At 45.3% G+C, this 109,476-nt stretch overlaps 6 protein-coding genes and 2 pseudogenes across 6 annotated transcripts in view; 6 read left to right on the top strand and 2 right to left on the bottom strand.

Moving 5' to 3' along the window:
- The window catches only part of MAP2K4 (mitogen-activated protein kinase kinase 4), a 62,414-nt gene extending 62,004 nt beyond the window's left edge, over window positions 1-410 (bottom strand). The window contains exon 1 of the mRNA XM_041465909.1: window positions 193-410. Coding sequence (XP_041321843.1) covers window positions 193-286 — 94 coding nt within the window. The 5' untranslated portion in view covers window positions 287-410. The remainder of the gene's footprint in view (window positions 1-192) is intronic.
- A 4,931-nt stretch (window positions 411-5,341) lies between these two features.
- On the top strand, window positions 5,342-11,011 carry TMEM220 (transmembrane protein 220). Its single transcript, XM_041465894.1, has 6 exons — window positions 5,342-5,439; window positions 5,535-5,564; window positions 6,534-6,594; window positions 7,654-7,777; window positions 8,573-8,632; window positions 9,607-11,011. The coding sequence occupies exons 1-6, from the start codon at window positions 5,368-5,370 to the stop codon at window positions 9,737-9,739; spliced, it is 480 nt and encodes a 159-aa protein (XP_041321828.1). The 5' UTR covers window positions 5,342-5,367; the 3' UTR covers window positions 9,740-11,011.
- A 420-nt stretch (window positions 11,012-11,431) lies between these two features.
- On the bottom strand, window positions 11,432-13,636 carry ADPRM (ADP-ribose/CDP-alcohol diphosphatase, manganese dependent). The gene is made up of 3 exons (XM_041465892.1): window positions 13,084-13,636; window positions 12,495-12,611; window positions 11,432-12,083 (listed from the first exon to the last, which is right to left on the bottom strand). Exons 1-3 carry the CDS (start codon window positions 13,634-13,636, stop codon window positions 11,797-11,799), a joined length of 957 nt encoding a protein of 318 aa, XP_041321826.1. The 3' UTR covers window positions 11,432-11,796.
- Window positions 13,637-13,681: 45 nt separating this feature from the next.
- LOC121352716 (protein SCO1 homolog, mitochondrial) lies at window positions 13,682-17,401 on the top strand. Its single transcript, XM_041465891.1, has 6 exons — window positions 13,682-13,843; window positions 13,942-14,032; window positions 14,896-15,093; window positions 15,300-15,392; window positions 15,506-15,621; window positions 16,411-17,401. Exons 1-6 carry the CDS (start codon window positions 13,682-13,684, stop codon window positions 16,537-16,539), a joined length of 789 nt encoding a protein of 262 aa, XP_041321825.1. The 3' UTR covers window positions 16,540-17,401.
- Window positions 17,402-23,958: 6,557 nt separating this feature from the next.
- Window positions 23,959-44,784, top strand: LOC121352713 (myosin-3-like). Its single transcript, XM_041465890.1, has 38 exons — window positions 23,959-24,144; window positions 25,293-25,436; window positions 25,518-25,674; window positions 26,375-26,402; window positions 26,484-26,592; window positions 27,094-27,186; window positions 27,479-27,542; window positions 27,624-27,722; window positions 28,672-28,775; window positions 28,861-28,999; window positions 29,947-30,065; window positions 30,241-30,390; window positions 30,852-31,022; window positions 31,580-31,889; window positions 32,059-32,132; window positions 32,360-32,447; window positions 32,531-32,648; window positions 34,113-34,236; window positions 34,327-34,463; window positions 34,540-34,795; window positions 34,967-35,209; window positions 35,555-35,731; window positions 35,812-35,957; window positions 36,040-36,130; window positions 36,566-36,955; window positions 37,483-37,609; window positions 38,597-38,715; window positions 39,200-39,396; window positions 39,571-39,754; window positions 40,402-40,567; window positions 41,146-41,270; window positions 41,469-41,777; window positions 41,863-42,066; window positions 42,186-42,311; window positions 43,827-43,997; window positions 44,086-44,190; window positions 44,266-44,361; window positions 44,482-44,784. Exons 1-38 carry the CDS (start codon window positions 23,959-23,961, stop codon window positions 44,767-44,769), a joined length of 5,934 nt encoding a protein of 1,977 aa, XP_041321824.1. The 3' UTR covers window positions 44,770-44,784.
- An 11,474-nt stretch (window positions 44,785-56,258) lies between these two features.
- LOC121352715 lies at window positions 56,259-70,631 on the top strand (annotated as a pseudogene).
- A 7,143-nt stretch (window positions 70,632-77,774) lies between these two features.
- LOC121352723 (myosin heavy chain, skeletal muscle, adult-like) lies at window positions 77,775-91,245 on the top strand. Its single transcript, XM_041465911.1, is given in 30 exon segments — window positions 77,775-77,996; window positions 78,085-78,228; window positions 78,320-78,476; window positions 79,778-79,805; window positions 79,904-80,018; window positions 80,111-80,203; window positions 80,302-80,365; window positions 80,449-80,547; window positions 80,654-80,757; window positions 80,831-80,969; window positions 81,649-81,767; window positions 81,864-82,013; window positions 82,352-82,522; window positions 83,000-83,327; window positions 83,439-83,509; window positions 84,157-84,244; window positions 84,338-84,455; window positions 84,609-84,732; window positions 84,815-84,951; window positions 85,059-85,314; window positions 85,789-86,031; window positions 86,133-86,309; window positions 86,395-86,540; window positions 87,646-87,736; window positions 88,172-88,561; window positions 88,728-88,854; window positions 89,151-89,269; window positions 89,823-90,019; window positions 90,312-90,375; window positions 91,093-91,245. Coding segments are annotated over 30 exon segments (4,419 nt in total). The 5' UTR covers window positions 77,775-77,789.
- Window positions 91,246-103,241: 11,996 nt separating this feature from the next.
- LOC121352719 lies at window positions 103,242-108,621 on the top strand (annotated as a pseudogene).
- Window positions 108,622-109,476: the final 855 nt, after the last annotated feature.

Here is a 109,476-nt window from a genome sequence, read left to right as displayed (position 1 = left end):
CGGAGCGGGGCAGCCAGGGCCGGGCCGAGCCGGGGCCGGGGATTCCCGCGGGCAGCGCTGCTGCACAGCCGCGGCCCAGCGCGGGGGGCGCGAGCCGGCAGCGCCCAGGGGTCCCCACGGCCCGGGCAGGGCGAGACCTGCGGCGGCTCCGGCCCGGCACGGCCCGGCGCTGCCCGGGCCGGCGGTGCTTACCCTGCATGCTGCTGCTGCTGCTGCTGCCGGCGGCGCCCGGCCCGGGCCCGCTCCCGCTCCCCCCGGAGCCGCCGCTGGGGCTGGGAGTCGCCATTGTGCGCGGAGCGGGAGCAGCGGCGGCGGCGCTGCGCAGGGCCCTCCCCGGCAGGGCAGGACACACGGCCCCGCCGCCCGTCCGCCCCCGGCTGGGGCCGCGAAACCCCTCCCCGCCGGGGCCCCGCGCCTGCGGCACCGCTGCGGCGGGGCGGAGGCGGCGCTGCCTCCCGCGGGGGAACCGGGCATCCCCGGGCGGTCCTGCGGATCCGCTCCTGCTCCCCCGGGCCGGGGGGCACCGCCCGCAGGGGACCCCGCACCGCGCTCGGCCCCGCCAGCCCCTCAGCCGGCGGCGCCCGGACATCTGCCGTCCTGTCCACATCCCCTCGGGGGCCCGCAGTCGGCCCGAGCAGCTTTATAGCATTTCTCATCTTCACCCTAGGGTTAGGGCTTCTCCCGCACGGGCTGCCCCTCGCAAACTGCTCCCGACTCCCTCGGGACCACAGGGCACAACTCCTTGCTGTGGTTTCCCGGACGCCCAGCCTCTTCCTGCCACCATCAGTCTCCCCCTGATTCTCTTTCTTCTCTTGGTCACTGCTGTTCATGCCAGCACATGGTTTCTGACCATTCCTCTTAAGTCCGGCAAACCCACACTCCTAGTCATAGGGACAGCACATGCTGTGGATTAGAGCAGAGAAATTGTTGCCCCAATTTCACTGTGGTCTCTCTCCGGCCTGCTGAATGACCTAGGGGAGTCCCTTCACCTACAGGAGGCCTCGTGTACTCATCTTTGTAGTACAAACAATACTGACGCTTTTTCTGAATGGAGATGGGCTGAGGAAAGAGCTGGACATCCCATATATTAGAAGTACGAGGACTCTCCCTGCTGCTCCATTGCCCAGGTTACCATGGAGGTGATAATACAGCCCTGAACACACACTGGAAGTGCCTCCAGGAACTGCAAACCATCACCCTTTGTGCTGAGTCCTGACACAAAAAGCATTCCCTTCCCTAGTTCCATATCTTTCCTTTCTCTTCCCTTTTTTGCTTAAGCCTTCTCTTCTGCATTAACCCCTGAGGGCAGGGCCAGGGTTGGCACCTTGCAGGCTTTGATGCAGAAACCTAGTGCCTACTGGCAAACACTGACTTCCACTTCTGCTCTGTGCCACCTACATGTGTTTGCTTACAATTAGCTAAAGTCATACTTTTCCCTCACTGCAAATCTAGGAGGATCAACAATACCTGTTCTGACATGTTTGTGAAATCTTTCCTTAAAGACCTCCAGTGATGGGGATTGTGCCATTCCCTAGCAATCTGTTCTGGCACACATCCTAACATGATCCAAAAGCCTAACTTCAGGGGTTTCTTAAAATTTCAAACCCTTTATATCCTGCCCTGTTCACTATGGCCATAGCCTTGTTCAAAATGACCCCCTGGGCACTTGGTGTGCAATGATGAGCTGCAATGTTTCCCTTCTTGTCCTTGCCTCAGCTTTCTCTTCTACACATTACAGTAATTCATTTCCTTCAGCCTTTCTCCATGTTTCCTATGCCTCCCAGCACCCTCACTGACCTCCTTTGATTTTTTTTCTCTGTCCATCTGCATTTTTTGAAGTACAGCATCCTTAGCTAGGCATACTATGCCAGCTTGCCTTTGAGGCTACAGCTCACATGCTCCAGGATGATGTTTGCCTTTTCCATTGCTGGTGTTCAGTTTGCTCTCCATTACACTGTAGACTCTTCTCTTTTTTTTTTTTTTTTTTTTTTTTTTTTTTTTTTTTTTTTTTTTTTTTTGGGGGTTTTTTTTTTTTGGTTTTTTTGGTTTTTTTTTTTTTTTTTTTTTGAAAACTGCATCCACCCAGTTCCCTCACCTGAATGTGTGATGCTCGCTGCTCATAAAAGTAATGCTGGAAGTTGTACCTGTTGAATTGCAGGCCATTTCTCCATCTAGTGCTGAATCCCATTGTCTTTGCTGTCCTCAACAGTCTGGAGTAATTAGCAGTTTTAATAAGGCAGTCATGGGTGTTAACCATCCAGGCTGTTAACTGAAGTAATTAAAAAGATCTGGCATCAGTACGGACCCTTGCAAAAATCCTCTGAATATGTTCTTCCATTTTGACAAACACTGATAATTAGCACTTGTGGTACAATGATCTCACCAGTTTTACACTCACCATGCCCTTATATCTTCTTAAGAAGGGGTCAGGACAGCCAATGTTAAAAACCTTCCTAAAGTCAACATATGTGACATCTGTTACTTATCACTTTATTCCTAAAACATTGTGCCACACCAGGACGTGAGAGTGGTTTGTCTGCATTTTTTTCCTGATGTGCCCTTCTCTCTGCAAGCAGGACATCATCCACCCCTTATTCTGTACCATTTACATCATGCCCAGATCGTATACTTCCCAACTATGTTATATGCATATATTTTCATATAACTCTACACGAGCACAGCTATTATTTCAGTAGTCACTGGCCATTCTCACCAAGATGAATCTGTTGAGTTCAGTTACTCCATGGCTGGTGTATCTGGAGCAGTCCATACTCACTGTTCAGGGCAGCTATGACATTGTTGTCATTCAACAACCAATATGACATATGCAATTCAACATTACAGACTGTTCTCACCCAGAAATCAAATCTGCTTGAGGTACATATCATGTTTCCCTGTCCTGCATTACTCACCTGGTGCATCCATGTCCTTGAGCAAAAACAATCCCAGGGATGGGTTTGCCTTTGTCTCAGAAATGTGTTCTCTGAAGTCGGTCAATCCGGGAACACAGAGCTGCTCCCATTCTCAGGAAGGTGGGCCTCATCCTTCCCTGCTCCTGGCACCCGACCCACCAGTTTAGGCAACAGAGCCCTTCTGGCCATATCAGCTGTGCAACCATGCATTTATCTCCAGATGTCCCCATTGGAATTGCAGTCAGGATTGTGCAGCCAGGAACACACCAAAGGCCCTGAACCCTTCATCTGCCCACCCGGAGCCTTTTAATCACCTTTGATCCAAGCTAAACCAATCTGTGACCATTCAGGACACAAGGATGGGGGCCATTATGAAATGGGTCACTGTGATGGGTGACTATGGCTGTGGTATAGTAAAATCTCTGGTACAGGGAAACATCCTGACTCTCAATATCACAGCTTGGCTGCAGGGCCCGTCCCTGCTGCCTCCGTTCTTTACAGGTGGGGCTGCCACAGCGAAGAAAAGCTCGGACTGCTGTGGGGTGAGCAGCAGATCCAGAGAGGCATAAAGAGGGAAGATGTTTTGCCTAATATCGAGGAACAAGTAGCTCTAGTTGCACTCAAGGATACTAAAGGTTCTTGGCCTCCCTCTCATGGGAGAAGTCAGTATTGCCTTCTGCCGACAAAGTCTGCTGTGTCCTGCCGCGGGTGCCTGGAGGAGTGCTCAGGATAGTTGGTAAAGCTTTAAAGTGAACAGCCCCGACCTTTTCTTTGCAGTAAGCACACCCAGCACTGAAAGATGTTTTTATTTCTAAGGCATGTTACAGCCTGATTGCTTTTGAGTTCCATTTAGCTCAATTGGCCAGAGCATGATGCTACCATGAAGGTTGTGGGTGTGATCCCTGTATGGGCCATCTGCTCGAGCTGGACTCGGTGAGCCTTATGGGTTCCTTCCAGCTCAGAATATTCCGTGATTCTATGAATTAGAGCAGTAAAGAATGTCACAGTCGCTAAACCTCCTTCTGACCGTATCCTCAGGAGAGACAAGAGGGGCCTTTTGCCTTCCCTTGCTCTTGTGTCACTGAACTTTGGTCACTCACAGGATTGCCAAACCTTCCATGCCATGCCTCCCAAGTGCCCATTAGGAGCTTCTTTCTGCCAGCCCAGCCTTCCCTTCCCCTCAGCAGAGTCCTGTCCCACACCACACAGGGCCCTGGATGTGTCTGCCCAGCTGTTTCTCTGCTTCCTTCCCAGTCTCTATCCGTTTCTCCCATCTGTTCCCTCTCCCCTCCTGACTGTGCAGCCCATGAGATGTCAAGGAGCAGCCCAGCCATGACAGAAACTAGGTGGGCTGTGCAAATTTACACAATAGCTTGTGATCAGACAAATTAAAGATCCAAAGACTTCATCACAGATTAATTTTCATATTGAAGATCAGCTAGTATGGTTGGAAAAAATGGGCAGTGACTCATAATTTTGTTTCCCACACAAAGAACTGGTATGCCTGAAAAGCTTGGCTGCTTTTATTTTCCTATCATATTATGTTAATAATTATTATGCTAATGAAAGACATGCTCTTACATTCTTCTTACACTTTTATCACCACTGTTGCTTTTTAATCCTTGACACTTTCATTTTCTAGCCCAAAATTACTTCCCCTCTGTTAGAAAATACATTCAAGAGCCTATCCTTGCTCTGGAAACAAGGCATGAAGGTGATTTATTACTAGAGCTTTGCTTCTTTTGAGGTGAGGGGTAGGAATTCTCACAAAGACCATTCTTACTTCTCTGTGGCTTTATTTGCAGTAATTTCATCTCTTGTAACCTGCTCAAAGAAAGACTCAGTTAAAAATGAGAATGAATCCTCTCCACAAATGTGGACACATTTACATGTCCTCCACATAACAATTCAGCAAGACCGGATTCTGTTGGGTGCTGGGGGAACTGTACGATTCTGAAACTGAAATTGGAAGACATGATCTCACAGAGGCTCGGTTTTGGTAAATATCACATTCCTAAAGGACCCACTTTCAATTTGTCACTTATTATCACTTTTCATCATAAATGATCAGCGAACAATGGCACAATGCTATTCTTCTGAGGAACATCCTTTTTTGTTCTCCAGACTCCACAAAATGACCAAATCTCTTAAACACAAAACTATTTCTGAACCATTACAAAAATCACAGAATGGTTTGGGTTGGAAGCGGCCCTAAAAGTCATCTCATTTAGCCCCCTGCCACGGCAGGGACACCTCCCACTGTGCCAGGCTGCTCCCAGCCCCGTCCAGCCTGGTCTTGGGCACTGCCAGGGATCCAGGGGCAGCCCCAGCTGCTCTGGGCACCTGTGCCAGGGCCTGCCCAGCCTCGAAGTATCGCCGTGCTGCCCGGGATCGTCCCCTCTGTCCGTCCCCTCTGTCCGTCCCCTCTGTCCGTCCCCTCTGTCCCGCCCCGGCCATGGCGGCGCGGCTGTGGCGGCTCTGTAACCTCCTCATGGCCGCCTTCTTCGGGCTGGCGGCCGCCGTGCAGGTGAGGCCGGGGCTCCCCTCCCGTCCCCTCCGCTCCCCTCCCGCGGAGCGCGGCCCCGGCCGGGCCGGTGTCTCAGTGCGCGCCTCCCGCTGCAGGTGAACGACCCCGACGCGGGGCTGTGGACGGTGAGTACGGGCCGCCCTTCCCTTCCCTTCCCTTCCCTTCCCTTCCCTTCCCTTCCCTTCCCCTTCCCCTTCCCCTTCCCCTTCCCCTTCCCCATCTCCTGCCCGGGGGTCCCGGCGGCCCCAGCCCCGCTCCGCTAACGCCCGTCCGATCCGGGGCTGCTGGAGGAAACGTGCCGGCTCCCAGCTGAAGAGCGGGCAGCCGCCGGGAAAGCGATGTCTCTACTGCAGCGACGGCTGGAATTCGCCCGTGCTTCCAGGATCTGCCTTATTTCACCCCAGATCTGCACCTGCCCTTGCAGAGCATCGCTTGCCTGTGCAGAGCACCCCGAGCTGCTCCCGCTCCTCCCGCCCCGCTGTGCCCTGGCCCTGGGCTTGCCTTGGCTGTGCAGCCGGAGCCGCCTCCTGCTGCTCAGCCGGGCCTCCGAGGGAGCGGGGAGCGAGCCCCGCTCCGGTCCCGTCCTGCCCCGGGCACTGAGCAGCCCCTGGCCCCGGCCCTGGGCAGGGCGCTGCGGGTGATGGGGACAGTTTGTGTGCGACAGGAGCTGCTGGCTGGGCAGGGGCTGCCCTGCGTGCCCTGGGGTGTGTGAGCCCCTCTGACAGCGGCACCAAAGGGGACAAAACGCTCCAGTGCGGGTGGAGGGTTTGGGGAGCCCAGGGCTGGGCAGGAGCCTGTCCCGTCAGGGTCAGGATTCAGGGAAGGAGCTCTGCAGTGCTTGGTCAGACAGCCAGCATTCTGGAAGTCAGGAGCAGAGGAAAAAGGGCTGGCTCAGGGCTGATGGCCCAGGATTTTGGGTGGTGATGGTGAAGGTGAGCACTAGCAGTGCCAGGGCATGCCGTAGGGCGAGGGACTGGGATCTGCTCTGTACCTCTGAAAAACTGTGTGAAGGGGAGAAGTGCTGCTGTGGCTGGGCATTTCTGCTTCCTGAGCTTGCTAAGTTTTGCTGCCAAGTAGATTTATGTCATTAACAGGTTGTCTACTTAGTGCCAGCTGCCCTGACACTGCTTGTCAGCATCAACCCTTCAATAACAGGTATGACACTGGTGTGCAAAACAGTCTCTGCTCATATTTTGCCCTCAGAAGGTTGTTGTCTTGCCTTTTTTTTTTTTTAATTGAGCCACAGATTAAAATCAGGCTGTGTAGAAACACATCCTACAACCTTCTGAGGGCAAAAAGCTGCAGGACCTATTTCTACAGAAGCTGGTCATTGCTTTAGTGCTGGTGGCTGGACAGACTGCAGGTGAGGAGTCCAGCAGAAAGCCCAGCTGCTGGGATGGGCCTGCCTTTGCACCCCAATTCCAGTTTAAAGCCTTCTGGAACAGAAGCTTGGGAGCATGCTCTGAACCCAGCTCTGTGTTGACCTTAGCAATTGACTTTGTTTCATTGTTGTAAATCTGTTTTTGTTTATCTACCTCGTGCAAAAGCAGCTGAGCTTTGCACAGTCCCATGAAAGTGCTAAAGGTCTTGTTCAGTGCCAGGTATTGCAGCTGCCCCACAGAGCCCTGGGCAGCAATAGGAACATTCAAAGGCTGTGTTTCCAAGGGTGTGTGTTGTGGGGGCTAACAGCAGTTCAGAGGATCATTCAGATCAGATTTGTTTCAAGTCTTCAGAACACAGTTAAGATTTTTGTATTTTAATTCAGTGGAAATAATTTTAAGTAAAGCCATTTTATGTACACAAAGTGACTGTATCTGTTCTGAATGAATATTTATGCTGAATAAACTTAAAAAAACAAAACCTTCAGGAGTGCATGGTATTGCACAAATGACACCATTGCAGTCTCTTGGCATTCTGGCCACCTTAAGCATATAAAGTGGCAGCATTCCTAAGTTCAGAACTCATGAGGCTTGTGGTTTTGAATATTTCAGGGGAGGTTTTGGCTGGTCAATAGAATCTGTATGTTAAACTCATAGTTAGGGTTTCCCTTGTGCCCAGATCTGTGGAAAATAAAGATTATAATAGCACAACTTCTCTAAAACTGCAGGTTTATGTAAATTCACCAAGGGGTATTTGCCATTCAGGTCTGTGGAAGACCCAGATGGGTTTACTTCATTCTTCATGATAGTGGCTGACAGTTTATTTTTTCCCCAGACAATGGTGTTTGGAGGAGCCTCTGTGACCTTCATTCTGCTGGCTGTGTTGTTGGGACCATTGCCTTGGCTTGCTCTTTGTTTGCTTATGCTCAAGGAAACATTTTTCATGAAGAGGAAGGCAGGTAAGCAGTGGGTTTTATTTGCCCCTGCCCAAATCCAGCTCACCAGGCCATCTCCTCCTGGTGTCACCTTCCAGAACTTTCCTGGGCTGTTGCAGTGAGAGCTGTTGGTCCAGAGGAATCAGACCAAAGAGGAGGGACCATAATGCTCCAAACCAGTGACTCCTTGGACACAGGGAAGGGAGCAGTCATTGCCTCCCTGATTGTGGCAGGCAGTTGGATTTACTTGTCTGGCTTTCAGGACACAAGCACAGTGAAACAGCTTTGTTCTCTTTTTCTGGAGCTGTGGGAGTGGTAATCAGTGTTTTAAAAACTCTTGAGGTGATACCAAATTCATTCAAATCTGGCATGGGCTGCTGAGTCCTCCAAGGTAATGAGGACAAGGGAGAATTTCTCACCTGGACGTTCAGGTGTGTAAAAAGTAGGTGCTTGCAGAGTACTGAGGTGAAGCCCTGGCAGCTATTTCTGTACCTAATCACAGTCTGGAAAACTGGGATGTTGCTTTGCTCTGTTTCAATGAGAGAAATGTCTCTGCTTTGCCTGTGTTAATTAGAGAAATGTGCTATGGAATATAAATCCAGCAGTAGAACAAAACGTGGAGGCAGGAATTTCTGCAGCTGTTTAGCTAACATGTCAATTTGTACATTTGTAGTGTGAAACAAAGTTACACTTTGTAAATACCTTTATAATTATAATCCTAGTAAAATATATTGAACTTCTCCAAAGGAGCAGCCAATACTGTTTTGGAGGCAAAATTTGTATTGTATTTTCTGATCAGTTTTTTGTTTGGTTTTTTAGAGAATTGTTTGGTCTGGTGATTATTGCAATATGGATGAGTCTTTGTCGCAGTTCAGCAAAGTAAGTTTTATTTTCTCTTTTTTTATAATCCATCTCAATGTTCACATTTAGTGACTAGCTCCTTGAAAACACACAGTTGATTTTGGCAGCTTGTTTTGCTGTTTCTTGTCACCCTCTGAACCTTCCAGATGCCCAAGCAGTAGCAGCTGGTGCTACAGCCTGGAGGATCTTGCACAGATAAAAGTTGGGGCAGGGAGGAATGTAAGGCTACATGAAGCACTTTTTCTGGTCCCCTGCCATAATAGGGACATTTTCCCTTTGCTTAAGGTGCATTTTTAAATTCCAGCTAGTTTCTGCAGCCTGAGTTGTCAGAAAATTCTTTGTGCCTCTCCAGTATTAGTGCTACATCCATAGGAGCCCCATTAAAGTGGCCAAAGGCTCTCTGCTCTTTCCAGCTGCAGGCAGATGTGACTGCTATGTGGTGGCTGTAGCAGTGGCCAGGGACATCGTGGGCTGTCCCATCATGGTGTGGTCAGCAGGATGAGGACAGTGCCTGTCCCCTGTGCTGGCACTGCTGAGGCACCTCCAGTCCTGGGGCCAGACTTGGGGAAGGGTCTGGAGCACCAGGAGTCACCAGGGAGCTGGAGTGGCTCAGTCTGGAGAAAAGGAGGCTCAGAGGGGACCTTTTCACTCTACAGCTCTCTCATAGGAGGGTGCTGCCAGGTGGGGGTCAGGCTCTGCCTCCAGGGAACAGACATAGGAAACAGCCTCAAGCTGGGAGGTTGAGATTAGATCCTAGGGAAAATTTCTTCCCTGAAAGAGAGGTCAGGCATTGGCACAGGCTGCCCAGGGAGGTGGTGGAGTCACCATTCCTTGGAAGTGTTAAAAACAAAGCACTGGATGTGGCACTGCACCGTAGGGTTTAGTGGGTGTGATGGTAAGCAGTCCAAGGTTGGACCTGATGGTCATGGAGGTCTTTTCCAGCCTTAAAGATTCACTGATTTGAAGCAGCTCTGTTGGATTTGTTCTTACAGGAGTCCCCTGGGAGGAGCTCGTTTGGTTGCTGCAGTTGTTGTTGCCCTCTTCCCCTTTGTTTCATGGCTGTATATTTATGTGAACAAAGACATGCGAGAGTCTTGGCCAACACACTGCAAAACCGTGATGTAATTGGGTGGGAGAAAGTCTGCAGTAACTATTACAGTAACTATGCTGACCTTTTTTGCCTTTGGTTTTGGTACTTAATGAAAGGTGACTGTCAGTTTGATAGGAGCCAAGAATACCTGGCTGCTTCCAGCAGTGCCAGCTGAGATTTGGTAAAATGTTGAGGAACGCTGTCAAATCTGAGTGGGGGATTTTTCTGTGGAAACTGTTCACCTTGCTGCTTCTTACATTTTCCAAGCACCATTGATCTAATGTCTGTTCTGATGGTATATTCAAGATATCACTATATCTCTGGATCACTCTCCAATCACCTGATAGTTTGGGAAATCTAAAATCTACCCTTCCGTAATATAAGGGACAAATAAAGCAAACACTGTTTTAATAAATGACTATTTACAGCCATAGAACTGTCAAAAATGTGCCTGGATAATCCATTTCAGACTTCTTGGAAAACTGAGCAGTCTGTATTTCTGTCCTGTGCTAAAATCATATGTAGACTATATCTGAAAAAAATATTTTTGCTATTATCTTTAACTGAAAGTCACTGGTTTTACTGAGTAATAAACACTATTTTTTATAAGAAAACTTAATGAAAGCCTCTGTATCTTTTATTTTCTGGGAGATGCACATTCAAGCCTGTCACCAGCAGATGTGGGCACTGTCACAACTCTGCTGCTCACCTAATTTTTCTTGGAAAGCAGGACCCACACAGTAGCCCTGCAGCAGCAAGCATGTCCCACTATTCATCCTGGAGAAGGAAGCTCAGGTGGATGCACTGGACTCAGGAGCTGGCTGGGACAGAGCCAGGACAGCTCCAGGTGTAACACACAACACCTTTACTTACATGGGTGTCAGAGCTCACTCTCAGCCCTGCTGCAGGTGATCCCAGCTGTGCACACACAGCACAGCCTGAGCATCTGCAGCATTCCACGGTGCAGCACAGATGGTCTCAGGCTCAGCTTTCTCTGAGGATTACTTTAGTATTTTAAAGCAAAGTTGGAAGACTGATTTAGGCTACAGGCTGGATATATTCTGCCAAACATGAGACCCTATTGTAATGTTCACAGAAAATAAATAAATAGAGATGTGGCCGGGCAGGTACAACTCTGCATGCTTTAATGCTCACGGAGAGAACAGCATTAGGGCTTTTTTTGAGCAATATTCTTTATATGGTTTGCATCTTTTCACAGCAGCAATCCAGTCTGGATTGGGTGTTTGAAATGAACATTCTCCATTCCAGTATATTTATTTAAATTACTGGCCTTCTCTGTTCTCCAACTCACCTAATTTTTCTTGTAAAGCAGGACCCACACAGTAGCCCGGCAGCAGCAAGCATGTCCCACTATTCATCCTGGAGAAGGAAGCTCAGGTGGATGCACTGGACTCAGGAGCTGGCTGGGACAGAGCCAGGACAGCTCCAGGTGTAACACACAACACCTTTACTTACATGGGTGTCAGAGCTCACTCTCAGCCCTGCTGCAGGTGATCCCAGCTGTGCACACACAGCACAGCCTGAGCATCTGCAGCATTCCATGGTGCAGCACAGATGGTCTCCTTAGGCTCAGCCTTCTCTGAGGATTACTTTAGTCTTTTAAAGCAAAGTTGGAAGACTGATTTAGGCTACAGGCTGGATATATTCTGCCAAACATGAGACCCTATTGTAATGTTCACAGAAAATAAATAAATAGAGATGTGGCCGGGCAGGTACAACTCTGCATGCTTTAATGCTCACGGAGAGAACAGCATTAGGGCTTTTTTTGAGCAATATTCTTTATATGGTTTGCATCTTTTCACAGCAGCAATCCAGTCTGGATTGGGTGTTTGAAATGAACATTCTCCATTCCAGTATATTTATTTAAATTACTGGCCTTCTCTGTTCTCCAAAAAGAAGTCAGGTGCTCTCTTACAGAAACACAATTTCTAAAATTCTGTATCCAAGAGAAAAACGCCTGAGCTAAAGCAATAAGGATCAGCCATGCACAGCTTTCTAAAAGCAAACAGCTGAATCTACATTTTTGTCCAAGTCCTTCCTGAAGAAGAACAATCAATATTTGCCCGGTATTTCAGAACTGCATAACTCTGTCAGGAATTCTGCCCCTTCCCTTTAGTACCATTTTATCTTCATAGACATGAACAGTTCCAAAAGCGTTGCTGTCGGGGGGCGTCTCGATGAGCCCCTCCAGGGTGAGGTGATGAACTCCGTGAGAGTCCAGGCAGTAGGCGCCGTCGTGCAGGTGCCCAGCGAGGACACAGACCACACACCTGTGTGCATGTATCACTGACAGGGCAGCCTCGTAATTCCAGGCCAGGCAAACCCCGTTGGAAGCACAGGGATGGATGGGCACGTGGGCTGCAGTCCAGAGGGAAAGAAATAAAGAGAGTTAAACTGTAATGAAGCTCTTCATTGCTGAGAACTTCGGTGCTCATCCCACTGAGTACAGAAAGCTCACCCCCAGAGTGAGGTGTGGTTGCTGTTCTGCTCTTTCAAGGGTTCCATCTGTACCTCACCAGACCAACTGCATGTTTTCTACAGCTAACATACATGGGCTAGCTAATTTTTTTTTTCCATGGGAGTTGTGCTGGTTTTGCATCGATATTTGGCGAGGAGGGAAGAAGCCACCCACAGAAATGAGTGAGAGGAGCTGCCGAGAGCTGCCTCTGTACACCATCAAGTACAGGGGTTGGAACCAGATTAGCTTTAAGCGCCCTTCCAACACAAACCATTCTGATTCTCTATTTATCCCCCTCCATATCTACCTACCCATAACTATAACTTTTTCCTGGTTTTCATCAGAGAACTTGAGGACTCCATCAAACCAGTCCAGCTGGGCTTGGCTAAATCCTCCATTAAATGCTACAAAATAAGGTTCTTTGAGCCCTGCAATGAAAAAGAAGGTTAGGCACAAATGCATACACCTCCCACGGCTCCTCTATTTGCCGTAAGTAAATCTGCTGACGGTTGGTTTACTCTCAGAACATTTGGGTTTCTTTTTTTTTTTGCATTTCCTGGAGCAGAACTCCAGCCCCCTTGCACGAAGAAGATTACTCGTTAGTGTTTTCGGGAGTTTTGGTCACACTACCCGAACAGGGTTGGCTTTTCCCCCGGCATGGGGCAGGGCGGGCAGGACTCGGTGCTCTGCACCAGCCGCCTGCCCGGTCCTGCGGGGCACAGAGCAGGGCACAGCCCCAGCCCAGCGGCAGCACCAGGCGTACGGGGGAGCATCTCCTGTGCCCGCACTGACGGCAGGGAGCGGCCAGCAATGCTTGAGCCCCCGGCATCCCGCTGTCAGCACCGGGAGCTCCGGACAGCGAAGCTTCGGCCGCCCGCGCCCCTGCCAAGCCGGAGGTACCTTCGGGGCTGTTGAGATCCTCGTTGGGGTTCTTCTCCCGCAGCAGCCGCAGGGATTCCTGGTAGCGGAGGCTGCCGGGGTCCGTGCCCAGGGTGCTCGCGTCGTAGCTGTCGAGCACGACCAGGCGGAGCCGCGGGGCCGGGCTGCAGTGATACGCGTGGCACTCCCTGTCCGGGGGCCCGTCCGAGCCCCCCGCGGGCCGGCTGTACAGCCCGGTGTGCACCAGCCGGGCCCGGCTGAAGTTGTAGAGCTCGTGGTTGCCCCACGTGTGGTGCACCGGCACCGAGAGCTGCCCCAGGACCTCCAGCACCTGCTGCAAGGCGCTCTCGGCCTCGCCGCGCCGGGCGTTCTGCCCGTCGATGCTATCGCCCAGCTGCAGCACCAAGTCTATCGGCGGGCTCTCGCCCGCCCACTCCCGCACCGCCTCCCGCAGCAAGCGCAGGCTGTGCCGGTAGTAGCGCCGCCGGCAGCCGCCGAAATCGTACCCGTCCTCCGCGTCCGCGAACTGGATGTCAGCGATGACCCCGAAGGCGAGGCGCGGCGCAGCCTGCATGGCGGCCTCGGGCGGGCCGGAAGGGGCGGCGCGGCCGGCGGGAACATGGCGGGGGCGGCGGGGCTGTGGCGGCTGAGGGCGAGCCCGGGATTGTGGCCGCTGCCGGGCCCGGCCGTGCGGGGCTGGGCGGTGCTGCCCGCACCCCGCAGCCGCCCGCTGTCGCAGCTACCGCCGGGCGGCGGGCCGCGGGCGGGCGCGCAGAGACGGGTGAGTGAGGGAGGGAGGGAGGGACGGAGGGAGCGCGGGCCGGGCCGGGCCGGGCCGCTCCGTGCCCCGAGCAGTCACCAAGCCCTTGTCCCCCGCAGCTCGTGTCGTGGCGGTCGCTGGCGGCCACCGTGGTGCTGGGCGGGGGGCTGCTGGCCGGCATGAAGCTGATGAAGCGGCACAAGGAGGAGAGTGAGTGCGGGGGGCGGGAGGAGCGCCGGGGGTGTTGTATTGCGCTGTTTGCCTTTTGTCCGTGTGGGATCGTGTGGGCTGGGGTCCATAGCTAGCCGGATTGGACCCGAACAGCCCGTCCAGGCACGTATTCTTAGACCGGGAGTGTCGCGTTTCGTATTCAGATGAAGCGTTTGTCGTGTTTAAATGATGTGGGTTTTGCATTCAGATGTATTTTACCTGCCTGGGCATCGTCACTGTACCGCTTTCCACGCGGCCGCTTCGTGCCTGTGTTTACGGAAGTGCCGCAGAAAACTTTCAGAAATTTAAAGCAATTCAAGGTTCAGCGTTTTAAAGTTCTTAGGATGGAATAGTTGTGTTTGGCAGCACGCTGTGCCAGCCTGTGCAGCGCACACACGGAGCTGGGTGTTGTGGGTTCATTGGGTTCCTGCTGTGCCCAGCAGGAACCCAGTGAAACCCATTGTGAGCTTTGCCCTCTCTTGCAGCAGCTGCCCACACATTTCCTTTTAATGCATTTACAGTTGAAAACAGAGCTATTGCAGCTTTTAGGGTGTGTTCAGTTTTCAACAGATGCTGGTTTCGCTGTTTCACAGCAGGCCAGATATCTTGTCTTTATTTTTTCCCTTTTTAAACAAAAATACAGTCAGGTAACAGTGAAAGATAATATTGTGTTTCAAAGGAATTTAGATAGATTTGATTTTGTCCAAAAGGAGCGCTTTCTGGAAGGCATGTGCACGTTGGGTGTCTGCATGACAGGCGCTGGTGGATCTTGCCATGACCCTGAGCAGTGTCTGACTCGGCGTGCCTGGGAAGCATTGTGCCTTGTGGCATGGGTGTGTTTGATTCCCACTTGTGTTTTGTAGAACTGGAGAAGGAACGAAACCGAGGCATTGGGAAGCCGCTGCTGGGAGGGCCCTTCTCCCTCGTCAGCCATGAGGGACAGCCCAGGACCAGCAAGGACTACATCGGCCAGTGGGTGCTGATCTACTTTGGCTTCACTCACTGCCCTGACATCTGTCCTGATGAGCTGGAGAAAATGATTGCAGTGGTAGATGAAATTGGTATGGCAATTCAGGGTCTGGGAGCACAGAGCATTGCATCTCATGGCACTTGCTTCCTTCAGAAATTACATAAATAAAACAGCACAACATGGTCTAGTCACTTGGGGTGGGCTTGGATTGATGTTACATGGCTATGAGCTTGTTTGAAGGAAGATGAGAGATGATACCTGGTTTTCTAAAATAAATAATAACCATTAATATCACAGATCGAATTCCATCTTTGCCTAATCTGACCCCACTCTTCATCACCATCGATCCTGAGAGGGACAACCAAGAAGCCATTGCCAGATATGTTAAAGGTATTCCTGCTTTCTTCCTCCGTGTCTCATAGCATGTAGTACAGAGCACTAAAAAGGAGCCTCTTGAAGGGATTCTTTTCACCAAAATGTGTAAATGTCTTCTTTCTGTCTAGAATTTTCTCCGAAGCTGGTGGGATTGACTGGTAGCAAGGCACAGATTGACCAAGTGGCTAAAGCATACCGTGTGTACTACAGTGAAGGGCCCAAGGATGAGGACAACGATTACATTGTGAGTAAAAGCAGCCTTTGCCTACTAAAGACTGGATAAGAGCAGCATGAACATTTTAAAACTGGCTGTTGATCTTTACTGAAGTCCCATGTATGTTCACCTGTCAGAACCACAATGCCCTCCTACAAGCTCAGCACCTTACCAAAGTGTGTTCTAAACAAGCCCAGAAATGCAGACAGCAGCACAGGAACTTGGCAATAGTTGAATTTCTTTCTGATCTGTAACATAGTTGACTGGCTCTTTTCCTGTGTGCTCCAAAGCTGCTGTGATTTCTCATTTCTAATGCAGCTGAACTCAGAGCACGGCTGTATTTCAGTCCTGAGCAATCATGGCTTCCAGAGCCAGAACTCTGTGTCTTTGCTGAGAAAGATGTTGTCACGGTTAGGTGCAGACAGCATGTGCAGCGTCATTTAAATAAATTTGCAGTGGAGTTAATTTTGATACAAATCCAGTTGGAATATCCGGGATGTGCGTGGGTGAGGCTGCTGCAGTGCGCCGGCAGGGGGCGCCCCTGTCCCGCATGTCCCTGTATCCCACTGCTGATCCCGATCCCAATCCCGCATGTCCCTGTATCCCACTGCTGATCCCGATCCCAATCCCGCATGTCCCTGTATCCCACTGCTGATCCCGATCCCAATCCCGCATGTCCCTGTATCCCACTGCCAATCCCAATCCCACATGTCCCTGTATCCCACTGCTGATCCCAATCCCAATCCCGCATTTCCCTGTACGAACTGTGGTTCTGTGATGTTGTGGTCCCTGACCAAGCCACGCTGTGCTCTCTTGCAGGTGGATCACACAATAATTATGTACCTCCTCGGCCCCGATGGTGACTTTGTGGACTACTATGGCCAGAATAAGAAGAGTGCTGAGATTTCGTCTTCTATTGCTGCACACATGAGAAAATACAGATCCTAAGACAGAAGGTCCTCAAAGATTGCTGTGACTATCACCTGGGGGTTTGGCTGTGATTGGACACTGGAGTTAAAGCAGAAGCACACAAGTGTAACATCCTGTCAAGCAGGTCTCCTTTCTTCCAAATAAGAGAGGTTATCCATGTTTCTGCAAATTCCCATTACCAAAAATCTCTACAGAGCCTTTCCCATGGATATCATTTCCAACAAGATCTCGGGTACAGAATAAAATTTGAGACTTCTCTGAAACATTGCTGGGAGCAAAGGATGGACAGCACTTTTCACTTGGGAAGAACGTGTGTGTTGCTGGGAAAATATTGCTGGTAAAAAAAAAATAAAATTGCTGGTCTGTCAAGACATCAGCAAGGACAACAGTCACTGCAGGAAGATTACTTGATGCAAAGCCATTACTGGATGGGGCCATGGCGTTCTCAGAGGAGCTCTGCCCTCTGGTTTCTCCGCACTGTTTTGCCTTCTAGGAGAGGCAGTTGCACTATTAGAAGCAGGGGAGCCTTAAGAGTGCTTCTTTAGCCAGGTTAAGAAGGTGAAGAGCACTGAAAGCACCAGCTGCTTCCACGCATGGGACCAGCCCTGAAGCAAGCCTGATCATTTCATCTGAATGCAGAAATGAGATGTAATTTTTTGGTGGTTTTTCCAGGTGAACACTGTTCACTTATAAGGGAAAGAGAATTGGGATGCAAATAGGTTTTTCTTCTGGTGCAAATGATGGTGTGTGTAGTTGCTCTGCTTGTGCTGGGAGAAGTGGGGAGGGTGGAGGGGGGATGTGTCCATGCCCAGGGCTGGCAATCAGATACATTTCATGCAGTGCAGCATTTGAAAATAAAGATTGATTTGTATAAGCAATACATATTTTTATTTCCTTAGGTTTGACTAGAATGTCATCAGAACTTTGTATACCAGTAAAATTTCATATTCTTGCTCTGCTTTCCTTCTTTTTAGAAAGCAGTATTTATTTCTAGTCATGCACCTCAGGAGCTGAATATGCTTTTTTAAGCTGAACCTCAGAGAAGGGCCCACAGGAGACAAACCAGAACAGTTCTTGGTGTGAGTTCCAGCAGGTCTTAGGCTGAGCTCAGGTGTTCCTGCAGGTAGCACTGGTGTTCTCCTGAGTGTGGGGGTTGGAAGAGAAGGTTCCCATCTGAGGGAAGGTGCAAAGCCTGTGGAGAATTTCTGTCTTTCCAAAATTGTGAACACAAGTAAACTTCACCTGTTTCAGAGCAGTGATATCTCATGAATTTTTACATATATTGGATACTTGCTCTCTTCCACGGGTTTCACCTTCAGGTCTGTATTTATTTGATCCCTTGTGATTTGTTTGTGTTTGTGGAGTCCTCAGGGCCCATCTCTGCCCCACCTCTTACCAGCCTGTGGCTGTGCTCTGCACAAGAGCCTTTGTCTGCCCTTCTCAAGGTCTCTGCTGTCACACCAGGCCTGTATTTTAAATATTGCAGCAGTGTGTTAGGGCCAAACATCTTTTCTGCACAGAGGACAGTCTGGAAAATCATGATTGTATGAAGCAATGGTAAGTAAAAATAAAACAAATCAGTTAGAAGCACCTGCTCGGAAGAAAGAATTGGTGTTACAGCTAAGCCAAGTTAAAGCAGAATTTGGACAAAGCAAACCTCTCTCCTGAGGCTTTGCAAAATCCCACATGACCTGCAGCCTGGGAGGAGTCACCTGCTCCACTGATTTCTCTAAAGCTCATTTGCAGCTGACTCGTACCACAGAGACAAATACAGGATTCCTGTGTTCTCCCAAGTGTTTTGGCAGCGCTGTCGTGTCCTTTGCCTTGTTTTTCTGTGCCCTGAAAGGCAGAACCAGCTGACCCAGGAAGCTTATGGTAGACTGGGGGGAGAGTGGCAAAGGCCCAGAAAGATTTCAGATGGAGTGACATGTCCCTTGCCTCATGGCAGTGGGACCCACTGATGTCCTGCTTTTTTCAGCCTCCCAATTTGACCATGCCCATCACTTTTCCCTTGGCTTTTCCAGGAGGAAGACTTTCTTTGGAAGTGAGGAGTTTTATTTTTGTTGTGGGGTTTTGTTGTTCTTTGGCATTTGTTTTTTTCTTTGTTAAAAACCAAAAAATGTTGTTTAGGCAACTATTAGGATTTCCCTGCCCTGTTCAGTGACAGCAGGGAGCACAGATGTGTTCCCTGTGTGTTTAGGAGGCCCAAGGGTTGTGCTAAGTGCTCACTGGGATGAGGGAGAGCTGGTCCAGGAGGGGAAGGGAATGTGCTGGGGGTGCTTGGAGATGCTGATACTCAGTATTTTTCCAGACCAGTATTAGAAATGAACCAAACTGCCTCTGTACTCACTGTACCCAAATTCCCTGTATCCCCAAGTGCAAGGGAGGGATCTCAGCTCTGACAGGGAAGGTTTGTGGCAGGGCTCCTCTCTTGGGGCTGTGCTGGGTGCTGGTGTGGGGCTGAGCAGGGCCAGGCTGCCCAGGTGTGTCTCTGAAAACTCTACCAGGTGACAGGTTTCATTTGGGAACCAGAGCCTGGTGCTGTGCATGGTGAACCTGTGTTCCCCAAGGCCAGCAGGGCCCCCTGGTACCCCAGGGACAGGGGGAGGGCAGAGCACAGACCTGGCAGGGGCCAGCCCACAGAGTTGTGCTCTGTGTGCCCGCAGCACACCCAGCCCTGGCCTGGAAATACCAGTGGAAAACAGCATCTCCTCTGAGGGGCTGGCATCCATAACCCCAGCTGAGGAGCTGCTGCCATCCCAGGCTGGGGACCAGCGACAAGATGTCTGAGGAATGAGGATCAGCTCCATTTGTCCACCCAAGGAAGGCAGCACATTCCTCATGTGCTGCCTGCATAGCCCATGGAGGAGCTCAGCTGATGAGTGACACTTAAGCCACACGGATGAAGCTTGCCTGCTTTAGGAGTGTTCTCAGCCCCAGCACAGGCAGAATCAGGGCCTGAAGAGCTGCAGAGACTGTGACCTTAACTGCAAAAGCCCTGTGTTGCATTTTCAGTCCAGATCATGGAAAGAGTCAGATAAGAAGGACTCTTGGGAGGTCTGTAGTCCAACCTCCTGCAGCCATCCAGACCCTCTTCATCCTTGTTCACAGCCTGAGGAAGAGGCAAGTCTTCAGAGTGGGTCAAGGTCATGTGTGGATGGAGATGTTCTTTCTCCCCTTCTGCAGTGCCTTTGAAGATATCTACGTTTTCTGAGCCTTTTTTCACTTGGTCAGACTTGCCTGGTCCCAGCACCGACCTGGCATTCCTAAGATGTGCTTCCATCAGCCCACAGCCAGGATCTGGGACAAATGAAAGCTCTCACATGATCTCAGTGAACTGCAGGATGGAACTGGAGGCTGAGAATTGAGTTGGGCTCTTCACCACCTCTCTGCAAATCAGAATGTGTTTTCAGCCAGGTGGAACAAGCACAGAGTGCTGAGGAGTCAGAGCTGGGAACAGTCTGTCCCAATGCACTGAGGTTGCAACCAAGGCTTTCCAGCCCCTGCTGCTGAAGCAATGTACTCACCTGGAGCTTCCAGGAGCTGTGGTTCCAGCACAATGTGTGCTGCTCAGGAGCTCCCCAGCCTTGGGGCAGTGAGTCTGTGCTCAGTGAAGCTGATGTGCTGGTCTGTGCTGCAGGGGGAATGGCCACAGCCCTTTAGACATGACTGACAAGTCCCTCAGTTTTACTGGACTGCTCTTAGGTTTGGTGGCCTAAAAGCAAAGGCAAAAAGCTGACTATTTGCTGCTTAGGAAAGAATTTTAAAGTTTAGTTTGGTTCAATTAGAAATGGATATTTTTTTAAAGGAAGTTATCCTGGTGGTAGAGTATAGCCCCTGACTTCTAGCAGCTCTGCATCAGTTGTGCATGTTGCTGTGAAGATTTGTGCTGGGGAGACCTGGGCAGGAACGATTGCACCTGTCTCTGTGCACAAGCCAACTCATTCCATGTTTTAAGCTGTGTATTACTAGTTTAATAAAGCAGGTTCCTTCAGCGTGCCAGGGAACATACTCAGCTGCAGCTTACAAAACCTTCTTGTTCTCCCGAAGTTCTTTGTGCAAAAATAGATAGACACCAACCAGTAAATCCACCTTTAATTTGCTGGGGTATATTGAGCTATGAGTGTGCCCTTTTCTGAATGAAGGGCAGCAATAAAAGCTCCCTGGCAGCACCAGGATGGGATGAGAGAGCCTTGCAAGGCAATGTGGCTCGTGGTGACAGCACCCTCGTGACCTTCACCTCAGGACAGCTCTGTGCCTGCAGTGATGTTGGCAGCACAGAGCAGCAGCTGTACCTGCAGCTGCCGTGGGTCATTGCTCAGTGCCACTTCTTTTCCTGCACTCTGCTCCCACCTGGACACCTCAACCAGCAAGAGAAAACCAGGAGAGTGGTTCTTGCTGCCTGAGGCTCTGCTTCCACTGGGTGTGGGGACCTTGCCAGCAGTAAAGGCCAATGAGAGCTGGGTCTGTACCAGCCATGGTGTGGGCAGCAGGACCAGGAGAGTGCCCACCCCCTGTGCTGGCACTGCTGAGGCACCTTGAGTGCTCTGTCCAGTTCTGGGCCACTCATGGCAACACAGACATGGAGGGGCTGGAGCATGTCCAGAGAAGGGGATGGAGCTGGGGAAGAGTCTGGGGCACCAGGAGAGGCTGAGGGAGCTGGAAAGGGCTCAGCCTGGAGAAAAGGAGGCTCAGGGAAATTCTGGCTCTGCACAGCTCCTGCCAGGAGGGGACAGCTGGGGGCTCTGCTCCCAGGGAACAGCAGGAGAGGGAACAGCCTCAGGCTGGGCCAGAGGAGGCTCAGGCTGGATATCAAGAGGAAATTATTCACTGAAAGGGCAGTCAAACCCTGGAACAGGCTGCCCAGGGAGGTGGTGAAGTCCCCATCCCTGGAGGTGTCCAAGGAAGGGCTGGATGTGGCACTCAGAGCCCTGGGCTGGTGACAAGGTGGGCATCGGTGAGAAGTGGACTTGATCTTGGGAAGTCTTTTCCAACCCCAATGATTGTGTGGGTGAAGTCCAGTCCTCTTGTCTTGAGCATGCCTGGGAGCTGGAAATGTCCTTTCTGAATTACAGTGGCAATTTGGTGTCGGGACAAAGCCCCAGCCTGCTCCCTGGCCTGGTGTGCCTCAGCCTTTTGCTCCCAGCACATCCCCTGTGCTGAGTTCAAAGGGCCGATCACAAGGGATGTGTGCTAAAATAAGCTTTTCCCTCATCCTCCAGGCTTAGGGGGATTCTAGGAATTCATGGTTCATGAGATGTGTGGCTATGGTGTCCATTTTTAGTGACCTTAAATGAAATTAAGGGCAACATGAAACATGTTTTTCAAAACTCTAGTGACAGTGACTCTGCTGCAAGCCCACAGGCTCGGCTCTTGTCGGGACAGCACAAACAGGGTCAGCCACTGTCCCAAAGGGGTGACATCCCCTGTGCTGTGGCAGCAGCTGCAGCTGCCCCAGGGTGCTCCAGATCAGAGTGGAGCTGTCTGGGGAGGTGGCAGGAGCTGTTTGGGGAGGGTGGAGGGGGCTCCTGGCTTCACACAAGGCTTGCTGGCTTTGTTCTGCTGGGGAAGGCTGGTCCTGCAGCCTTGGGTGAGAGTCCATGCAGTGCAGGGAGCAAACAGGGGTTGCTGGACAGTGACAGATGGCCAGAGCAGCCAGAGTGGCTCAGGATGGAGGACACCCTTCCTCTCCTGCACCAGGAGCTCACTCCAGCTGTGTGAAGGCTCCCACTGTTCTGCCAAGTGCTGCCCTGCCAGCCATTGCCTGGCTGCTCTGTACCAACCAAACAGCGTGTTTGGGACTGGGAGACCTCCATCTAAAGCCCACTTTCCCAGTATCCTTCTGTGGGAATTGCAGTCACACATGTCTGAGATCCTCCTCAGCATGGTGTAATGGGGCTTCTGCAGCTCCTCTTGGCAGTGAACGTCGTGGGCAGCCAAAGCTGCATTCGAAGTTAAACTTGTGTGGTGTATTCATGATTTGACATTCATGAACCGTCCATCCCTGGCCAGATTTGGGTGTTGTTCTTTCTGATTAGTCTCTAATTTGCCATGTTTGTCACATTGTATTTCAGTCATGCCCTCTCATCCTGTCCTTCCTGACCCATGGTGGCACTGGTGTAAGCCACAAGAATTGCCAAAACTTATCCTGCAGGAATCCTCATCCTCTTTTTCCTTCCCGTGGCCTTGCTCTCCACCCCACACACAGCTGGTTTGGGTTCCTTCACCACTGTGCAGCTCTGCCCAGGCAGGCTGTGAGCAGGAGCAGAGTGGCAGGTCCCCTCTGTGCTATCATTTGTTTGACGTGCTGGTGAGAGTGAAGTGCTGTGGTTGTAGCTGGCAGGACAGCACGTTCCCAGTAAAAGAAATTTCCATCAAAGAAAAGTCTACAAAATCCCAGAGTTACTAAAATTGGGAGAAAAGAGCAGGTCCTTCCTTTACACGCTGTATATGGCAAAAAATGAACATGAATTGGTGAGCAGGCGGGAGTGTCGATCCCCTCCTTCCAAATATAGGGACAGGGCTGAACCAGGGGGACTGAGCTGAGCCTATAAAAGCTGTCAGGGAGAAAGCCCTTGTTGGTGGCTCCTGATGTCCTGGCCAAGCTCAAGGCCATGCTGTGACTGACCTGCAGAGGGACAGAAGGCTCCTACCACAGGTCCTGTTCCCCATGCTTGGAGCCTCACAGGGCTGTAGCACTGTGGTGGGAATTCTGCTGTAGATTCCATTCCTTGGGCAGGGAAGGAGTGGTCTCTGGTGAACTTTTCTGGCCTTCAAAAGGCACAGTTAATTGCAGTGAGAGGTGTCGGGCCTTTGGAGAGGCTGCAGCTCAGTTGAAGTTTGACCTTTGACTCTTTCTCTTTCAGAGATACGAGATGTCAGCTGGTTCCTTCCTGCTTTCTCTTGGATGATTGTTAAGGTGAGGATTTGAGGCATGAAAACTAACAGCTTGCCCAGGCTGGCATGAGCTGGCTTTTCTCCTGTGCCCACCGTGGGCAGGTCCCTGTTTTTCCCCCTCCTTTAAGCACGTGTCCATTCCTGCCCACTGTGGCTGCTCACCAGAGGACTAGGACAGCTTCCATGTTAATAGAGAGTGGGGGAAGTCATAAATTAAAAACCAGAAGAAAAACAATTTTCAGGGCCTCACTTTTTCTAAAGACTACATGAATCCTTCAGATCTGACCCCTTTCCTGGGGAGCCCCCCTCCTCCTTTGGACATGGATCTCCTTTCCTTGGGGCCATGGAGGGTGGTAGCTCTTCACTGCCTTTGTACCTTCCAGCTTGGAAAAGCAAACAACTCCCTCAGGATCTCACCGCACACACCTGAGAGCTGGGAGGGTGAGCTTGGAGCAGCCAGCTGGGGGTGAATGCTCAGCTGCACACAGGGGAGCAGCCCAGCAGGGTCTGTCTTTCAGAGCCACGAGCAGAGACGCTGCCATGGAGATTTTTGGTGAGGCCGCGCCGTACCTGCGCAAATCCGAGAAGGAGAGAATAGAAGCCCAGAACCAGCCTTTTGATGCCAAAACCTACTGCTTTGTGGCTGACCCCGAGGTGGAGTATACCAGAGGGAGGATTAAGGCTGCACAGGATGGGAAGATAACTGTGGAGACAGAGGATGGCAGAGTAAGTGCTTTCCTTCTGGCCCTTCTCCCAGCCCTGCTTAGGGACCCAGGGCGGCTGCTGGGGACAAACTGAGAGAGCACAGGCTAGCAGGCAAGAAATCTGTCCTCCCCTGTCCTCTGACTGGGACCAGCACAGCCTCCACAGGAAAGTATAGCTCTGGATGGGGGGATAAAAGTATTCATTGGATAATTATTCTTGGTTTGGGCTCTAAAAATCAGGCAATGCTCTAAGCCGGGTTGGATCATAGCCTTGCCAGTCTTAACTTAGTTTTTAACACTTTCTCAGCTAACGCTGTTATATCCACTCATAAATTCCTTCCTTTACTGGTTGCTGAGCAGACAGATAACTTTGCAAGTCGCCTTTGCATGTGAAATTGTCAGTGTCACTGCCTGCAGTTTCCCAGAGGAGCATCCAAGGTGTTAATCTTCCAAAACGCTGAAATGTCTTAGCAGCTTGTGCCCTGACACCTTTTGTAAGAATAACTGTAGCAGCTCAAAGAACAACCACGACCAGCATCTTGGCAGTAGGTGCTACAAGGCTTTTAGAAAGCAGTGGCTGAGTTAAGCTGCTGCCAGCTGTGAACATCTGCCACCCCCACAACAAATCCACAGGCTCTGGCAGTGGGACAGGATGGTCCCCCACCATGTGAGCCTAGCAGAGAGTGCTATTTGGTAGAGACAAAGCTGTTCTTTAATTGGGAATGGCCACAGACAGGAGTGGAACAAGTCTGTCCCAAGGATGGATTTGCTGTTGATGAGTCTTGTGCTGTTTGTGTCCCAGCTCTCTGGCACTGTCATGGGAACCCTGGAGGCTGGGAGCCTGGCTGGCCAGCAGATGTGCCCCAGGCTCTTACAGCCATGAGCAGCAGAGACCTAAAGTCCATTAGCAGGGATAATGTGTTGAAAGATCTGTTCCAGCACAAATCATGTATTCCAGGAAAATGACATCCTGTCAATGTACCTGTGTTGTAGATTTCCTGGCTGGCTGCAGTGTTTGCCCTGAAATAGCCATATTTTGTTTAGCACAGTTAAACAGAAAAAAAAAAAAATAATTAGAGCAGCCTTAGAGAGGTTATTACGTCTCTGTGGTTGTGGAAGGACTGTCAAGAGCTGCAGAACCAAGGTTTGCTCTTTCTTTCTGGATTATAGACAGTTGCTGTCAAACCTGATGACGTGTATGCCATGAACCCCCCTAAGTTTGACAGAGTTGAGGATGTGGCCATGCTGACCCACCTGCACGAACCTGCCGTCCTCTACAACCTCAAGGACCGCTACAGCTCCTGGATGATCTATGTAAGTTCCTTCTTCTGGCAAAGGAGAAAACACAGCTGCAGGAGCTGGACTTCAGTGACATCCCTGTTTTTTTTCCTGCAGACCTACTCGGGTCTCTTCTGCGTCACTGTCAACCCCTACAAGTGGCTGCCGGTGTACAACCCCGAGGTGGTGTTGGCCTACCGAGGCAAGAAGCGCCAGGAGGCCCCTCCACACATCTTCTCCATCTCTGACAACGCCTATCAGTTCATGCTGACTGGTGAGCTTTTCTGTTTTGACCAGACTTGGAGTAAAAAAGTGTGTCAGAAGTGTGTTCCCTCTGCCAAGCGCTGTTCCGTACTGCCATGGCTCAGTCACCTTTGCCAACTCTTGCAGAGTGCTTTATCTGGTAATATTGCAGATTATCTGCTTGGTTTTATTATAAACCCTAACTGATGCAAAACCAGCTCCAGACAGCTTTCCCCATCTCCTGAAATATTTTCTTTATTCTTGAAGCGCTGTGCTGTTGTGCTGCACATTATCTGTATTTCTGGTCTAAGTACTAAGCTAAGCAGCCTAACAGGGACCTCTGCAAAGGGCAGTTGCACTAGGACAGGACACACTATCTGGAAAGCACACCTGCATGTGGCTTAAAGGAACAGCAGATAGATCCAGAAATATTATCACCAAAACACATGGTTTTATTTGAATAAAGTCCTGTCCCATATTTAATAGTATTAAAGGTAAAGAATGGAAAAGACAGAAGCAGAAACAAGCACAGGATGAACAAAGGAGGAGGAGAGAAGACAAAGAGTGGAGTATAGGGAGGGAAAGAGAGGTGGAGAGTAGACCATGCACCTTTTCAGTTTTGCCTGCAGAGATTTTGTTTCATTCCCCCAATGGACACCAGGTCCCAGCTAACTGAGAACCAGCGCTTGCCCTACAGCTTCTCTGACTGCAGGTATTTTTCCCTCCGACAGATCGTGAAAACCAATCTATCCTGATCACGTAAGTGCATCTGCCACTTCGAGCTTTGTCTCCAACCAGAGGTGGGCAGTTTATTCTTCACTCCGAGCCTTCTTTCTCCAGTGGAGAATCGGGTGCTGGGAAGACGGTGAACACCAAGCGCGTCATCCAGTACTACGCGACAATCGCCGCCAGCGGGGACACGGCCACCAAGAAGGAGCCCCAGCTGAAGGTGTGAGGAGGAAGGGCTTGGTGAAGGGCAGCTCAGGATGTTATCCCCTTGTGGACAGCACTGGTGACACACACTTACCTCAAAATATCTTTTATTAGCTTCAGCCACTGTTTGAAAGGCAGTAGGACCAGGGGCTGATGTGCCCCTACAACAAATACAAGCCACCAGAGCTGCCACTGCCCCTAAGGTGTAGCTTTACCTGGACTGAAACAGGACTGGTGCCCAGGAAGAATCAGAGGCTCCAGTTCCTTAACATGGATCCATCTGTCTGTGTGGCTGACACCTGAGAGCTCTGATTGTGGGAGAAATTCTGAATAAGAGGATGATGAGTTATTTGTTGTTTACCCCCAGTGCTGGTTCTTGGTGCTGGAGTTGAGAAGGTGCAGCAGTAGCACTGCAGAGCTGATATGAAGTGCACATGGCTGCACATGTAATCATTCCATAGAGCCACCTCTTCCTACCACATAGCTCATTTCAGTAATTATTCAATTTTTCCTGCAGGGTACGCTCAAGGATCAAATCCTCAGCGCCAACCCACTGCTGGAGGCCTTTGGAAACGCCAAGACCGTGAGGAATGACAACTCCTCACGCTTTGTGAGTCATCCTGTGTCTGTCCCTCTGCCCTCCTGTGTTTCTAATGCCCTTTGCCTGCTTGTTAGCTGTGACTGTGTGCCTCTTGGCTGGGAAAAATGTTCTTGCTGACCAATTTATTTGTTTTTATGAAATGCTGATATGTTAGCAGCTGTTTCATGCTCACTTTGCTGCAGCAACATGTTCCCCTTTATCAAAGCTAACCAGACCAATTTGGTGATGCTGTCACAAAGACTGAAGAGATAAAAACACTCTGAGATTGTTGCACTGACCACCACTTTTGTCTGCTTGCCAGGGTAAATTCATTCGTATCCATTTTGGAACCTCTGGAAAGCTGGCCTCTGGTGACATTGAGACCTGTGAGTAACTGAGGGGGGCTGACAGCCTTGCCAGAACATAAAGAACCTGAAAAATGTCTAAAATGTGCATACACGTTACAGACTTGCTGGAAAAGTCAAGAGTCACTTTCCAGCTGAAAGCTGAGAGAAGCTACCATATCTTCTACCAGATCCTCTCCAATAAGAAGCCTGAACTGCTTGGTAAGGACAGCCACCACCTGGTGACATTGAGTAAAGTCAGCATGGGAAGCATTTCCCTCCGTGTGCCAGCTCAGTGACAGAGGGTTCAGTGGCACAATGCCCCGTGTCACATGCAGAGCAGGGATCATGTGCTGATTTATGTCCTTGGCTTTGCAGCCTCTGCCCTGCCCAGGTTCCCCAAGCTGTACGTGTGTCTCTGCATAACAGGGTCACACTAGGGCTTTGCTCCACCTCCATTTATCCTCCCTGGGTAAGTTCTAACACAAACTGTGTGCAGGGGTGGCCGATGTGCTCTGCCTCACACCTTGCTATTCTCCATGGTGTGGAAATTCCAACTTAGGTGGGCCAGTTCCTGTGAATAATCTTCAATAGAAAGGTAAGCAATTCTGGGTACAGGATGGGCAGGTATCCTGATCTACCAACCATTCATCTGAGCTTTTCATCATGTGGGTAAAGGTTATTTCTTGCTTCCAGTGAAACCCCTCTGACCTTTTCCCCCTCCCCACTGCCACAGCACTCCCTACCCATGTCCCACATCTGTCCCTTTGGCCACACACCCAGCTACTGCACTCACCCTTGGTCCACTCTGCCCATCCTTCCCAGCTCTCCACAGGACATTTCCCAAGGTGGAGCTCCTGCTCCCATCCTCCCACTCTGTGTCATGTGTGAGGATAAGCACAAATGAGCCTTATCTGAAAACCTCTTAAAAGCTGTTTCTGTGGATGGCCTGTGCTCTGTGCCTGCTGAGTGCTCAGCTCTCAGTTCAACATATTAAACTGGAAGCACTGCTCAGCCAGGGGAAGGCAGACAAAAGGCTTTACTCTCTCTTCCTGGTCTCTTAATAGAAAACCAGGAGTTTGGGATGCCAGAGAGCTTGTGAAACCTTGCTGAGCCATTGTTCCATCTTCCCTGTCAGGCTCTGGCTCTCACTCCTGTGTTTGCCTTTCAGAGATGCTCCTTGTCACAGCCAACCCCTATGACTACCCCTTCATCAGCCAAGGGCAGATCTCTGTGGCCAGCATCGATGACCAGGAGGAGCTTGTTGCCACAGATGTGAGTACAGTTGGCAAGGAGAGCCTTTTACAGTCTCAGTTTACTCTCACCACTATTAAAACCAGCTGATCTGTCTGGTGTGCAGGCAGCCATTGACACTTTGGGCTTCAGCCCTGATGAGAGAGTGGGGATTTACAAGCTGACGGGGGCGATCCTGCACTATGGGAACATGAAATTCAAGCAGAAGCCACGTGAGGAGCAGGCAGAGCCTGATGGCACAGAAGGTAATATCTTCCTGGCTGGGAGAGAAGTATTTCCAACTGTTTCCATGCCATTTTTCACTAGAAATGGAGGGAGTCTTCCAGGAGGGATGTCATTTTTCCTTGATAAACATAGAAAGGAGGTTTGATTTTCAACTTACTATTGTATTTGCAGGGATCCTCGTGGCAGGGAGGAATGATGAACCCGACTCCATGTTCTCAGAAGGCTAATTTATTATTTTATTATACTATACTAAAGAATACAGAAAAGATACAGAATGCTAAAAAGATAATAATGAAATTCATGACTCTTTCCAGAGTCTCGACACAGCTTGGCCCTGATTAGCCAAAGAGTCAAAACAACTCACACCAATGGAACAATCCAATAGAACAATCACCTGTGGGTAAACAGTCTCCAAACACATTCCACATGAGCACAACACAGGAGATGCAAATGAGATAAGAATTGTTTTCTTTTTCTCTGAGGCTTCTCAACTTCCCAGGAGAAGAATCCTGGGCAAAGGGATTTTTTCAGAGAATGTGAATGCCACATCTTACTGCATCAAATAGAGGCACTTTCTGCATCCAGTTTGTTCCTGATGACTCTGCTGTAGGACCCTGTGCCTGGGGCACATCACTGTAGTGTTCTCCAGTTTCTGGTTACACATGCACACTTGTTCTGCCTGGGTGACATTGTGGAGAAGTGGCTTGATGGGGAAAACTCTGTGTTGTCCCATCAACAGTGCCCTCCTGCGTTTCACCACATCAGCTGGGGCTGCTCTAGCCACTCTGTCATGAGGACCAGTCCTACAAGGCTGTTCAGAAAAGTGAAGGAGAATGTTGGTCAAGATTTGTGGATGGGGTAAAGCCAATTGAGTTGCAAGTTTCAGAGTGAGCTCTGGCTGGTTCCAATGCCCTGTGCGTGTGTGAGCTAAGAAGAAAGTATTTCAAGTTATTATTTTGTTTTCCAGAGGCTGACAAAGCAGCATATCTGATGGGTCTGAACTCAGCAGACTTGCTGAAAGCTCTGAGCTATCCCCGGGTGAAAGTGGGCAATGAATATGTCCTGAAGGGCCAAACAGTGGATCAGGTGAGCATCAAGGAGCAGCAGGGACCATCCTCTCCCTAAGGAAAAGGAATGGGTGCAGGTCACAGCCGAGAATGGTCGGGGCCATTAAGGCCTGTTAGTGCAGTATGTGTGGGCATGGTGAGGGGTGTTTTGTTCTGGGGCTGCCCTGACACACGTGTGGGACATCTCCCTGCAGGTGCACCAGGCAGTGAATGCCCTTGCCAAGTCTGTCTATGAGAAACTCTTCCTGTGGATGGTGATGCGCATCAACCAGCAGCTGGACACCAAGCTGCCAAGACAGCACTTCATCGGGGTGTTGGACATTGCTGGCTTTGAGATCTTTGAGGTTTGCAGTACTCTCAGACTTCTGCCTGTCTCTAAATGCTTTTTTCAATTTGTTTGTCTTCTCTGACGTTTCCTCCTCCTCACCGCAGTGCAAGCCCTCAATAACAGGGCAAATCTGTCTGAAGCTGCTTCTGCCTTTGTAGATCCATCATCACCCTCTTTGTAGGGGAAGAGACAGGGCAGAAGCATGGCCATGGAGCTGCTCTCTCTCCCCACAGAGTCTGTATTTATGAACATTAGGGCCACCCAAACCATGGCCAATGCAGGCTGCAGCAATCAGGTGCTGCACTGCACTACTTTTCTGTAAGCCTCGACACCTATGGTGCATTCTTTACACTGTTATCAAAACCCTCTTGGGTCAGTCTGGCTAACCTTGCTGTGACATCCCTGTGAAAAACAATTGATCAGAGGCAGTTTGACACTATTAACTATTAAGTATTAACACACTTACTCAAATATTAGTTCAACAGCTTTGAGCAGCTGTGCATCAACTTCACCAATGAGAAACTGCAACAGTTCTTCAACCACCACATGTTCGTGCTGGAGCAAGAGGAGTACAAGAAGGAGGGGATTGAATGGGAGTTCATTGACTTTGGCATGGACCTGGCTGCCTGCATTGAGCTCATTGAGAAGGTGAGTTTCTTAAGCATCTTGTGCAATCACACAAATTGAATCTGTAAAGGGTTCTTGAGAGTGTTTGCTCTGAGTGCCTTCAATACAATCTCTCTGGGAAGCTTTCAGGTCTCTTCACCTCCTCTGTTTCTTTAAATATTACTCATGTGAGCAATTAATTATCCACTGACTGGGAATGTATCCTGTCTTCTAAAAAGACACTGATTCCATCCATCCATCCATCCATCCATCCATCCCAGAAAGCCTCATGTCTGCTTGCTTTTTGTTCCTTAAACAAAGAGTTAGAAGTCACTACTGTATTCTGAGAAGTTACTGCACAGTTTTTGCCTGACTTCTCTTGTTTTCCACACACTGTCTGGGTAATTCAAAACTGTATATTAAAATCTTATGAGTTCTTTTAAATATCTTGCCAGCTGTTTACAAAAAATCTTGCTTACCTGCTCCTCCAGACTAATTCTCTATAAAATACCTCCAGTACTTCAATTTTAGCATGTCTTTCACTCTGTATTATTATACCTTGAATTGATCTTATTTGAAAACACCATTTTTCTATTCAGCCCATGGGCATCTTCTCCATCCTGGAAGAGGAGTGCATGTTCCCCAAGGCAACTGACACATCTTTCAAGAACAAGCTCTATGACCAGCACCTGGGCAAGTGCAGCAGCTTCCAGAAACCCAAGCCTGGCAAAGGCAAGGCTGAGGCCCACTTCTCACTGGTGCACTATGCTGGAACAGTGGACTACAACATCACTGGGTGGCTGGAGAAGAACAAGGACCCTCTGAATGAAACTGTCATTGGGCTGTACCAGAAATCATCGATGAAAATTTTATGCCATCTTTATGCCAGTTTTGCTTCCATAGATGAAGGTAAGCTTGGAGAATTATGTTTCCAGTTTAGGATTTCGTTCTGTACCTCTCACCTGACGTGGATCAGCGTTGAGGCAGTGCTTGTGTGCTGTGTGTTAGATGCACAATTATAACACTGTCAAAGGGATCTGCAGCAGTTCCTCAGCTGGACTGTCATCTCATTTTCCAGCTGAAGGTGGTGGGAAGAAGAAAGGAGGCAAGAAGAAGGGCTCTTCCTTCCAAACTGTCTCTGTACTCTTTCGGGTAAGTGTGTTCTCTGGCAGAGACTGTCACACCTGGCTCCACAGCCATATTTTCATTTTAAGGGAAGTCCTTCAGTAGCAACCATTTACTTTGCTGATGCCTACAGAGAATTGTAGAGTATTCACTAGAAGAGTAAGGAGAAAGTTCTGAATTTTTGCTGTTCAGCAGAGTCAAATCACTTTGAGAACTGAGATAATACAGAGATTAGAAATTATCTCTGTTTTCAGGAAAATCTGAATAAGCTGATGTCTAACTTACGAACAACTCATCCTCACTTTGTGCGTTGCATCATTCCCAATGAAACGAAGACCCCAGGTAATTCACAAACTATAGAATAGAAAGGGGCAGAAACAGCAATGCTAGAGCAATCAGTGTGTCCCCATGCTGCTCTGTCACAGGCCTGATGGATCACAAGCTCGTTCTGCACCAGCTGCGATGTAATGGAGTTCTGGAGGGCATTCGGATCTGCAGGAAAGGATTTCCTAACAAGATACCATATGGGGATTTCAAACAAAGGTCAGTAATAACATTCTTGTGTTTGCATTGAGCCAAACTCATCTGAAAGAAGACTCTTGCTAAACCAGCCCATGATACAGTTATTAGGAAATTACTATTTTAATATTTAACACATGTGGAAAGTAAAAGACATATCTAATGGCATGGTCTGTGTGGGCAGTGCCCACCCAGATGCCTTCCTCAATACTGTATGCCAAAACCTATTTTTAATTCATTCCTGTTAATTTGAATGTTTGGATATTCTTTGCTTTAATTCTCAAACGGGGCACAAGCATGTTTCAGCAAAAATACAGAGTGGTCGATGCACATCCTGTATTTAACTGCTATCTAGTAGAGGCTTGAAGAGTGTGTCCTCAATACTGTATGCCAAAACCTATTTTTAATTCATTCCTGTTAATTTGAATGTTTGGATATTCTTTGCTTTAATTCTCAAACTGGGCACAAGCATGTTTCAGCAAAAAAACCAGAAGGTGGTCTATGCACATCCTGTATTTAACTGTTATTTAGTAGAGGCTTGAAGAGTGTAGTTTAAATAATTCTAACTAGAATGGTTTTATAAAGAGAAAATTGTGTTAAATCCAATGCTACTTCTTGATGAAATGCTAAGCTTGACTGGCAAATAGAGCTGCAGTAAGAAGGGACTCCAGCAGTAAATCCAAGTTAGTTCCACATGACCTTGTCATTTTGTAGTGGGTTAATATTTCTACATGCTAACATTACTACAGCTTTAGCAGATTCATTTAGAGATAAAACCCCACAACCAAAAAATCTTATCATGGGAACTGCTGCAAATAAGAGTGTTATAAAGGGTTGATAAATTCAGGGCAACCCAGCAGGGGTCATCTGCTCGTTGTGTTAGAACAGAGGCAAATGTAGGGTCAGAACAAAGCAATCACTCCCCCCTTACAACTCTGTGCTGGACAGCAGGGCACTGAGAAGGGCTGAAATGGTGTTTTGGGTACTACCTGAAGGCATTGGCCCAGCCATTGATGTGGGAGGGCAGATTTGTGTATCAGTGCTGAAAATAGCTATTGAATCATCTCTCAGTGTAGGATTAGGAAGTCCATTGCTGGATCCAAAGTTTAATTCTGGGTTACATGGTTCAGGAGGAATGTGAGAAGCTGGATATGGTTCAGAAAAGCAGTTTACTTACTCTTAAAGTCCATCCATTTTTTTTAATTTACAGCTGGACCCCTAGAGTAGTGATAATGACTGACACAAATGAGCAGGTCCAGAGAACAGACTGTCCATGCCTTCAGTCTCAGTGAGGGCTGTAACACATCCTTGGTACCTACTGAACTGACCTGCTGCTATTTGCTGCTTTTCTTACTGCTTTGCTATTTGAGGCTGGAGCTGTGAGTCAGACTCAGCCTTCCTCTGTATCTTCAAACTGACAGCTGTTCTTGTGGCATCCTGTGCACTAGAATGGTACTGATGGGTAAGCTTTTTCCTTTATTTTATCAGATACCACCTTCTGAATGCCAGTGTCATCCCAGAAGGAAAGTTTATTGATAGCAGGAAGGCGTGTGAAAAGCTGCTGTCTTCCATTGAGATAGATCATACTCAGTACAAATTCGGACACACTAAGGTAAATGTTTAATTTGGCCATACATTAATAAAACATTCATTGTGTGGAAATGAAACCCAGCAACGAGTGGTGTCTGTTCTTTGGCTGCAGGTGTTCTTCAAGGCAGGTTTGCTGGGTGTCCTGGAAGAGATGAGAGATGAACGTTTAGGACAGATGATCACACGGACCCAGGCGTTGTGCAGGGGATACCTCCGGAGACTTGAGCTGAAAAAAATGTTTGACCACAGGTGTGTGTCCTCTGCCAGGTCTGGTTGCTCAAAGATGGGCTTTATTCCCAGTTCTGATGGATCACTTTGGTTTCAGGGAGTCCATCCTCTGCATCCAGTACAACATCCGTGCATTCATGAAAGTCAAGCAGTGGCCCTGGATGAAGCTGTACTTCAAGTTTAAACCCCTCTTAAAAAGTGTGGGAACTGAGAAAGAGCTGGCCATGATGAAGGAAGAGTTTGAGAGAACAAAAGAAGAACTGGCTAAATCAGAAGCCACCAGGAACAAACTGGAAGAAAAAATGGTGGCTCTGGTGCAAGAGAAAAAAGACCTACAGCTGCAAGTACAAACTGTAAGTAAATTAAATCATTTTTGGCTCAGATTACATCAGTTTTGTTTGAGTGTTCAGGGCTGCAAGGAAATTCTGTTATTTCATTTACCAGCCACTTAATAATCAGGTGATTTATGCAAGTGTCAGTGCAAACGTGTGATAATGAAACACATTTCTGTTCTCTATGAAAAGGAAAATGAAAATTTGGCTGATGCTGAAGAAAGATGTGACCAGCTGATCAAACTAAAATTCCAGCTGGAAGCAAGAATAAAGGAGGTAATGGAAAAGCTGGAAGATGATGAGGAGATGAATGCTGATCTGGCAGCCAGAAAGAGGAAACTGGAGGATGAATGCTCTGAGCTGAAGAAAGATATGGACGACCTTGAGTTAACATTGGTCAAGGCTGAAAAGGAAAAGCATGCCACTGAAAACAAGGTGCTTTTTATTTCTGCAATGTTTAATAACAGTTGCTGTGTTGATGTATAGGCTGTAAAGATTCAGTAAACTTGGATGCTTACATGCTGCTGTGTGAGGAGATCTATGGGCCTGGTATTGAACCTGGGCACCTCTGTTGTGCAGGAAAACCAACCCATAAGCATGCAAAAATGCATTAAAATTAAAGTTCAGCATTGCTGTGTGACTTCTGAAGGATTGATATATAAGCAGAGAGATTGTAGAGTGTGACCATAAAATGGTCAAAGCCTCTTTGGGAGTCTAACTGCAAGTTCATTGTCTGTGTTCATGTTATTAGTGACCTTGAAGTGTTTTGCCTTACAACAGGTCAAAAATCTGGCTGAAGTAGTGACAGGTTTGGACAAGACTGTTGCAAAGTTAGTGAAGGAGAAGAAGGCCCTGCAAGAAGCCCAGCAACAGGCACTGGATGACCTGCAAATAGAGGAGGAGAAAGTTAATACCCTCACCAAAGCTAGGATCAAGCTGGAGCAGCAAGTGAACCACGTGAGCATGTTCAACACAAGGAGAAGGAGCAGATTCTTTAGTTGTTCCATCAGTCATGTTTATGTATGTTTATGTTGCAGGCTGAAGGATCTTTGGAACTTGAAAGAAAAGCATGTGTGGACCTTGAACGAGCAAAGAGAAAACTTGAGGGAGACTTGAAACTTGCACAGGAAACCATAGTAGATCTGGAGAATGATAAACAACATTTAGATGAAAAATTAAGGAAGTATGAGAAACAAATTAGTAGATAATTTATTATTTGGCTTTAACTGGACATATTTTCTTTTAATAAAACATCTCATTCACAGGAAAGACTTTGATTTTAACCAGATGCAAAATAAAATTGCAGAACAGCGAAATTCAGGTACTCATTTGCAGAAGAAGATCAGAGAACTGCAGGTAAGAGACTTTACTTCATCATTACTGTTTGCTTGTTTTAAGGTGTAGTACCATGAGTAATGCTTGCCCAGAGTTTGGCATTGGCTCTGTCAGACACAGGGGAAGCTTTCAGCAGCTTCTCATAGAAGTCACCCCTGTATCCCCCCCACTGTCAAAACCTGGTAGTGGGGGGATACAGGGATGCAAACCCAAGCAAACTCAATACAACAACAGAAAGCTGTGATCTAAAGCTAGAATGAGTTGATCCATAGGTCCTTTCTGCCAGTAAGTCTTTACCTACAATGCCAAAACAGTGAAATTTGAAGGAAGTTTGTTTTGCTTACAGTCTCCAAAACAAGGTTCTTGGTGTACTACTGTGACAAATATGCAGTAACCTAAGCACTGAATGACCTGTTCCCTGTTTAATTCCTGATGTGCTATTCCCTCGTTGTCCAGGCTCGTGCTGCAGAGCTGGAAGAGGAGACCATGAGTGAGAAAACAACACGGACAAAAGCAGAGAAGCGTTGTGCTGAGCTGGCTCGGGAGCTTGAGGAAACCCGCGGGAGCCTTGAAGAGGCTGGAGGAGCCACCACTGCTCAAACAGAGCTCAGCAAGAAGCGTGAGGCAGAGTTCCAGAAGATGCGCCGTGACCTGGAAGAGGCCACGCTGCAGCACGAAGCCACGGCTGCCGCCCTGCGCAAGAAGCACGCGGACAGCACAGCTGAGCTGGGCGAGCAGATCGACAACCTGCAACGCGTGAAGCAGAAGCTGGAGAAGGAGAAAAGTGAGCTGAAGATGGAGATCGATGACCTGGCCGGTCGTACAGAGGCCGTTACCAAGTCCAAGGTGTTTCTTTATAACTTAAGTACTGGAATTACCAATATTTCTGTCTGATGGGAACTTTACAAACACACCTATCGATACAGGGCGACCCCAGTGTAGGAAATAATGTGCTCTGACTCCATGATTCAGAAGGTTGAACAATTGCTTTATTAAGCTATACTATATTACACTAATGCTATACGAAATTACAAACTAAAGAGATACTATACTGAGAAATACTAAAGAAAAACCTGTGACTGCCTGCAGACAGCCAGGACACAACTTTAACCCAATCAGCCAAGCAATCAGAACAATCTTTCTTAATCTTGTCCAATTAACAAATCACTTTAAGTAAACTACCCCTATAACACATTCCACATGTGCAAAGCAACAAGAGCAATGAATAGAGATAAGAATAATTTCTTTTCTTCTCTGAGGTTCTCTCTACCTTCCCAGGAAAAATCCTTGGAGAACTTGTACCTGCTGCTGTCTGTGAAGAGAGCAGCAGCCACACACACCTACACAAATTCCACTTTCTGATTCTCTTTCAGGCTGTTCTGGAAAAAAGGTACCGCACACTGGAGGATGAGATGAGTGAGATGAAAGCCAGACTTGAGGAGCACCAGAGGAATGTGAATGAGGTGGTGATGCAAAAAGCCCAGCTCCAGACAGAGTCTGGTAAGGAAGGCACAAAGATGTGCTAAGAGGATATTTTTTCCCTTCAGTAGCAAACAGATTCTCTCATGTCTGACTAGTTAACCTTTGTTGTAAGGTCACTGAGCATAGTGCTCAAGTGGAATCTTAGAATGAAACTGAAAATTTGAGTAAAAATGTAAAATGGCTCAGGATAAATCTGAAGAAGACAATATTGGAGTGCTACAGGAAGTACTGAGAATTTTAGAGATGATGGCATAACCTATAGGCACCTCCCCAAGAAAAGGGAGAGATGTACTTCAGCCCCCAGGACAGAGGGTAATACGGAATAAATGTTTTCCAATTACTGTAAATCTTATGAAATGAAACTTCAGGGTTTAACTCTTGCATCACAAGGACAATTATGGGAAACTGCTACAGCATTTTGTGTCAATTCAGCCAGTGTGACAGCATAAAATCCTGCTGCTTCAAAATGAAAATTCAGCAAATTTTCAAAAGCATTTTTCTTCAGGAAAAAAAATTGCATCTAGTGGATCAGAACTGTAGTAAGGGATACAATTAGAATTAGGGAATCAGTTGAGTTTTGATAAAGAAAGAACAACAACAAAAGCATTTATAAGGATTAAAATATACCTGCAATGGTAGATGTATGATGGGAGCAACTGAAAAGGTAACCAGTGCTGTGTGATTCCTATTATTATTATTATTATTATTATTATTAATAATAATAATAATAATAATAATGAGTGTTTTCAGGATGCTTAATCTGTCCAGTATTGAGAACTTACCCTCTCAAGAAAGAACAACAACAAAAGCATTTATAAGGATTAAAATATACCTGCAATGGTAGATGTATGATGGGAGCAACTGAAAAGGTAACCAGTGCTGTGTGATTCCTACTATTATTATTATTATTATTATTATTATTAATAATAATAATAATAATAATAATGAGTGTTTTCAGGATGCTTAATCTGTCCAGTATTGAGAACTTACCCTCTCTTGTCATAGGTGAACTAAGCCGTCAACTCAAAGAGAAGGAAACTGTGAGGTTGCAGCTGTCCAGAAGCAAGCAGGCACTTACACAGCAAATAGAAGAACTCAAGAGGCAGCTGGAGGAAGAGATCAAGGTAGTGTGAACTACTGAGCACCTGATAAAACTTCAGAATGTATCAGGGGCTCATTTCATTTGAAAACCACTTTTGGGAGTTTGTAAATATTGTCTGTAGTCCAGGCAGTAAAATTAGTCTGGGGAAGGATGTGTACAGTAAGCACGGTGTGCAGTAGGTTCTTTGCAAAGGATGACTCAGGCATGCTGAAAATTGAATTTTTTTCATGTTTTTAAATTTTAAAGCCATGGTCTATGAGATTTCTTTAGCTTCTGTAGCCACAGGGAAGAGAAGTTACAACGTATGCCAAGGTGAAAGCATCACTTTTGGTCTTTTCTAGCGATAGAGTTGGTGACAGGTAAAGGCAGCTTCCTGAGCACTTACAAAGCCCCAGCCCTTTGTCTTCTGCCCACTCTGCAGTGATCCTATTCCAGATGTGCAAGGTCACGAGGTCTCCTGCTGGTCACAGCTAACAGAAATACATGACATTGTGGGTCCTTCTTAGGCCAAGAACGCCCTGGCCCACGCCCTGCAGTCAGCTCGCCACGACTGTGACTTGCTCCGGGAACAATATGAGGAGGAGCAGGAGGCCAAGGGGGAGCTGCAGCGAGCCCTGTCCAAGGCCAACAGCGAAGTGTCCCAGTGGAGAACCAAATACGAGACGGACGCGATTCAGCGCACGGAGGAGCTCGAGGAGGCCAAGTACAGAATAGATGAGATGAGCTGCCCAGATGTACATTGGGCAGAACACAGACCCCCTTTTAGTAACCTGACCTAAATTATTTTTTGGGGGTTTGTATATAGTCCTAATTAAAATGAGACACATGGTGTAATGGTTTTTTTAATCATATGCTTGTTTTATTTATGTGCCTGAAGGAAAAAGCTCTCTCAGCGTCTCCAGGAAGCAGGGCAGCAGGCAGACATGCTGAATTCCAAGTGTGCCTCCTTGGAGAAGATGAAGTTTAAGCTGCAGGGGGAAGTGGAGGATCTGAGACTGGACATAGAGAGAGCAAACACATCAGCAGCTGCCCTTGACAGGAAACAGCAGAATTTTGATAAGGTCATAAATGAGCACAGTATCTTTCAAGTGTAGCCTCCCAGAAAGCCAAACTAACACTCTGTACATCAGTCATTGCTGAAATCAAGATGAACTAACTAGAGCCACTAGGGCATGGCAGTAGGAATTTGTCCTGGTTTAAGGGACTGCATTATTTATCTAGTACAAAATGTAGTCTCAGATCAAATAACATTTTCAGTACCAGCAGGAAATGAAGCATAATAGCCTCTCCTGTGAGGAAAGGCTGACAGAATTGGGATTGTTCAGCCTAGAGAAGACAAGCTTCAGGGTGACCTAATTGTGGCCTTCCAGTGCTTGAGGGGAGCTACAAGAAAGATGGAGAGAAACTGTTTACAAGGGCCTGAGTGACAGGACAAGGGGGAATGGCTTCACACTGACAGAAAGTAGGTTTAAATTGGATATTAGGGTTAAATTCTTCCCTATGAGGGTGGTTAGACCCTGGCACAGGCTGTCTAGAGAAGCTGCAGGCATCCTTGGATCCCTGGAAGTGTCCCAGGCCAGGTTGGAGAGGGCTTGGAGCAACCTGGGATAGTGGAAGGTGTCCCTGCCATGGCAGAGGATTTGGAACTAGGTAATCTTTGATGTCCCTTCCAACCCAAAGCGTTCTACGACTCTATGGTGTCTTCCAGGTCATGGCAGAATGGAAGGGGAAGTATGAGGAGAGCCAGCTGGAGCGGGAAGCTCTCTCTAAAGAAGCAGGCTCGCTGAACACAGAGCTTTTCAAAGTGAAAAATGCCTATGAGGAAACCTTAGACCAGCTCGAAACAATCAAGCGGGAGAACTCCGCTCTGCAGCGTACGTGTTTGGCTCTGGGGTCCCGTCAGCCTTCACAGACCAGCCACAGCAAGGTGTGCTCCACCAGCACACTCATGCCTGCAGGAGGGCACCAAGGGACAGCACTCTGTCCTTCCTGTGCTCTCCATCTTAATGCAGAATATCAGTGTCTTACCAAAAGTTGTCAAGCATGTTTGTAAAGTGATGAAGCCAGTAGAGCAAATGTCCTGGCTCTCTCGTCTGCTGCAGACATTGAGGTGCCATTCCCAGGCAAAGGTAGCAACTGTGGGAGACTGAGCAACTCATGAGAGTGAGTTTTGTAGATGCACTGAGCACAATGACAGGACCTGTACTTTTAGACCCTGATGGCCTATCCATAGATGTAACACGTGCAGGGCCCTTCCAGGTTCTCTGCAAACCACACCAATGCCCACTTGGCCTGCATGAGTTGGTTGTGTCTGGTTTTACTTGTACATATTTACAGGCAGGTGCACCATTGTGTACACATGTACATTTTGTATATACATATTTATGTGTGCAAAAGGGGTGCTGACTGCAGCAACAAAGCTCTTCTGGTTGATGCCCATCTTCTCTCACAGAGGAAGCAGCTGATCTCACAGAGCAAATTACTGCAAATGGCAAAATGATCAGAGACCTTGAGAAAGCCAAAAAGCAAGCTGAAGCAGAAAAAAATGGTCTGCAAACAGCTCTGGAGGACGCAGAGGTGAGTGAGTTTAAATATTACTGTAGATAGTAAAGAGCATGCTGAGCAGCTTTCTGTTCCCTTTTCTGGTAGTAGCTGTGTGCAAGTTTGATTGCCACAAACTTTAGGAAGTTCTGTGAAATCACTGAGTATCACCTCAATAATCATGTTCTCTGAAATGTTACCTTCATCTTTGTTTTTCCCCTTTTTCTCTTAAAGGCAGCTCTTGAGCATGAAGAAGTCAAAATCCTTGGTGTCAACCAAGAACTGACTCAGATAAAGTCAGAAATCAGCAGAAAGATTGCTGACAAGGATGAGGAGATCAACCAGCTAAAAAAGAACCACGAAAGGATTGTGGAGACAATGCAGGGTGTCCTGGATGCTGAGATCAGGAGCAGGAATGAAGCCCTGAGGCTGAAGAAGAAGATGGAGGGAGACCTGAATGAAATGGAGATCCAGCTGAGCCATGCCAACCGCCAGGCTGCAGAGGCACAGAAGAACCTGCACAGCATCCAGGGAGCTCTCAAGGTCTTGCTTTACCTTCTGGTCGATTTATTTTTAAAGCAAAGTATTCGAGAAATTCATTAGGACAAAACTGGCTCTTTAAATACAGGACACCCAGATCCATCTGGATGATGCTCTGAGGACACAGGATGACCTGAAGGAGCAGGTGGCCATGGTGGAGCGCAGAGCAAACCTGCTGCAGGCTGAAGTTGAGGAGCTCCGGGCAGCTCTGGAGCAGACGGAGCGGTCGAGGAAATTGGCTGAGCAGGAGCTCCTGGATGCCACTGAACGTGCACAGCTCCTCCACACCCAGGTAGTTTGCTTTGCTAAGATTGATGTATTTTGGGGTCCAGAGATTGATGGAGGAAGAATGAATTGGTGAATTGATCTCTATGTGTAGACACTCAAAGCCTCTCCCTTTCTCCTTCACAGAACTCCAGCCTTTTTAATACAAAGAAGAAGCTTGAAACTGATATGGCACAACTCCAAACAGAGATAGAGGATGTTACTAATGAAGGAAAAAGTGCTGAAGAAAGAGCTAAGAAGGCAATGACAGATGTGAGGATGTTACTATGGTTTTCACTTTGAATTTTCAAGGCTTCCAAGGCATTGCTGCTGGGGGTTAATGGAAATATTCTTGTCACATGTTGGACAAGGAACCTTCTGTGGGCCTGGTTGAAAAGGCTTTGTGTCAGAGGAGGATTAGAGCAACAGGGAACATGTCCTTCTGACAGATGGGGCTGTTTCCATCATAAAGAACTAAACCTACATTTAGTGAGTGGAAAACAAAAAAACTTTCTTCAGTGCTGCCTGAAAACGTAATCCACAAAGAAATCCTGCAGTATTGAAACCAGTAAAGTGGCTAAGGTGTCTGAATAGTTATCTTTGCAAAATCCTATTTATCACATTTTCAAATGAGAATTGTAAATTTCCATTCAAAATTGGTGTTAAATCCTCCCATGCAAGACCTGTGAAGCTCAGCCAGGCAATAGGACTGGTGTGCCAGGGGACTCAATCTGCTGATGATTTTTGATGCAGAGGATTAAACCAAAATCTTAACATTTATATACATTATGTGGAATTAAAAGAGACAACTTTTCAACTTGCTCATTAAAAGGAAAAAAAAATTAAATAGGATCTCAGAATCATTAGGATTGGAAGGGACCTTTGGAGATGATCTACTCCAACCCCTCTGTCCAGGAAGGGTCACCTGCTGCAGGTGACACAGGAACGTGTCCAGGTGGGTTTGGAATGTCTCCAGAGAGGGAGACTCCCTGCCCTCCCCGGGCAGCTGTTCCATGCTCTGCCACCCTCCATGGAAAGAAGCTCTTCCTCATGTTGAGGTGTTCCTGTGTTTTAATGATTTCTATTCTGTTTGAATAAAAGAAAAAGAAAACATTACAATAAATTATACACACATCTATATTTATATAAAACTTCTAGTGGTCAAATTTTTTTCAGTTTAGACCTTTTCAGATATTTTGCTGCCAAAGCAATTTGTTGAATTCTACATTAATTATAATTATAAAATTATGACATTAATTATAATGTCAGTCAATATTTCACCAAAGTGTTTAATTATATTGTGTAAGAATCCAGTGTTTGAGAGCAAAATAAATCTTACTTTGCCTTAAATAACATAGTTAATTTTAAACTATTTTGTGCCTTTGTGGCACTACCCTCCAGGAGGTTGGGGCAGTAGCAGGGCAAGCACAGCAAACCCCAAATGTTGAGCACAGAAGCTTTCCAGCTGTGCCATGTTCTGTTGCCAGACTCTGCTGTTGCTCTGGAAGTTTCCCCCTGGCACCCAGCTGTTAGTGAGGTCACAGTGGGACAGAGCATTTTCCCTTTCTGACACTCCAGCTCTGTGTGCAGTAAGGCAGACTTTTCCCATCCTTTTCCCCAGTATTTCCTGTCATGTTTTTGCCATTATCATGTGATGGACAAAAAACCAAAATAGGGAGTGGGGTGTCAGGAAGGGGCAGCAGGACACAGGAGTTAATCTTGTGCTGGTGCACAGTATGTGCTGTTCCTTCACATTCTTCCAGTTTCTTGTGTCATCTCCCCTCCAAGGCAGCCAGGATGGCAGAGGAGCTGAAGAAGGAGCAGGACACCAGTGCCCACCTGGAGAGGATGAAGAAGAACCTGGACCAGACAGTGAAGGACCTGCAGCTTCGTCTGGATGAGGCTGAGCAGGTGACACTGAAGGGAGGGAAGAAAGAGATCCAAAAGCTGGAGGCCAAGGTGGGTACCAGCACTGAACTTGGGTGTCAGAAACATCTTCTCCAATTGCTGTGTGAGGGCTTAAGCCAATTGTTGATTAATTCACCAGATCCGAGAATTAGAAGCTGAACTGCAGGAAGAACATAAAAAATCCTCAGAGGCTGTAAAAAACATCTGCAAATATGAACGGCGTTTCAAAGAGCTCACTTTTCAGGTGGGTAAAAATAGAAAGCAATATTCTGATGTTTTGTCTCCCAAGGACATAAAATTGCACATTCTCTTTCCACAGTGTGAAGAACAAAAGAAGAACATGGTTAGGTTACAAGATCTGATAGATCAACTGCAGGTGAAAATCAAATCCTACAGAAAACAAGCTGAAGAAGCTGTGAGTCACTAAAGTGAAGCAAATAGTTATTTACCAGTTCATGGGACTGCCAGTTTAAAAGTTGGCTCTGTGCCCCAGGATATTGCCTGATGGTTTTAAATTTTTGTTTTGCAATTTCAGGGTGAACAAGCCAATGCTGATCTCTCCAAACTGAGAAATGCACTGCATAAGATGGGTGAGGCCCTGGAAAGGGCAGATATTGCTGAGAGCCAAGCAAATAAACTCAGAGCTAAGGCCAGAGAAGGCTCTGCTACAAAGGTAAGGCTTTACTGCAGGTGTGCTGTTTGCTCAAGTGAGCCTAGCAGCAGATTTGTGCCTTGTACAGGCATCATTTGGAAAGGACAGCTCTGGAAGGAAGGGGCTTTTAAACACAAGCTGGAGTGTGTTTGGGTTGTTAAGATGGAATAAGCTCAGTAGTTCATGTGTCCTCATTTTTTTGCCAGTGAAACAATGGAATTAATCTTTTCTCCATGCTTCAGCTGTGGATGGTGGCCATCCTGGTGTTATCTGCATATATCCACACACAGTGGTTTTAAGGGTTCCACACGTCTGCATTGGCTCAGGCTCCACTTGCACATCCTAGCTGGATGGTGAACTGAGATGGATGATTTGGGGGATCAAAAGACTCATCTTGGCATGTGTAGACTAAGCAAAGCCTCTCCTTCCTAGGTGGTGTTAGGAACTGAAAAATGAGCTTCCTCTGGGATAACTGGAACTTCCACAAAGTACCTCTCCAGCTGTGGAAGTAATTTTCCCTTTGTTTATGAACACAAACATTTTATGTTGCTGCTGCTGTACCAGTGTCAATAAAATAGATATCTGCAAGTTCAAATGCTCCAAATGTGAATGTTTAAATGAGAGTCTCATTTTGTCACTAAGTTAATTATAGTCAAAAGTGAGTTTGAGTCTTACTACTTCACTTAGACCAATTTTATCCTGAATTTAAAACCTAGAGGTTTGACAGGCTTTTTTGCTTTTCCAAAGGAGGAATTCTGTTCCAGCTCCTGTAGCCTAGAAGCAGCACATTCTCAGGACAGCAGCTGCACCTTGTTCTCAGCAGCTCATGACACAGTGCTGTGCTTCAATCCAAAGTCCTGCTGTGCTCCTGGGCCATGTCACTGACCCCAGCCCACCATGTCAAATGATTGATTACTCAGTGCACCACTCTACTTCATTAACCTGCTGAAAAACAGTTGTTAACTTGTTCAGGAGTAGCTGTGCAAAATCCACAGAAAATTACTAACTGCTAGGTAAGAATGGTAACCCTTGCCAGCCTGTCATTATTCATTCCAGAGTACCCAGGCATCACATGGCATTGTCGTGTAATCCTCCCAGCCCTCATGCCTGCTTTTGGGACAAAGTTTGCTGTTTGCTCTTGCCAAAGTGTAGTGGTTTTGCTTTGCTAATTTGAGATTTTCCAGCCAATGCACCAATGAGTGTGGTGGGTTCAGTGCTGGCAAATCACTGAAACTTTCACAAAGCTAGGTAAATTAAACAGAAATAAATGAGACATAAAAAAATGTGGAATGAAAGAAATCCACACCAGAAAGAGGATCTTAAAAGGATGGGAATAAGCTGGGGAGGGAATTTGTGATGGCTGGGAATAGGAAAATGGACCACTCAAACATTCCTGGTGCTGAAGAACTACTAAGAAATGGAGAGCTTCAGGCGGAAAGAAGCAAACACCCTTCTGGATGCAAAGGATTAGTGTTTCAATGCAGGCTTTCAGCAAGTTGTTTGGAGCCTTACAATACTCTGATACCTCTCACACTCCCATGGGTGTGGTTGAGAATAAAGCAGGAGGCCCCATGCCCTGAGCTCAGGGACAGGTGCACACTCTCAGGCAGGACCTGCCCTGAGCACAGCTGGGCACTGCCGATGGCACTGAGGGCTGGCCGTGCCCCCCAGCAAACTCACAGCTCCCTCTGCACTCCAAGGCCACACCAAACTGCCCCTCAGCCTCCACAAGAGCCATTGCTGGAGGAGGGGACAGGGCTGAAAGGAGCTTTGGAGGAGGCCCATGGCAGGAGGATCAGCCCATCACGTGTCTAAAGCTCACATTTTGGGCTCAATGTCAAAAGCCCAAAATAGCCCCAGTCTCCTAAGACTCCTGTGCGGGGTCGTGCCTGTTTGTGGGGGTGATCAGCTTCCACTAATAGTGCCTGAAGACATTCCTGGGCGGGTAGGCTGCCTTCTATGTGGCACTGCAACGTGCTGCCCTGGAGGAGCTGGACACGTGTGCTGCGTCCCAAGGCAGCAGCTGCTATTCTTACCCCAGAGAGACTCACTGCAGCACAGCTCCATTGCCAGCTGAAAGGTTAAACATCAGAAAGGGGCCCGAGCGTGCTCTCCCTGCTCAGAGCCTGAATCCAGAGTGTTCCCCTTTGGAGCCCATGCAATGGCCCTGTGCCAGCCCAGTGCCATGGCCATTCCCTGCTGGGATGTGCTGTCCCATGGGCAGCACAGCAGCTGCCCAGGTACTTCCAGCAGTCAGCCAGGGCTCCTTGGGCTGGATGGGGCATCCCTTCTCTGTAAACCAACAAAAATGCAATGCCTGTGGAGCCTGAAGAGCATCTTCTGCTTTGCAGATCAGCAAGAGACCCCAGTTAGTGAATCCCCTCCCTGGTGAGGAAAGCAGAGGCTCCAGGAACAGCAGCATTGCAGAAAGTCTTGTCCCCTTGTAGCCAAGTGGAGCAGGAGCAGCCTGTTGAACATGTTCAGATCAAATAGAGCTGGACACTAATGCAGGACATGTGACCAGCTGAACTTGATATATTCTGACTCTTGTTGAAGAAAAAAGTTGCTAAGAGTGAGTGTGGAAGAGTAACCACAGAAGTCAGGTGGGGTTGAAACAATGCTGGGGAGTTCAGGAAAGGTCTCGGAGGAGAAAATCAAGATGGATTTGTGCAAGGAAAATAAATAAGTAATAATATAGTAGAGGATGTGGGGGGTGGAAGAAATGACAGCACAGGTTTGGGATGAAAGGTCAGGAGAAATCTGAGGGGAAATGCTGGGAAACACTACAGTGATAATCTGCAAACTACTAACTCATACCCCACCTCTGAAATTCTTTTTAAAGCCTAATTTTAGTTTTGAAGAAATAATTTTCTGTATTTATTCTGTTGTTTCATTGCTACTGAGGAGGTGTAAGTGCTGAGCAGAGCTGTCTGCACTGCAAAGAACAAATCCTCAGGCAGCATTTCCCAAACCTGGGAACACAAGCTGTACTGGCAGGGCAGAGTGAAAATCCAGACCTTCCCAGAGGCCTGAAGAATTCAGGGACTACTCGCAGGTGGAGCCTGGAAGCCCCAAATATCCAGACCTCACTTCAGCTTTCCAGGCAGGGCAGGTAGCTCGGGTTGGGGTCCAGCAGCCTCAGGAGCTGCTTTTCTCTCTGGCAGATTGGTCCAAATTTTGAGCTGCTGCTGTGGTTCACATGAACCTGGCTTGTCACTCTTTTTGAGCCCATCCTGTGGCATATGTTTTATGTAGGATCATCCAAGGAAAAAAAAACCCTGGAGCTGTTCTGATTCGTACGACTGATTTGTGCTTCAGGAGCAGCAAATTGTATTCTTACCTTGGCACATGAGATGAACGCAGAAAGTAATTAAAGAAATGTTTAGACTGACCCACAGGGGAATCTGTCTTCCAATATCAAATAACGAAACCATTAATAAATTTCCTAAGGATACAAAAGGAACTTTTCTGCAAGAACAAGTTAGTTCAGAAGTGTCACTAGAAAAGTCTGCTGTGTATCCTGTTGGCAGTGTCACTACAGCGAGTGTCACTCAGAAAATTCTGTGGCAATCCACTGGCTTGTCTTAGTCTTGAAAAGCCTAATTTTTAAAGTGAGCAGATTTATAGAAATTCCATACCAGTTTATTTCCATTTACAGAACTGAAATCTGCCCAGAAGTAGGATTTGTGCATCTGTCCCAAATGAGTGCCAACTGAGGAAGACACCACCTCATTGCTGTCTTTTTTAGGCCACAGTTGCTGCTTGTGCTAATATTATGCACCTAATCCTCGTTCTCCTTCCCTCCCCCTTTTGCCACTTGCCTTCTTTTGACTTTGTCTTACCCGGAGGCGTCTTGGGCTGCCCACCCCACTCCCCTGCTCTGTAACAGGAGCTCCTCAGCTGCTGTGGTGGGTGACAGAAAGGACATCCTGAATGTCACCTCCTAGGCCAGCTCTTCCGCCGGTGTTTGCTGGGAACATGAGGAGTCTGATTAACAGCACAGCCCTGATACTCAGCGGAGAGTTCTCACCCCCAAATGAAAGTTTGCTGCTTTACCTGTCTCCCCACTGCTCTGTGAGCTGGGCTGTGCCACTCTTGAGTCTCACCCACTGTCATTGAGAGGAACACAACTTGAGAAGCATGCCCAAGCCCAGCTGCTTGTCACCAAGTGTGTTCCCGGGGTGACATGGCATTAAGAGAGCTGATAACACATCAAATGTGTATATAAACAATGAAGAGATGTGTGTAGGTTGTATCTTATGGAATATCTACCACAGTTTATCAGGGTCTGGGCACCAGCCACCCAGCAAGCTGATTTGGTTGGAGTAGGGCAGAGTAATCAACAGTAGTGACCGCCCACATGCAGGACTGCCTTCCTTCCACCTTAGCTGTAATGTGTGCCCAGAGGAGCAGCACATCCATGTGGAAGAGGTTTTACAGTGACCTCTGTGAGCCAGAGAGAAGTTTGAGAAGAGGATCCATGTTTACTCCTGAAAGAATTTTCTACTGAGGTCGTTGACATAGAAACCAAGAAAGAAAGAAGAATAAATAAGAGAAACCTGCAATTGCCTGTTCCAATGAACACTTTGTTTGTCTCTTGTGACCAATAAGTAAAGTGTAAACTTAGGAGTTTTGTAAGAGTGTATAAAAAGCATGCAAACTAGAATAAAAACAGTTTGAAGCCTTCTGAAAATGAAGTGTTGCTTTGTATTGTGACTGTCTAAACTACGACACACCCATACAGATCCTGCTCATTCCTGGTGCCCCCCATGCCCTGAGCACATCTCAATTCCTTGTTGGGCATCAGAGACTCTGACCACCTGAGGAGGATCTGCAGTGACCTGTCCCCACACTCAAGGAGACACCTGTGTCTGTGTAGGGCACCTGAGCCTGCTCTCCAGGCAGGAGCTTTCCTACTGCAGCAGGAGCTGAGCAGCCCTGAGCTCTCTCCAGCCTCCCAGGGCTCACTAGCAGGGTGTGCAAGGGGATCCCTGTTGAAGAGGATATCTGCTCTGTCCCATGATCATTACAGGCTCCACGTGGGGGTACAAATAGGTCACTGAGACTTGAGAAGGCCAAAGGCTTCTTAGGCTTCATATAGAGATAGTAGGAATGTGCTTGTGCTTCTGTCTCCTATTACTGGCAGGGGCACACAGAACACATTGTCATTTTCAGTACAGTTTCCCAATTTTAAGTTGTTTTATCTCCATTCTTGTGACATTTTTCATGACCTTGAGGTGGTTTGTTCTCTAGAAGGCTTCACCACCTGAGTGGAATGTCATGCAGAGGCTGGGTGTCTGGGGAGAGTGGGATGATGACAAATGCTTGGGTGTGAGAGTCTGGACTCACCCAGTACAGCCATTCAGAGAGCCACACAGATCACAGAAGGGTTTGCCTTGAACAGACCTTTAAATCTCACCTAATCCAATCTCTCTGACATGGGCAGGGACATCATGCAATATTATTTCTTTCAGTGTCAGAAATAACCCACAGAGGTGATAGTGCTGTATCATATACATATTTCTGAAAAATCATGCCTGGCAAATCATGAAAAAGAAAAAATGTTTGAACCACACCCCTAAATTTCTGTTATGGACATGGAGAAATGCTTACCAGCATGCAGTTACCACTGAGAATATGTCCAGCCTGTGGTAATGAGATTAATCTCCTGTACTCTGCCTGCCCTGCTGCTCCTCACCTGCTGGAGCTCCTTCCTGAAGTGATGTGATGCATTTTGCTGCCCCAATGAGCTCCACAGATCTCTGACTCTGCCTGCAGGTCACTCTGCTCTTCAAGGACTGAAAACAACCTAAGCCTGCTTCTGCTGAGGACATTTCAGCTGATGTTCATGAGAAGCAGTATTATGGATTTGGTGCTCTGGAGGGATATGTTTTGGCAAGTGGCATGGAATTAACTGTCTGTTGATTGAATGAAGTGAAATCAAAGATTTCACTGATAGCCATGGCTTCAGCTGCATGGGAGCAGCCATCTGGATACATGCCCAGGCAGAGGGGACACCTGGAGACTTCCCCAGGCAGAGGGGACACCTGGAGACTTCCCCAGCCAGAGGGAGCACCTTGGAGGGCTGTCTGTCTTAGGGAATCACAGAGAATATAGCCTGAGAGTAGCTTCCAGGGATAAAGACTACAAAAAACCATTCCTTTTCCTGCTGTTGTTCATACAGGCCATTTTTCTCTTTCCAGTTCATGAGCTTGATGAGTCTGAGCAGGCAGGAGGGGGAGGTTCCAAGTGGCCAACACACAGCACCTGCAGGAAATTCCCCTTGCCCTCCCCAGCCTGGCTGCTGCCTGGCTAAAAAGTGCCTTCTCACTCCTTATCTCTCAGTTAACTGCTGGGATGGGGGGAACAAAACACACATCTTAGGCCCTTGCAGGAAGGGAGCAGCTGTCTGATCTCTGTCTTAAGAAGGATCTATTTTCAGCAGGACTGAATCCTTTCTCCTCCACGGGGAATGTTCACCTTGACGACACTGCATTGCTGTGCAGCACAGTCTGTATCCAGAGATGGCCTCCAGCCTGCCTCCTGCCATTTATCTCTGCTGTGGTTTGCTTCTGGGAAGTTCAGTGAAGTTCACCCTGAAGAGATGGAAATAGAATGGACAGAATATTAATTTTTTTTTTTTTTTTTTTTTTTTTTCTTGCTTTGAGGTTCTTGCATTTCTTTCAAAAGATTGCTTCCTGGACAGATTTGTCCTTGCTGTACCTGGATAGAGGACACACGGCAAAGTTTCCCCTGAAGTAATTTTTGGGGATCTAGAGAGTGAAACTACAGTGAAATGTGAATCATCCATTTCAGATTAGAGACTACTTATTTGTATTAAAGGACTATATCAATGTCATATAAATGGTACCTTGGTGAAAGAGAAGTGCTGTGTAAATTAAACTAAATCCAAAGCTTATGCTCAGTAGCTTAGACTGCTTTTTTTCAGGGATGCTTATGACAGCTGACCAAACACTTCACTTTCCATGAACTTTATGTCATATACTAGAATATGGAATGCTGGGTTATTTGCCCAACCATTTTTTTGCCCTTGCTCCTGTCTCCTCTTCCAGCCTCCACAAATGTAGTGACTTTCCCCTGTAGACATTGACTGAGAGTTCATATACTACCTGTATTCACAATGCATGCTCTTACAGCTGCCATTGCTTTAGCCCTAATTTCCTTCAAAAAGATATTAAAAACAGCAACTCAAAAAGCTGAAAGAGAAGTTCTTATTTTCTGTGTTCTTATTTTGTTAATGCAAAAGAGGAAAAAAGGAAGTGGATATGAATTTAGAGCTTTCAAGTGAAAGTAGTTGATGTTTTAACATTTTATCTTATTTTTATAACTTAATCAGCAATACAGATAAACATGGCAGTAAGATTTGAGTCTCTGTGAGTCTGCAGTTGCCAAGGCCTGTTTAAGATTAAGTGTTTTCTGTGTTAAGAACAGTGTGCAGCTGAGTACTGGTGAGGCAAAACCCTGAGGTGAATCTGGGACCCAATGCCACAAAGCAAGTGCAAAGCCCTGAACCTGGAGAGGAGCAAGCCCAGGCACCAGCAAATGCTGCATGCTGTCCAGGTGAAAAGCAGCTCTGCAAAGAAAGAACCTGGGGGTTCTGAGGGACAGCAAGTTGAACACGAGCCAGCAATGTGTCCTTTCTGTGAAGAAGGTGAATGGTGTCTGCATCAGGAGCGCTGCAGCAGGTAGAGGGAGGTGATCCCTGCCCTTCATTCAGCACTGAGGCCACACCTGGAGTGATGTCCAGTGCTGAGCTCACCAGTATGAGAGATACAGAGCTGCTGGAGAGGGTCCAGAAAAGGGTCAGTAACGTGAGTGAGAGACTGGAGCATCTCATAAGGGAAGGCTGAAAGAACAGAGACTGTTCAGCCTGGAGAAGAGAATGATCAGGTGAATTGTATCCATGGATATAAATACCTGGAGGGGCACAGAGGGTGGAACCAGGCCCTTTTTAGTTGTGCCCAGCGACAAGACAAGAGGCAATGGGCACAATCTGACACACAGATTTTCCCCTGTAAAGATCTGGGAATACTTTTTTCCTGTAAGGGTGACTGAGCACTGGCACAAGTTTCCCAGAGCTATTGTGAAATCTCCATCCTTGGAGATACTCAAAAGGCATCTGGATGAAAGAATTCCTTTCATTGCTGTGTTCTACTTCACAATCCTCTTCTGAGATTTGGACAATTTTCAAAAAAGGTTTTCTGTTCTACCACTGGACTATGGGGACCTTCTGACACTAAATTCAATCCCTAAATCACAGGTGAGTGTCAATACCTGGAGTGTCAATAACTCACTGACTGCTTCCCATGCAAACCAGACCTTCCCTCAGCTGCCTGCCCAGAGCTAGCTGGCTGTGTGCCTCACTCCTGCCTCTTGCACAGCTGGGTCCACATCCTGCACAGCACAACAGCAAAAACCCAGAAGAGTTCTCTGAGTAGAATGGCTTTGTTGTTGGCCACTGGAAAGGCAATGTCCCCAAAGTCAGGTGATCTAGACCAGTACTCTCAGCTATAGAATCAGAGAATCGTGGCTCTAGGTGGGGTGGGGTGTGGGGAAGTGCACTGCCTCACCAGGGCAGGGCCTGACCTGCCCTTCCCATATTTTTGCCATTTTTATTTTTCCCATGTTTTTTCTCCTCAGAGTCATCTGATCTTCATGCATCCCAAAATGTCTCAGGACATCAATCTTCCCAGTCTCTCACACCTGGGTACAGGAAAAGTCCTGGTTAGCCAGGACTGATGATACATTATGGAGAGTGGCTGGGCAAATTATTCCCACTGTTCCCTCAGTGGCCTCAGGTGAATTCTGTCTGGCCTCAAAGATTTGTGCGTGTCTAAAATCAGCAGGTGACTGATAATTGCTGACTAATTCCTCCTGGATTGCAGGGAGTCCATTCTGACTAACAGCTTTAGGGGCTGGTTGCCCTGAGGATAACCACTCCTTCTGTTGATGACTGAGACAAAGAAGGTGTTAAGTACCTCAGCCTAAATCTGATGGGATACAAATCAGCTCACATGGCTGTGCTCTGTTCCTAAAACAAGACCCATCTCTCTCCAGCAGCACCAGTAAATCCCCTTCCCTCCTCTCCATCAGCATTGTCCAGGCATGTCTGCCACCCCCAGTGCTCGTGGTGTTTTGGACTAAATGTGCAAGGTATTTATAATGAACTGCAAGTGCCTGAGTGAGGATGTATTGGTAGAGAGCATCTGGGACTGCATGCTGACATGATGTGTTTGTGCATACATCCAAGTATTTGTATAGGTATTACTGAAAAGAGGATTTTCCTGCCATTTGTAAGCAGGTGTGCTGGTTTCACTTGGAAGACATTTCAAATCAGTTGTTCTTCCTAGGGTTAAGGATAATTTAAGATGCCAGCAAAAGCAGGGAGCATCTTACCCACTGGCACTAACCTGCAGATGAGGAGTTTCAGCAGGTATAACACATCACAGGGTTCACAAGAACAGTTTTTAGAGAATCTCCCACTTATTTCCAATCTGAAGTGTGTGCACAGAGGCACACAGGCACATGCCTCTCTGTGTGTGTGTGTGTGTGCCCACTCTTCCTGATACCCCTAAAGCTGCCTCACATCTGTCAGAGCCATCAACTTAAAAAGCCCATGTAGAGCCCAGCCTCCCCTGCTCCAATGTTTAGCTGACCACCCTGCTGTGCCTGTCACCCTCCTCACCTCTTCTACATCTGCACTTCTGCTTTCAGGGTTAAACCAAAACTGCCAAAAGGTTTTAATAATGCTAGTTTATGTTTTAACATCCTGTTTTATCTATTGTACTACTGGGATAGCTGCAGCACACACATACCAAGCAATCCATCTCAGGTCGAGCAGTGAGTCGGTGGGAAAGCCAGCAATAAAATCCATAAGTCCTGAATCCAAGTTCTTTAAGTGCTTTGACTAGTCCAGATTCCCTCCTTAACACCCTTGGAAGATTGTTTATAGAAGATGTATTCATATAGCCACTAAGACATCAAAATTTTCTAATTATATCTAGTCATGTCAAATGACAATTATGCCCTTAGTTCAGTTTGCCAGACAATGCTTCACCAAAGAGGGTTTGCCAAAATATTTTTGACCGAAGAAAGAGGAGGCATCTGTAGCATCTGCAGGCGAGATCGTATAAAATGTCCCTGCAACACGTCTGCCCTGGCTCCACAGAAAGCTCCAAGGTAAGAGATGGGGTCTGCAGGCTGCCAGGAAGGGATGGCAGCCTAATGTGCCACCACATTCCTGCTGCCTCCGGTGCTCCTGTGCAGGAGGGGACTCCATTACAAATCTGTTTTCAAGGCACCTGCATGTTTTCACTCTTGATTTTTGTGCAGAAGCAATTTGGGAATTGCCATTTCTGTTTTACAGCACTGACCAGCTGCCAGCCCACGAGCCACACATCTGGTGTTACAAGAGGTAAGAAGCTGATTTACTAATTTATAGGGACAGAGACAGATCCTTGTGGGTGGGGTGTCAGGAAGGTTCACTGGTTCACCCTATATGCAAACCTGGTGGGATTGCAGTACAAAGTGGTGAGGGTACCCAAGGCTGTGTTTGAAGCCTCTGGGTACTGATGAAAGAACAGAAAATCCCCATGGGGACATTCTTCACTCCTGCTTAACTGACCTTACAGAAACAAAGGAGTGCTGCTTACCCATCTTTGCTACAGCAGGAGAATGGGACCAGATAAGCACAGCTGGGAAAAATGCAAAATCCTGTATTCTGCTTAAGACTATATTAATTACTAAATCATCTGAAAATACAGACCTTCTAACCACCTTTGGAGAGTGCAAGAATTCTCAGCTTTCTTTGATATCCATTTTCTTACTCCAGACAAAAAATATATTTATTACCTAAAGAATAAAGAGGGAATAAATTTTACTAAAGTAGCTAGAGGATTTTCAAGAGCAGTTAGCTAAATTTAGGTACCTTAAATGTTTAATAAATCAAAACTTTTGAGAATTCTTGTGTTCCTAGATTTTTTAAGTAAATATTTATTTGAGATCTTAATAAAACCTTGGAAATTCCAGTTTCAGGGACTGAATTTTATTTCACCCAAGTCAGAATTTTGTGTCTGAAATTATTTAAGTATTGTAGTGAAGGGTGACAAATGCATAGAGCAAATTAATTGTGGCAGAAGATTAAAAGGTCACAAAGCCTGCACTCTTTTTTTTTTTTTCCAGTGGAGAACTTCATTAGCAAAATTTATTAATTACCCTACCATTAAATAGGTAAATGTCTCACAGATTCATTGTTTTCCAAGACTGTAGGTCATCTATACTACAGTTTTCAGTAGTTTTATTTCACTGTTCATCCTTTTTGCAATTTCTTCTATTTCCATTCCTAATAGTGAGGTCTTAGTGAAACTTGTTCAATAAATTGACTCTTGTCTTACAGGCACAGTATTCTTAAAGCACCAAATCCATAGTTCTGACAAGGTCACCAATGAATGTTTGAAGACCTAGACTGCATCCATGAAAGCCTCTAATTTTGACATAAAATTAAGTTACTAGTTATCTCATGTTAAAATACCCTGAGTATGAAAAGACACCAAGGCACAGGATGAAATTTTTCCCAAAACTTACAGAATAAATAATCAGTACCACATTTTTCTCCTCAGACTCATCTGCTGGCATATCCTCAGTAAACTGCAGACATGGCCTCTGGAGATGCTGAGATGGCTGTTTTTGGGGAGGCAGCTCCTTACCTCCGAAAATCAGAAAAGGAGAGAATTGCAGCCCAGAACAAACCTTTCGATGCCAAGTCATCTGTCTTCGTGGTTCATCCCAAAGAATCCTTTGTGAAAGGGACAATCACGAGCAGGGAATCGGGAAAAGTCACTGTCAAGACTGAGGGGGGAGAGGTGAGTCAAAAACAAGGCTCAAGGACAACATTTTCTTCCCTCACTGCATTCTTAGCTGACATATGAGGATCTTTTGTTTCCTTGGCAGACCCTGACTGTGAAGGATGACCAAATCTTCTCCATGAACCCTCCCAAGTATGACAAAATCGAGGACATGGCCATGATGACCCACCTGCACGAACCCGCTGTGCTGTACAACCTCAAAGAGCGTTACGCAGCCTGGATGATCTACGTAAGTGGCAGCAGCAGCTTCCTCTGGGCAGCCTCAGGAGCTGCTGGGCCAGGCTCAGGGGAAGCCAAGGTGCTGTGTCCCTTCCTTGCAGACCTACTCGGGTCTCTTCTGCGTCACTGTCAACCCCTACAAGTGGCTGCCGGTGTACAACCCCGAGGTGGTGTTGGCCTACCGAGGCAAGAAGCGCCAGGAGGCCCCTCCACACATCTTCTCCATCTCTGACAACGCCTATCAGTTCATGCTGACTGGTGAGTGCTTGACCTCCCTCACAGCAATCTAACCAAAAAAACCCTGCTGATCTCACTGGAGCATGTGACAAGCCAGCTGGAGCCACCAAGAAGCATGATTGTGAACTTGGTCCATCTATGTAGCAAACAATTTCAAGTGAAACTGACCTATGAGCATTCATGAATTTATCATGGTGAATTATTTGTTAATTATTGTACAAAATTCTACACACCCCTACTGCAGAAACAGTACTTGGCTCAGTTCTCTAAATTTTTTCACTGATAAGAAAGAAAAAGTTATTTTTTCTTGTATTTTGAGCTTGGGTAAGTACTTTTGTTTCATTTCATGAGGAAAATTACGTGAAGGGCAAGTGATACACAGCTTGTCTCAGGTTCAGATGCCTCTGACTGTTCAGTATGTCCATTTGGGCTTATGTTTAATACTACTAGGACATAGAAGGGAATGGGGTAGTCCTGGACTTTTTGAAGAATCCCCAGCTTTGGTTTGCAGTTTTACTTCTCATTCAGCTTAGCATTACCCAGGTCAGCCGCTAACATATCTCCCATTGTTCTGCTTTCACAGATCGGGAGAACCAGTCCATCCTGATCACGTACGTACACCCCCTGCGCGGGTCCCTGCGGGGCTGCCCGGTGCCAGGGCACCTCCTGCCTGACCACGCACCCTCTGCTTCTCTCTTGCCTTTGGCAGCGGAGAATCCGGGGCCGGGAAGACTGTGAACACCAAGCGTGTCATCCAGTACTTTGCAACAATTGCAGCCAGTGGAGAGAAGAAGAAGGAGGAGAAATCAGGCAAAATGCAGGTGAGTCAGGAAGGGCAGACTGAGTTCTTGGCCTGTCAGAGCCCTGTCAACCAAGTGCAGTGACTGAATAATGATGTTCCTGCAGGGGACACTTGAGGATCAAATCATCAGTGCCAACCCACTGCTGGAGGCCTTTGGAAATGCCAAGACCGTGAGGAATGACAACTCCTCACGCTTTGTGAGTTCTTGCTTTGCATAAAATCTCTCCTCTTAATGGCAACACACATGATGCCTGAGCAGTTCTTCATGCAAAGCAGAAGACATCCAGGCTGACCTGCTGCTGTTTCTGCTTAACAGGGCAAATTCATCAGAATCCACTTTGGTGCCACAGGCAAACTGGCTTCTGCTGACATTGAAACTTGTAAGAGATTCTCCTGGACTGTTCTCATCCCTTCCCAAAATCCCATCTCCATGTACATTCCCACAAGTGTCTAACTCTTTCAACCTCCCTGGGCAGATCTGCTGGAGAAGTCCAGAGTCACTTTCCAGCTCAAGGCGGAAAGGAGCTACCACATCTTTTATCAGATCATGTCCAACAAGAAGCCAGAGCTAATCGGTAGGAGACATCCCTGAGCTTCTGAGAGGAAAATATCTGAGCAACATTCCACTATTTTACAAGATTAATTAAATTTAACCCATAAACACATTTGTTTTCAGAAATGCTCCTCATTACCACCAACCCATTTGACTACCCTTTTGTGAGTCAAGGGGAGATCACTGTTCCTAGCATTGATGACAAGGAGGAGTTGATGGCAACAGATGTAAGTAATGTACAGAACAGGTCAACAGACACAGGTCATACATCAGATAACATGCCAGTATTTCACTTTGTTCATTGCATTACCAGAGTGCCATTGACATCCTGGGCTTCACTGCTGATGAAAAGACAGCCATCTACAAGCTGACAGGGGCTGTCATGCACTATGGGAACCTGAAATTCAAGCAGAAACCAAGAGAGGAACAAGCAGAGCCTGAAGGCACAGAAGGTATTATCAAACTCAGTAATTAACCCTCTGTAAGCCACTACATACTTGAATGACAGCAAAAGTTTTTCACTGTTGGACTTTAGATCCCAAGGAAAACAATCATCTAGGAAAAAACAGCTGTCCCTTGTCCTTAGTACATCAGATTTCCTGATTTCAGGATTTACATATCTTATGCTATGAACAATTAATACTTTAAACTTATCTTCATACTCATTCAAGAAGTAAGGAGTTATGGATGTTCCTTTAGTTGTACCTTTGCTGGAATATGGCTTGTAATTGTGAAACAGCCCAGTGATTCATTTGAACATGATAGGGAACCATGTTCCCATGCACCTTCACCTATCAGATGCTCAGTAAAGTCAGCTGTAAGAGGTGTTATTTCATTCCTTTCCTTTGTTGGCACAGGGCCTACAACCCCATCTTCAGTTCTGTGAGCAATGCCTCCTCTTTTTAAAGGACAAGGCAGGTGGGGAGCACCACCGGTAACTGGATGAAGCTCAACGAGTTTTATTGAATATCAGAAACAAAAGCTCAGAAAAGGCTGTGGATCTGAAGGAGAACAGAGATATTGTCTCTGTGTTCCACTCTAACTCTTTTGTTAGATCACCTGAATGTAGATCAGTACCTGACTGTTGTCACTGCAGCTCCTGAGCTGTGTGTATACTGCACATATTCAGACTAGCAAGCTTCAGTTTTCAGTTTTGTGCCAGGAGATTTTTGAAAACTTCATTACTTTCTGCATGCTCCAGTAAAGAATTTAAAACAATTTTTTTTAAGAAAAGCTCAATATGCATAATAGCAAGTGTGATGTTACAAAGATTCCCTCTATGAGAGTCTATCAAAAGTTTTCGAAGAACATAAATCTGAACCATTCAGCCTTTAGGGAATGCTCTAGGATTCAAAGCCTACTGCACATAAAATTCTTCCTTTTTCCTCTGGCTTTTCAGTTGCTGACAAGGCTGCCTACCTGATGGGTCTGAACTCAGCAGACCTGCTCAAGGCCCTCTGCTACCCCCGAGTCAAGGTGGGGAATGAATACGTCACCAAGGGCCAAACAGCACAGCAGGTAAGAAACACGTTGTAACCTGGAACCATGTGTAGAATGAATATCATTTTGATTCTCCTCTGCCTTGTATTGTAACTCCAGGTATTTTTTTTCCTGTAGGTGCACAATGCTGTGGGTGCTCTGGCAAAGGCACTTTATGAGAGAATGTTCCTGTGGATGGTTGTTCGCATCAACGAACAGCTGGACACGAAGCAGCCCAGGCAGTACTTCATTGGTGTGCTGGACATTGCTGGCTTTGAGATCTTTGATGTAAGTAAGATTTAGTAAGAACTATTTGGAAGTGACAGCTGAATGTTATGATCAATTTGAGAGACATTTTTAAAGAGAACATAATATTATCACATGATTGATGTTATTTGTCTTTTTTAAGTTAAAAAAAGGACCTTTCAAAGGACTTGTGCTATTTCAAGATGTGCAAACTCAAAGGTACAAAATGGTCCAATCAAAAAAGTTCATTGTTTATATAATCAGGTCCATGACAGTATAAAAACATGTAGTCATGATAGTCCTAAGCTTAGGTTTTTTCTCCTGGTAACTTGGTCTCATTTTAAACAGGATGTATAATTTATCTTTAAATTTTATCAATTAAAAAAAGTTCATTGTGGACAATTCATTTGATGCTTTTCTCTTTTTCATAATGTCATAAAACAGACTGAAGAAATGCGTGGGAAATCAAGTTAACTGCATTCACTATTTTTAAAAGAGGAGGTCTTGCAATTATTACTGCATCTTCAAATATGTGTCTTTCTTATTTTATTTCCAGTTTAACAGCTTTGAGCAGCTGTGCATCAACTTCACCAATGAGAAACTGCAACAGTTCTTCAACCACCACATGTTCGTGCTGGAGCAGGAGGAGTACAAGAAGGAGGGAATTGAATGGACATTCATTGATTTTGGGATGGACCTGGCTGCCTGCATTGAGCTCATTGAGAAGGTATCCTTCCTGTTCAAATCAGTTATATGCATGGAATCTCTGTAATTACTTGGTCTCATTTTCCAAAGGGATCTTCTATGTTCATGTTTCCCTTGTGCTGGGTAGCCAAGAGCTGGAACAGCACTCCAGATGTTTCTTCTCAGATTGAGTAGAGGGGAAGGATCAACTCCTTTGATCTATTAGCAGCACAGTGTAGCTGAGGATGAGTTGGTGGCTTTGCTGCAATGGCTCATGTTCAACTTGTCTGACACATCTGTGTGTGCTCTGAGTTCCGCTGAATAAGAAGGCAGTGCTCTGATTTTTACAGAACACATTGTCAACACAAACAAAATTAATTTCTATTTTTTTATGAGTAATTTTGTGTCCAAAAATGTAAGTATCAGTGTGATCAATCCCACTTTCTAGAAGAAAATGTCTCAGTCTATGTTCCATTACTGTGCCTAGGTGAAGATCATTATTGCCTTGAAAGATAAATTACAATTGGTTTCTTCTTGTGATTTCTCCCAGCCCATGGGCATCTTCTCCATCCTGGAAGAGGAGTGCATGTTCCCCAAGGCAACTGACACCTCTTTCAAGAACAAGCTCTATGACCAGCACCTGGGCAAGTCCAGCAACTTCCAGAAGCCCAAACCTACCAAAGGCAAGGTTGAGGCCCACTTCTCCCTGGTGCACTATGCTGGCACAGTGGACTACAACATCACTGGGTGGCTGGAGAAGAACAAGGACCCTTTGAATGAAACTGTCATTGGGCTGTACCAGAAATCATCTGTGAAGACCCTGGCTTTACTCTTTGCCAACTATGGTGGAGCAGATGCAGGTTGGTTCTTTGAATTCCATGTTTTTTTCCTGATGTACGGCTTGCAAAAAAGAATGAAAAAGGCAAAAAAAAAAAAAATCTAAAATCTGTTTTATTTTCAATTTAGCTGAGGCAAGTGCTGGTGCTGGCAAGAAAGGTGCCAAGAAGAAGGGTTCTTCTTTCCAGACTGTCTCAGCTCTTTTTCGGGTACAGTAGAGAATTCATTCTTTTTTCCTAAGACAAGGAGTAAACCCACCAATTACTATGGCTAGTCTTGTTTTGGCTTGGTTCTGTTAAAAGATTCTGAAGTTCTTGGGCCACATTCTTCTAGGAATAAATCTAATCAATCTACTCATACTTCATTTCACTGAATGCATAGTTTTTCCATTTGTTTAAGGCTGGCATTCATCTCAGCATACGTACAAGATAAATGTATAATCTAGACATTTAAAACTCAGCTTGTTGGTTTATCTCTCTGGGTACATCCAATGGAAGATGGATATCCTTTCAAATGAAGGCACTCCACTAGAGTCAGTGAAATGTATTAAATTAGTATATTTAAGAGTACAGTCTTTCCTAAACATTACTCAAATTACTAAGTTAATTATACCAAAGATCTGTGGAAAGCCAGAAAAACTGGTGCAGAGAGCTTGAGTTCAGGATTCTGCTAATTTTTGTATAGTATCTCATTTCAGAGGACTTGATGCCTACAGCAGAAATGACATTTGCTAATATCAGCTTTTCTTAATGACTCTCCCAGGAGAATTTAAACAAGCTGATGACCAACCTCAGAAGCACCCACCCCCATTTTGTACGGTGCATCATTCCAAATGAAACTAAAACACCTGGTAAGAAACTTACATGTACATTGAAGGTTTTCAGTGTGGTGCAGCTCTTCTCCACTGTATTGCAGAACATGGCATGTATTTGTGCTCTGCATTGCCAGGTGCCATGGAGCATGAGCTGGTGCTGCATCAGCTGCGCTGTAATGGCGTGCTGGAAGGGATCAGGATCTGCAGGAAAGGATTTCCCAACAGAGTTCTGTATGCAGATTTTAAACAAAGGTCAGACTTCATCCACTTACTGGATCACCTTGTCCCTCTTAAATAGCTTTTGAAATCTAACCTTCCCTTCCTGTGCCTAAAGCGATCTCTAATGTTTCAGTTTAACAAGTGCTGTTTGTTCTCAACAGTTCTTAAGACTCTTTCTTGCCATGTACCTGCTAGCTGGTCTCAACAACAGACCTCTTCATATGCATAGAATCACTTAGGTTGGAAAAAACCCTTAACATTCTGGAGTTGAAAGAAAGTCCTTCCATTTTCTTCCTCAGATACAAAGTATTAAATGCCAGTGCTATCCCAGAGGGACAGTTCATTGACAGCAAGAAAGCTTGTGAGAAACTTCTTGGATCAATTGATATAGACCATACTCAATACAAATTTGGTCACACTAAGGTAAAAGATTGTTTGCTTCAAGTGCTACGTGGTTTTGGTTTGCACGGCTTGATACTGACACACAGATATTCCAGATAGCACATGAAATTATCCAATAGGGTATAAGAAACAGTGTAAAATAAATAAATCAGATTCTTGATTACTCAACACTTGAATAAACTGAAATTCATGGTCATAGGATGATTTAATTAAGTTTTAATCAAGTTCCTAATTTAAGACAAAGTTGTAGGAGAAAAGAATCATGAATGAATAAAAATGAAAGAAAAATGTCTGGCTATTATAGTTCCTCAACTGCAAGTAACCGGAAGCTTGGAATTATAAAAGAATGTCTGCCACTACATATATTCTTTGTGGTTTTGCTTTTAACTTCCATAGTGCATGTCATGGGGGGCAAGGTATGAGGTTATGTTAAAGAAGTACAGACACTGCATCTATATTCTTGTTCTTACCCAAGGTGTTCTTCAAAGCTGGGCTGGTGGGCCTTTTGGAAGAGATGAGGGATGAGAAGCTGGCACAGCTCATCACCCGCACCCAGGCCAGGTGCAGGGGCTACCTGATGAGGGTGGAGTACCAGAAAATGGTGGAGAGAAGGTAGACTTTTCTTCAAATCAGGCTCACTGTACTTTGCTTATTGTATCATCATGGTGTAAATATTGAATTATTAATTTGACTTACCTTTCAGGGAGTCCATCTTCTGCATCCAGTACAACATTCGTGCATTCATGAATGTCAAGCACTGGCCATGGATGAAGCTGTTCTTCAAGATCAAGCCCTTGCTGAAGAGTGCAGAGTCTGAGAAGGAGATGGCCAACATGAAACAAGAGTTTGAGAAAACCAAGGAAGAGCTTGCGAAGTCTGAGGCAAAGCGGAAGGAGCTTGAGGAGAAAATGGTGAAACTTGTGCAGGAGAAAAATGACCTGCAGCTCCAGGTTCAGTCTGTGAGTACCACCAGTAGGCATTGTCCTAATTCTACTGTGACTATCAGGTTGCTATTTACAATAGCAGTTTGCTATATTTTCAAACCACATAGAAACTTTGATTTAGTTCAGTTTAATTGTAATTCTTTCAGTGGTGCTTTCAAAGGTAAAACTAGCTTCTGTAAGGACTGTGAGGTATTTGTAGTCAAAATATTACATGGGTGAAACTTGTCTACGGTGTATACTGAGATATTCTTATGATCATGCACTTTGATCCAATGTTTGATATCATGAGATAATATTGGATTCTATACGCTGCACAAATACATAAATAATCATATCTTCAGGTAGAGTGAAATGGAATTTACTTGGTTTTAGCTTTTAAACCTGGCTGTTTCAAAACTAACAATATAAAATCAATTCTATATTATATGTCATTCTGTGGGAATATGAATCAAATTTTAAACTACAAAATGGCTATCCAAGACCCTGCACTATGAAGATTAAGTATTTCAATATTCCCTGAAAAAGCATATCCCTAAAAATGGCATCTCCCTACCAGGAAGCTGATGCTTTGGCTGATGCTGAGGAAAGGTGTGACCAGCTCATCAAAACCAAAATCCAGCTCGAAGCCAAAGTCAAGGAGGTGACTGAAAGGGCTGAGGATGAAGAGGAAATTAATGCTGAGCTGACAGCCAAGAAGAGGAAGCTGGAGGATGAATGTTCAGAGCTGAAGAAAGATATTTCAGAAGAAAATCAAGGAGCTGCAGGCAAGTGTCTGTTCCTTCCCCTGCCTTGCTCAGGCTCAGCTCAGGCAGGAGGAGGGCACGGGTGTGAAGGGTCCCTGCTGTTCTGCAGGCCCGCATTGAGGAGCTGGAGGAGGAAATTGAGGCAGAGCGAACCTCTCGCGCTAAAGCAGAGAAGCATCGCGCTGACCTGTCCAGGGAGCTGGAGGAGATCAGCGAGCGCCTGGAAGAAGCAGGAGGGGCCACAGCAGCTCAGGTGGAGATGAACAAGAAGCGTGAGGCAGAGTTCCAGAAGATGCGCCGTGACCTGGAAGAGGCCACGCTGCAGCACGAAGCCACGGCTGCCGCCCTGCGCAAGAAGCACGCGGACAGCACAGCTGAGCTGGGCGAGCAGATCGACAACCTGCAACGCGTGAAGCAGAAGCTGGAGAATTCCTTTTCATTGGTCATAAAAATGAGCCAAACACCTGAACTAAAAACCTGTCTGTATGGGTTGATACACTATATAACACTAGAAGGTTTTCGGTGGAAATATATATATATTATATATAAAACATGATCTAAATAATATTAAGAAATGTATATTGAATAATAAACGATAAATATTTTACACATAGAGATATACAGAACTATGTAGGTGTACAAATATACCAAATATGGATACTATATACATATATATATACACACAGCTAAGAAGTATTATGTGTTGATGTTATGGTATTATGTTCATGTTATATATATTAACATATACTGCCAAATATGTTCTATAGATTTTTAAATATGTTCCAAAATACATTTTGTTATTACCTTTCAGGGAGTCTATCTTCTGCATCCAGTACAATGTCCGTTCATTCATGAATGTCAAGCACTGGCCATGGATGAAGCTGTTCTTCAAGATCAAGCCCTTGCTGAAGAGTGCAGAGTCTGAGAAGGAGATGGCCAACATGAAACAAGAGTTTGAGAAAACCAAGGAAGAGCTTGCGAAGTCTGAGGCAAAGCGGAAGGAGCTTGAGGAGAAAATGGTGAAACTTGTGCAGGAGAAAAATGACCTGCAGCTCCAGGTTCAGTCTGTGAGTACCACCAGTAGGCATTGTCCTAATTCTACTGTGACTATCAGGTTGCTATTTACAATAGCAGTTTGCTATGTTTTCAAACCACATAGAAACTTTGATTTAGTTCAGTTTAATTGTAATTCTTTCAGTGGTGCTTTCAAAGGTATAACTAGCTTCTGTAAGGACTATGAGTATCGCAGATCGACAACCTGCAACGCGTGAAGCAGAAGCTGGAGAAGGAGAAAAGTGAGCTGAAGATGGAGATTGATGACTTGGCCAGCAACATAGAATCTGTGTCTAAAGCCAAGGTACACAATTATTTTTATTAGGAATTTGATAGCACTGTGGTATTTTTTCTTTAATCTTAAATTATTTAATTTTTATCAGGTTGTATTATAAATGGTTTCTCCAAATATCATGTGTAGAAGTATGGGTGCATGTACAGTCCCAAGATGTCAACTGCATCTTCTGGACATATTTTCCTGCTAAAAGAAGGCAGAATAAAGCTATTTACTCTTTTTTTTTGTTTATGTGCAATTGATGTCTAGGCAAATCTGGAGAAGATGTGCCGCACTCTGGAGGACCAGCTGAGCGAATATAAAACAAAGGAAGAGCAGAATCAGCGCATGATTAGCGATCTTAGTGCTCAAAGAGCTCGTCTGCAGACAGAATCTGGTACAGCCCTTCCACCTGTAATTTGGGAATGGGAGAACCCCATAAATTGCTCTCTTGGTTATTAAAATGTTGTCTCAATTACAAACGTTTTCAGGTGAATATGGACGCCAGGTGGAAGAAAAAGATGCTTTAATTTCTCAGCTGTCTAGAGGGAAACAGGCTTTCACCCAGCAGATTGAAGAACTGAAACGGCAGCTAGAAGAAGAGATAAAGGTGAGGATACTCATGTTACATATGAAATAAATATTGGACATAATACTGTTTTTTGTGAAGTGTTCAAGGCTTCAAAATGTGATCTAATTAGAAGTTGAAACCATCCCCTTAGATGGTGCAATCTAGGCCCTTGCAGTGCAGGACTTGCATGTTTTTATGAGGCAGTCAGTTAACCACTATCTCTTTGGGATGTATATCAGTGTATAAGTACCAGTGAGAGAAATTTCCCAGGAAATACCTACTTCTTATTGCCATATTTTTGCAACCAGGCCAAGAATGCCCTGGCCCACGCCCTGCAGTCAGCTCGCCACGACTGTGACTTGCTCCGGGAACAATATGAGGACTGGAGAAGGAGAAGAGTGAGCTGAAGATGGAGATTGATGACTTGGCCAGCAACATGGAGTCTGTCTCCAAAGCCAAGGTACATAAATATTTCTTCTCATTACTTCAAACATAATCAGATATTTATATTTTAACATAGAAATTTGTTAGTCGTATTTTAGAATAAATTACTTCACTTTGCAACTTCAATGTGTGTTTAAACATTTCACTATTATTTAAATCATTTGATCATATAATTTCTTCCACCCTACAATGGGCAGTGAATATACACTTGTGAATGGAAACACAAATTTCATAGAGATATATATCAGTTAACTGAGAAATTTTGGCTTCTGAAGCATTCTTTCTTCCATTATAAGACTTCATATGCTCACAAATTATGAGTTGAACCATTAAACATCTTTCCTTCCGCTTCTCGTGCAAACAGGCAAATCTGGAGAAGATGTGTCGTTCCCTAGAAGATCAGCTCAGTGAGATTAAGACAAAGGAGGAGGAACAGCAGCGTATAATTAATGACATTAGTGCTCAAAGAGCTCGGCTACAAACAGAATCCGGTGAGTCATTTGTGTTTTTAAGAGAATACTGTATATTACCCGGGTTCTTTAAAAGGAAAAAGTAAAACTCAGCTGGAGTATTGGAGGATTGGACATTATCTAAGTTGAACCTGAGCCAAAAATGTGTTTCATGATGAAGCTGGCCAACAGAATCCTGAGAGTATCTCAAGTTGCATTAGGAGAAGCATTGCTAACGGGTTTGCGGAGAGTGATCATTCCCCCTGCTCATCACAAAAGACCTTGCCTGGATTGCTTGGCCTTGTTAAACCTCTTGAGATTCCCATGGGCCATAATCCCTCTGGATTGCATTGTAGTACTAATTCTGTAAACCTAAGGCTTAATGTAAATGTAGAGTAAGGCTGGTGGGATTTTACATGACATGTCATTTCTAGCCTCTAAAAATGCAAGTATAAGTGATTAGGAATCCAGGAAAGAAGTAAAAGTTTGTTTAACTCAAAATATATGTATATGGGCATTTATTATCAAGACTAATACTTTTGCGTAAGTGATAACAAGTTTTTTTTACTCATCTGAACACTCCCAGGTGAATTTTCACGCCAGGTAGATGAGAAAGATGCTCTGATTTCTCAGCTGTCAAGAGGCAAACAGGCTTTCACCCAACAGATTGAGGAACTCAAAAGGCATCTAGAGGAAGAGATAAAGGTAAGAAGGCTCTCCAAATTCTGAGTTGTCTGTTGGACTCATTCTGTCTAGAAGAAGCTTTAGATATGAATGAAATTACATAATTAACAAGATGAAAGGGAGGGAAAAAAACACTTAAGTAATACAGTGTAAGCCTTGTCATACTAGATTTGTTCCTCCTTCCCTGCAGTCTATATCTTAATTGTTTTGCAGACTCCTGGACTTTGCATTTTCATTCAGGAGCTTGCCATTACTCACAGCAGAATCAGTGCCCATCAGCATTCTGTTCAGGAGATCTCCCAGGATATTTCCACTCATTGCCACACTGCTAATCCTCCCACAGGCCAAGAACGCCCTGGCCCACGCCCTGCAGTCCGCTCGCCACGACTGTGACTTGCTCCGGGAACAATATGAGGAGGAGCAGGAGGCCAAGGGGGAGCTGCAGCGAGCCCTGTCCAAGGCCAACAGCGAAGTGTCCCAGTGGAGAACCAAATACGAGACGGACGCGATTCAGCGCACGGAGGAGCTCGAGGAGGCCAAGTATGTGGGGAAGAAGGATGGGAAATGACTGGAGAAGACTGAAACTGGTCAAAGGAAATTGGAATCTCTGAGAGTGGGCTAAGACAAGGGTGGGATAAAAGGCAAGGATATAGTGTATTTGTAAAAAAACGAGAGAGAGAGAGGGAGAGAAAAAGTATAGATTGGAAGAGAAAACATAGTCATTAGAAGTGTTAAGACACACCTAATCCTCCACAGGTGATAGGACAGAGAAAAGGATAAATCCTTACATATTTGTCAAAAGTGCTTGTCTAAAAAATCTCAAATCAACAAAGCTGACCTCCTATGACATTGCAGAACTGAAAACCTTCCAATCTCTAATGGGCAACTGTGCTTGTCTCCTCCCAGGAAGAAGCTGGCCCAGCGCCTGCAGGATGCAGAGGAACATGTTGAGGCTGTCAATGCCAAATGTGCCTCCCTGGAAAAGACAAAGCAGAGGCTGCAGAATGAAGTGGAAGACCTGATGATTGATGTGGAGAGATCCAATGCTGCCTGTGCTGCTCTGGATAAGAAGCAGAAGAACTTTGACAAGGTCTTTTGGCCTCCAGCAGCAGCACTCCTGGCCAGAGCATGGCTCCATGATGGCCACAGCCCTACTCACACCCCGTTTCTCTTCAGATCCTGGCAGAATGGAAGCAGAGGTATGAGGAAACACAGGCTGAGCTGGAGGCCTCGCAGAAGGAGTCGCGCTCTCTCAGCACGGAGCTGTTCAAGATGAAGAATGCCTATGAGGAGTCCTTGGACCACCTGGAAACAATGAAGCGGGAGAACAAGAACCTGCAGCGTAAGTCCCTGGCCCTCTGCTCCTCCCTGGCCTTTCTCACTATCAGCCATTACCACCATTGCTCATGGGTGTGTGCCTGCAGGTCTGCAGAGATGCCTGTCACCTTGGTGGGACAGGACCCTTCCCATTCTGCTCTGTGCCTGACCATGCCATTGATCTTTGTTCCACAGAGGAGATTTCCGACCTCACAGAGCAGATTGCTGAGCAAGGAAAGGCAATTCATGAGCTGGAGAAAGTGAAGAAGCAGGTTGAGCAGGAGAAATCTGAAATCCAGGCTGCTCTGGAGGAAGCTGAGGTACATGACCATAATCACTGGTGTCTGCAGTAAAGAAATGTGGAAATAGAGCTGACAAAGCCTGGCTCCTTCTCTCTTCTGGCTGGGGAGTGCAGACAGCTGAGATCTCTGGAAATATCCTATCCCTAAAAGGAAGAAGTAGGTTTATTGATGTTGTCAATGTTTGTGTCCACTTGTGCAGGCCTCTCTGGAACATGAGGAGGGGAAGATCCTGCGCCTGCAGCTTGAGCTCAACCAGGTGAAGGCTGAGATTGACAGGAAGATAGCAGAGAAAGATGAGGAGATTGACCAGATGAAGAGAAACCACCTCAGAATTGTGGAGTCCTTGCAGAGCAGTTTGGATGCTGAGATCAGGAGCAGGAATGAAGCCCTGAGGCTGAAGAAGAAGATGGAGGGAGACCTGAATGAAATGGAGATCCAGCTGAGCCATGCCAATCGTGTGGCTGCAGAGGCACAGAAGAACCTGAGAAACACACAAGGAGTGCTCAAGGTTCATTCAGCACAGCAACAGAAAGAGAAAAAATGAGACCCATGATATTTTTGCCACTCAAACGACTGATACCTGCTAATTTCTTTTCTCTTTCTTTCCAGGACACCCAGATCCATCTGGATGATGCTCTGAGGACACAGGATGACCTGAAGGAGCAGGTGGCCATGGTGGAGCGCAGAGCAAACCTGCTGCAGGCTGAAATTGAGGAGCTCCGGGCAGCTCTGGAGCAGACGGAGCGGTCGAGGAAATTGGCTGAGCAGGAGCTCCTGGATGCCACTGAACGTGTGCAACTCCTCCACACCCAGGTCAGGGCAGGGAGCAAAGAGCTGTGTTGACACTGACCAAACACAGAGGGCTGGAATTTACCAGAGAATCAGCAGTACTAGAAAGGCCTCTCTACTGATGTCCCCAAGGAAAGGCGTGTTTTGCATCTGTTCCCCAAGCCTACGCTTGACATTTATTCCCAAGGGCTTCTTAGCAGACTCCTAACCTTGTTCCTCCCTCCTCATCCCCTGAAGTCTTTTTCCTTACCTTACAGAGTGCATTGTTCTATCTCTACAGCCAGGGCCTCCTGGCATGAACTCTTGCTTACCCAAGCCCACCTAGAGGTCGGCTGCTCCTCTTGGGAGCAATCCCACCTGAAGGCATCTCCAAAGCTTCAGGTAGGTCTGGATAGAGTCTAGATGGCACATAATATCTGTGAATATCTCTGTTGGCTGTAATGGCTGGTACAAGCATTAACTTCAGAGACTCAGGGACAGGTGCACACTCTCAGGCAGGACCTGCCCTGAGCACAGCTGGGCACTGCCGATGGCACTGAGGGATGACCCTGCCCCCCAGCAAACTCACAGCTCCCTCTGCACTCCAAGGCCACACCAAACTGCCCCTCAGCCTCCACAAGAGCCATTGCTGGAGGTGGGGACAGGGCGGCAGGGAGCTTTGGAGGAGGCCCATGGCAGGAGGATCAGCCCATCACGTGTCTAAAGCTCACATTTTGGGCTCAATGTCAAAAGCCCAAAATAGCCCCAGTCTCCTAAGACTCCTGTGCGGGGTCGTGCCTGTTTGTGGGGGTGATCAGCTTCCACTAATAGTGCCTGAAGACATTCCTGGGCGGGTAGGCTGCCTTCTATGTGGCACTGCAACGTGCTGCCCTGGAGGAGCTGGACACGTGTGCTGCGTCCCAAGGCAGCAGCTGCTATTCTTACCCCAGAGAGACTCACTGCAGCACAGCTCCATTGCCAGCTGAAAGGTTAAACATCAGAAAGGGGCCCGAGCGTGCTCTCCCTGCTCAGAGCCTGAATCCAGAGTGTTCCCCTTTGGAGCCCATGCAATGGCCCTGTGCCAGCCCAGTGCCATGGCCATTCCCTGCTGGGATGTGCTGTCCCATGGGCAGCACAGCAGCTGCCCAGGTACTTCCAGCAGTCAGCCAGGGCTCCTTGGGCTGGATGGGGCTTTGCCTCTCTCATTTTAACCAGCAAATGGAAAAGACAGGCTGGGCTGTAGGTCTAAAAGTGCAGCTTTTTACAGCTGCCATCACCCAAGTCCCTGGTTGAGAATGAAGGCAGAGGCAGGGCTTGCTCTGAGCTCCAGCAGTGCTGCAGAGACCATCCATGTCCCTTTGCTCAGGCTGTGCTTTCCCAGCCCTCATTTAGGGAAGGCTGGAGGGCCGTACACCAGAGGTGCCTCGTGAGCCCCAGGAGTATCAGGGCTGCAGGAGAAGCCCTTGCCGGGCTGGTGGCTCTGACATGATGGTTATGGAGACTCAGCCCTCCCTGCACCTTGACTCCCCTGGCCCTCTGGAGAGCTCAGGAAAGCCGTGTCCCAGCCAGGTACAGTCACCACGGGCAATCAGAGGACACCGAGCCCAGTACACCAGCTGGGATGGTGGCTGTGCCTTGCCCCTCAGGCCTTGGCTGTTGCTCTGACAGCACAGGACGTATCAGCTTTCTCCTCAGCTTGGGCCTTGTCACCTGACACGAAGTTCCTTTGGGATCCTTGGCAGGAAGCCGACAGCATTATTGCTGGTGAGGGGAGCAGGGGGTGCCGGTCCCACGGCCCCATCAGGCTCCTGTCAGTCACAGGGAGCTCCCAGGCAGCAGCTGAGCAGGCCCTCTGCTCCAGCACCCAGTGCCAGGGGATGGCAGCCTGGAGCCATCGAGGGGACCCTGCTGTGGGCCCTGCTCCTCTGTGGACCAGCAGGGAGATCTCACTTTCTATGGGTTGGCCTTGATCAGTAGAGGATCACAGTAACATGACCTATGTTCAGGGAACACTTTATGACTTCAAAAAGTGCTTTGAGAAATTAATCAGTTAAAATTCCTCCATGATCTGTTAAGTACTTAGACACTGCATTCTGCTCAGGGATTCCATAAATATAAATTACTGGAGGTAGGAGAGTTCTGTAGAAGTGCTATTCTATGCTGATGATCCTTCCTGAGCATCACTTTCAAAGACAGGAAGTGGGGCTACACGAACCTTTGATCTCACAAGGACAGCTTATTTTAGGTTATGACAGAGTTTCCTGCAGGGGTTAATACCATGCTCCTTCATTGTTTCCTTTTCCTTCCCCTTCCTTCCTGCTCTCATAATTACTTGCTGCTTCAATTACCTCTTCCTGTCTGCCAGGTTGCCCACCCCACTCACCTGCTGTGTAATAAGAGCTCCTCAGCTGCTTGGCAGGGGATAGAAAGGGCATCCCAAGCGTCACCTCCTTGGACGGGATCTGCTGCCCAGACCCCTACCGCCGATGTGTCTGTGGAGACAGGAGGAGTGTGAATCGCAGCACACGAGTGGCATGCTCTTGAAACTACCCATCCTCTAATCCCAGATTATGGATTTATTTGCCTCTCATGTTCAGCTTAAACTCACTCCAAGACTTCCAAGAATACCGCTCTGTGGGAGCCTACTTGGAAAAAAATTTATAATTAAAGTTTCCCCTAGGACAGGTGCATTCACTTTATTTGACATGTAGTGGAGGTAAATCACATTAAGATCTTCAGAAATTAATTTCTGACTGGAGCAGAAGGGACAGCAAGGCCACCACAGCCCCTCCATGGCCAGCCAGTGACATTCAGCTTATCTTCACAGGTTCTCACACTTAGACACAGAAATTTTGAACATTTCTTCACATTTGCCATGGTAAAGAATGGGTGGCCTATTCTTTACCTGCATCTTTTAAGTTTTACCAGTTATGGTCCTCAGTAGTTCTTCCTCGGAAATCATTTATTGCTTCCAGCAGTTACCTCAGCCTATTCCTTCAGCCACATTTATCAGAAATGTTAGTTCAATGGCAAATTTCCTAACCAGATGTCACATCAAAATTACAGACTGAGCATGTTCTGCTCATAACTTAGCATGTTTGAACATAACATTGAAAGCATGAACTTAATGGAGTGACACTGAATTGAAAACCAACCTTTTAATATAGAAAATGTGCTCTTACCCTCTCCAGGGCTCAGTGTCCAGCCATATCCGAGCAGAAGTTCGGGCGTGAGCAGTGCTGCTACAAAGCAGTGCTCTGACATTTCTGCTTGCCTTCTGCTGACATTCCTGGAAGTTCTCATTTTACACAGAGGGTAGCAGAAAAGCTGCTGCAGCAGGGGCTGAGCATTCCCTGTCAGACTGTCCATGACAGGCTGCAGAGAAAACTACCTCTCTAGGCAGGCCCTACCTTAATGAAAGCAGGGCCAGCAGCCAACAAAAAACCATGGGATTTGGTTTTGTATAATGTATAATGGATTTGGATAATGGAATGCCATGGGATTGCATTAGTCACCTAGCAGTCCTGTGATGTACTAATGAATTCTTAAGTAGGAGCTTTCGCTGTGTTTGAAAGCTTCACAAGTTAATGTATGAGTTCCCCATGATTTTTGGACATCTGTATTTGAGCACTGAGAGGAAAGAAATCTGCTATGAGACTACTAACATGATAGTAAGGGTCTGAAATCAGTTCATTATGAGAAGAACACTTAAGCTGAGAAATAACAGGAATAGCTGGAAGTGTAGGAATTTTACAAGGAAGAAGTGGAACGTGATCAGAGTTATGGAGGCAATGTAGGACTGTGCATCATGGGAGCATAGACATGGGACAGTATGGATTGTGTAGGCAGAATACACAGGGGAAATGAGAAGGGTTTATGCTTTATGTCAAAGTTTTACTTGCTTGTGCAATGGTCCACTGTGGGGCTGCAGACATCCTGTCAGAGATGGGAGGAAAATGAGGGATGTTGTGATAGGGTCTGTTATGGGCCACCTGAAAGAGACACAGTAGTGAAGGGATTTCCACAAGTACTAGAAACTCAAGTCTCCTCTGCCTTAGGGAGGTTTTCAGCCATGTGGACATCTGCTGTGAGGGCAACAGCACCAGGCAAGCTCTGCCAGAAATTCTTAGCAGAAATTCTTAGCTGATGTCAATAGCTGAATGTAAATACTGGCCAGGCAACAGTGAATATTGGAAGCAGGGATGAACTTGTGATACGATCCCAGATGGCACCTCAGACTGCAGCAAATACATGACTGGATGAAGGATCCAGCAGAAAGCTGGGGAGATAAGCAACAGAATTAGCACTCTAGACTTTGTAAGATTGGAATTCATTGCATTCCAGGAACTGCTAGTTAGCATGCACTTTGCAGCAGCTTTGGAAGAGAAGAGACTGCTCAGGAGAGATGTGCTTTGTGAACACAATCATATTGACTTCTGGGGGCTATTTTCCCCTTCATCGGATGCTACATTACATGTATTGTCAATTCTCAAACAGCTTTATTTTCAGCTATGTCCACAGCTGTATTCAAACCAGGTTAAGTCAACACTGCTTTTCTTTCACACCCTACTTAGTGATTTCTACAAGCACTCACTGGTAAAGAGTACTAGAACCCAAAATAACATCTGCCCATACTGTATGGAGCAGTTGTAGTCTCCTATGGGTGTTACACGAGTTGCTTGAGCGTGTGGTAGCCCCTTCTTTATTTGCAGTCGGTATTTCTGTCCTGAAAGGACAGCTGCTGAGAAATGAGGAGATACTTGGTGAACAGCCTGAAGCAGGAAACTTGAGGAACCTGAATTCCCTGAACAGCATGAGCATGGAGAAATTTTAACACTGGACTTCAGTGCTGGACATGGCAAGAGCTAGAAGGAATTCAGCTTCCCAGTTTTCATCTCTCCTGAGTGCAGTCTGTTCAGTATGAGTTGGCTGTCCAACCAAAAAAGGCAAACAGGGCTATGGTCAGTGTACGTTCCTCAGAACTGAATTACTCATACTGGCTGCCACCAGTATCTACCTTATAGTGAGATGCCTCTCAAAATTCATGAACTCTCAAGTTTGTGAAATATGGAAGACTGATTTTAAAAAAATTCACCAAAAGCTGATTCACCAGAGCAATATCTTCCAGTCCCTGAGGCACAGCTCTTGCCCACTGAGAAATTCCAAGACATTTGAAGTGAAAATTTCACTGAACTCAGACGGAACTTTTAACAGGTGTAACCCTTGAACATTTATACACACACCTTTGTGTCTGTGTGTGTGCATGTGTGAGCTCATTTAAGCACTCTACAGCAATTATAGTTTTAATGTTGCTATCTGGGATCTATAATTAAGTCACTGTTGCAATAATAGTAAATCCATTTGAATCACTTTTTGAATATCAAATTAATCAATGATTAAGGTCTGCTAAAACCCTTTACACACAAACTATTGACAGGTCTGGTATTATGATTAGAACCAATTGTACCTAGACTCTGTCAGGAGTTCAGAAATCCAGGGACCCTCTGTAAACCTCATAACTCAAGAGGATGATTTTTCTTATGCTTTTTACCCTTACCCTTTGCATCCCCAATTGTTGTGCAAATAATTTTAAAGGAATTATTATTAGATTTTTCTTGATCTTTGCAGCAAGTAATAGAGCAAACCTTGCCATCAAACTTTGTTGTGCTTTTGCAAATTTATATTGAACCCTCTTTCACTAATGCCTTTGATGGTGATACTTTAAGCAACCTTAACTCATTTGCAACATTTGATTCCTCAACAGTCAGCTCAGGAATCTATTCAAGATCTCTATATCAAAGTGGAGTCTCCCATTACTTGGGATCAAGCTCCCAACTCACTTTATTTCAAATAATTTAAGCTATTGAGAGTGTCATGTATAGAAAACTCAGCTGTAATAGAATTTTACTTCCTGCTTTTTAGAAAATACCACTAAAAATTGGTTCCCAACATTATTTGCTAGTTTTTGACATATTTTCCCTGTTCCTCCCAATGCATATGTTCCTAAAGCATCATAGGCGTTGTCATCACCATTACATGACTGAAAAGTTGTGGTATAAACATACCAAGGAAACTACCATGGGTCAAGGAGCAAATCACTGAGAAAGGCAGCAATAGAACCATGCAAGTTCTCTAAGTGCCTTGAGTAGTCTAGATTCTCTCCTTAACACTCTTGACAAATTATTTATAGATGTATTCACGTAGTCAGTAAGATATAAAAATGTTCTAATTATATCATTCAAATCAAGTGACAATTATGCCCTTAGTTTGACAGACAATGCTTGGCCAAAAAAGGGTTGCCAGAAATGTTTTGACCGAAGAAAGGGGGACCATCTGCAGCATCTGCAGACGAGACACTATAAAATCTGCCAGAGACAAGTCTAGTCTGTCTCTGCAGAAGGCTTCCAGGTAAGTGCATGCATTTCATGAGCTTGAAGAAAGAGAACAATATCCTTGCAATATCCTGTTTAATTTCTTCTGTCTCTAACAACCATTTCCATGAGGGAGTGCCGATGTGAACAAAAATTTTCAGTGTAATTTTAATGCATGCCTGTATTCTCAATCTACAGTATCTTATGGAATTCTGCTCAGCAATAAGAAACAACTGCCATTCCTATTTTACAGGGTTGGCCATATTCCAGGATACAAGCTGTTACCCAAAGGTAATACACTGAATAATCCATTCCTAATCTATATTCTAGGACAGTACTTTTAAACAGCTGCACAAATTCTCTTCATAAATCCTCTTATATTCCAGGTGAATTTGCTTAGGCTAGGTAGTTGGAAACAGGGAAGATCTAAAAAATGAAGTAATTTTTCATTTTTAATAGAAAAGGTAATCCTTCAGCAAGAAAGTACTCTCTTGAAGACTCATTGCTTATAATTAAGGACTCAAACAGAGAGCGATATTTCTATGACTAGATTCTTTTATGTGAAAATTCAAACCTTGTCAGAATTCAGGGTGACTTACCAAATTGTACTCAATATTCAAATGGTCTGCTTACTGTTACAAGATCTACATGTTGTAGAAGTCTAAGTCTTAATCTTGGGTTCAGACTAGGGTACTTTTAACTTCAGATCAAAGTGAATTTAATTGGTTTCTTCCAAAGAGTTTATTTTGGAGACTAACTAGGAATTTATTTGCTAAAAAGCAAGGAACAAGGAGCTTTCTCATAGGTATTAATTGTATTATTCTTCTTGATGACCAATAACATTTTCTTGTTCACAAGACACCTCTGCTGACCAGCTTCCATTAGAGGACAGACATGGCCTCTGGAGATGCTGAGATGGCTGTTTTTGGGGAGGCGGCTCCTTACCTCCGAAAGTCAGAGAAGGAGAGAATTGCAGCCCAGAACAAACCTTTCGATGCCAAGTCATCTGTCTTTGTGGCTCATCCCAAAGAATCCTTTGTGAAAGGGACAATCACGAGCAGGGAATCGGGAAAAGTCACTGTCAAGACTGAGGGGGGAGAGGTGAGTCAAAAACAAGGCTCAAGGACAACATTTTCTTCCCTCACTGCATTCTTAGCTGACATATGAGGATCTTTTGTTTCCTTGGCAGACCCTGACTGTGAAGGAAGACCAAGTCTTCTCCATGAATCCTCCCAAGTATGACAAAATCGAGGACATGGCCATGATGACCCACCTGCACGAACCCGCTGTGCTGTACAACCTCAAAGAGCGTTACGCAGCCTGGATGATCTACGTAAGTGGCAGCAGCAGCTTCCTCTGGGCAGCCTCAGGAGCTGCTGGGCCAGGCTCAGGGGAAGCCAAGGTGCTGTGTCCCTTCCTTGCAGACCTACTCGGGTCTCTTCTGCGTCACTGTCAACCCCTACAAGTGGCTGCCGGTGTACAACCCCGAGGTGGTGTTGGCCTACCGAGGCAAGAAGCGCCAGGAGGCCCCTCCACACATCTTCTCCATCTCTGACAACGCCTATCAGTCCATGCTGACTGGTGAGTGCTTGATTTCCTTTGAGCTGCTCTTGAAATTGTCTATCTGTAGAGGGAAATGTAGGGTATTCTCTGGAAATATGGTGCCGCAGTTAAAAAGAATTGTGTGTGTGAAATTAATGGAAGATTAATGCATTTAACTCTAATGGTCTGTGAGAGCTGAGTGTCAATGCTCCCATTAGAATCATTAAAGATCTGGACATAACCTAGAAGGTGTAAATTCACTGGAAAGAAATCACCTATTTTGTGGTGTGGACCTTATGCCTATAATAGAATCTTACATATATGGATGGATTAATGTATGTTAATCATTAAATTAGTCTCAGATGTAGAGCACAGGGTACAGTTAAATGACACATACCCTATAAATAATGTGCATAATATCAATTTAAGTTTCAAGCATCAGTGCTGACAAATAAAACAGAGAGCTCTACCTTAAAGAGGTATGTAAGCCTCACCTGAGACCTTAATATGCAAATAGATTTCATTATGTAGATGATGGCCATGTGATCTAAATTACATACAGCCTTTAATGATCTCTGTAACTCATGCACTGGTCTGTAGCTGCACCTATAAATCAATTGCACTGTACAGGGAAAACAAAGCTTCATAAAACAATATCAAAGAAAAAATAAAGCTTTTAACATTTAAATTGAACGACTTAAAAAAAATTCTTTCTGTTTTCCCCTCTTCCTTTCACCTCTTATTTTTTCTTCCTTATATATGCATTGCAATTAAAGGTGTGCAGGATTTTAGAACTTTTTCTCCTGTTCTTTCCTTAGACTCTGGGAAATACATTCAGAATAGAGAAACAAAAAATGAATGTTGTCAAAATATAATCTCAAGACTGCATAATTTTTGTATATAGAGGGATTTAAAAAAATAGAGGTGAAAAAGGATGAAAGATGTTGGTCAGATGTTTTTGTAATTAACGATGCCTCCAAATTTTGATAATATTATTCAAGAGACTTTTACCTTCTGGAGAATTTACATACAAAACAATTACAATCCTTAATATTTTCATAAACTCTACTTGCCTATTAAAAGAGAAATAAGTAGCTTGATGGAAAGACAATGTCAGGAAAGACATAAGACTACTGAAGTTTCTCTGCAGTGATTACTTTATAGACCCAGTTGCTAAGATCTGCAGTGCTGCTGACAGCATCAAAAGTACCCACTAGAATTCCCTGGGCACTCTTTGCTATTTTCTTTTCCTGGATCCTCTGGAAGCTCCAGTTCTTATTTTTCTCCTAGTTCTTATTTGTCTTCTCTTACCTCTGTTTCTTACCTCTGTCTCTTCACAGATCGGGAGAACCAGTCCATCCTGATCACGTACGTACACCCCCTGCGCGGGTCCCTGCGGGGCTGCCCGGTGCCAGGGCACCTCCTGCCTGACCACGCACCCTCTGCTTCTCTCTTGCCTTTGGCAGCGGAGAATCCGGGGCCGGGAAGACTGTGAACACCAAGCGTGTCATCCAGTACTTTGCAACAATTGCAGCCAGTGGAGAGAAGAAGAAGGAGGAACATGCATCAGGCAAAATGCAGGTAAAGCAGTACATACATGTTGGGATCAATGCTTTCCTTTTTTCCTGACATGATTTTTGGAAAGGAAACTAGCAATAGTTATCACCCTGCAGGGAACGCTTGAGGATCAAATCATCAGCGCCAACCCATTGCTGGAGGCCTTTGGAAACGCCAAGACTGTGAGGAACGACAACTCCTCACGCTTTGTGAGTTATTAATTAGTACAACTGTCAACATCAATTTGAATATTCTTGCTGTCCAGATTGGTAAAATAAGTCTCAATTGACTTTCCTGCTGCTTTCAGGGTAAATTCATCAGAATCCATTTTGGTGCCACAGGCAAATTGGCTTCTGCTGACATTGAAACATGTAAGACACCCTTCTGCCTGATCCCCCTTCCCTGCAGCCTTCCCCACTTCTTGTGCTTGACTGTGTCCTACCTTCCTTGGCAGATCTGCTGGAGAAGTCCAGAGTCACTTTCCAGCTCAAGGCGGAAAGGAGCTACCACATCTTTTATCAGATCATGTCCAACAAGAAGCCAGAGCTAATCGGTAGGAAAGATCACTAACTTTTTTTGAAGGAAGATCACTGAGCAACAGTTCATTGTGTTATCTGGAAACTAAATTAAGCTTGTTTTTCTCCTTCTGTTGCTTTCAGACATGCTTCTCATTACCACCAACCCTTATGATTTCCACTTTGTGAGTCAAGGTGAGATCACAGTCCCCAGCATTGATGATCAGGAGGAGCTGATGGCAACAGACGTGAGTAACTTCGGCAAATGATTATGTGGTGGACTTGAGCCTTGGTATATGTACATTGCGTTTCTGTTCCCAGAGTGCCATTGACATCCTGGGCTTCAGTGCTGATGAGAAAACAGCCATCTACAAGCTCACAGGGGCTGTCATGCACTATGGGAACCTGAAGTTCAAGCAGAAGCAGCGCGAGGAGCAGGCAGAGCCTGATGGCACAGAAGGTATCAGCAAAGTCAGCAAGTTTTCCAAAGGAGATGGTCTTTATTACATAAGGACTTATGCAGATTTCAGGCTTTAAATGTGGAAACTAAGAATGGCAGTAGTTGCTCCATGCCATTTGAGGCATTTATCTCATTTAATGATACCTCTACTTTTTCCTCTGTCACTACTATATAAGAGATCCAGTGTACACTGACAGTAAGCCAGGAGACTTGCATGTCAATTGCTCTAACATTCTAATCATACTTAAGTTGAAATACGCCTTGCAACATCTGCTGTAGTATGGAGCAGCCTTAACAAGACAGAAGGCTGTGCTCCTCCTCACCCTCACCTACTGGAGAGAACTCTGACATGAGATGTGTACTTCATTAGTCTCTGTCATAGTAGGAAGGACAGTCCATACCTCCATCTTTCTGAGTGATAAATCCTCCTACTATATGACTAGAAGTCTGAAGTTCCATGCTGACACCTGAAAGAGAAAAAAGGCAAGGAGCTCTCTTGAAGAATGTTTGCTGAATCTGAAGCTCAGGAAGAGTTATAGACTCTGAGTTCTGAACACAAATGAGAAATTAGCTTTTTTAGCTTTGACAGATACTGTTGTGCAACCTTGTGGAGAACACTGTTGGGACAGTCAAGCACTGACTTTTTGAATATCTACTCTTCTGTCTTTTCTGGTGATAGTTGCTGACAAGGCTGCCTACCTGATGGGTCTGAACTCAGCAGACCTGCTCAAGGCCCTCTGCTACCCCCGTGTCAAGGTGGGGAATGAATACGTCACCAAAGGCCAAACTGTGCAGCAGGTAGACAAATATGGTAATGTGGAGCATGCTATGATGGTTTCCACTGATTCTCCTCTGCTGTGTATAGTAACCTCCAAAGCTTTCTCTATGCTTTAGGTGAACAATTCAGTGGGTGCCCTGGCAAAGGCTGTCTACGAGAAGATGTTCCTGTGGATGGTTGTTCGCATCAACGAACAGCTGGACACGAAGCAGCCCAGGCAGTACTTCATTGGTGTGCTGGACATTGCTGGCTTTGAGATCTTTGATGTAAGGAGCACAGCTCTCCTAGAATTTTTGTAGAATTATAATTGAGAATTTTGAAATATATTTAATAGAAGTGACTATTTCCCTACACTTTCTCGTAGGGCTTTTGGAATCATGTTTTTAATCCCAAAAAAACAAGAGAATAGAAAACTAACCTTCTCATTGCTCTAAATTAGAAACCTCTCTTTTCTAAATATCCTAGAGAGATAGCAAAGGAAAAATACACAGGAAGGGGACTTGCACTTAAAGTATAAGACATGGTGAATTAGGATTGTACAAGAAAACACCTTGGTATTATTGCTGATCCTTGAAAGCGTTGTATGTCTTTTTATGTCTGGCAGTACAACAGCTTTGAGCAGCTGTGCATCAACTTCACCAATGAGAAACTGCAACAGTTCTTCAACCACCACATGTTCGTGCTGGAGCAGGAGGAGTACAAGAAGGAGGGGATTGAATGGACATTCATTGATTTTGGGATGGACCTGGCTGCCTGCATTGAGCTCATTGAGAAGGTATCCTTCCTTTTCAATTTTAATATAAATTTGGTGTTCTATGCTCGCCAAGAGAACTAAGAAGCATGTGAGAATATTTTGGCTTCTTCAAATATATACTCTGTGAAAGTGGCAACAGGGTAGAAGTGTTTTTGGAGATCATTACTCAGATATGAAGGCTTTTGGTTAGAGAATTCATTGCCAAATTACAAAATGAAGTGAAAAATGTGGTTGTGTTCTCTAAGTACTTACCAGTAAACAGGTTTTATGGAGAGAACAGTATTTCACATTGTCATATCTATAATAATTTCATCAGCAAAGGCATTTCCATAATTTTGAATGAAACAGCAACACTGAAAAAATTGAGCCTTACTTGATTTTCTCTGACTCAAAGTCACTTTGGGAAGAGCTTCCTTTTCTGGTTTCAGCAACTTTCCAGCCAAGAGATGTCTCCTTTCTAATCTGTTTCTCCCTCTTGTCTGTCATAATCTCTCTCAGCCCATGGGCATCTTCTCCATCCTGGAAGAGGAGTGCATGTTCCCCAAGGCAACTGACACCTCTTTCAAGAACAAGCTCTATGACCAGCACCTGGGCAAGTCCAACAACTTCCAGAAGCCCAAGCCTGCCAAAGGCAAGGCTGAGGCCCACTTCTCCCTGGTGCACTATGCTGGCACAGTGGACTACAACATCTCTGGCTGGCTGGAGAAGAACAAGGACCCTCTGAATGAAACTGTCATTGGGCTGTACCAGAAATCATCTGTGAAGACCCTGGCTTTACTCTTTGCCAACTATGGTGGAGCAGATGCAGGTCAGTTTTATGGAAATTGTATTGTTAATGTGGGAGACCTGTCACAGAATTAAAGCCATAAACACTAAACATTTAAAGTTCTTTCATGTTAATTTTAAAACTTTTTGTTTTCCTTTATTCAATTTGCAGAGGCTGGTAGTGGCAAGAAGGGAGGCAAGAAGAAGGGTTCTTCCTTCCAGACTGTCTCAGCTCTTTTCCGGGTATAGTGCTGTATCTCTTATCTCTGAAATGTGAAGAAATGGGGTGAGCTAACATTAAATTTGAGAGTGCTATTTTATATTATTATAAAGGGGGTAAATTTCTTTGGAAATTCCACATCAGGTTTTCCAGGGTCAATTTTAACATTGCAAATATGTCCAAAAATAAGCATTCAGTTTTCAAAATCATGGAAATCTAATTTGTAGTGGTTTTATTTCTTATTTTTTTTATTAGCAGATATCATTCAGCTCTTCATATTTTTAGGTCTGTCTCACTAGAAGGGTTATATTAGTATTCCTCCATTTCTGTTGAGGAGTTGAAAAGAATTTCCAAGGAGATATATGTTTCATTGTAAAAAAATCCCTATTTTTTAAAACTAAAGTAGATTGACTTCTGAAGGCAGAATGTGAAAAATTGAAGTAATTTATTTTTCGTGAATGTGTGAAATTATATATAAGTTTTCACTGAACCAATAGCAGCACTGTAGTATTTCAATCTGGTGCTCAGTGTCTTCAAATAGAAGAAATTTTTTGGCTTTTGTGGCTTTATCGAAATGCTCAAAACCAGCTTGAGAACTTTGCAAAATCATTACCTTGGTGCATCAAACACTCAATAAAAGGAAACTCACACTGAAAACTGGTTACTCTAGGAGAATCTGAACAAGCTGATGACCAATCTGCGGAGCACTCACCCACATTTTGTGCGCTGCATCATCCCCAATGAGACTAAAACACCTGGTAAGAACCCCAAGCAGAAAGATCCTGGCTCTCATACATCCATTCCCCTCTGCTCTGCAATCTGTGCCACTCATTTGTGCTCTGCATTGCCAGGTGCCATGGAGCACGAGCTGGTGCTGCACCAGCTGCGCTGTAACGGCGTGCTGGAAGGGATCAGGATCTGCAGGAAAGGGTTCCCCAGCAGAGTCCTCTATGCTGACTTCAAACAGAGGTGAGAGCTCTGCTCTTGTCAGCATCATTAATGGCAATGTTGGTTCATTTATGGGTCCATTTAGGTTGTGCTCTGTTTTCAAAAAAACCAGGGGGTTTAGAGGCTAGTGTGTGTTGCTTGGAAAAAAACGGCCTTATCTTCCTCTGATTCCAGATACAAGGTGCTTAATGCCAGTGCCATCCCTGAGGGACAGTTCATCGATAGCAAGAAGGCTTCTGAGAAGCTCCTTGGGTCAATCGATGTGGACCACACCCAGTACAAATTTGGACACACCAAGGTACCAACCCCCCCTTCACTGCCTGCCTGGGCTTTGCTCTCTCTACCTGACAGTGATGTGCTGCAACATTGCCTCTCTCAAGGTGTTCTTCAAAGCTGGGCTGATAGGGATCCTGGAGGAGATGAGGGATGAGAAGCTGGCACAGCTCATCACCCGCACCCAGGCCAGGTGCAGGGGCTTCCTGATGAGGGTGGAGTACCAGAGAATGGTGGAGCGCAGGTACACCTTCTCTTCTTTCCCATGATCAAAAAGTCATTTTGATCATGGGAAAGTGTTGACATTCATCAGGCTGAGAATATTCATTGCATTTTTTAATTATGCCTCAGGGAATCCATCTTCTGCATCCAGTACAACATTCGTGCATTCATGAATGTCAAGCACTGGCCATGGATGAAGCTGTTCTTCAAGATCAAGCCCTTGCTGAAGAGTGCAGAGTCTGAGAAGGAAATGGCCAACATGAAACAAGAGTTTGAGAAAACCAAGGAAGAGCTTGCAAAGTCTGAGGCAAAGCGGAAGGAGCTGGAGGAGAAAATGGTGAAACTTGTGCAGGAGAAAAATGACCTGCAGCTCCAAGTACAGGCTGTGAGTTTATCATCTTTAGTTTATCACTTAGAAAATAAGTCTATACATTCGGACTGTTCTTTAAAACAGAAGATCAGACTATAGAAGACCAAAACTCATAAATTTGGGAAATTATCCATCATATGTATGTGAAGCTGGGGAAATAAATTCTGGCAGTGATGTGGTAAGCACTCTGACAGAGAGTTTCAACTGGGAGTCAGTGCTCTTGTCTTCAGAGGAAGGAGGCAAACATAGATCCTTGAAATGAGGTAGAATAACCAATTAATTTTGTGGCAAAATGCAAACCACACTTAAAAGTGGTACTTGTGAATGCAGGTACAGGAAAAACTATCCCCTCTTTTCTTGGTAATTAGCAGCTAAGATCCTTCTGTTGCTGGAATTGAAAGTCAGGTTCATCTGCTACTCAGTGATAAAAGAGACAGAGCAGAGAAAGTTCAAAACATTAGAATCTACAAAATTCTGTCTCCCCACCAGGAAGCAGATAGCTTGGCTGATGCTGAGGAAAGGTGTGACCAACTCATCAAAAACAAAATCCAGCTGGAAGCCAAAATTAAGGAGCTGACTGAAAGGGCTGAAGAAGAAGAGGAAATTAATGCTGAACTGACAGCCAAGAAGAGGAAATTGGAGGATGAATGTTCAGAGCTGAAGAAAGATATTGATGACCTTGAGCTAACACTGGCCAAGGTGGAGAAGGAAAAACATGCCACTGAAAACAAGGTATAAGGTAGAACCTATCACTGGCACTCTGGAAAAGACTTGTCTTGTTACAAAGTTTTAAGAGCCATTTTCTGTTTGTGTTTGCTCCCTTCTTCTCATAGGTAAAAAACCTGACTGAGGAGATGGCAGCCCTGGACGAGACCATTGCCAAGCTGACAAAAGAGAAGAAAGCCCTCCAAGAGGCCCATCAGCAGACCCTGGATGACCTGCAGGCAGAGGAAGACAAAGTCAATACTCTGACCAAAGCCAAGACCAAGCTGGAACAGCAAGTGGATGATGTAAGCACAGAGCCATAGAGCAGGAACAGGACAGGTATGGAGTCCAAGCTGGCTGGCAGAGCCCTGATGGTCTTGTTGTGTTCAGCTGGAAGGGTCCCTGGAGCAAGAGAAGAAACTGCGCATGGACCTGGAGAGAGCGAAGAGGAAACTGGAAGGAGACCTGAAGCTGGCCCAGGACAGCATCATGGATTTGGAGAATGATAAGCAGCAGCTGGATGAGAAACTCAAGAAGTAAGTGTGACTCTGGGATTCGTGAGTGCTGGGCTGCAGCACTTGTCTCTTTTCTTTGAGCTCGATGTGACCAGCTGATCAAACTAAAATTCCAGCTGGAAGCAAGAATAAAGGAGGTAATGGAAAAGCTGGAAGATGATGAGGAGATGAATGCTGATCTGGCAGCCAGAAAGAGGAAACTGGAGGATGAATGCTCTGAGCTGAAGAAAGATATGGACGACCTTGAGTTAACATTGGTCAAGGCTGAAAAGGAAAAGCATGCCACTGAAAACAAGGTGCTTTTTATTTCTGCAATGTTTAATAACAGTTGCTGTGTTGATGTATAGGCTGTAAAGATTCAGTAAACTTGGATGCTTACATGCTGCTGTGTGAGGAGATCTATGGGCCTGGTATTGAACCTGGGCACCTCTGTTGTGCAGGAAAACCAACCCATAAGCATGCAAAAATGCATTAAAATTAAAGTTCAGCATTGCTGTGTGACTTCTGAAGGATTGATATATAAGCAGAGAGATTGTAGAGTGTGACCATAAAATGGTCAAAGCCTCTTTGGGAGTCTAACTGCAAGTTCATTGTCTGTGTTCATGTTATTAGTGACCTTGAAGTGTTTTGCCTTACAACAGGTCAAAAATCTGGCTGAAGTAGTGACAGGTTTGGACAAGACTGTTGCAAAGTTAGTGAAGGAGAAGAAGGCCCTGCAAGAAGCCCAGCAACAGGCACTGGATGACCTGCAAATAGAGGAGGAGAAAGTTAATACCCTCACCAAAGCTAGGATCAAGCTGGAGCAGCAAGTGAACCACGTGAGCATGTTCAACACAAGGAGAAGGAGCAGATTCTTTAGTTGTTCCATCAGTCATGTTTATGTATGTTTATGTTGCAGGCTGAAGGATCTTTGGAACTTGAAAGAAAAGCATGTGTGGACCTTGAACGAGCAAAGAGAAAACTTGAGGGAGACTTGAAACTTGCACAGGAAACCATAGTAGATCTGGAGAATGATAAACAACATTTAGATGAAAAATTAAGGAAGTATGAGAAACAAATTAGTAGATAATTTATTATTTGGCTTTAACTGGACATATTTTCTTTTAATAAAACATCTCATTCACAGGAAAGACTTTGATTTTAACCAGATGCAAAATAAAATTGCAGAACAGCGAAATTCAGGTACTCATTTGCAGAAGAAGATCAGAGAACTGCAGGTAAGAGACTTTACTTCATCATTACTGTTTGCTTGTTTTAAGGTGTAGTACCATGAGTAATGCTTGCCCAGAGTTTGGCATTGGCTCTGTCAGACACAGGGGAAGCTTTCAGCAGCTTCTCATAGAAGTCACCCCTGTATCCCCCCCACTGTCAAAACCTGGTAGTGGGGGGATACAGGGATGCAAACCCAAGCAAACTCAATACAACAACAGAAAGCTGTGATCTAAAGCTAGAATGAGTTGATCCATAGGTCCTTTCTGCCAGTAAGTCTTTACCTACAATGCCAAAACAGTGAAATTTGAAGGAAGTTTGTTTTGCTTACAGTCTCCAAAACAAGGTTCTTGGTGTACTACTGTGACAAATATGCAGTAACCTAAGCACTGAATGACCTGTTCCCTGTTTAATTCCTGATGTGCTATTCCCTCGTTGTCCAGGCTCGTGCTGCAGAGCTGGAAGAGGAGACCATGAGTGAGAAAACAACACGGACAAAAGCAGAGAAGCGTTGTGCTGAGCTGGCTCGGGAGCTTGAGGAAACCCGCGGGAGCCTTGAAGAGGCTGGAGGAGCCACCACTGCTCAAACAGAGCTCAGCAAGAAGCGCGAGGCAGAGTTCCAGAAGATGCGCCGTGACCTGGAAGAGGCCACGCTGCAGCACGAAGCCACGGCTGCCGCCCTGCGCAAGAAGCACGCGGACAGCACAGCTGAGCTGGGCGAGCAGATCGACAACCTGCAACGCGTGAAGCAGAAGCTGGAGAAGGAGAAAAGTGAGCTGAAGATGGAGATTGATGACTTGGCCAGTAACATGGAGTCTGTCTCCAAAGCCAAGGTATGGAGTTTCTGTCATGTTACTGCCGTATTATACACACCCTAATACATGACTTTGATTCTGTTTGTATTCTTCTATCACATCCAGTTGCATTGTTTTTCACCTTGAGAACTGTATGCTAGAACTTAGTGGTAGGCCTCTTTTTTTACGTGACTTTGACACACAGGCAAACCTGGAGAAGATGTGCCGCACTCTGGAAGATCAGCTGAGTGAGATTAAGTCCAAGGAAGAAGAACATCAGCGCATGATCAATGACCTCAATGCTCAAAGAGCTCGTCTACAGACAGAGTCAGGTAATACACCCCTATATCCCCTCAAAAGGAACAACATGCAACCAATAATAACAAGAAAAAACCAAGGAAGAAGAACATCAGCGCATGATCAATGACCTCAATGCTCAAAGAGCTCGTCTACAGACAGAGTCAGGTAATACACCCCTATATCCCCTCAAAAGGAACAACATGCAACCAATAATAACAAGAAAAAAGATTTATGCTTTACTCAAATTGATCTATTCTCTGTAAGCTGGTATACTGTGCTTAAAAGAAATATTGATTTTAAGTGGCAATCTGTCTGAAAACTTTCTTAGGTGAATATTCACGCCAGGTGGAAGAAAAAGATGGTTTGATATCTCAGTTATCCAGAAGCAAACAGGCATTCACTCAACAGATCGAGGAACTAAAGAGACATTTAGAGGAAGAAATAAAGGTAAAGTCACTTCCTGTAGGAGGCTGATTTTGGATTGGGAATCTGTTTTCTTTATGGATATCTCCTACTCTCATGTTAAATCAGAATGTTAGCTGTATCATTTTAATTTTTGAGATATCAAGCAAGGTGAGAAATTTTACCTCTTCCCTCTGTGGTGTGAAAAGCTGAGGAAGACATCCCCTCCAATGTGGATACTGAGATAGGGAAAAACAATTTTAGGTCTTTAATCAATTTATGATGACAAATAAAAAATGATTGAGAGATATCTAAAAAGAAACTGAACATCTTAGTCTACTTTTTCACAGTGGCATCTGAAACTTTAGAACATATTTAAAAGGATTCAATAATTTGCAGCTGTATAGCTGTCATTTAGAATTTGTCCATCATCTCTCCTGAGAAGGCAGTCTAGATTCTTGAAACATGGAATGAATATGCCACTTTTTCTTGATGTGACTTTAAATGTCATAATCCAAGAATTTTCAACAACTTCCATCAAGTTACCATTTTACTATCTCATGGGAAATTAATTGTCCTAAACCAATTGTCCCCACAGGCCAAGAATGCCCTGGCCCACGCCCTGCAGTCAGCTCGCCACGACTGTGACTTGCTCCGGGAACAATATGAGGAGGAGCAGGAGGCCAAGGGGGAGCTGCAGCGAGCCCTGTCCAAGGCCAACAGCGAAGTGTCCCAGTGGAGAACCAAATACGAGACGGACGCGATTCAGCGCACGGAGGAGCTCGAGGAGGCCAAGTACGTGGTGATAGAAAAAGCAGAAAAGTAAGACTGAAAATTCAAAGGTGACATTGAAAGCGAAACATCAGTATATAATGAGAAATAAGTGAGGGACCTGATTTGCAGAAGAGCAATAGAAAATGAGAAACTTTATCCTATAATATATTTAGTATCGTAGAAAAAGCAAAGTACAGCATAAATGTAGCCCTTAGCACTGTGTGACTGTAAACTGCAATTTGATTAGGCACACTATAATAAAAAGCACGCACTGATACTCAGCATTAATGTGAGCTGACCTTATGTCTCCCAGGAAGAAGCTAGCCCAGCGCCTGCAGGATGCAGAGGAACAGGCTGCAGGATCTGGTGGACAAGCTGCAAATGAAAGTGAAATCCTACAAGAGACAATCTGAGGAGGCCGTAAGTATCTCTCTGAATGCTTGGCAAGAACCACTTTCCCAGAGGGTAATCTGGCCATTTAGTAGACAGATATAAGCAATTTAGAAGATACCAACAGAGATGCTCATCAATTTCAAATGCTCTCATATTCACTGAAAGGCTGACAAAATGGTCTCCCCTTTGAGAATGAAAACAATGAGCCCTTAAGAAGAGTACTGAGGAGGGCAAATGCACATAGCATTTTTTGCATTAAAACCACAAAACCTCTGATAATTTTTATGAATTATATCCCCAGTGCAATACATAAAGAAATTTTGCAAATACCTTATTTTTAGAATTTTTGATAGCAGAAAGGGAAGTTGTTGTAAGTCCCACCCCAAACCACTTTGCATTCTGCTTTTAGAATAGTGCAAGGAACCTTTGCTTGTTTCTGGGCATGCAGCATTCAGGGATTGACTGAGGATCCTACAGCCCCTGAATTTATGATTGTCTGAGCATGGCTTCTTCATTGTGGAAACAGTCCAGCAGAGAATAGGGCTTCTGGTTCAGTTAAGGGGATATATGAGAATGACTCTGCAATCTCATTAATCTCACTGTGGTGGGTGGAGTTTGGAGGTTTGTGACTCCACCCAGGCCAAGGCCCACTAAAAATGAAAACCCCAAAATTCTCACTACCAACTCCTTCTCCCTTCCAGGAGCAGCTGTCCAATGTGAACCTCTCCAAGTTCCGCAAGATCCAGCACGAGCTGGAGGAAGCCGAGGAGCGGGCTGACATTGCAGAGTCACAGGTCAACAAGCTCCGAGCCAAGAGCCGGGAGTTCCATAGGAGGATAGAAGAGGAAGAGTGAGGATGTCACAAGGCACAAAAGTGACCTGAGGGCTGCACAAAATGTGAACCTCTTGGTCACTTTCCTTCTGCCATGAGCCTTTGTACCCACCTCAGTGTCTAGTGAATAAAGACTGTAGTAGATTCCTCTGCATACACACTATGGCCAGTGGTTTTGTTCTTTGGGTTTTGTGTTTCTTGGGCAATTGCATTGCAGAAGAAGTTTCCTTCCTTTTCCTCTCTGGGAGAAGGGAAAAGCAGGGGTCGGTGCTGGATTGAGGATCTGCAAACTTAGAGGCTGGCCATTGCCATGGAGACTCCTGAAAAATCCAGCCTGTGCTCTCTGCTGTCTCCAGCAGCTCTTTGTCCAGCTCCTGCCTAATGCTTCTCCCATTTGCCTTTCAGCACAGCTTCTTTTCCATGGGAGAGTCAAGAGAGGGTGATCCTTTTGCTTTTTCCTTTTCCTACTCTTGTTTGTGATGCTGGCTCTCATAAACCCTAAACATCAGTCTCTGAGAGAGTCATCAGAAGGTGCAGTGCACTGCACTGTGAAGGACTGATAGTTCCTTGACAGCGATGATTTCAGTCACAAAGAGCAGTTACAAGACACCAGTAGTGTCCCTACATTGTGCCATCTCCCTCACCCTAGGATTCCTCAGCTGCTGCCACCAGCTGCTGCCAGTTTCTCTTGAGTTGGCAAACAGCTGAGCTTGCCTGGGGCCATGTGCTGTTAGGACTGTCAGGACTGTCCCTTAGTGCCCAGCTCTCACACGCCACATGGCTCCAACACACCTCCTCACCACACTGACAGAACACTCAGAGGATTTTCCCAGAAACCTCAAAGGCCATGGGGCTCTGTGTATACACTGAGTCAAACAGGTTAGTGAGAGCTGAGGGCTATGAAGTTAATCTGGAAATCTTTTCAGCAATATCAGCTCATGAAATTGCTCCCACTGTTGCAGCTGTATCCCTTTCTGAAGCTGTCACAGCCAGCCACCCCATCTCCATTTTGCAGAAGCCCTTGATGCAGACCAGTGAGGGGTCAATGAGCCCTACTGTCACATGAGACACCTAGAGAGTTTCTTTGATGACTTGTCCAAAAGCATTGTCCCAAAGGACACCAATGGGGAATGACTGGCATGTCACTGAAGAAGCAACCTTCTCATTGTGGGTGTAACTGTGTCTGTTCTGACCTACTATAGGTATCTTTATGTTTTTTGTACAATCAGCAGCTTCTTCCTCCAGCTTTCTGCCTGTTTCTCTTGCACACACTGTCTTATATTCACTGGTGTCTGCAGTAAAGAAATGCGGAAATAGGGCTAACAACATCTGGGTTGTCCTCTCTTCTGGCTGGGGAGTGCAGACAGCTGAGATCTCTGGAAATAGCCTAACATTCCCTAAAAAGCGAACAGTAGCTTTATCAAGGCCGTAAGTATCTCTCTGAATGCTTGGCAAGAACCACTTTCCCAGAGGGTAGTTTGACCATTGAGAAGATAGATATAAGAAAGTTGGAAGATGCCACTCATCAGTAATGGTCTTCTAATTCTCTGAAAGGATCATAAATCAGACTTGCCATTGAATCACAAAAAGACTACTGAGGAGGGCAAATGCACATAGCATTTTTTGCATTAGAACCACAAAACAACCTGTAAGGAGTCTTATAACTGATATCAGTAATACAATTCACTAAGAATTTTTGAAAAAAACTTCTTTTTAGGGTTTTGATAGCAGACAAGGAAGGTGTTAGAATTCCTCTCCCACACCACTTTGTGTTATGCTTTTATAATTGTACAAGGAACCTGTCCCTGTTTCTAGGCATGCAGCAGTCAGGGATGCCCTGAGGGAAGTCTTACAGCCCCTGAATTTATGATTCCCTGAGCACAGTTTCTTCATTGTGGAAACAGTCCAGCACAGGGTAGGGTTCTGGTTCAGTTAAGGCAATTTTTCAGAGGAGCCCTCTTGTAATCGATGTCTCTTATAAATTCCTAATCCACTTAAGGATCTGCAGATGTAATTGAATATTTGATTCTGCACTAACAACATCACATTTCCATCTGCCCATTTTACTTCCTTCCCACATTCCAAAGCAAAATTATGTTTAAATCCCATTATACTCCTTCTACAATGGATCTTCCTCAAAGGCAAGAATGAGGAGCCATGTGTGAGGGTGACATGAGCACTGGAAGAAATGGTATGGAGCTTTATGCTTTCCCCCAAGGGAAAATCTGCACCTCAACAAAGCCAAGGTGCAATAGGAACAACGCCCCTGCTCACTGGACACCCTGTGGAGCAGCCCAGGGAGAGTGACTGAAACAGTTCTCTTGACAACAGTGATCTGGCTGGACCTTCATAGTGCAGGCACCAGGAGAGGCCTGGGGCTCTGAACACCCTCACTCCTCCTAGGAGGAGGTCCAGCTGTCACACATGAGTACTTCCTGGACTCTTAGGCCATTCACATGGTCTACCTGTATGGAACGTCAAAATACACAAACAATCAAGATATTCTTCCCTGTAAAATAGATTTGAACATGGCAGTCTGAACCCAAGCAAAGCCCACCTGACCTTCACTGTTCAATAAAAAAGAAGAGCAGAGCGACATTGGAAAGAAGAAATCCTCCTCATCATCTTCTTTGTCTTCCTTTCCTGCCCTGAGGTTTTCTTCTGTAGAGGGGACATATTCCCCTGGGACATGTCAGCAGGACCAGCTTCCCAGGAGACAGGCCTGTGAGAGGTAGGGTCAATTTCTAGCACACACTGCAAATCCAGGCCATCTCTCCCTCAGCTGGTAGAGCAGCAGGATAGGATCAATGGGGCAGAACAGCAAGTGCTGAGGACCTGGCACCTAGACTGAAATGGGTTTTCAGGGCAAAGGATGGAAGTCCCAAGTGGTGAATGTCAGTCTGAGGTAAGAGCACATTCAATGGGCCCCTAGATCATACCTGTAATGCAAATCAAACAGTGGGGCAACAGGGATTTTCCTCTTTTACACTAAGTATTAATTAGGACCTTCTCAAAGACTCCCCATGCAATCACTGCTGATTCTACCATGGCAGAATGTGCAGAGGAAGGGCTTGAGAGACACCCACCCCCAAAGATGCTGTTTCTGTCCCAAAGGGATGGTTCCATCTGGGAGTCTCTGTGCAGCTGAGGCTGCATTTACAGAAGAGCCCTCCAGCTCCAGTGCCCTCAAGTCATCTCCTTCCTGTTGCTGACAGGGATGAGGTCTTTCCTCTCTTTCTGCCCTGGCATGTGGCAGTGAGTTGCCCACAGCTGCAGGAGGGAGGGGCTTTGGAAGACCAAGAACAGACAATTGCCCTATTTAGGTGAGCTGTGCTTCATGTCTTGGTTTGGTGGATCCCTTGTCCAAGGAGGAATCTGTGGCCAGAATGTGACTTTTCCATGATAATAGAGCTACTGAGATGGACACAGGCTGTCCCAGCATGAGTCTGCCAAGAGACTTGTGTCTTCAGGGGAAAAAACTGTGACCTAAAATACCCAGAGCTACATGGCAGGTAAAGAATACATGAGCATCCTGTGCTGTGATTTCTATTGGCTTTTAAAGCAGAGGTATGCAGTGCCACACTTGGAAACCACATCATGTATCTGCCACAGGAGCTGCCCTTTTGACCACACCATGACTTATCACAATTCCCTGCCCTGATTACCTGACATGGTTGTCACATTGCAGACTTTGTGAAGGTCCTGAGAGATTTTTGGGACAGGGACATCCAAACACTTTGGCAGGGTGAAATGGCATCAGAGTTCAAAGTAACTGAGAAACTGGAAAAGTTGTCTCAAATCTTCAGAAGTAAATGCAATAAAGAGAAATAAAGTACTTTTTTGATGATTAGTCAAGAAAGTTTATGGCTTTTGAATTAGGAAGAAAAGTAAGTGGAGGTTATAACCCATCAAAACTTAACTTTGGGGGAAAAAAGGTATATTTTGATATTTCTGAAGGTTTCTATAAAATTTTTTGGTTTGCATTTGTGTTTGTATGTTATTGTGGCAGACCTAGAATGTTTTCGTGGTAGGAAAGAGTTCACTGGGTTTCGTTGGTAAATAAGTGAATAAGAAAAACAGCATTTTTATTTTGGATAATATCTTTTGAACAATATAAAATTATTAAAATATCATAAATTATAAATACTTCGAAAATATAATATGCTGTACTTGGAAAATTATCATATTCATTAGGATTCTAAACTCATATCACACTTATTGAATGTTTTATTTTGCAGGGATTTATTTAGGATTCTTACATCTTGCTATAATTTTCAGTCTAAACTAATAATTTCAAGCAACATGTGCTCTTCCTAAAGCCATCTTTAGATAGATTATTCTAGTCCTATGTGTTCTCCTGGGAATTACAGCACAGCTTTATTGAAGATCCATATTACATTATTAGGACACATGTAGAACACCCATGAGAAACCAAAGTTTTACTATTCTTAATGTGTATCCTCTCAAAACTGAAAGCAAATTTGGAGAACCCTCTTCTTCCAATGTAAATAATTTTATTTCATATTGCTGTTCTCATTTCTTTTCTTTCCATGCTCCTTTTGCCTTTTCCTTCTCCTTCCATTGCCATCAGAGCCTGTCCACCTCACTCACCTGTTTGGTAACTGAAGATTTTCAGTTACTCTGGCATGTGATGGAAAGGGCATCCTGAATGTCACCTCCTCATCCAGAGCCTGCTGCTCATGTTTCTTTCTCTGACGTATGCTGTGAAGATGGGAGGAATTTGAGTAACCATAGAAATCTCACGAACAGAAAGCAGTTTATCATTAAGTCTAAAAATTCTGAGTGTCAACTGTCACTAATCTCTAGCTGTTTTTGCCCTCCCTCTTCACTTTTCTTTGCAAGACTTACTTTTCCTCAGTGGGCAGACACTTTGCTCTCACCAAGAAAATAAAGACATTCCTAGGTTTAAAATATTCTGTTGAAACTTCAGAAGTCCCACATGTTTTCCCTTCTGTGAGATCAGCTAATAATTGCATCAAGCATTGCAGAAATGAGTCTCCAAAGGAAGGGGCAGGATCAGAAGAGCACAAAGCCATCTCAGTCCATTCACAGCTACCCTGAGATACAAGGATGCTCTAAGCAGCAAAGATCAGCTCTCTCCTGTTCTGTTCTTGCAATGGCCAAACCAGTAACTGGCCCAAAGTACCTCACCAGGTTAGTTAATCTCTCCTTTGTTAGGCTCATCACTGTTTTTTTGCTATTTGCTAGACTTAATCCCCAAAAAGTACCTCACCAGGTTAGTTAATCTCTCCTTTGTTAGGCTCATCACTGTTTTTTTGCTAGACATAATCCCCAGCTGGTTTTTTATCCATCCATTTTAGCACTGCGCATCTGGAATGACAGCTCAAGTCTCTAAAGACTCATTTTACCCAGGTAAAAAATTACCCAGATCAAATATGCCAAAAGCAGAGAAAGTACTCAACATATTTAATTTAATTCAACACAATACCCATCTTTCAATAGAAATTCAATGTGAAATTCATTCTTACCATCTCCAGGGTCCAGTGTTCAGCCACATCTTAGCAAAAGTGTCACAGTGAGAAGCTTGCACCAGAGAATTAATGTTCTGGCATTTCTCCTTGTCTCATGCCAGCATTCCTGAGAGGTCTTACTTTACCCAGGGATCTTCAGTAAGAGGCTACACATTCCTTATCAGTCGTTAAGGATCTGCAGGCAAAAAGGTCCCTCCTGGCATGTTTTATAAATATTAACAGCATAGCTGAGAATAGCGTTTGCAAGCTGCAAATCCCATTGCATTTGCAAGCTGCAATTCCCATTGGAAATTTTCCTTCTAGATTAATGTAAAACTAACATGAAGCAGCAAAAAATGCTGCACATATTCTATTTTTTAACAAGAAACCTGGGTGCTTATCTTTGCATTTTGAATCAAGTCAGTATATGAGACAATGTCTTTTCTTGCATGTTGATAATTTCATTCCTACAGCTAAAGGCTTCTCATTAGAAGATAAACTATTCTAGTAACCCTGTCTATTTTCCAAATCTATGTGATAGTAACCTTTTTTTGGCAACAATAAGTATGCACATGTGTTCCAGGTGTAGCATTTGGATTAATTTTGTTTTCTTGGTTCAGTCTACTGAAACTAAGCTATTTCTAAAATGAGAAGGGAGAGAATAGATTAAAAGGATTTCATCACAATTCTTGATTTTCATCTCCAAAGTATGAAGCTCCTCTTGAGATTTTTGCTCTTTGAGACTGAAAAAGAAATGAAAGTGTTGAAAAGTGTTAGCACATTCTAAAATGGATGATGTTGTAGTGAGTTTGTCTCCTGGATTCCTATAAGAGTGACAGCAGAGCTCAAGCCCTTTCCATGCCAGCAAAACTTTTGCCGCATCAACTTCTCATTTAAATGCACCCACATTACTGCATCTTCTCTCTCCACTGCCTGTCCCTCCTCTCTTTACATCCCCTATCCTGCATTACGCCTTCTCAACTTCCCACTGATGAGTGCTCCCATTCATCTCACCCTCACCCACCTGACCTCAACATGTCCTTGGAGGTGTGTCCCTTGCAGTGAGCCCCTGCCCAGGCCCAGGGTGGGACAGGCTCACACACACTGCTCCTCTCTCTCCCAGCTGTGTCTGAGCTTAGTTTACATGGGTCATGGTCTGCCAGAGAAACAGTACATCCTGCTCATTCCTTATCCCTCCCATGGCCCTGAGCACCTCCCAGCTCCTGATCAGGGCATCAGGGACCCCAGTTACCTGAGGAGGAGCTGCAATGACCTGTCCCCAGACGCAAGGAGACACAGCTGTTTGTGTAGGGCACCTGAGCCTGCTCTCCAGGTCCTTGACCCACAGCAGAAGGTTTCCTACTGGAGCAGAAGCTGAGCATCTCTGAGCTCTGTCCAGCCTCCCAGGGCTCACTAGCAGGAGCTATTTGCTTTATCCTGTGAGCTTCGTGTTGTTAGGAAAATAAGTAAGTCACTTAGAATCATGCTTTTATTCTTCATCTAGTGATGGTAGTAATTACTTATCAAGACCCAATTTCACTCTGCACTGCATCTTATTATCCCCCTGAATCTCTACTGCATCTTTCCCATGAAATGCCATGCCATTCTGTAAGCAGTAAAACCTCACAAGGCCTAGATCAGAGGACATGTCCATCATAGAAGCATAATCAGTGTTACATTGGAATCTACTGATGCTTATTGATTTGAATGAATTATACCCAAAGATAGAGTCAGTTGGAAATAAATGTCATAGCAACCAATCTTCAGGAAAAGTTTCTGGACTCAAAACTCCCCAGTCACAATCTCAGTGAGGCATGATGCTACCTAACATGTGAAATTTTCTTTATGAATCTACAAATGAATACTTCATCTACTGCCCACTGAGTGAATGTCCTACTGGATAAACAAACATCCTGAAGACATATCTGAAATTTCAGATTGTACTGAGAAACTAGTGAAAAAGTAGAAACTAATGAGACTGCAAGAGATAATTGATGAGCATACAAAAATTATAAATTGAACATAATTTCACTGCTGCACCATGGTGAAAGGGGAAATGGGACCTCGCAGTTTATTTTCTACTACAGTAGAAAACTCTGCTGGCTGCCATAGGGCAATCTGTTTATAACAAGATTCAACCTAGACAAGATGAAAAGGCCTTCCTTGCCAAATGTGAGTAGTCAGCCGTGCTCATTTTCAATCAGTTTTTTCAAGCTGCATAACAGAATGGATGAGAATTATATGAAGATCTGATCACTCTTTTCCTAAGTTTATTTTTAGTAGTAGGTTATGACGTCAGAAAAAGGACCATGGGGCTTCTTCCACTGAATAAACTCATTAATAAAAGTATTGAAACATGGATAAAAGTAATGAAGAAAATATCACTCTTCCAGACTGTGAAAAGTTTTCCACACTAGAACGTTATAAACTCTAGTCTCCAGTTTACAATGCAAATCTAAAAATTGTGAGATTTTGCCAGGTGCTAGGCTGGAAATCTGTGTATGTACATACTTTTATTTGTTGCTAAATATTCTCTCTCTCTCTCTCTGCCTGCTAACACAGAGCCTGAGATAGAAGAAGTCATATCCTAAGGGCTGGCAGACAGCGAGTCAGCTGCTTGATGTCTTTCTCAAGATGGTTCTATTTTCAGCATGCTCCAGTCTCTTCTTCATGGGAAATGTCAACCCTGCAATACCTTGCCCACCCCACATTGCTGAGCAGGATATTCTGTGTCCAGGGTCTGTGCTCAGACTCCCTCTGCTCCTTTTGAGTGTGCTGTGCTTTGCTCTCAGCTGGAGCAGAGTCCAGGCCTGCAGTGACTGGGAGCAGAAATGGAGACAGTGGTGGGCAGGATCTATTTAATTTTTCTTTTAGTGTTAAGGCATCGCTGCTGCTTTCAGTACACCCTTTCCTAAGGACTAGCAGCCCAATAGCTGCCTGGCCATGTGCCTCACTCCTACCTGTTGCAAGGCTGGGTCCATGTCCTGCACAGCACAACAGGAAAAAACGCCCCAAAAGTGCTCTGCTGATTAGACTGGCTTTGTCATTTGCCACTGGGAAAGCAAAGATTTTCAGTTCCAATTGTGAGGGGAGAGAATCCCCAGCTGTCACCCTAGGAGAAGCCTCAGATATCCCTCACTCTTCTTTCATTATCTCAAGTAAGAGTTGTTACATACTTCCTCTGTCTGAATTCTATAAATCATAAATTTAATCTTTTTGCTCAAAGAAAAACACTACCTTATTTTTACAGACATGGGGATGCTGTGATTTTTAGCTGTTAAAATCTTATATGGTACATGTAAAACCATGATAATTTGCAACTAATTTTCCATTTTTAGGGACATGCAGAATGTCTTCTATATCTCATCTTTCAGGGAAACTTAATTTAATATCCTTTAAATAGAATATACCTTCATATTTATCATTATAATATCTTTCTATCCATTGGTATGTATCTCAAGATTCTAGAAATCACCTCAAGTGCTCTATACATGAGCTGAATTTCAAGAGTTGATATATTGTCCATGAGGGAATGTGAGCTACAACAAGTTTCTGCTTTTCCATTTTCAGTAACATGACCTTGGATTTAGTTAGAATCAATAGCAGGTTTTTGCCTGATGGCACAGAAAATCCTTAGCAACTAACCTTTTAATAAAGAAATCAGTTAACTTTTTTTTCAGACAGGAAAAAAGCTATTAGTTCATAATGTGAAAACCACATAATATTTCCTTTAGTATATATGAAAATGATGGTCTGACCCCGGCCCCTCTTACTAAATGGTACTCCTTCAGTTTGATTTTTATGGGATATTTTCATGCATTTTATCATTTGATATGCAAGATTTTGACAGGGTTTTTAGAAGACAAAGTCTCTAGTTTCATACGTAGTCATGATCTAAGGAAGCTCTTATATTCCAAAGGCCATGGTCTGTACTGCCAGTAGGAGAAGTCTAAATACGACAGAACCAACTGTAGAGAAGAAATCTTAATGAATTTTTAAAGTGAAAATTATTAAAATAAGTAATTTGGTTTATAAATTTAGTTAAAATATATAAGGAAAGTTTTCTTACTGATAACTATGTTCAGAAAAATAGAAATCTTGGCTTTTATAGCTTTTCTGTATTCAGTGTTTGTTGTGACATTAGATTAAAAGGTTTGCAATCAAGAATTTTGGTCATTAATGGCATTCCCTCCCCCCCCCCAAAATTCCAATCCTTGTCCAATGATCAGTTTTTTCTTTGTCTCTCTTGTGTTTCAGTTGCTGACAAGGCAGCCTACCTGATGGTTCTGTACTCAGCAGACCTGCTTTGACCCTGTGTTATCCTTGAGTCAAAGTTGGGAATGAATTATTGACCAAACCTGTGGATTGTTTTACGGGAATTAAGGCAAACTCCTCTAACAAGGAGATGTGGCTGATAGCCCAGAGGAAGTGCTTCTCTATCAGTGCAGCACTGTGGGCAACAGACAGAAGGAGCTGGTAGCCACTGCCCAGACAGGCACTGTGCTAGCACAGACACTTGTTGGGATGGATTGCGTGACTGACATGAGCTGTGACTGACAGCTATAAAATAATTGGAAGGGAGAGTCAAGGAAGGAGAGATGAGGGAGTTGCCCTGATGAGATTCATCCCCAGATCCTGAGGGAACTGGCAGATGAAGTGGTTAAGCCACTATCCATCACACTTAAAAAGTCGTCGTTGTCTGATGAAGCTCCACTGACAGAAAAATCCTCATTTTTAAAAAGGAGCAAAAGAAAGACCCAGGGAACTACAAGCTGGTCAGCTTCACCTCTCTGCATGGCAAGATCATGGAGCAGATCATTCTGGAAAATATGCTATGATACATTGGCTGGATGGTCACACACAAAGAGTTGTGGTCAATGGCTTGAAATTCAGGCAGTCACCAGTAAGAAATTGTGTCCCCTGGCAGGTTGTTTTGAAATCAGCATTATTTAACCCATTTGTCAAGAACATGGACAGTAGGATTGAGGGCACTGTCAGCAAGTTAGTTTGCTGATAACACCAAGCCATGTGTTGCAGTCAACACACTGGAGGGAAGATAGATTCTGGTTGGATATAAGAGTGACATTTTTTAAGAAGAGGCCATTAAGACACAAGCCCCAGAATAAGGGAATGCCCCTGGAATCACTGGAAGTGTGCAAGCTCAGGTTGAATGGGGCTTTGAGCAACCTGATCTAGTCAAAATTCCTACCCACAGCAGTGGTGTTGCACTAGATGATTCTTTTAAGGTTTCTTCCAACCCAAACCATTCTCTGATTTGTGCTCTAAGTTCTGTATGTCCATGGAAGTCAGAGATTGCGCACACAGGACTTCTGATGCCCCCTGCATTCACTGGTTTACACAGGTTATTTCTGAGCTCCTCCTGTTCAGGGCAGAGGGTGTTTCCACCAGCTTCTCCCTGCCCTGCACAGGGGGCCCAGGACTGAGCTCTGGATGTGAACTCCAGAGGGTTCCATGCTCATCCTTGGAATACGCTTTTCATGCCCACGCCAGTGCTTGATGTTGGATATCTCCTTGGATCACATTTACTGACCTTGCCCTCTGGTCTTCACTGAGCTTTACTCACTGAGCTCTTTTAATAATCAGAATGGCAACAACCAGGAGAAGAGCGTGTTTAAAGGAGCTTCAGTGACCGTGATATTTGTGATGCAATAGAAATGCTGGACTGAGGATGTATTACAGTAACACCACAGTCATGCAATAAAAATCTGCCTTGAGCACACGAAGAAACCATTGGAAATGCAGCAGTATAGTTCACTGGTTCTACATCCAAATTTTCCAAATGCCTCGACTAACTGAACTTCTCTCCTTATGTCTCTAGACAAATTATTTATAGTGAATACATTCACAGCATTGGTAAGATACAAAACATTTCTAAATATATCTTATTAAATCAAATGACTATGCCATTAGTTCAGTTTGCCAGACAATGCTTTGCCAAAGAATGTTTGCCAAAAAATGTTTTGACCGAAGAAAGGGGAAGAATGCAGAGCACCTGCCAACCAGACTCTATAAAAGTGTCTTTGCAGTGCTCTGCCCTGTCTGCTAGAAAAGTTTCAAGGTAAGTGCACTGGATCTAGCTATTAGGTATTCCCATTATTGCATATTATACATATATATTTTTTCCTTTGAAACTGGTTTTGAACTAATTTTTTCCATCTGCTTTTAAGGCTATAGTATCTATTCTATCTATACTTTTTTATTATTTTATACTTGAATAAAAGGTTCCTTTAACATATTTCATATTCTTAAATATGACACTACAATCCATAAAGCCAAAGTAAAATCTGTACAGTAACATAAGACACAAAAGAAATTTTTTCAAGGTTATTATATATTATTTAAGGATGAAACAATATTTTTCTGGGTTTAAATAATTAAACACAAAGAAGACAACTTTTGGTAGTTTTAGCAATTCTAGTAAGTGCTCAGTTTTAAAGCATTAGAAAAGTTGTCGTTGCAAGCAAGGTACATTAATAATCTATTAATATTAAATTTCTTTTCTTCCACAGGGTTCTTTACTGATGTGCATTCAGTAAAGTGCAGCCATGACCTCTGCAGATGCTGAGTTAGCTTGTTTTGGGGAGGCAGCTCCTTACCTCCGAAAATCGGAGAAGGAGAGAATTGAGGCCCAGAACAAACCTTTCGATGCCAAGTCATCTGTCTTCGTGGTTCATCCCAAAGAATCCTTTGTGAAAGGCAAAATTGAGAGCAGGGAATCAGGAAAAGTCACTGTCAAGACTGAAGGGGGAGAGGTGAGTCAAAAACAAGGCTCAAGAACAACATCTGATCCCCACTTTGAGCTTTAGGTGACACGTGTGGATCTTTCTGTTTTATTGGCAGACCCTGACTGTGAAAGAAGATCAAATCTTCTCCATGAACCCTCCCAAGTATGACAAAATCGAGGACATGGCCATGATGACCCACCTGCACGAACCCGCTGTGCTGTACAACCTCAAAGAGCGTTACGCAGCCTGGATGATCTACGTAAGTGGCAGCAGCAGCTTCCTCTGGGCAGCCTCAGGAGCTGCTGGGCCAGGCTCAGGGGAAGCCAAGGTGCTGTGTCCCTTCCTTGCAGACCTACTCGGGTCTCTTCTGCGTCACTGTCAACCCCTACAAGTGGCTGCCGGTGTACAACCCCGAGGTGGTGTTGGCCTACCGAGGCAAGAAGCGCCAGGAGGCCCCTCCACACATCTTCTCCATCTCTGACAACGCCTATCAGTTCATGCTGACTGGTGAGTTTCATGATTTTCTTTAAAATCACTTGGCTGTAAACACAAAGGAGAAAAAGTCTCTTAATGGCAAAGCAGTTAATAATGTTGTGAGGGTGCATGTTCTCTTGTCATTGGAAATTATGAAGACTTCCCTTTGGTTGAAGAGGATGAGGTTAGTTTAGTCAAATCTGACATCCACAAGTTCATCCAAACAGGATGCACCTGTGCTGAGGGAACTGGAGGGCATCATATCTTGGGCTCTCATTCACCTTGGAATGGTCATGGCAGCCAGGAGACACGTGTGAAGACTGGAAGAAATCAAATGTCACAAGTTTTCAAAAAGGGCAAATAGGAAGATCCAAGGAACTACAGGCCTGTTGACCTCACCTGAGTGTTGGAATGGCTTCCAGGATTAGAATGTTTAAGAATGGAGAATACAAGAAGTTGATCAGGACTAGTCAGCATGGCTTCACCAAAGTGAAATTATGCTTAACCAACCTGTTTTCTTTCTACAACGGGATAACTGCATTGAGACATGAGGGGAGAGCACTGGATATTGTCTGCCTGGATTTCAGCAAGGGTTTTGATGTTCTTTCTCATGATACCGTCATAGGCAAACTCAGGGAGGGAGGGAGGGCAGAACAAGTGGATGGTGAGCTGGATTGAAGACTGGTCTGAATGGCGAGTGTCAAAGGGCTTGTTCTGGGCCTTCAACTGTTCAACATTTTTTAAAATAATCTGGAAGTGATGAAAATATTTTTGATTTGACTAAGTTCTTAAGGTCAGCAGAAATTAAGTCTAATAATTCATTTCAGGGGGACTTTATTACATTAAGTCCTTATTCAGTCAAGTTGCAAAAATTTTTTGTGAACAGGGGTGTAAAACAAATGCCACTGGGGAAAAAACCCTTGTTGCCAACAACTTTTATAAGTGTGTTCTAATACTGCTTCAAAATTTTGTCTCAAGAATCATGAATCTACAAAACAAAAAGCTGAAGCCTGGAGATCACTGAGAAAGAAATAGAGACCAAAACAGAAAGCATTACTATATACAAGGGGTATCTTGGCACCTGGTGTGTCATATACATTTTCAGGCTTCCTTCTTCAAAAAAGAAAGTAGTAAAGTGCAACAGGTCAAGAGGAAGATAAAAAGGTTTCCCAAAGGTAGGACAGGCTGTGCTGGTAACTGTAGAAGGAAGATTTTTATCACTTTATAAAATTATGCATGGCAAAGATAAGATGAATAGCAAAGACAGAGTACATGATGAAACAAACTCAACACCAGGAACATATTTTTTCCTTCATCGAGTGGTTCAAAAATGGAGCATAACAATGGAACACAAAAATAAGTGAGCATGGGTTAAGAAAGCAGACAAAATTGTGGGAATGAAATGCAGCTCAAGCTATTGAAAAAAGATAGATTAATTCCAGCTCTGGAAGTATGAAAATTTCAATATTATAGAGCAGACTGCTCTGTATGATGTCTCTGTAATTTTATTTCATGAACAATCAATTGAAAACAATGTAAAAACCATTTAAAGGGTCTTGTGGACTGATCAGGAGTGGTTATTCCTATGTAATAAAGTTTATGAGAAACACATGCTCCAGTTCAATTCAGCTTGCTGATAGAGAGTTTAATCAGTGACTCTACAAAACTGATCCTTAGTTGGAATCATTTTCATAAACAAATTTAAGAGTATGACATGAAGGGACTATCCAGAAAAGATCTGCATGTGTTCTACACCAGGCACTGTCAGAGGGTTGAGATGGCAGCTTCCCACCTGCAGCTGAGAACATCAAAATATTCAAAATGGGTGAAGTCATATGGGTTTATGAAAGAAATCACCTGCCTATTGCCAGAGCATTAATAATAATCTCTTATTTTCTGCCTTGTTGACAGATCGGGAGAACCAGTCCATCCTGATCACGTACGTACACCCCCTGCGCGGGTCCCTGCGGGGCTGCCCGGTGCCAGGGCACCTCCTGCCTGACCACGCACCCTCTGCTTCTCTCTTGCCTTTGGCAGCGGAGAATCCGGGGCCGGGAAGACTGTGAACACCAAGCGTGTCATCCAGTACTTTGCAACAATTGCAGCCAGTGGAGAGAAGAAGAAGGAGGAGAAATCAGGCAAAATGCAGGTGAGTCAGGAAGGGCAGACTGAATTCTTGGCCTGTCAGAGCCCTGTCAACCAAGTGCAGTGACTGAATAATGATGTCCCTGCAGGGAACGCTTGAGGATCAAATCTTCTGCTTAACAGGGCAAATTCATCAGAATCCACTTTGGTGCCACAGGCAAACTGGCTTCTGCTGACATTGAAACTTGTAAGAGATTCTCCTGGACTGCTCCCATCCCTTCCCAAAATCCCATCTCCATGTACATTCCCACAAGTGTCTAACTCTTTCAACCTCCCTGGGCAGATCTGCTGGAGAAGTCCAGAGTCACTTTCCAGCTCAAGGCGGAAAGGAGCTACCACATCTTTTATCAGATCATGTCCAACAAGAAGCCAGAGCTAATTGGTAGGAAAGAGCATTATGGCTTTTTAGGGTTGACAACCGAGGAACAGTTCTCTCTCTCACCTGACTGGAAAAGTAAACCTCTCCCTTGCCTCTTCCTCTTTTCAGAAATGCTCCTCATTACCACAAACCCCTATGATTTCCACTTTGTGAGTCAAGGGGAGGTCACTGTCCCCAGCATTGATGACCAGGAGGAGCTGATGGCTACAGATGTAAGTAACACAGCAACCAAGTACCTACAGGGCATGTCTTGAGGGTGACATCTCTGACCCACTAAGGACACATTTTTGAATTCATTATTTTGACTGCAGAGTGCCATTGACATCCTGGGCTTCACTGCAGATGAGAAAACAGCCATCTACAAGCTGACAGGGGCTGTCATGCACTACGGGAACCTGAAGTTCAAGCAGAAACAACGAGAGGAGCAGGCAGAGCCTGATGGCACTGAAGGTATCAGCAAACTCAGGGGCTGATTTATGCCCTTCTCTGCCTCCACAGACACACTGCAGTTGCCTGAGTCTCCACATAAAACACTGAGAATTCCTTTTTTGCCCCCGGTCTCTCTAACTGCAGAGGTGCTTTCCTAGTCATGGGAAGTTCCATTATTCTACCCAATGGTGGATCCCCCAAATCATGCTGCCTGAAAGCAGAAACTTCAATTTCAACACAGGATATTTCTCTCTCACTCTTGAAAACCTCCAAGCATTAAGACATCCTGATGGGCAGCTGTGTTTTTGATGAAATAATTTCTGCAAGTGGTGCTACCCAGAAATCCTCTTCCCAAAGAAAGAAAATATGCCTTGCCTTATGTCCTGCTGGAGGCTTTTGTTGTTCTTCTGGGAAATTCCAGGTTCAAGCTCTTCCTATCCAAGCCATACTTGTTCTTTCTTGCTTTCAAAGACCACCACCAGTAGTGTCCAGAATTTGCATTCATTCACAAGCCTTCTATATGGAATGAGATAAATCCTCTTCCATTCCTAGAACATGAAGAGCAAAGTTGTTCACAACACCTGAATTCCAGAGATTGAATGTAAACAAATGCTTTTTTCATTCTCTCTTCCCCCACCTCTAGTGGCTGACAAGGCTGCCTACCTAACGGGCCTAAACTCAGCTGAATTTCTCAAGGCCTTGTGTTACCCCCGAGTCAAGGTTGGGAATGAATATGTGACCAAAGGTCAAAACGTCACACAGGTAACATCTGACAGTCAAGAATGCACAGCTTGAAGGAATATGTACACATTTTTCTTTGCCCCTAAGAGGTAACTCCCGTCTTTTCTTCACTGCTCTAGGTGAACAATGCCGTAGGTGCTCTGGCAAAGGCAATGTTTGAGAAGATGTTCCTGTGGATGGTTGTTCGTATCAACCAACAGCTGGACACAAAGCAGCCCAGGCAGTACTTCATTGGTGTGCTGGACATTGCTGGCTTTGAGATCTTTGATGTAAGGAGCAAGGGTTTGACACCAAAGTCAAGCAATGGGCAAGGACGGGTCAGGAGGACTCAGAAGCACATAGAGGACTAAGGCTCACACAGCTATGGGCCACAGGGTTGGATGCTTTTGTGAAGACAGTGGTCTGGGCAAGTTCACAGCGTGTTTCCTGTTCTGTGAATGCTGTGATGATGCAAGGACTTCTGTGTCAGAAAACAAAACGCCCAGATTATTATTCTGAGGCCAGGGAAATTCTTGGGTGGGACACTAAGGAGGTTTCTGCTGTCCATCAGCTCAGAGAACTGACACCATGAAGCTACTGAGCTTACCAAAGACTTGCAGCTGAGTAGCACAGTGAAAAAGAATTATCACTTTTGGCTTGATTTGCAAAGTAATAATGAAAATGTCCTTCAAGGACAGTGAGTCTTAGAGTAGAAACACATGCTGGTATAGCAGGGTTTGGACTGGTGTTTCAAGTTCAAACAATCTTAGGAGAATGGCAGCCAAGGCCTGTGTGTTTTGGCACACCTTGAGAACCTGTGCACCTTTCCTTGCTTTGGGCAGTTCAACAGCTTTGAGCAGCTGTGCATCAACTTCACCAATGAGAAACTGCAACAGTTCTTCAACCACCACATGTTCGTGCTGGAGCAAGAGGAGTACAAGAAGGAGGGAATTGAATGGGAATTCATTGACTTTGGCATGGACCTGGCTGCCTGCATTGAGCTCATTGAGAAGGTACCTTTCCCTTGCATATATATGATGACTGTTCGAATTCTCTCATTTTCTGAGGCACAGTCAGCTCAGAAAGAACTCACAGCCAGACATGTAGCATTGGTTAAGGAAAGTACTTTGCACTGAAATTTAGTTTAGCCTGGGAAAGAGAAATAGGGAAATGCACGTCAGTCATCAGTCTGCCTCATCCAGTCTTCAAGTATGGCAAAGTAGCCTGGACTTCCACCAAAAGACTTCTAACACCAAACCGAATTCAGTCTGCTTTTCTTCCTTCTCCAAAGGCTCAAATCCAAAGTCTATAGACAAATTTGATAAATAAATATCATATCACTTCACCTCCCCAAACTACAGAGCCCCTGAGATCCAGATCCACAGAAAAATTTGAGAAATAAATACCATCACGTGACATCCCCAAACTACAGAGCCCCTTGTAGCTGTTTTCCCCATGTTTTTCTCTTTGTCATTGCTTTCCCAGTTCTACAACCAGTTCTCATGTAAACTGGGCAGACATTTTTACCAATTCCATGAAGATAGAGTGCAGAGAGGCAAGGGATGGAAGAAATAAACTCATTGACTGAGATCAACTCCTGGTAAACCTAAGCTTTCATCCAGGCTGAGATGCTGCCAACAGCGGAACCAGACTTTTATGTTCATAGCATAGGTTTCTTGTCATTGTCATAGAGTCACAGAATGGTTTGGGTTGGAAGGGACCATAAAGAATATTTTGTTCCCATCCCCTGTCATGGGAGGGGATTCCTGCCACTAGACCAGGCAGGTGAACATCCCATCCAAAGTGATATTGAACATTTCCATGATAACCTTCCCTTGTCACTTGTGATTTCTCCCAGCCCATGGGCA

The sequence above is a fragment of the Pyrgilauda ruficollis genome, unplaced genomic scaffold (assembly GCF_017590135.1).
Source record: "Pyrgilauda ruficollis isolate IOZ18807 unplaced genomic scaffold, ASM1759013v1 scaffold194, whole genome shotgun sequence".
NCBI lineage: Eukaryota > Metazoa > Chordata > Aves > Passeriformes > Passeridae > Pyrgilauda > Pyrgilauda ruficollis.
This window is presented reverse-complemented; position numbering and strand designations above follow the sequence as displayed.

What these genes read in the sequence shown, in the direction of transcription:
- TMEM220 (XM_041465894.1), top strand. Translation starts at nt 5,368, where the DNA reads ATGGCGGCGCGGCTGTGGCGGCTCTGTAACCTCCTCATGGCCGCCTTC. An exon ending in GGCTGGCGGCCGCCGTGCAG is followed by an intron (nt 5,440 to 5,534) that starts GTGAGGCCGGGG and finishes CTCCCGCTGCAG; the next exon opens with GTGAACGACCCCGACGCGGG. An exon ending in TTTCATGAAGAGGAAGGCAG is followed by an intron (nt 7,778 to 8,572) that starts GTAAGCAGTGGG and finishes TTGGTTTTTTAG; the next exon opens with AGAATTGTTTGGTCTGGTGA.
- ADPRM (XM_041465892.1), bottom strand. Translation starts at nt 13,636, where the DNA reads ATGCAGGCTGCGCCGCGCCTCGCCTTCGGGGTCATCGCTGACATCCAG. An exon ending in GGATCTCAACAGCCCCGAAG is followed by an intron (nt 12,612 to 13,083) that starts GTACCTCCGGCT and finishes TTTTCATTGCAG; the next exon opens with GGCTCAAAGAACCTTATTTT. An exon ending in GGAAAAAGTTATAGTTATGG is followed by an intron (nt 12,084 to 12,494) that starts GTAGGTAGATAT and finishes TCTGGACTGCAG; the next exon opens with CCCACGTGCCCATCCATCCC.
- LOC121352716 (XM_041465891.1), top strand. Translation starts at nt 13,682, where the DNA reads ATGGCGGGGGCGGCGGGGCTGTGGCGGCTGAGGGCGAGCCCGGGATTG. An exon ending in TGCAGTGGTAGATGAAATTG is followed by an intron (nt 15,094 to 15,299) that starts GTATGGCAATTC and finishes TTAATATCACAG; the next exon opens with ATCGAATTCCATCTTTGCCT. An exon ending in CATTGCCAGATATGTTAAAG is followed by an intron (nt 15,393 to 15,505) that starts GTATTCCTGCTT and finishes CTTTCTGTCTAG; the next exon opens with AATTTTCTCCGAAGCTGGTG.
- LOC121352713 (XM_041465890.1), top strand. Translation starts at nt 23,959, where the DNA reads ATGGAGATTTTTGGTGAGGCCGCGCCGTACCTGCGCAAATCCGAGAAG. An exon ending in TGGAGACAGAGGATGGCAGA is followed by an intron (nt 24,145 to 25,292) that starts GTAAGTGCTTTC and finishes TCTGGATTATAG; the next exon opens with ACAGTTGCTGTCAAACCTGA. An exon ending in ACAGCTCCTGGATGATCTAT is followed by an intron (nt 25,437 to 25,517) that starts GTAAGTTCCTTC and finishes TTTTTCCTGCAG; the next exon opens with ACCTACTCGGGTCTCTTCTG.